Source organism: Triticum aestivum, chromosome 5D (genome assembly GCF_018294505.1).
Source record: "Triticum aestivum cultivar Chinese Spring chromosome 5D, IWGSC CS RefSeq v2.1, whole genome shotgun sequence".
Lineage (NCBI taxonomy): Eukaryota > Viridiplantae > Streptophyta > Magnoliopsida > Poales > Poaceae > Triticum > Triticum aestivum.
This window is the reverse complement of record NC_057808.1, coordinates 551,624,870-551,769,048: the sequence shown is the minus strand read 5'-3', so window position 1 is coordinate 551,769,048 and position 144,179 is coordinate 551,624,870. Positions and strand designations below refer to the sequence as shown.

Here is a 144,179-nt window from a genome sequence, read left to right as displayed (position 1 = left end):
CAAAATAGGACTTCCCATATATAAATCTTTACCTCCGGACCATTCCGGAACTCCTCGTGACGTCCGGGATCTCATCCGGGACTCCGAACGACTTTCGGATTTCCGCATACTAATATCTCTACAACCCTAGCGTCACCGAACCTTAAGTGTGTAGACCCTACGGGTTCGGGAGACATGCAGACATGACCGAGACCACTCTCCGGTCAATAACCAACAGCGGGATCTGGATACCCATGTTGGCTCCCACATGTTCCACGATGATCTCATCGGATGAACCACGATGTCGAGGATTCAATCCATCCCGTATACAATTCCCTTTGTCAATCGGTACGTTACTTGCCCGAGATTCGATCGTCGGTATCCCAATACCTTGTTCAATCTCGTTACCGGCAAGTCACTTTACTCGTACCGTAATGCATGATCCCGTGACCAAACACTTGGTCACATTGAGCTCATTATGATGATGCATTACCGAGTGGGCCCAGAGATACCTCTCCGTCATACGGAGTGACAAATCCCAGTCTCGATTCGTGCCAACCCAACAGACACTTTCGGAGATACCTGTAGTGCACCTTTATAGCCACCCAGTTACGTTGTGACGTTTGGTACACCCAAAGCATTCCTACGGTATCCGGGAGTTGCACAATCTCATGGTCTAAGGAAATGATACTTGACATTAGAAAAGCTCTAGCAAACGAACTACACGATCTTGTGCTATGCTTAGGATTGGGTCTTGTCCATCACATCATTCTCCTAATGATGTGATCCCGTTATCAATGACATCCAATGTCCATGGTCAGGAAACCATAACCATCTATTAATCAACGAGGTAGTCAACTAGAGGATTACTAGGGACATGTTGTTTGTCTATGTATTCACACATGTATTATGGTTTCTAGTTAATACAATTATAGCATGAACAACCGACAATTATCATGAACAAGGAAATACAATAATAACCATTTTATTATTGCCTCTAGGGCATATTTCCAACACCTAATATACGAGCCATTGTAATATACGTGTGCATATATATAGTTGTCTAAAAACACACACACACACACACACACACACACACACACACACACATATATATATATATATATATATATATATATATATATAATCAGTAACACTTAAATCCAAAATCTGTATGTGTATAAAAATATACATAATACCTTAAAATTTCTTCTAACTTTCCTCGATGCAAAGTCGCTTATGATGGGGTTGATGTCAATCTCATCCAATAATTTCTTCTCGATGCATAATGTAGCCAAACCATTTAACCTTTCTTGAGTCATTGTTGACCTCAAATAATTCTTCAACAATTTCAGCTTTGAAAAGCTTCTCTCGGCCGATGCGACCATCACAGGCACAGTAAATAAGATGTGATAAGCAATGGAGATATTCGGATAACAATCAACTTCTCTAACATGCCCAAAAATCTCCATGGCAGACATTACGCCATTTGGCAAAGTGAATCTCATAATCTTTAATTCAGAAATAAGATCATATACCTCTACATCAGATGAACCATCAAGAGAGAATGTTTCTGCAAATTTTGTGCAACACTCTTCAAGTTCATTATCACTTAATGGCTTCAGGGTGCCCGAGCTCAATAAAAATCCAAAGATATCTTTGAACACCATTAGTTCTTTAAATCTATCCTTCAAAGAAGTGACCGCCATATCAACCAAAACAAAAAAATATTTAACACGAAAAGCCTTCTCAGCTTTAGAATTTCTTCTTGACAATCACTTTCACCAAACTGTCTCTTCCTCTTAGTACGACGTTTCATTGGAAACACGGGATCAATTCCCATTTCAGTCGCAATACCTTTGGCGATGGTCAAACTTGAAGAAAACCCATCATCTCTGTACTTCTCAAAATATTCTGTTATACCTTTTATTTGCTTCAAAGCAGAGTCAATACACATGGTTGACGATTGCAGCATCTTGCTAATTTTATTTACAGCAAACAGAATATCATGCCAGATAATCATACCAACTAGAAACTCAAAGCGACCAAGTGCATCAAATAAATTTTTTGCGTCGCTTTTATCCTTAGGTTCAGTGTCAGAAGCATCACGTAACTCAGACAAAGCTGACCTTAACACAATGGCTTGATATCTTATTGCTGTAACACTTTTGATTCGACTCTCCCAGCGAGTGTTAGACAATGATTTCACAGTCAAACTAGGAACATGTTTAAGCAAAACATTCCACCTTTTCGTAGAACCAGCAAATAATATATATATATGCGCTGAACAATTCCAAAAAATGAAACAGCTTTCTCACATGTTTTTGCCATATCACAGAGAGTGAGATTAAGACTATGACAAGCACATGGCATGTATAATGCTCTTGGATTCACATCAAGTAACCTAGATTGTACCCCTCGGTATTTTCCTTTCATGTTAGAACCATTGTCATATCCTTGACCCCTTATATCATTAATATTTAAGCCAAAAGTCTCCATAGATTCAAGCAGTACTTTAAAAATCCCTAAGCCAGAAGTGTCATCCACCTTCAAGAACCCCAGAAAGTACTCCTCAATTTTTATTTTCCCATCCGACAAATTAACACAACGAACTAAAAAAGTCATTTGTTCTTGATGACTGACATCAGGGGTACAATCTAGGATAACAGAGAAATACTTGGCCTCTTTAACAACCTTTATGACAGAACATGTGATGTCAGCAGCCAAAAGAGATATCAACTCGTTCTGAATTTTATGACTGAGATAATGGTAATGAATTTCTTTGTTCTGGATACGTCTAAGGTGGTCTTGCATTACCAAATCAAATTCTGCAATCATCTCAACACAAGCTAAGAAATTACCATTATCATCCTTGTAAAGTTGCTCACTGTTTCCGCGAAAAGCCAAGTTGCGTTTACCAAGATATTTCACAATGGCTATTATTCTTAACAAAACTTGCCTGACACGTTCTTTCTCCTTTGTTATTTGATGCTGCAAGTCCTTGTTAATAGTTTCCTCTTTCCGTAGTCTAATCCTTAATTCATTCCACTTGTTCATGTTATTAATATGATCAACACTATTTTCATGTTCTTTAAGCTTCTCACTAATGTGCCTCCAATGATCTAATCCATCATGTGCTAAGGAACTCTGACTCCTGCTATTGCTAGACTTGAAGATCTTACAACAAAAGCAAAAAACTTTGTCAACACCTTTTGAATAAACTAGCCATTTTCTATCATGTTTCTCTCCATTGCTTAATTTCCTATGATAGTGAGCATAGGAAAAATGTCTTCCTGCATCATCTACACGGTATTCCATTTTATTCTCTTCCTCTCTCATTGGCCCTTTCTCAACTAATACATCTCTTGCTTTATTGTCAAAATTATCCCAATTTCTTGGATCATAAATATCAGGAGTATAGACTGGTTCATCAACACTAGGAGACTGTTCTTGTGCATCCGATGAATTACCTACATTCTCGGAGCCACTTACATTGCTGTCGTCGATGTTGGTTTCGACATTTTCTTCTTGCTGATCGGATTCTGAATTCACGTTAGTTTGTTGCTCTTCCTCTATGGCAACTATCGCCAACTCATCACCTGGGTTTATCGAAGTAGTGGAAGTACTCTTGTAATATAAGTGCAGATGCCCACGCCGTGATTGTACCAATTTATCTACGGCCTTCTTCTTTTTCCTTTTTTTACTACCCGATGCATATGTCCTGTTTCTCGGAGGCATGCTAACACACAATCCTGAAAAAGTAATTTTTGCATCAATTATTGAACAGTACCACATACGCATCAAGGAAACGGCCAAACGCAAATATAATATACCTGGTTCTGCGTCAGTCCATGTGCTATTTGCAACGCCTAGACTCGGAGAGCAATGAGCAATTGACCAAGCGTGAGGGCCCCCTGAATTGGAATCAGCTGTGAACTGGATTAGGAAGGAGATTAGGAGAAGAGAATTAGAAATTAGCAAGAGCCAGATGGGAGTGGGCAGACCTGCAGTACGGCGTGTCGCGGTGTCGCCGTGTCGGCGATGGCGGGCGGCGGCCTAGGCCCTAGGGCTGAGAGCTGCGTGATGAGACGGGTCGAATTGTCGAGTATCCTGCCGCATATTGTTGTTTTTTTTTCCACGTGGAGGACGAAGGAAAGCAATCGCTAATCAAGCCGCGCATGTCGCTAATCCTGCCGCTGCTGCTCGTATCTCTTGCGATCCTGTGCGTGTGCGTGAAAGGCTTTGACTATTTTGTTTGACATGGTCCTACAGCCTGCTATACGTATATACCTAGTACATACCTGGGTGGGGCCCCTACCTTGTGGGGGCCCGGGGCAAGCGCTGATTAATACTCCAACTTTACCCCCAAGCTTAATTAGTAGTATGAAGATCATTCTTCTTGATCAAAATGATAGGGGCCTCGGTTACCCTGCTTCTGCGTGGGGATCCCGGATCTGGAGCGGCGGCTCCATTGGCAAGGCACGACCGGCTAGCAGCCGTGCGGGCGGTGGATCTGGTGTCCTGGCCGCACGGGCGGCGGGATCCAGTTGTCGTTGGCGGCCGGCGACGGCTTCTGCAGCGGTCGGTGCGCGCGATCTGCCGCCTCCCCTCCTCCCCTGTTCGGCGTGCGGGCCAGCCTGGTCGGGCCGCACTTCCTCTTGGTCGCCGCTTCTGTACACGAGGTGCTGCTGGTGGCGGTGATCTAGTTCGGGCGAAATCCATGGCCGACCATGACCGGCCGCGCCGACGGTGACGCCTGAGGGCGCCGTTCCCCTCCTTGGAGGCATCGGTATGGACTGATCTCCTCACTTCACCTTCCCCTAGGTCTCCCGGGCGAAAGCCCTAACTTTGTTGGGCGGTGGCGGCGCTCACGGCGCCGTTCCCTTCTTGAAGGCGCCGCTTTGGGAACCATGGGGTTGGTGGCGCTTGTGGGTGGTGGGCGACGGCGGTGGTGCGGCCCGATCCTAGCATGGGTTTACGTCCGTTGCTTGGAGATGGACTCGCGTAGATGGAGGTCGTCGGCTGGCGTCAATGGCGGAAGACCTGCCAAGGCTCGCGTAGGTGGAGGCCGTCGTTTGGCGTCGTGGTGGCGTCGATGGCGGAGGACCTGCCAAGGTTGTCACCTCAATCTGCTCTGAAGATGGACCAGTGAAAGATGGCGGCGACGACACATGTGAGTGCATCAGACCGGTTTGAGCCCCGGACCCGGCAGATGGCTCGGTCTGGGCCTCCGGCTTTAGATGTTAGGCTTAGGTGAGAGGTCTTGGTATGTGGCCCAGCTTGCACTCCTTCATCATTTGAATAGGAATAACGGCAGATATTGCTAAGATGGCAAATTCAGGCCTATTGTTGTTCTACTTTGTATGGTCCTTGAGAATAATCAATAAGATGGCCGCATGCATCTCCCAGATGCAGAGGCCAGGGGTCATCCTCCTTTTCAAAAAAAAATGATAGTGGCATCGGGGTAATTGAAGGCGACCAATTTTTAACCTTTTATTTACAACGAATGTAGATATGTTGCATAACCATAATTTTTTTGGTTCGGTGGCGTCGTAACGACCGCGGCACGCCAGCACGTCGTCGTCGCCCGCGTCCACCAGACCCACCTGACTTCCGAAGCAGCCGCAACCCATTTGAAAAAGATAAAAGAAAGAAAGCAGCCGTGCGTGCGCAGCACCCTGGTCAACGACCATCATACCGATCGCCATGATCCACCAGCTGGCTGTGAGCCTGGGCCTTTTTCACTATTTTGACTCTTTTAAAAAACTATCGCGCAAAATGAACTTCACACAAAACTATTTCACGATCTGACTCTTTTGGTAACGCCACAAACCGTGGCGTTTCTTCTCTATTTAAAAACGCCGAACTAGCTAGCGTTGCTCCACTTCATAAGCAAATGGCAATATGAGCAAGCTACTTGCAATGGCAACACCCATGGCGTTTCATGCATGGGCACCAACGCCAGCCATGCTTGGCGTTTCCAGCAACGCGAGATACTTTGGCGTTTCTGCTCTGCCACGTAACGTCCCGACCAGGCCAGCAACGCTGGCTAGCTCGGCGTTTCCAGATGGAGAAGAAACGCCACGGCTTGTGGCGTTGCCAAAAGGGTCAGATCGTGAAATAGTTTTGTGTGAAGTTCAATTTGTGTGAAAGTTTTTTAAAAGGGTCAAAATAGTGAAAAGAGCCCTGAGCCTGCTGCTGTAGGAAGATCAAGTTCGCGGATGCAGATATGTTGCATAACCATAATTTTTGTGGTTCGGCGGCGTGGTGACGACCGCCGCACGCCAGCACGTCGTCGTCCCCCGCGTCCACCTGACCCACCTGAGTTCCGAAGCAGCCGCAGCCCCTTTGAAAAAGATAAAAGAAAGAAAGCAGCCGCGCGCACCACCACCACCAACCTGGTCAACGACAAAGATTCCCGCTCGCCATTTATATACCGCCCGCATCCACCATGATCCAGACCAGCACCTCTCCTGACCTCACCGCGACGAAGATGCTGAGGCAGCTCCTCCCCCACTTCTCCTCCTCATCTTCTTCTTCCTCCCCTATTTATTCACTCGCGCGGCTCACCAGGCAGAGCAGCAGCCGTCGTGTCCCTCTTGCGTCCAGGAAGACAAGCTCAAGCTCTAGAAGTAGCGCCAGCACCAGACCTTTTCTGTGCCTAGCCCTCTTCCTCCTCCTGATTCTTGTTGTGACCGCCCTCTTCTTGTTCCCACCAGCGATCATGTCTTCCTCTTCCTCGTCGTCGTCGTCGGCCGCGTCCGTGCCGTTCGAGAGACCGAGGAAGGTGGTGAAGAAGGTGCTGTCCTTGTCCCAGTCCGAGGGGGACGGCGCGACCGTCCGCCGGAGCATCGGCAGGTACGACACCAATCCCTCTCTCAACCGCGCAACACGGATGAATTTCTGACGGGTCGCTCGCCTTGACCTCCGTCTGTCTTTTCTTGCTGCAGGCACGAGGTCCCGAACCTGGACCCATTCCTCCTGCTCGACGAGTTCTCTGTATCCAAGCCCGCCGGCTTCCCTGACCACCCTCACCGAGGCTTCGAGACCGTCACCTACATGCTCGATGTACGGACACATGCTCCGCTTCTTCCATGTCTTTGCTCTGCTCTGCCTGCACCATGTTTGATGTTGCCCCCAATGTGTTTGCTGAAATGCTTGCTTCTGTTTTGGGTTTCTGATGCAGGGGGCGTTCACCCACCAGGACTTCTCGGGGCGCAAGGGAACCATCAGGACCGGAGATGTGCAGGTGCCACCTACTCATCCAATTTGTTCACACAAACCATCGCATGCACTTGGCCCATTCATTCTATCTTGACTTGAACTAACATTGCGATCTGAATGCTCTGTTCCTGACCAGTGGATGACGGCTGGCCGCGGCATCGTCCACTCGGAGATGCCGGCATCTAACGGCGTGCAGAAGGGCCTGCAGCTCTGGATCAACCTCGCCTCCAAGGACAAGATGTATGTATCTACATACTATTTAAAAAAACATCATATGAATCATAGGAAGTCAACTTTAAATTAGAATGACCAATCATTCGACACTATTTCCTCGAAAAATACTAGGATCAAGCCGCGGTACCAGGAGCTCGAGAGCAAGGACATCAGCCAGGCCGAGAAGCACGGTGTGAAGGTGCGGATCATCGCTGGGGAGGCCTTCGGGGTGCGGTCGCCGGTCTACACACGGACACCGACCATGTACATGGACTTCACAATGCAACCAGGGTCGCAGCTCCACCAGCCAATCCCCGAGGGCTGGAACGCTTTCGTGTACATCATCGAGGGGGAGGGTGTCTTTGGCAGGGAGGGCGCCGCGCCGGCGAGCGCGCACCATTGCCTTGTGCTTGGCGCCGGCGATGGGCTCAGTGTGTGGAAGCGGTCCGGTGCGCCGCTGCGGTTCGTGCTGGCGGCAGGTCAGCCCTTGAACGAGCTAGTGGTGCAGCAGGGGCCCTTCGTCATGAACTCTCGTGCCCAGATCAAGAAGGCCATGGAGGACTATTACTACGGCCGCAACGGCTTCGAGAAGGCCAGCCAGTGGAGCTCCACTTGAGGCTGATCAGTTTGTCGATGTGATGATGATCAACGTCGCGGTGCATTGTCGTGAAAAAGATTGGGGAGGAAAGGGAAACTGCATTGTACGATTTTATTCATACTTCTGTGTATATTATTGTAGTCTTGTTTTTGTTTGATTCATTTTTTCTACTTCTTTATAGGAAAGAATGTAATAAAAGTGTCTGATGAGGAGGAAGTAAGTAAGGATTGTTTCATCATAACAAAACGAGTTGTTTCATCATATGTTTGGCAAGCAGAGCAAGGATAGATATTGGATGGAGTTCAAGTAGGGGCTAAGAATATTCGGATTTCATGTGGCGTTTCATGGGCATGCGGTACAGCTTTATTCTCTCATGTTGCAGTGCGGAGCATGAAAATGAAGCAGGCCAAGCCGAACAAGACCCTCAAGAGGTGACTGTCGAGCTTTGAAGTGTGGACTGGAAAGCACTTTTTTTTTTTGAACCATGGACGAGAGCTGCATGTATTATACTGAAGAGTGAGGGAGAAAGTACACGACCAATTGCTACAAACTGAAACAAACTAGAGCAGAAAATCAGTAAAGTCATGGCAAACCAAAACAACCTACCTAGCCTTGTCCACCAGACTACCAACAAAGAACTAAAGCTAACTAGTGAGGAAGATCAACTAGACGGATGCTTGGTGCATATGCTACGTGTTGTTCTATTCCAATATAGTGTAGTGATCAAAAAATTTCAAAGGATACATCTACAATGTATGGATGTGTTACAAAAAAATGTTGAAATTCAGTTGTTGCTGTGAGCTGTTTTTTTTGAACCATGCAGAAGAGCTGCATGTGTATCTATCTATCTATTATATACTTATAAAACAGAAGTCAAATAAGACATCACGTTCTTCCACATAATCTAAAATAATATAGATCGTTGATCAATAATATTTACGGTTGAGATTTAAAGATATTACGTTACATGAAAAAAGTTATAAGATTACATTTATTTAACTGACACGTACAAGGTGCATGAAAAAACTTGGAAAAATAGAGGAAGATCACGTGACTTCGTAAGCTTCACTTATGACATTCATCTTTCCCTATCCCTATCCCTATCCCTATCCCTATACTAATAAAAGGGCTATTGCTTCTTACCATCATAAATTTCGTCCGTCGTTGTTTCGTCCGTCCGTCGGTTCGGTACCAATTTTTCGTACGTCGTCGTTGTGCCGATTTGGTCTGTACTACCCCATGATGGCTCCCTGTTCCCAGCCAACTCAATATAAAAATTCAAGCCCGATTGGAAGTATCGACAACCTATGCCGCGCGGTCACGTCGCTGAGGGCACCGCCGTCGGCACTGCGTCTTGGCGGACCTATGCCGCGCGGTCACGTCGTTGAGAGCGCCGCCGTCGGCACTGCGTCTTGCGGTTACATCGTTGTCGATGGAGGGCGGTGCCACCGGCACTACGTCTTGGTGTTCGGTTGTGTTGAGAGCCAGCCATTGATCGACGCTGGGATGAAAATATCGTCGATCCAGGCCCATGTATGTGTCGCCGGAGGAAAACTTTCAATGGACTGAAGGCACTGGTTGCGGCGACATGGTCGGGGCTATAGTTGCCGTCCTGCTCCACTGCCGACAGAGAATCGAGTGTTGGCTGGGTACCTTCGCGTGCGCCTGTGCAACGCCAAGGCCACGATGATGCTGTCCGAGGGTTGCGTTGGCTGCGGCCATATGTCCTGGTGTCGAGGCTTGTGTCCCTAGGACGAGTGGTGCTGGCGTGAGGGGAATACGCCTGATCAATGGACCTACAATATGCTCCCAATGGCTGGTACAAGCAGCATCTGCCAGCTGGACAAGGTTGGGAAGCTCTGGAAAGAGATGCGTGTAACCGGCGAGCACCATACGGTAGTCTTCTACGGGACTTTTTCGTTGGTCTGATACAACAGACCGGGCAGTATCTCTTCTCGACGAGATGCGGAAGGAGAGGATCGAGTCCAAACTGGTCGGGGAAATTTCCATCATGCAACCCTCACCCACGCTGTTCGATTTCAGGATGCATACAAACTGGTCGGGGAAATTTCCTCTGAATAGTGGTCGCGCTCGCACCTAATATCTGAATATTCAACTCGCTCAAAAGACGTGGTGACTGCCAGATCCCACTTCCAATGACATCGTTGGACGTTGTTCCCCAAGATTGAATGCCAGTTATTCTTCAGGTCATGTGGTCAGCCTTTTTTTTACTGAAGATAATAAGATGGATGTTGGCATTTGATACACAGTGGAATTTCAGCAGCAAAAGACCAGTATCTGAAGTTCTGAACGGACTTTATCCCATGGACGCGTAATTTCTGGATGTATTGGCCAAAGGAAGGTTCAACGATATGCATATATTGCGGATTGGATGAGGTATTTCTTGATTTCTCTTTTGGCAGTAAAAAAGAAACGTGGGAGAAAAAATTTGCTGGACCAATGCTAAAAGGAACAGCAGGGAGACAGGAGCAGGCAAGCCCCGAACGCTTGTGTGATGCATTAGATGCAGGTTTGCTACTGCATGCGCTGCTCATGCCCAACAAAAACAAAACATGTCAGAGCTTACTACGTACAGAGGGAAAGTGAACTTCTTTCGGACACTGCTGAAGTTGCCTATATATATACGTTGATATATGCCACCAATGTGTTTTGCGAACGGACACTGCTGAGCTTGCCTATATATTTTTTTTTTTGAAACAAGGCTGAGCTTGCCTATATATACACGTTGATATACCACCAATGCCAAAACACATTTAGAAGTCATGGCCATAGAGTCTGATCTAACTCAAATTGTTGTTTCAGACAAGAAGATGCCATGCTTAGCGTGCTTGAAGGTATGGAGGAACAATTGCGTCCAGTTAAACTCACTTCAAAAAAAAATTGTTATGTGTATAATATTTTTATTGCCACATGTCTTCTTTGTTTGGGCCAAGTCCAAATAATGAAAAAGAAAACAATAACTCTTCCCAACCAAACTACGAACTATATCTAAAAACATTTTAACATAGTAAGAAAAATAGTTCAAAAATTGCACACAGGTTTATATGTAACACTCTTTAAAGACTGGTCAAAACCACAAAATTTGTTCCATTTAAAAAAATACATTTAGAAATATTCAAAGAAATTAAAAATACTCACATTTTTAAAAATTCTGTTCAGAAAATGTTTTCCTTAAAAAATCAATTTTAATAAAGTGTTCACTACTCCTATATAAAATAAATAAATATCTATGTTTTTCTGAAAAAGAAAGTATTCAGAGACAATTCCATGAACCAGTACTCTTCTATCCGATGAAGAAAGGTAAGGTGGCTTCTTAGCGTCCAAAATTCAGACTCCAAAAGGTAATAATCAATGTTCGACGTTTATCAGATTTGAATGAAAAAATGGAACGTAATAGCAGAGAGATCAGGTTTTGCGAGTTTCTATGCCCGTTGCAACGCACGGGCATTTGTACTAGTCTACCAAAAGAACGAGACCGGCCAGGTTCGATTAGGATTATTTTTTCTGCGGAGAGCATACATGGGTATTAATGTTGTTTCGTACGGGTCCTGGACTCCTTGAAGTCTACAGCACGCAAAGGACTACTTATATAAGGAAGTGTCCGATGCAAAAAAGGAAGACGTGCCAAACAGAATAGATGTGCTGATTTCCGCAAAGTAAATAAGATCCGGACAGACTATACTATTATAAGGAAAAGAGAAAAAGTTAAAAGACATAGTAAGATGACCGGACTACTATTGGGTAAAAGAGAAAAATATTCAGGTCCAGCGCACCATATACAATTAGGATTTATCAAGGAATACAGCGCGGGTAAAAAAGAATTCATCAAGGCGCACGGCTGTGAACACAAAATAGTAGAGGAAAAGAGCTAATCACATCCAGACTAACATTCAAGGAAAATAGAAAAAGAAATAAAGGCATGCTAAGATGACTGGAAAAAAATACGTGCATGTTCAGGTGCACCATACTGTACACAATAAGGATTTATCAGGACACTAACCGCAAAGAAAAAAAGATCCATCAAGACACACATACATGTACGATGAGAAGTATACGATCGCCTTTCTACAGCATTCTCATTTTGGTCGGTCAGAAATTTTCTATGAAAGGATAGGAACGGAAATGAATTAGTCTAATTCATGTAAATACTTATGGCACATCTAGATGTGCTTTAACAGAACTGATATTTAAAAAACACATAGTTACACCATTCCTTATAAGATGAGCACAAATAGATGTTTATATATGTAATTCACTATAAGAAAATAAATCAACAACTTGATTTCCACGTGGTAACAACGAAATATCATTAAATTTAGAATGTACTTTATATGAAACACTATTATGTGAGTAATGATTATGATACTATGTTATACATGAGATTATGAATAAATAATAAATTTGCAATTTGGTTCTCTATGTGGTAGAAATACATATAGACCTAACTGGGATATAACCATTCTCAATATGGGCCAACCACTCTATTAGTCTATGTGGCATAAAGCGGGTCAAAGCAGGTAAGTAAACCAAACAATAATCAAGAAGGTAAAGTGAAGGTCAAAGAAAACATTCCAATTGAAATGAGGAACTTTAGATATTTCGATGAGTTGCTTTACATTTTGAGTTGTTTTACTATTTTCCTTAGGTTTTCATATGTATTCGGAAAAAAACTAAATCTGGAAAAAACTCTAAATGAGAATTGTTAGTTGGAAGATTGTTTATTAGAAGAAGACTTAGAATAAATCTAAAATAAAATAATACTTTCAAATTCAAACATCCTTTGGATGTCCATAAATAACTACATTTTGGAATATATATAGTCATTAGAACTTACACATATGGAAACACTATAGATGAACCATCAGGTGAAGCCAAAGTACGTCTGGACTCTCTCATTCACTTAGAATGTACCAAATAAGTATCATATATTGCATACACGAATACCTACAGTTAAGAAGAGTGCCACAAACAATGCTAAGGCGCCATGTGCACTACATTTTGGAATATATAATGATTTAACTTCAAGGATAAGTGGACATGGACTCTGTCAGTCATGTCGTTCACAATTAGAGAAGTGACGAAGAACATGCATATGTTTTATCCATGTATGCTAGAAGTTAAGAAAAATACCACAAACAACTCAAATGCGCCAAGCGCACGAACAAATTCTACATAGGAAATTTACAACGATCGACGAAGTGGGTTGATGAAGGTAACAGAGGAATTCACTACAACCAATTAGTATTTTCTCATTTTTGGGTCAAAATGTCCAAAAGAGTTATCCACAAAAAGATAAATCATAGAGGATGGCAAGAATGCAATATAGAAAGCTAAATATTATTTTTGATACTAAAACTTTACAACTTTATGTGGCGGGACAACTGCCTCTCCATCCTTCGTTGTCACACTCAAAATATTTAATATGCTTAATTTTCCCATTAATGTCAAATCATGTAGTGCCATATATCTTAAATTGAATTTATATACGAGGGCTAACAAATAAAAAATATATAATAACGTAAATTGACAATCTAGCCGCGCAAATGCACGGGGCACTTCGCTAGTTCATTAAGAAAGGAGAAGACACATCACCATAGAAGGCACGATTAGTACCAGGCCAGGGCAAACCAACATGACCTAACTCGACAACCACGACATAAAGATCACTGATCCAAGAGTCAGCAATCTGCAGCCCTGAGACAACCAAACCCAAACTAGAGCGGGACTACTATACAAGGCGTGAAGTGATACAACATCTACTGACTAAGTTTTTCGACAAAGGGTGGATGCTATTAGCTTAATGGAGTATCAGTACGATACAAACATACTGAGCACACATCGTCTGAGTGAGTTAACATTCTATATTAGCATTGCTCCATAATAATTATTAAAACAGTCTTCGATATGGATGCTGGATCCAAAATGGATGGAGGTGCAGCTTAGCTAGCTAGTGGCCAGCCATCACGGGTACGTGACAACAGCAGTAATCATAGTAAGAATAGCTCTCCCCCTCGCGTCGCCTCCCCCTAGGCGACGCCAGGGGCCCCCGAACCCTAGCGTCGTAGGCCTCCTCTCGCGCCTCCCTCTGCCGCCGGCGAGGGCCGCGGTGGCGGCGGGCCCGGCGCCGAAGGCACCTGGGCGGATGGATGCGGCGATATCTCATCTGAGGCGGTAGGGGCGGCCCTTCTCGTGGGATCCGAACGCAGCGGCTGGGGCGGCGATCCCTTGCCGTGCGGCGGTGGACGAAGCGCCATAAGCCGGCGGAATGGAGGCCCTGAGATGGACGACGGCGGTGGCAGCGCCCCATCCGACAGGGTGCCTGATCTGCGCGGAGATGGTGGCGGCGGCGACTGCGGATCCAACCCCAATCGGATCCGCCGCGGGGTGGCCTTCAGCCGACCGGCGGCGCGTGGAGGGACCGGTGAGGAGATGTCGGATCTCCCCCGGTTTACCGACGTCGGCATTCGTCTTCGTGGCAAGACTCCGCTCGGTTCCAGCCAACCGCGAGATCGGGACGACATGGCTTCCGGTGAAAATCGCGCCTGACTGCGGTCATGGCGGACGATGGCAGCGTCTCGGACGTCGTTCCCTTCTCGAGGCATCGTCGTTGCAGGTCACGTCAACCTGATCGGAAGGTTTCGGGGAAAACCCTAGATCTGGATCTACCGGATCGGACGATGACGGCATAGTGCATTGCGTGGTCTAACTACCCATGGGAAAACGGCTTTGTCCTTCCGAAAAGATGGCGTTCACTTTACCAATCCGAACCATCTGTGTAGCTGGCGTGGTCTCATTATTTGTTTTATTTGTTTTGTTCCCTTTACCAATCCCAAAAGATGTTGTTCCCTTTATCAAACAGAGACAGCCTGCATTTCTTTACCATTGAACTAAGCTTTATACTCACGTGACCCATGTTGGCCCAAACCCGACGCCGAGTATTTTCCGATAACAGTGATGATCGACGACAAACAAGGACGAAGCAACGCTGGCTTATGATAGACCACCCTCCGTGTAAAGCTAGCCTCAAGCTAGCTATCTATCCTTCCTTGGACGTGTGGTACTAATACTAGTACTTCTGGCCGGAACAATCACACAACACGTACGTAGGCAACCTAGCAATCAATCTATGCTTTGATCAATTGGACACAAGCAAACGCACGCGAGTACTCGGCAATTGCTCTGATACCAATTCTTGGCCCAGACGGTGTTGCCGAGTATTTTTCGGCGACACCCGACGACCGACAACGAACGATGACGAAGCACTGGATGAACTTGGTTCTTGCCCCAAGTCGGCCTAGCCCGACGAGATACTTTACGCCGAGATGCGCTGTATGTAGCTAGCTTGATTTACTCTAGTCACGTCCAAGCTAGCTAGCTCGATATTGCTGATCGATTCTTGCGGCCGGCCAGAATACAACAACACACGCGCACACACGAATCGGTAGACGAGATTTGTCTGGGCCAACGCCGTCTGGGCCAACAATTGGTACCATTGAACTATGCTTTATACTCACGTGACCCAAGCCACTAGACAATCACTTTCATTTGTTTTGTTCCGTATGCGCACTGAACACAAAACAGACTATTTTTTGCCCTTTGCATGTCTTTCTGTACTCTTCAGTTTTGGTTTAACACCGTGTTGTGATTGATCAAGTTCCTCTTATGGCATTCCGTTGTAACTATTGTATCTAAATTTTGAAGTTTGAAGTGCAAGCTCTGTTATACCTTCGTGACTTTGGGCAACCCACGAAGTGGTGTTCTATGTAATTTGACAGTGTTAGCGACATCGTGTGGGCTACTTGCAACCCCTGAGCCGATTGCCCGACGTCCGCACGGTAATTGTGCCGCCTGGACGGGGAGCTCGCCAATATCAAAAAGGAGTGCTTGCTCAGCGAGCTACCGAGCTCGATGTCGCTAGCACGGGCAACGGCAGCGCTCCCCGGCCGGAGTGGGCATTGGCCGAAACGGACCTCCGCATGGCGCAGGAGGATGTGGAGCGGATCCTCCATGATCGTCAGCCGGCGGCCGTGAAGAGCTGTCATGGCCTTACGCCCTTCCGCCGCTGGAAGGACCACTCTGACCGACGACGGCATAGACGCCTACAGAGGTGCCGCTGGCCAGCCTGGCCAGGCGTATCAGGTTACCGTCCGCTACAAATTAGTTTATTTTTTTAGGTGTTCTTCAACCGGACGAAATATCGTAGGTTTATGTAAAATATATCAAATTTATGTCCGTTTGCATGAATTCCGTCGTGTTTGCATGAATTATGTCCGGCTTTGTTTGTATTGTAGGCGAAGATCAACAGCAAGCACGGGATGGCGGCTCCCATACCACTTTACGCGGACACGCTTTTACAGTACATCAAGTCAATTTGGACCGTTTATATTTTTGGTTGGATGGCCCAGATAAGGCAATACTACATCAAATTTCTGGTAGTATATTGGGTAATTAGGGGCATTTTAGGTAGTTCATTGTTTTATCATTCTCAGACTTCCTGGTGGCAGGTGACTGTTCCCGTAATGATTGGGACGAGCCGGTGATGTCATCCCTGTTCCCACCTGAGAGGCGGATGCACTTGATTGGCGAAGTGTTGCTGCACTTCACAGACCGGCTCTGGTCGAGAGATGGGGCGCCGCTTGCATCTTCCCATTCATCGACTGGCTGAGCTCCGGCCCGTCGAGCTGCCTCGTGATTGTTGGCGTACGCAATGACCTCGACAATGCTACCCAATACTTTTCGGCAACACACGCATAGTAGGTAGCTCGATTAGTTCAGTCAGGACAAGGGGACGACAAAGATACACAGCTAGCGCCTAAGCAGATATGCAGGTGGATGCTTCGTGAAGAGGCTAGCTAACACGTACCAAACTAATCACTGTTGGCTACTTGATCGATCTGGCTAGCTTACTACGACGAAACATACAGTCGGGGAACAGATTGAAGCAGCTTGTCAAGCATCGGCACATGGAGCCAGTGCTGGCAGGCAGCGCTACTGGAGGTCGACCCGTTACATATCAGATCCTTCACTATACACGCTCAACGATTAGAGCGGCCGGTGGACACTGGAGCACTCCAATCATTGGCTCAAATTCAATGGTGGTAATGCCAAGGTGACCTTTGATTGCTGCTATTAACCCACTCAACACTGACGAAGGCGTGCACCGGGTGGCTGGTCAGCAGAGGCGGGCTGCCGGCCCTGACGGCGGACAACCTGATGCGGCGCACAGCGAGAGCATCTGTTGTGCGGCTGGCTGGCTGATGCGATGGCATCGTTGGCAGATGACCTGTCCACGGCGTGTTGATTTCAAGGAGATGGCTTGTCTTCCCCTTTGTTTGTGTATCATCATGATTAAAGCATGGGATAAATCTATCCCATATAGGAAATTACCAATCTGCACTTAGCCAAATTCCAAGCGGACCCGTATTGACCATTGGATCAACTATATACTACCCATTATTTCAGGTAGTATGGTGTACCATAAAAACTCTCAACAAATACTATGTCTATTTTGGGGGGCCAGAGTTGAAGATGCTCTTATTAACCTTCAACTATGAGGCTGCAAGATAAACCATTCCTCATGCTTGTCGCTTATTAGTAGGCTGCCTAAACCCTAAGTGGAGATGAGAGATCGATATGAACTGTCCTGCTGCTGCCGGAGAATTTATTTTTGTTTGATCCATCATACATAATCTCATTCTTTTTTCTTGCGGAAACCATATCTCAAAACCTGATTAGGAAATTCCATCCTAAGGCGTGCAGATCATTCATTCGACAGTATTTTGTTTGATCCGCAATTCAAGACCAGATTACATCGTTGCTAATATTATTAGTTTGTATTTCACTCCAGCTACTTGCATGATGCCCGTATGACTGATACACCGACACTCTGATTTGGACGATTAATCAACCACTTGTGGTTGTTTCATAGACAGCTTGAAACCAAACGTATCCATCCACTTAGGCACCGAAGTACCAATATATGAGGGCATTGACCTTTTATTTTACGGAGTTTTTGGTGATCTGCGTTGGAGCTGCCCTTAAACTAGTTTTAACAAAACATCAACCTAAAACTGATTTTCCTAAAAATCCTATTAAAACCGGTGTTGCTAAAACTGATTCAAAATACTAGTTACAACCAGTTAGGTAGTTCTGTGTTTGATAATCTTGCTGACATGCTACAGAAGAGTGTGGTGTGCTCAGCTCATGAATTCATTACAGCTTGTAACTAGTATAGACCTGTTTTCTTTGATGAGTCCAGTGGTATGCAGGATGTTGTGGCATCCAGGCGATTCCTCGGTTGCTTTTCAGTGGAATTTTCCCTTGATTAGTTGGGACGTTTAGTGTTTCCTTCATTATGTCGACATACTGCATTGGTCACAAATGGTCTAATCCCACATGGGAAGGCATAGTTTGTTCAGAAGAAAGAAAAGGGAACAAAGATATCTGCATGTTTTTGTATAACTCTATACATGTTTCTTCTGTTTAAGTCATCATCAATCTTTGGTGCTTCCACAACACTCTTACTAGTTAGTCTGGACTGTTAGTGTTTCCTTTCGCTATGTCGACATACTGCATTACTAAAAAATGGTCCTAATCGCCCATGGGAAAACAGATTTGTCCATCCGAAAAGTTGTTGTTCCCTTTACCAGTCTTAACCATCTGTGTAGCTGGCATGGTCTCGTCACCAAGATCTTTTCCATTGAACTAAGCTTTATACCCACTTGACCTAAGCCACTAGACAATCACTTCCATTTGTTTTGTTCTGTATGTGCAGACACTCCCGTCCCCCTGTTCGCCACCGGTGCAGTCCCATGGGGAGAGCCAGTCCGTCCAGACAGACCGGCCTGACGGTTGGGGTGGGGCAGGAGGCCTTACTCCGACCATGATCTCTCGGGAGGAGGTGATTGCGTTCGGTGGGATCCCGGATCCGATGTCTGAGGGACGACGGGTGAGTGCCCGTCTCCAGACACAGCCGGCAGTGGACGACATTCAGCAGCGATGTGCCATGAGGGTGGCTAAGCTTCAGGATGCTGCAATCTCTACTGGTATGTCCGTCAACATATCTAACTCTTTATTGCATTTTTCTAATGAGGAGATTATAAATAATGCAAACCAATTGGGAGTTTCTCTCGGGGCTACAGATAGTGAGATTTCCAGTTCGGTGAATGATTTGTTAGATTTGGAGGCGGAGCGTGCCTTAGAAACTATTCGTAATCTTGCAGCGGTTAAACCCATGAATGACAATGAAATTGATGCATTAGGGGTTAGCGTGCTCAGCAATATGTGTGTGGATTTAGCACCATCCAATCATGAGACAGAGGACGATGATATGCCTATTGAGAATGTAGTTGTTTGTGCCGCTGAGCCCGGTTATGAGGATCGGGAGTCAGGACCTAGCAAACCCAAGCGTAAGTGGAAACGGAAAATTTACCCCGATTCTGCAGTTCGTAGGAGTGCTAGGACTCGGACTACTAAAAAATTTCATGATGAGTGATGAAAGGAATTTTCTGGAATAGCAGAGGTCTGAAAGTCTTGGCTAAAAGAAGGTTTCTTGCTGAGGCATCTCTGGAGCATCGTTTAGATTTTATTGCTCTATCGGAAACTGGTAGAGATAACTTTGCGCCCCAGTTCCTTTCCTCTCTTGCGGGTGGTGTTGATTTTGATTGGCATTGTCTCCCTCCGCGAGGAAGATCGGGTGGTATCTTGCTGGGTGTGAGATGCGATTCGCTTGAAGTCCGGAGCGTAGTCATGGGCGACTTCGCGGTTAAGTTTCGAGTCAGGTCTAAGGTTGATGGTTTCAACTGGGCGTTGGTGGCGGTTTATGGTGCCGCACAGCCCGAGCTTAAACCGGATTTTTTAGCGGATCTTGTTCGGATTTGTGGGTCCGAGCAGCTTCGAATCTTAGTTGGGGGAGATTTCAACATCATTAGGAGGAGAGAGGAGAAGAATAATGATAACTTTGACGGCAGATACAACTTTCTGGTAGAAAGTTCACCTGGGCTAACTCTTTGCCCAACCCGACGTACGAAAAGCTTGATCGTGTTCTTGCGAGTGTGGAGTGGGAACAGAAGTTTCCGCTTGTGACGGTTCAAGCGCTTTCCCGGGGTTTTTCCGATCACACATCCTTGTTCGTTGACTCAGGGGAGCCGAACCACGTGGGAAATAAAAACACCTTCTCTTTTGAGATGGCCTGGTTCGAACGCGAAGGGTTCCTAGACCTGATCGCTCAGGAATGGGCGAAGGGTGTAGGCGGTAGGACCGCGGTCGAGCGTTGGCAAAATAAGATTAGGAGTTTGAGAAGCTTCTTACGGGGTTGGGCTAAGCACCTTAGTGGGGTATATAAGATTGAGAAGGACAGGCTTCTCTCTCTTATACAGAATCTGGACGTCAAGGCCGAATCCACGATTTTGATGCCTGCTGAGCTCCAGGTTAAAACTGAAGCAGAGAAGAGGTTGAAAGAACTTCTCCGTGAAGAAGAATTGAAGTGGGCTTTGCGGGCTAAGGTTCACAAAGTGGTCCAAGGGGACGCAAATACTCAATTCTTTCATCTGATTGCTAATGGTAAGCACAGAAAGAAGAGAATATTTCAGCTTGAACAAGATGAGGGCACGATTTTAGGACAGGATAACCTAAAAACATATATAACCGAATATTATAGGCAGCTATTTGGACCTCCGGAGGATAGTTGTGTATCTCTCGATGAGTCCAGAACTGAGGATGTGCCTCAACTTTCGGCTGTTGACAACGATATTCTGGTTGCCCCGTTTTCGGAGAAGGAGGTGTTTGATGCTATAGCACAGTTGAAAAATAATAAGGCTCCCGGACCGGATGGATTTCCGGTAGAGTTCTACAAAAAGTGCTGGCATATTATTAAGGGGGATTTGCTACCTATGTTTCATGATCTGTTCTCGGGACAGCTTCAATTATTTCACTTGAATTTTGGAACTATCACACTGCTTCCTAAGAAGACGGATGCTGTAAGAATTGAGCAGTTCAGGCCGATCTGCCTACTCAATGTTAGTTTTAAAATATTCACCAAGGTCGGGACTAATAGGCTCACACAGATTGCGCATTCTGTGGTGCAGCACTCCCAAACTGCCTTCGTGCCGGACAGGAACATCCTTGAAGGGGTGGTTGTCCTTCATGAAACGCTCCATGAAATCCACTCCAAGAAGTTAGATGGTGTCACTTTTAAGGTGGATTTCGAGAAAGCGTATGATAAGGTTAAATGGCCATTTCTCCAGCAGGCATTGCGTATGAAAGGTTTTGATGAAGCCTGACGACGCCAGGTTGAATCATTTACGCAAAAAGGGAGTGTGGGAATTAAAGTGAATGACGATATTGGTCATTACTTCCAGACACATAAAGGCCTTAGACAAGGAGATCCGATGTCCCCTATCTTGTTTAACATTGTGGTTGATATGTTAGCCATCTTGATAGGAAGGGCTAAGAAGAATGGTCAAGTGGGTGGCTTGGTACCTCATCTGGTTGATGGAGGTGTATCCATCCTTCAGTACGCTGATGATACAATCATCTTTATGGAGCATGACCTGGCCAAGGCGAGAAATATGAAGCTGGTGTTATGCCTCTTCGAACAATTGACCGGGTTAAAAATTAACTTTCATAAGAGCGAGCTGTTCTGCTTTGGTAGAGCCAAAGACGAACAGGAGGCTTATAGGCAATTGTTTGGGTGCGACTTGGGGGAATTACCTTTCTCTTACCTAGGTATTCCAATCCACCATAGAAAGCTGACCAATAGAGAATGGAAGTGCATCGAAGACCGGTTTGAGAAGAAACTGAGTTGCTGGAAGGGCAAGCTCATGTCATATGGAGGCCGATTAATTCTGATTAATTCGGTGCTCACAAGTATGCCTATGTTTCTCTTATCGTTCTTTCAAGTCCCAGTAGGTGTTAGGAAAAGACTGGACTTTTATCGATCGCGTTTCTTCTGGCAGGGTGATGATCTAAAAAGAAAATACAGACTTGCAAAATGGGATATCATCTATAGACCGAAAGACCAAGGGGGTCTTGGTATTGAGAATCTTGAAGTTAAGAACAGATGTCTTCTCAGCAAGTGGCTGTGGAAGCTTTCTTTTGAGACTGATGCCATGTGGGCATAAATCCTCCGCAGCAAGTACCTACAGACAAAGTCCTTGTCCCAGGTCACAGTCAGGCCAACTGACTCGCCTTTCTGGAAAGGTCTGATGAAAGTCAAACAATCTTTGTTTAATAGGACAAAGATTGTCATTGGCAACGGCGCTAGTACACGTTTCCGGGAGGATACTTGGCTCGGCGAGACACCCATGGCCATTCAATATCCGTCTTTATATCGCATTGTTCAACGACGTGAGGTTTTCGTTGCTACGGTGTTTCAATCCATCCCCCTTAATATTCAGTTCAGACGGTCGTTAGTGGGCAATCGTTGGGAAGATTGGCTCCGTCTAGTTCGGAGACTAATGGATGTCCATCTTTCTCAACAACCCGATGAATTACGCTGGAAACTGACTAGGTCTGGAGTATTCACGGTTAAATCAATGTATATTGATGTAATTAATTCGAGCTCCATTCCTACCTCCAAACATGTTTGGGCTGTCAAAGTTCCTTGAAGATAAAAGTGTTTATGTGGTTTGTCCATAAACAGGTTATTTTAACCAAGGATAACTTGATTAAGCGTAATTGGACAGGACCTACGAGGTGTAGCTTCTGTGATCGGGACGAGACGATCAAGCATCTCTTTTTTGATTGCCCGTTTGCCCGAGTACTTTGGCGGACGGTTCACATTGCTTTTAATATTACTCCACCGAATTCTGTCACTACGTTATTTGGGACATGGCTCACTGGGATTGAGCCCGAATTAGCGAGACATATTCGTGTTGGAGTTTGCGCTTTGTTGTGGACTATCTGGACTTGCAGAAATGATTTGGTTTTTAACAGAACATCACGTATTCATTTTTTGCAGGTTATTTTCCGAGCCACGGCTGTGATCCGTTCGTGGTCGCTACTCACTCCGATGGAGGCCAGGGAGCATTTGGTTACTGGATCTATCCGCTGGGAGATGGTAGCTCGGGATATCTTCAACCGGTTTGGATGGCGGTCATGTAATAGGATAGGCAATTAGTTTACCTATCTATTTTTAGCCAGCCGGTTGTGGCGTCTTACCTTGGCTAGTCTGTGTGTCCAGCCTCTGTAGCTCTGTGTGAGCTGGCTTTTTATTTCTTTTCAGTCGGAGACTTTGGAACCTTGTTGGAACCTTTTATTTCTTTAATAAGATGGCCGTATGCATCACTCTGATGCAGAGGCCGGGGAAATCCCCCTTTTCGAAAAAAAATGTGCAGTGAACACAAAGCAAACTATTTTTTTGCGCTTCACACATCTCACTATGTTCTTCAGTTTTGGTTTACCGCTGTGTTGTGATTGATCAACTTCCTCTTATGACATTCTGTTGTTATCATTGTATCTAAATTTTGAAGTTTGAAGTTGCAGCTCTATTATACCTTGTGACTTTGGGCAACCCACGAAATAGTATTATGTGCAATTTGACGCCGTAGCTGACATGGTGTTGGTTACTTGTAGCCCCTGAGCTGATTGCCCAACATTCGCGCGGTATGTGCACCACCTTGGCGGGGAGCTTGCCAAGATCAGGAATGACTGGTTGCTCAGTGCCAACTCAACCGTAGCTGGCAGGGGCAAGGGCAGTGCTCCCCTACTGGGCTGGGGTGTGCATTGGCCGAGACCTCCCCCCCCCCCCCCCAAATCAGCGCAGGGGGAATTGGAGAGGCTCCTCCATAAGCGTCAGCCGGCGGCTGGGTAAGGCTGTCACGGCCCCGCGCCCTTCCGCCACTAGAAAGACCACCCTGACGTTGATGATGGCACGGACGCTGACGGTGGTGCCCCGGCCAGCCTGCCAGGTGTACGAGGTTGACGCCCGCTAAAATCAGTTTACTTTTTAAGGTTTTATTCGAGCGGGCAAAGTATCGTCGTTTATGTAAAATATGTCAAACTTATGTCCGTTTGCATGAACACTAGTAGAAAAAAGGTCAAATGTGAAGTACATTAGTCCCGGTTTGTAACAGAACCGGCACTAAAGTGACCATTAGTGCCGGTTCAAACGGCTAGGCGGACGGAGATCTATAGTACCGGTTCGTGGCGAACCTATAGTACCGGTTCATCCCACGAACCGATACTAAAGAGGCTGTGGCCCCACCGTTCCCCTTTAGTGCCGGTTCGTGCTACGAACCGGTACTGAAGAGGTTGTGCCATGCTGTGTTTAGTCCCACCTCGCTCTCCTAACAAGGTTTTTACCATCTTAAATATGTTAGTTCTCAAACTATCACAAGCACTTGGTCTTCACTTGGTCTTCATTGACAATTCAGATTGTACACAAAACGATCATTGATGATCAAAGTAGTTTTGAAGTATTTCTCTGTAAAAAATATAAGATCATGATCTAAATGCTCTTATAGTTTCTTTACATAGGGGTATATTTTTACATGTTTACACATAGCATTTAGATCAATGTATTTTTGATGTATATATTTTTACATGTTTACACAATCTGCTTCGAAGTATTAGGGTTTCGAACAAAAACGCATCTGTTACAGACAAATGCATGGTATTATCGTTTCACCCACATAGCATGTGCAAAAAAGTAGAGAGGGTTACGGCAAAAACTGGATGCACTTCGTGTACGAACTGGACAATCTCTTTCGGAGTATCAGGGTTTTGGACGAGAACTCATCTGTTACACGAGCACTTCATTTTTCTAAACTTATTTGAACTCCAGACTTTTTTTGCGTTCCGTATGCATCATTCAAAGCTACGTCATCAATTTTCAACACTTTCTGACATCATTGCTAGTTTTCAGTCATTTGCCGATTTGTTTAGAGAGCTAAATGACCGTGAAATTAAAAATCACTATAAAATGAACTCTGAAAATGTTGAAACTTGGCATGGTATCATCATTTCACCCACATAGCAGGTGCAAAAAAGTAGAGAGGGTTACGGCAAAACTAGATGCACTTTGTCTACAAACTGGACAATCTCTTTCGGAGTATCAGGGTTTCGGACGAGAACTCATCTGTTACACGGGCACTTCATTTTTCTAAACTTATTTGAACTCCAGACTTTTTTGCGTTCCGTATGCACCAATCAAAGCGACATTATCAATTTTCAACATTTTCTGACATCATTTGCTATTTTTCAGTCATTTGCTATTTTTCAGTCATTTACTTTTTGACATCACAGCGCGCCCTTTAGTACCGGTTCGTGGCTCTAACCGGTATTTAAGGGTGGACTTTAGTACCGGTTAGAGCCACCAACCGGTACTAAAGGTGGTCGCTTCCCGCCACTTGGCCTGGCCAAAATTGGCCTTTAGTACCGGTTGGTGGCTCCAACCAGTACTAAAGGCACTTCCTATATATATAGCACTTACGAAAAATTCAGTTTCATCTCCCCATCTCCAACCTCTTCGCGACATTGCCGCCGCTCCTGTCCCGCACCGTCGCCCATCACTGTCTCGCCTCGCCGCCCCCGCCGCTCGCCATCGCCCCCGCCGCCCGTCGTCGCCGTCTTGCGCCGCCGCCCGTCCGTACGCCGCCTCGCCGTCTCGCGCCGCCACCCCATACGTCGCCGTCTCGCCCCCGCCGTCCCCGCTCGTACACACACACACACAAAAACAAACACGTACACGCGCGCGCACACGCACACATTTTTTTACTTATTTTTTGTTTTCTGTTTTTTAGATTAATGCATGTCAAATTGTTAATTAGATGATCGAATTAGATGAATTACCTAGATAAGAATGTTAGATTAATGTCGAATGTTAGATGAATTAGATAGAAAAGTTAAATATTAAAGTCAATTGTTAGATGAATTAGCTACATATTAATTAGTGTTAATTAGATGAGTTAGTTTTTTATATTTTTACTTAAAGATGAATTAGATATATTAATGTTAGATGAATTAGTAAGTGCTTAGTTGAATTAATAAGAAAATTATAAGTGCTTAGTTGAATTAGTAAGTGTTTAGTTGAATTAATAAGAAAATTAATAAGTGCTTAGTCGAATTAGTAAGTGTTTAGTTGAATTAGTAAGAAAATTAATAGAACTAGTTTATTTTTAGTAAGAAAATTTAGGTATATGAGATTTGATGATCTAATTAAAATATTACGGAAACACTAACGCCCACACGTGTGGGCGTTTGCATCTCGCCCACACGCGTGGATCCGCGTCCGTTTGTGGGTGCACGAATCTTGGCATGTTTGTAGTGCCACGTAGGACTGTGCTGGTGTGTGGGCATTCACCCGGTTGCCCACACGTTCGTTTCACCATACGGAGGGGCTGGTGTGTGGGCGTTTAGCAGTTCGCCCACACGCCAGTTTTCACTCACGCACAAGGGCTGGTGTGTGGGCATTTGCCATCTCGCCCACACGCCCGTCTTCTCTCCCACACCCAAGCTGCCAGTTGCCATGCGTTTTGCAGTGTACACGGCAACTGCCCTAGTGTGCTTGTAAGCAGATGACAACTCTATTTTTTTTTACCCGACCACGTCAGTTGCCATATGTTTTGCAGGGTACACGGCAACTGACCTAGTGTGCTTGTAAGCAGATGGCAACTCTCTCTTTTACTCGAACATGTTGATTTGCCATGTCTCTTTGTAGTGCTACACGGTAACTGCCTAGTGTTAGTAGGTGGCAACTCCTAAGATTTTCATACCATGGCAACTGTAGTAAACCAGATCATACATGGCAACTGCTTAGTGTTAGTAGGTGGCAACCCCTAAAGTTTTCAAATCATGGCAACTATAGTAAACCAGACCATACATGGCAACAGATGCAGTTGTCCAAAAATGGCATCTGGCACTTGACCTGAAATGGCAACTGCAGTTGAGCAACCATGGCAACTGTAGTTCAACGACATGGCAACTGCAGGTAAACGGACATTGAAGAGGGTCCGGACCATGGCAACTGCGGGGACGCGTGGTGACTATCACGTTGGGCGTGCGGGACCGTGAGGTAGGTGGCTGAGAGAGGTCCTGTGGGCGTTATGCATTTCTCCCACACATAGGCGTGTGAGAAGGACCGTAAGGGAAAAAAGAGGCGCGTGGGCGCTAGTTGTTTTGCCCACACGCCTGATCCTCTTAGACACCATACAAAATGTATGGGCAGAGCCCTTAACGCCCATACGTGTGGGCGTTATCGGCGTCCAAATATTATTATATAGAACTAGCTACTTTATATATTTTAGTAAATGCTTAGTTGAATTAATAGAACTAGTTTATTTTTAGTAAGAAAATTTAGGTATCTAAGATTTGATGATCTAATTAAAATATTACTATATAGAACTAGCTACTTTGTTTTTGTAAGAAAATTAATAGAACTAGTTTATTTTTAGTAAATGCTTAGTTGAATTAATAGAACTAGTTTATTTAGTTGAATTAATAGAACTAGTAAGTGTTTAATGTTTCACCCATGCATTGTTGGAGATCGTTGCAGAAATTAAAAAATTTCTACGCATCACCAAGAACAATCTATGGAGTCTTCTAGCAACGAGAGGGAAAAGAGTGCATCTACATACCCTTGTAGATCGCGAGCGGAAGCGTTCAAGTGAACGGGGTTGATGGAGTCGTACTCGTCGTGATCCAAATCACCGATGACCGAGCGCCGAACGGACGACACCTCCGCGTTCAACACACGTACGGTTGGGGAAGACGTCTCCTCCTTCTTGATCCAGCAAGGGGAGGGAGAGGTTGATGGAGATACAGCAGCACGACGGCGTGGTGGTGGAAGCAGCGGGGATCTCGGCAGGGCTTCGCCAAGCTCAGCGAGAGGGAGAGGTGTGACGGGAGGGAGAGGGAGGCGCCAGGGGCTTGTGGTGCTGCTCCCATGCGCCTCCCCACTATATATAGGGGTGGAGGGGGCTGGTTTCTTGCCCTCCAAGTCCATTGGGGCGTTGGCAAAGGTGGGGGAAAGAAATCCCATCATTTCCCTTCCCCACCGATTGTTATCCCCTTTTTTTAGGGATCTTGATCTTATCCCTTCGGGATATGATCTTATTCCTTCAAAGGTGGGATCTTGGTGCGCCTTGACCAGGAGTGTGGGGCCTTGCCCCCACTACCCATGTTCATGTGGGTCCCCCATGCAGGTGGGCCCCACTTTGGAACCTTCTAGAACCTTCCCGGTACAATACCGAAAAATCCCGAACATTTTCCGGTGGCCAAAATAGGACTTCCCATATATAAATCTTTACCTCCGGACCATTCCGGAACTCCTAGTGACGTCCGGGATCTCATCTGGGACTCCGAACAACTTTCGGTTAACCGCATAGTAATATCTCTACAACTCTAGCGTCACCGAACCTTAAGTGTGTAGACCCTACGGGTTCGGGAGACATGCAGACATGACCGAGACGACTCTCCGGTCAATAACCAACAGCGGGATCTGGATACCCATGTAGGCTCCCACATGTTCCACGATGATCTCATTGGATGAACCACGATGTCGAGCATTCAATCAATCCCGTATACAATTCCCTTTGTCAATCGGTACGTTACTTGCCCGAGATTCGATCGTCGGTATCCCAATACCTTGTTCAATCTCGTTACCGGCAAGTCACTTTACTCGTACCATAATGCATGATCCCGTGACCAAACACTTGGTCACATTGAGCTCATTATGATGATGCATTACCGAGTGGGTCCAGAGATACCTCTCCGTCATACGGAGTGACAAATCCCAGTCTCGATTCGTGCCAACCCAACAGACACTTTCGGAGATACCCGTAGTGCACCTTTATAGCCACCCAGTTACGTTGTGACGTTTGGCACACCCAAAGCACTCCTATGGTATCCGGGAGTTGTACAATATCATGGTCTAAGGAAATGATACTTGACATTTGGAAAAGCTCTAGCAAACGAACTACACGATCTTGTGCTATGCTTAGGATTGGGTCTTGTCCATCACATCATTCTCCTAATGATGTGATCCCGTTATCAATGACGTCCAATGTCCATAGTCAGGAAACCATGACTATCTGTTGATCAACGAGCTAGTCAACTAGAGGCTCACTAGGGACATGTTGTGGTCTATGTATTCACACATGTATTACGATTTCCGGATAACACAATTATAGCATGAACAATAGACAATTATCATGAACAAGGAAATATAATAATAACCATTTTATTATTGCCTCTAGGGCATATTTCCAACATGCATATGAACATAGGAAATGTCATCTGACGACGAAAAAGATTTCATTATGTGCGAATACTGTGAAGACCAGCGCGGCCTGTGCGACAGAAATTTTCTTGTTGATGATAGGCGCTTCAGCATCAAGCTGGATGAGACCTTCGAAGTAGATACCGTAAGTCACAATGACAAGTCTTTTTTCGTAATTAAGCATGACTTATGCTTCATTTGCTTGAACTTATAATTTTAAATTTTCACTATTCTACTAGCGCATCCCCTGCCATGCAAGAATTTTTGTCTTGGATAACATAGGTTTCAGCGCTATGGAAACTATGAAGGTAAAGATAGTTTACTTGATGACCGAGCATAGTTATACTTTCAACGTCAAATTATACAATGCAGACACATACACCTATTTTGAATGCAAAACTTGGCAAGTACTATGCAAGGCTTATGCATTTGAGTCTGATATGGTTATCACCTTTGATATTCGTCCGGAAGATGATATTGAAGGTAATAGAGACATCTGGGTCGATGTGCAGACGCCTCCAGTTCTACCATTATGTGAGTTTCTCAACCATATTTATGTCTTCGATATTGTTTATTCAAAAATAGTTGACAACTAATTTCTATGGACAGCTTATTTCCATTCAAGCAAACATGTCCGGCGCTTGGTAGACAGGACCGTCCACTGTCCCGGGGCTGAACTAAACTGCGAGGAGATAAGTTATTATGTTTCATTGCTTGAGGATCTTGATGCTGTCAAGAGAAATTATTTTCCTGAATTTGAAAATCTTAGTACTCAAAACGTGCGACCAATAGTGATCGTATTGAACTACGGTCACATCTATTTAGGAAAGATGGTAAGATTTTTACTATTTGTCCTCAGTGCATCTTTTGCATACATTATTTTTCAAGCTAAACTTTCATTGCTAAGTATATTACTATACAATGTTCTTGCACAGGGACTCCCGATGACAGTTGTGCTTCAGTGGATCGAGACTAAAGGTCGCATGTCAATGGTTAGCTTACGGCCAAGACATCCTACATTGCACATGAGTGCATTCAGGATTTCTAAAAGCGAGGAATGCTTAATAGTGAAAGATTGGAGCAAAATTGTTAACGATCGCAAAGAAGTACTAGGGGGCAGCAAGAAGAAGCGCATCCCACGATTAGGAGACATGTTCATCTGCATGCTCCAATATGATGAATCAGGAAAGCTATACATGTTCTATGCTATTTTACCTGAGAGAGAGAGAGCAGCAGGGTGTGATTAGCTAGTTCACGGTCTTAGTACTTGTTCTCTCATGTCCGTGTTCTTCGTCCTGAACTTAATCTCAAAGAGTGATTTGCTTTTGTGGTGTTACGAACGCTTATAATATCATGACCATGTTGAACTCGATGATATCTTTGCTTCTGGTACAAGTGAATGTTTCTTCTTTAAGCTAGTGTTGGTGGTGATTAGATAGCGGTAATTACTATGATGATTAAATAGTGGTTATAACGACTATATATGATGATTTTTAGCTAGCTAGTATACTATTGTTGTTGATGATATGATGCAAGAGTTTTTATATTCATATGATGATGATGATGAGTTATTATATCATTTATGAAAGAAACCGCAGATTAGTTTCAACTGGATGGATCCTAGTAGGTGATCAAGGTAATATGGCATATGGCACATACTTGATCACTTAGCTAGCTAGGATCCACATGCATCCAGTCGAAACTAATCTGCGATACTTTCACCTAATGATTTAACAACTCATTATAATGTAAAATAATCACTAAATTAAATTGAAAACACAAAATTAAAGGAAAAACAAAAAACAAAACCAAAACCCCCCAAACATTTAGTACCGGTTGGTGTTACCAACCGATACTAATGGTCTACCCGCACCCGTGTCTGTCTCGTGCCACGTGGTGGCATTTTAGCGCCGGTTCGTGCCGAACCGGTACTAAAGGGGGAGCCTTTAGTCCCCACCCGTTAATGCCGGTTATGGAACCGGCACTAAAGGCCGTTACGAACCGGCGCTAGAGACCGATTCTGCACTAGTGGAATTATGTCCGGCTTGTTTGTATTGCAGGCGAATATTCGTGTTTACATGAATTATGTCGGGCTTTGTTTGATTGCAGGCGAAGATTTACGGCAGGCATGAGGTGGTGGCTCCCGTATCACTTTATACGGACGCTTCCGTGGACAAATACTATGTTTATTTTGGTGGCCGGTGTCGGAGATACCCTTATTAAACTTCAACTATGAGGCTGCAGGATCAACCATTCCTCATGCTTATCCTTGTCGCTTAGTAGGCAGCCTCCCTGATGATAATCCATGCTTTAGAATGCTGAGGTCCAAGTAGAGATGAGAGATATGAGCTATCCTGCTGCTGGAGAGTTTATTTTTGCTTGATCCATCATACATAACCTCGTTCTTTTTTTCTTTTTTGTGTGGAAGCCATAGGTCAAAACCTGATTAGGAAATTCCATCCTAAGATGTGCAGATCTTTCCATTCGATAGTTTTTTGTTTGATCCGTAATTTAAGACCGGATTACATCACTGCTAACATTATTAGTTCGTATTTTACTCTAGCCACTAGTTTCATGCCCGTATGACTGATACACACAAACTCCGATTTGGACGATTAATCGACCACTTGTGATTGTTTTATTGTGGACTTGGAACTGAAGGCATCCATGCACTTTTGCACAGAAGTGCTAATTTAGGAGGACTTTTATTTTCCATACAAATCGGCTGAATGGGTTCCGCTATCCCACGTTAATATATATAGAACACAAGATCCTCTTTGACCATCCACATACAAAGGACCAAAGAAGAAAAACAAAGGAAAAGGATATCAATTTTTGTTTATTGATGCAGCTTTTTAGATTAGGTGCGTACTCGTTCAAGGACTCAAGGCTCCGGGTGCCGGTTTAGCGTCAAGTGATGAGCTGCAGTTGAAGCAGAAACATTTGCAATGGCTGCACATCTCAAAATGGTAGCCTTCATCGCCGCATTCTTGGACACATTCATCCACGCTGCCGCAAATCGGGTCTTGAGCACTGTGTGTTGGGCATTTCACAGGCCTTACTGCAACCACACCTTGACGACATATTGATTCAATAAAAAAGTGAGCATGGTTATTACTTATTACCTTAAAAGAATATATACTTTTTAAGGGAAAATTTTCAGTTATGGAAGATAAATAAAATACATAATGGAACTACAAATTAAAGATATTTTGCCCTGAAGCTTGTAGCATGTAAAATCTTAGGAACACTTGTATGCAATTCTATATAACATAATTTGCCTGGAAGATAATTACTGGAAGGCGCAAAACAAAAATTCACCGGAATACGCAAGGAGGAGTACGTCCATACTAGCCTGCTTCATGTCGCATTGTCTCACCTCCGGTTCCCTGAACCGCACACTAAAAAACAATGTTTTAAATAGCGGGCTATGAAAAATAGCGATAGGCCTTCAAATCAGCTATAGCGGGCTATTTGTGAAGGCGACCATTTAACGGCACCCTGCTGAAAAGTTCGCTATAACCGCTATTTAAAACTATGCTAAAAACACGCCGGAATTCCGACATCAGAAGGCGGCACCTCTCCGGCGCATTCCTCACCAGGACGCCTGCCGGGTATGAGGCCGCCGCAGCCACCTGCCACCAATCCATCTTCAGTGCTGTACTGTTGCATCTACCTTGCCCGGTCTAGCTGCCGTCGACGCCACCACGACGCCAGATAACACCACCATCCTGCGCTCGTCCATCATCACACGCCCACCGGCGAGACCCCGCTGCTCCATGTCGCTGAGGCCCGCCGTTGTCGACGTGCCAGATGCTACACCGCTCCTCCTTCGCGAACATCACCTGCTGCCACTGGTCTCATCCTCTCCGCCTGCAGTTCCTCTAACCGAGCATCCAAACGCCCCAGGCGGCGCCTCCAAGAAGAGTACGACACTCGCAGTGCCACCGCCGCCCAATCGCAGGAGATTATGGGTTTTCACCCGGGCATGGTGTCGGGGTGGAGGGCAGGTACCTCGACGGCGCCTGCAAGGAGGAGAACGGCGACCCTGGTCGTCGCCATCGTCGGGATGAACGAGTCACCCAGAGTTTCCTCCGGTCCGATGCCACCTCAACCAGCCCCCGCGAACGCACCGAGGCCAACGACCGCGATCGTAAGCCGTCAAGTGCAGCGGGAGAGAGCCTGCAGCACGAAGGAGATCCATCGGCAACTCACCGCCCACGCGGTCAAGACACCGTCCATCCACCCCCCCCCCTCCACACCGCCCGAGGCCGCCGCCCCGGCATCCACCCACCGCACACATCCCGTCGAGACATGGAGGAAGATGCTCACCGCCGCCACCAGGATTCACCACAACGTGAAAAGAAGCAAGGCCACGACGGCCAGATCCGTGCGGATCCGGCGAACCCCGGCCCACCAGCCGCCAGATCAGAGGATCTGGCTCCGATCCCAGGGCCGAGGCGGGCAGATCTGACGGGCGGCGCCGTCCCAGATGAAGTCGCGGGGCGACAACACCAGAGTCAACGGCCACCGCAGAGGGCGGGCCTCGGCGGCAACCATGGGAGACGCGGGCGGCGGCGCCCGATGCAGGATGGGGGACTCTCCAGAGGTCTAGGCGGGTGCGCGAGCCCCCGCCTACCGCCGAGTGGGCAAGCCCGACAACGGCTGCCGGCGGCGGTGGGGGAGGAGGAGAAGGGGAGGCGGGGAACCGGCGGCGGCGTAGGGGGGGGGGGGCGGGGGGGGGGGGGGGGCTCCGTCGGTTCTGCTAATTCGGACAGGAGTCAGGAACAAGTCTCCTCAGGAATTCAGGATGGATGCTCACCTGCTTTTGATGAGTACTGCGCCACAAGCGCCATGAGCAGAACGAAGACGACCACAGCTCCGGCGACCTTGTCAGCCATTGGGTTTGAGGTTGAATGACATACGGTGATTTGGGGGTGATTTGGGAAGGGGCGGAAGTGTATGAAGCTCGCGCAGCTGTTGGTGTGAAAGAAAATAGAGCAAGAGCCTCAACTTATTATACCTCCGGGAGGATATGGGTACAGGGATCTATGAGTGTGAGAGATTGGGTTAGGCGTCAATAAATTGACGTAGGCTTGTGACCATGCACCTTTTCCCTCGCCGTGGGCTGCCTCTACCTTTCTCGTCTTCTTCCTTCGTCCTCCCCACGTTCCATTGTTCCAGGCCTTTAGCCATGCTGACCATCTGTGCTCTCTCACCGCTGATTTTGTCCAATCACGTGAGAATTTAGCACAACACATATCATGCCTGGCTCTTCCTCTTCTCACTTCTTTCAAACTAGGGGATCTGATTTTCTCCGATGCACATGAAAATGTCGGCTCTCTGAATAAGCAACCATTATTGCCCCTACCAGAAAACAAAAACTCTTGGTTGGCGTTGGCGTCTTTCTAGAATCAGTTGAGATGTTCCACCACATATGGATACAATGCGCTATTTCCGTCTGTTTGTTTTTTACTGTTAGATTACGAACGCCCTTGTCGAGATTTTACAATTGTTAGCTTGCACTCATTATTATTTTTCATAAAGTATACCTCCTTGCCCTTTTATTCAGCTCGGTGTCTTAATGAAACTAAGTAGGAGTTGCATACACCGATACACATCGGTTACACAATTTTACTTTTTGCGGGTTATAGGTTACAGAGCAATTAATAGGGGGAGGGTTGTGTCTGTTCTGAGATAATGTGTGGTGTGGCTACACTTTGGGAAACCCAAATTCAGGATACAAAGCTAGTGGGCAGCTTTCGCACCCAACGGCTGCTTGCTATGCCCGGTGGAGACATGCTGACTGCTTTGCCAATTGAGCACACACGCGGACACATGCAGGCACATGCCGCAGATGTTTTTTTTTTTGCCAATTGAACACACAGCGACGGATGCTCACACATGGTGCTGCTATGCACGCTAGCTAGCTGAGACTTCCACACACACTAGTAGAGGAACGGCCTTTAGTCCCGGTTAGGAAGGGCCTTTACACTAGTAGAAAACAAGGCTTTGGTCCTGGGCAGATCAGAGCATTAGTCCCGGTCGTGTTACGAACCGGGACTAATGGGAGCATCAGTCCCGGCTCGTGAGGCTAGGACGCCGGCCGGGTCTTGGCAGGCATCGGTCCCAGTTTGCTTGGGACCTTTAGTCCCGGTTTTAGGCATCAACCGGGACTAAAGGGGTCCCGGATTGTGTCCGGAACCGGGACTAAAGGGTGGCCTCTAGTCCTGGTTTTAGACAAAAACCAAGACTAAAGTTTTGCCTATATATCCACGCCCCCCGCCCCCCATCTCCTCTGTTTTCTGGCCGTGGAAGGGTGGGAGGTGTGCTACTCTGTTTTGTGTATATACATGAGGTGTTCGATGAAATGTCCAAGCCACACTTAAGCTTCCTCCTCTGTTCTACCTCCAAGCTTGACATCCAAGGTACATTTTCCCCAAGAATTGTCTAGGTTTGTCGGTGCACCAGCTACACAAGTGTTCTAAAAAGTTAGCAACTTTATCCTTTCATCTCTCACTGCTAGTTTAGCTCATTTGAAATGCTCTAGAAGTAGAGTGGTTTGTGGGTTTTAGTGGAGGAGTGTATGTGGGAGTTCGTTTGATATAGATGCACAATTTGAGCTCAAATTAATTGAGTCTGCACATGTGTAGGGTGCCGTCCCATCCTCGTCCCCGTCCTCATAGCCGTTGATCGCCCGCGCCGATCTCGTTGCCTGCACCACCGTGGTGAGCCTCTTATTCTTATCTTCTTTAAAAAAAATCTTACTTTTATTATTTAGATAGCTACTTGTCTGATTTTCTTGCTTTTATTATTGTTTGTTATTATATAGTGCCATGGTTTTGGTATCCGTCCCCGTCGGCTCTCGTCTGGTCTATGATTCGAATGTGGTATATTATCTTTTATAACTATTTGTTTCATTTAGAGTTTATGACAATTATGCCGACCAACGTGACATAGATCTCTTTATCTAGGAGGTATGTGAACCAGAAATTCCAACCGACTCTCTCGTCGAGAGGTTAAATTTAGTTGAAAAAGAAAACAATTATTTGAAAGAAAAATTGAAAAGAATTGAAGATGAGAAGATGAAATTGGAGTTGCATGTTGCCGATGTCGTTGATGATCACACGATCCAGATGGATGCAATGCGCTTGAAGATTAGAAATATTAGAAAATATGCCATTGATAATGAGGCTTGGTATCATAATGTTGTTGGATCAATTGTTACATTAGTTACAATTTTGATCGCATTTGTTGTTGCATTTAAATGTTTTACATAGTTGTATGTTAGTTTCAATGAATGTTTTAATTAGATGCTCTGGAGAGATGTATGTTGTTCTATGAGAACTATGTATGAACTTTATGTATTTATTCTTTCAGTAATAACATTTGACCACTACTGTAGTTTGGTTTTAATGTGATGATGAACTTGTATTAATTTCATCATTTCTCTATTCATGATGTTCTATAATGGTTTCTGAGACACTTAATTATGTAATGCACGCAGATGAACCGGCAATGGATGTACGGTGACCAACGCACCTTCGAGTACATTACGGGCCTGCATATTTTTCTCGATGTGGCTGATGCAACCAAGCAGAATGGTTTTATGTATTGTCCATGTACTGTCTGTGGGAATACAGAGGATCACTCTTCCTTGAAAACACTTCACATCCACCTGCTTGAGAAGGGTTTCATGCCACACTATAATGTTTGGACCAAGCACGGAGAAAGAGGAGTTATGATGGAAGACAACGAAGGAGAAGAAGAGGATGATGACAACTATCCCCTTGAATACAGTGATACTGCAACGGGGGAACCTGAAGATCAAGAGGAACCAGACGATGTGCCCGATGATGATCTTAGCCGGGTCATTATTGATGCACAGAAAGAATGCCAAGGTTAAAGGGAGAAGTTGAAATTCGATCGCACGTAAGAGATGAAGGCGGCCGCAAGAGCTATCAGGCTGATGGTGCACGGCGCCCCAATGACTCACTGATAACAAGTGGATTGTACGATGACTGATTGGCATCAACTAATGGGGTGCTCGTGTTGAGGTGGAAGCCTGAAAATGATAGAAAATGGCCGTACATCTGGGAGAGCGCAAATTATAGAGCTTTTAGATTATCGAGAGGACTTACACTTACAGTTATAGTGAACCTAGCCAATCTGCTTAGTCTCCAAGTTATACATAAAAATCATATCACGTAAAACAATATCTGCAATAAGAGGCACCCATTAGTTAGCCATAAAACTCCCCAGACTTGATATAATCAGAGAAGCATGATTGGACAGTTTACTGTATTTAGTTGCTAGGTCATCGCTAAAGGAGAGCTATTCATGCAAAGTTCGGATGAGCAGAATATCAAAAGTTAAGGAAGGCATGGAGTAGTCGAGCTAAGTTAGCTGATGAGTAGATGGCTAACCTCCAAGTATGGTGGTATGTTGGAAGAAATTATCGGGGCCTTTGCTTGGTTGAAAGCCAATGCACAACATGGGATCCTTGTCCTGCAAACCGTCCTACAAACCATGATATGATATTATTGCTCCTTCACAAATAGTTAACAGATATGCAATTGTTAACGTGTTTAATACGGCTAACATCAGAAGGTGATTGGACCTACATAATGAAACATGGGCACAAGATAGTCCTTTGGCCCAGTTGTCATTGAAGCACCGCCGTCAAAATATAGTGTCACTGTTGGAAATAATGACACATTGCTAATGGAAAAGTAAAATAATAATTTGTTAAATAATTGACATTTTGAAGGACATGAAGGGTTTAATTGCTCGTAAAACAACCTTATGTTTTTATGATAACATTGGCTCCCATTCATGATGAAAGAGTTTATAGAACCAGTATGGGCGGCGTCATTTATCTGTTGATGGCCAAATACGAATCATTATGTGGCTAACGGTGGCACGATAAATTATTGAAGTAACGAAGTCTGATTTAATCATTGTTTTTTAGCAACGAGACAATAAAAATGTTGGACATGTAGAACTCACCGCTGTAATAACCGGATCATACACTCCATCTGCAAGGTACACTAATGTTGTTCCTGAATCCACAATGGTTCCTTGTGCATTTGATGTTGTAAGCCAGGAAGAATCAAGGGAAATGTTTTTACCATTGACAGCAATGCCCTTCATATTCACGTTGTAATGGTCCCTATATTTTATTGACAAAAGGAGTTTGACATACCTAATTCTGGATATGTCACTTGGAATGGCAGATTTCACATTCTGAAAAATAAAAATCCTAGCAATATAATTTGCATATGTCCGCATAAGTAACTCATAGTTTTTTCAGGGGAAGAAGGGGACTTAGAAAGGACATTATTGTTCACACATTTCTAGCAAATTAAAGATTGTAAAGAAATCACACTTAATGTGGAGAGTAAAACATTGTTTAAATACATACAACCTATAAATAAACTATACAAATATTGCAAATGAAGACAAGGAGATGAGATTGTGCAAATTAAATATTGGCCAAATTTGTTATTTCATTTGCTCCACTGATTTCTAGCCTCCATTCTATGAAGGGTGTAACTCCAAGTAAAAGAACTTACTCTGATGGGAGTATCAGAGTAAACACAAGTCCTGTCCACATAACTTCACCAACAACAAGAATGCCACCACCATCTTTTGAACCATCTTTTAAACCCCTGAGGCAATGAGAGAACACCTTACTGGACACCCCTTGAGAATTCAGTTGTGAGATAGCAGAGATCGCATTCTGTCCAAATCCAATAATCCCATCTGTCTGAAACTGATATGATTGCGAGTTGCTACATCTGTTTAAAAAAGGACTTCACAAGGTCAACTTAGGTAGGGTTTTTAACTGTCCATTCATTACTGACCATTACTAATGTTAAGTTTCCATTATATAATGCATAACTTAAAGTGATATAGGACTGAAAACTGTATCCAAAAAATATAGATGCAGAACTTGTAACCCGCTTTTGACCCACGAATTTGTCGAAATATAAAGTGTCCGACACGTAGTACCCTGACTCGGCACTTCCATCAGCATATGTCTCAGCCTAGCTACATTGTTTGCTTGGGTATTCTGATGTCTGACATACTGCATACCCTATTTTTGGGGCATGTGCACACATTTTATCAGAGCATGATATCCTAGACGACGTTGAAGAAGAATCTGGGTTGTAGTTCTCCAATTTGATCTGAAGAGACAAATGAATTAGCATGAGAAGAACTGATTTAATCACAATTTTCTGAAAAAAGATAGTTCTTAAAGAGGTGGATAAGAGATATGACAAGGATACTGCCGCACGTTGTGCATGGGGTGCAAGAAACCCACACAAGGTCGCTGCCAGTGTCAAAATGGAGAGTGTACTCTTTTGGTGGTGTTCCCAATTTCACACGGGTACAGTAGAGCCTGCAAATTGGTTGTTTAGATACATCAATCGCCAAAAGAGTGGTCTGATTTGAAATAACAAAAATAATTGGTTGTACATTCTGTCTTCTATGAGATGATAATGCGAAAAAGAAGGTTGACGAGAATCACACTATAAAACACATTGGTCAAGTAAATTGAAGAGCATAAGAAAATCAAGATTACTTTCGTTCTCTCGGGTGGTCGTTATCAAAGTGCAAAATGGCAACACTCTAAAATAGACTTTCCCTATTGCAGATACTAGATGGTCAATCTCTCTCTGTCTCTCTCTCTCTCTCCCATAATTTTTGGCATGTTAAAAATACCAGGTTTTGTAACTAATATTGTGAGTGAGTTGCAAAAAAGTAGGCAATCATACCATATAATTATTTCAGTTTATTGTGCACATATTGCGAAAAAGGGAGGTTGTCCGAAGTTTATATATCTCTCGCCTTCAGTGGAAAAAAACTTAGCCTGCGGTGTATTTGTGGATGGTCTGTTTCTTTATGAAAACATGCATACAAAACTATTGTACAACTGAATCTTGTGTGTTGTTACTATCAACCTGGTAGTATCAAGTCTCAGTTACTATACTAGTTTTTGGAAAAACAGGATAGCAAATCACTAATATATGATGGCTGGCAGGTAACAATATGCAAACTGTCAGACATCAGCTGGCATAGCATGATCCAAAATCTAAAATCGTTCCTTACTACAGGCAGGAGTAGTTAACAATATATACTCAGATTATGAAACTTGTTGTTTCTCCCTGCGGCAACTCAACCAAAATTGTTGACTGTGCACTCCATATGTGTAAAATTTCTTCTAGCTTGCTAGGAATAGAAAAAAAGGGGACATATACTAGATGGATTGGACCTAATCCTCTGTACTAAAATTATATCTGTTTTATGGCTTTGATAAACGGTACAGTGGTAAGATCTGATCAGCAAAGAGAACTCAAGAAAGCAGTTACACGGGCGTTCCTCCCAGCGAGTACTCCGCGACATTTGTCTTCATTGACATGGGCTCCCTGTCCAAAATCTTGAGTTGTTCGAGCTGTACGCCGGTGAGCGGCAGGGTACGCTCCAAACCTAGCACCGTGTCTGACGAGGCCTCCGGTGTAGCTGCGGCTCGAGCACATCCATATTGATTATATGGTGCAAATATAGGGGAGGGGGGCATATGCCCCATATCCATCTAGGTGACTTTTTCTCGAACAATCGCAACCAGTTCTGCGAGAGGAAACAATCCCATTCTCTCTCTCTCTCTCCCATAATTTTTGGCATGTTAAAATAGTGGGTTTTGTAACTAATATTGTGAGTGAGTTGCAAAAAAGTAGGCAATCATACCATATAGTTATTCCAGTTTATTGTGCACATATTGCGAAAATGATAGCTTTTCCAAAGTTTATATATCTCGCGCCTTCAGTGGAAAAAAAACTTAGCCTGCGATGTATTTGTGGACGGTCTGTTTCTTTATGAAAACATGCATACAAAACTATTGTACAACCGAATCTTGTGTTTGTTACCATCAACCTCGTAGTATCAAGTCTCAGTTACTATACTAGTTTTGGGGAAAACAGGATAGCAAATCACTAACTATATGATGGCTGGCAGGTAACAATATGCAAACTGTCTGACATCAGCTAGCATAGTATGATCTGAAATCTAAAATTGTTCCTTACTACAGGCGGGAGTAGTTAACAATATATACTCAGATTATGAAACTTGTTGTTTCTCCCTGCGGCAACTCAACCAAAATTGTTGAGTGTGCACTCCATATGTGTAGGAAAATTGCTTCTAGCTTGCTAGGAATAGAAGAGGGGACATATACTAGATGGATTGGACCTAATCCTATGTACCGAAATTCTATTTGTTTTATGGCTTTGATAAACGGTACGGTGCTAGGATCTGATCAGCAAAGAGAACTCAAGAAAGCACTTACCCGGGCGTTCCTCCCAGCGAGTACTCCGCGACATTTGTCTTCATTGACAGGTGCTCCCTGTCCAAAATCTTGAGCTGTTCGAGTTGTACGCCGGTGAGCGGCAGGGTACGCTCCGGACCTAGCACCGTGTCTGACGAGGCCTCCGGTGTAGCTGCAGCTTCAAGTACATCCATATTGTTTATATGGTGCAAATATAGGGGGGGGGGGGGGCATATGCCCCATGTCCATCTAGGTGACTTTTTCTCGAACAATTGCAACCAGTTCTGCGAGAAGAAACAATCCCATTCTCTCTCTCTCTCAACTCTCTCCTCTCTTTCTCTCTCCCATAATTTTTCGCATGTTAAAAATAGTAGGTTTTGTAACTAATATTGTGAGTGAGTTGCAAAAATGTAGGCAATCATACCATATAGTTTTTTCAGTTTATTGTGCACATATTGCGAAAATGGGAGCTTTTCCGAAGTTTATATATCTCTCGCCTTCAGTGGAAAAAAACTTAGCCTGCGATGTATTTGTGGACGGTCTGTTTCTTTATGAAAACATGCATACAAAACTATTGTACAACCGAATCTTTTGTTTCTTACTATCAACCTAGTAGTATCAAGTCTCAGTTACTATCCTAGTTTTGGGGAAAATAGGATAGCAAATTACTAACTATATGATGGCTGGCAGGTAACAATATGCAAACTGTCAGACATCAGCTACCATAGCATGATCTGAAATCTAAAATCGTTCCTTACTACAAGCGGGAGTAGTTAACAATATATACTCAGATTATGAAACTTGTTGTTTCTCCCTGCGGCAACTCAACCAAAATTGTTGACTGTGCACTCCATATGTGTAAAATTTCTTCTAGCTTGCTAGGAATAGAAAAAGGGACATATACTAGATGGATTGGACCTAATCCTATGTACCAAAATTCTATCTGTTTTATGGCTTTGATAAACGGTACGGTGCTAGGATCTGATCAGCAAAGAGAACTCAAGAAAGCACTTACACGGACGTTCCTCCCAGCGAGTACTCCGCGACATTTGTCTTCATTGACAGGTGCTCCTTGTCCAAAATCTTGAGTTGTTCGAGCTGTACGCCGGTGAGTGGCAGGGTATGCTCCAGACCTAGCACTGTGTCTGACGAGGCCTCCGGTCTAGCTGCGGCTTCGAGCACATCCATATTGATTATATGGTGCAAATATAGGGGGGGCCATATGCCCCATGTCCATCTAGGTGACTTTTTCTCAAACAATTGCAACCAATTCTGCAAGAGGAAACAAAGATTGTGGGATATGGTTGAAACTTTAGACATAGTCAGCTACCGCCAATTGAGCTAGCTCCGCTAATTAATGTAATATTTTTTCCACGATGCAACCGAACAGAAGCTAGAGAGAAAGATAATCGAGTAGAGAGGATTCAAGCTCAATGGATTGCCGCACCAGTTGCAGCTACAGGAGGTGCGGTCGGAGGAGCACATTTGGAGCAGTGATTTAGCTGGGAAGACGCCGGCTGCCGGCGAGTGAACTAGATCCACCAATTTCAAACTGAAACAAAGAGGAAAGGCAGAGCAGAGTGCTTACCCGGGCACACCCTCCACGCGGAAGTATTGCATGACCCTCTTGCTATCCAACCGCTCCTAGTCCAGTTCGTCGAGACGCTCCAGGGACGATGGCGGCAGCGGCAACGTGCACGGCAGCGTAAGCGCCGGCGTCGATGCGGCGGTCTTTGCCACGGCAGTGGCCAGGAGCACAGCCACCGCTATGACCCAGAATGCTGCGGCTATGGGATGGGAGCTCCTAATGTAGGAGTGCTGTTCCAGATGCTCGGAGACCGAGCGCAGCTCTTTCTTGAAGCAATCTTTGGAAATATTCTTCCCGAATTTCTTTTCGGACAGAAGATTCATTCCTTTACTCGAAAAGTCACCATATCCCACAATCTCTGTTTCCTCTTGCAGAACCGATTGCAATTGTTCGAGAAAAAGTCACCTAGATGGACATGGGGCATATGCAACCCCCCCCCCCCCCCCCCCCCCCCCCCCCCGCGCGCAGTTCAGTACTTATTTCTAGTTAGGTACATAATTTGCACCATATAGTCATATATGGATGTTCTATTGAGGTTTTATTTGCTAAGTAAAATTACGCTTTTTATGTTTATGCCTTCTTATTTTTTATGATATACAATATATATTATTGAAAGTATATATATGTATCTTGATAAGACTCAAAGTGCCTTTATCTGACTAGGGCCTCCATAATGGTAGGGTGCCATCATTTAACAAAGACGAACACTCAAAATAGAGACGAAATATTTATAAATATTTTTCTGCGCAAAGCATAATCTAATGAATATAAAAATACTGCGAGTAAGTTTGAGAGCTACTTTTCGAGTAAAGGAATAAACCTTGGGTCCGAAAAGAAATTCGGGAAGAATATTTCCAAAGTTCGCTTCAAGAAAGAGCGGCGCTCGATCTCCGAGCATCTGGAACAACACTGCTACAGTAGGAGCTTCCATCAGCTAGCCACCCCTCTGTTGGGGAACGTAGTAATTTCAAAAAAATTCCTACGCACACGCAAGATCATGGTGATGCATAGCAACGAGAGGGGAGAGTGTGTCCACGTACCCTCATAGAACGAAAGCGGAAGCGTTAGCACAACGCGGTTGATAGTAGTATACGTCTTCACGATCCGACCGATCAAGTACCGAATGCACGGCACCTCCGAGTTCTGCACACGTTCAACTCGATGACGCCCTCGAACTCCGATCCAGCCGAGCTTTGAGGGAGAGTTCCGTCAGCACGATGGCGTGGTGACGATGATGATGTTCTACCGACGCAGGGCTTCGCCTAAGCACTGCTACGATATTATCGAGGTGGATTATGATGGAGGGGGGCACCGCACACGGCTAAGAGATCCAAGAGATCAATTGTTGTCTCTAGAGGTGCCCCCCTGCCCCCGTATATAAAGGAGTGGAGGAGGGGGAGAGGGCCGGCCCCTATGGCGCGCCCTGGAGGAGTCCAACTCCCACCGGGAGTAGGATTCCTCCCCTTCCAAGTAGTAGGAGTAGGAGACAAGGAAGGGGAAGAGGGAAGAGAAGGAAGGAGGGGGCGTCGCCCCTCCCCCTAGTCCAATTCGGACTAGTCATTGGGGGGGCGCGTGGCCTACCTCTATCTCTCCCCTAAAGCCCAATAAGGCCCATATACTTCTTCCCCCGTATTCCCATAACTCCCCGGTTCTTCGAAAAATACCCGAACCACTCGGAAACTTTCCGATGTCCGAATATAGTCGTCCAATATATCGATCTTTACGTCTCGACCATTTCGAGACTCCTCGTCATGTCCCCGATCTCATCCGGGACTCCGAACTACCTTCGGTACATCAAATCACATAAACTCATAATACAAATCGTCACCGAACGTTAAGCGTGCGGACCCTACGGGTTCGAGAACTATGTAGACATGACCGAGACACGTCTCCGGTCAATAACCAATAGCGGAACCTGGATGCTCATATTGGCTCCCACATATTCTACGAAGATCTTTATCGGTCAAACCGCATAACAACATACGTTGTTCCCTTTGTCATCGGTATGTTACTTGCCCGAGATTCGATCGTTGGTATCTCAATACCTAGTTCAATCTCGTTACCGGTAAGTCTCTTTACTCGTTCCGTAATACACCATTCCGCAACTAACTCATTAGTTGCAATGCTTGCAAGGCTTATAGTGATGTGTATTACCGAGTGGGTCCAGAGATACCTCTCCGACAATCGGAGTGACAAATCCTAATCTCGAAATACGCCAACTCAACAAGTACCTTCGAAGACACCTGTAGAGCACCTTTATAATCACCCATTTACGTTGTGACGTTTGGTAGCACACAAAGTGTTCCTCCGGTAAACGGGAGTGGCATAATCTCATAGTCATAGGAACATGTATAAGTCATGAAGAAAGCAATAGCAATATATTAAACGATCAAGTGCTAAGCTAATAGAATGGGTCATGTCAATCACATCATTCTCCTAATGATGTGATCCCGTTAATCAAATGACAACTCATGTCCATGGCTAGGAAACTCAACCATCTTTGATCAACGAGCTAGTCAAGTAGAGGCATACTAGTGACACTATGTTTGTCTATATTCACACATGTATTATGTTTCCGGTTAATACAATTCTAGCATGAATAATAAACATTTATCATGATATAAGGAAATAAATAATAACTTTATTATTGCCTCTAGGGCATATTTCCTGCACCCTCTGCATTTGTGGTTCGTCTATGAAGCCAGCCGCAGCGTTCTGGTTCATGGCGGTTGCGGTGTTCCTGGCCGTTGTTGTGGCGAAGACCGTCGCATCGACGCCGACGCTTACACTGTGGCGCATGTTGTCGCTGCCGACATCGTCCCTGGAGCGTCTCTATGAACTAGACAAGGAGCGGTTGGATAGCAGGAGAGTCGTGCCATACTTCAGCGTGGAGGGTGTGCCCGGGTAAGCACTCTGCTCTGCTCTGCTCCGCCTTTCCTGTTTTGTTTCTGTCTGAAATTGGTGGATCTAGTTTACTCGCAGGCGGCTGGCGTGTTCCCAGCTAAATCACTGCTCCAAATGTGCTCCTCCGACCGCACCTCCTGCAGCTGCAATCGGTGCGGCAATCCATTGAGCTTGAATCCTCTCTGCTCGATTTGCTTTCTCTTTGGCTTCTGTTCAGTTGCATCATGGACAAAAAATGACATTAATTAGCGGAGCTAGCTCAATTGGCGGCGAAAAAATGACATTAATTAGCGGAGCTAGCTCAATTGGCGGTGGCTCGGTCTGTCTAAAGCTTCAACCATATCCCACAATCTCTGTTTTCGCTCGCAAAACTGGTTGCAATTGTTCGAGAAAAAGTCACCTAGATGGACATCGGGCATATGCCCCCCCCCCCCCCTCCCCCCACCCACACCCACCCCATGAAGGCTGACGGCACTAGCCGATCGGACTCTATCCCGAGTGCCAGAAACACTTGGGAAATCATGTAAAACACACGATGAAGACTTATTTCGAGTGTAACACTTTGAAAACGTCGCACAACCCATATCCAGTTAGTGAAATATGGTGTCACGAGTGTTTTGGGGTAACACTGGGTAAACGTACCGCATCGAGTTGTCTACGTTCACTAGGGATAGATCCACACATGGCAAGAAATTCAGACGACCAGCGACGTGAGACTGTAACGGAACTTATCCTGAGTGTTGCAAACAGTATGAAACGCTCGGTAAACATACGGTCGTTTTATGCTTGCCACGCTGATCCATTTAAATTTGGAGACGTGGTCTTTATTGTACAACAGTCCAAATCTCTCGGGAAACCTACTACCGTTGTTCTCATTCTCTCTTTTCCCATGTGTTCATGTGAGGAACACTTGAGATTTATTTTTTGCAGGGAAACAGTTTGGAAAATTTTAACATGCGCTAGTTCAGCATCAGGCTATTCCATGAAGCGATATTAATATATACTATTACCATAACATGCACCCCTCCTTGCGTCTTCCTGTAAAATTTCTTTTGTCCCTTCCAATAATCATATAAATAGAATTGCATTTAAGTGCTCCTAAGATCTTTTATATATATCCTAAGATTTTACATACAGTTGTTAGGACAAATGATCTTAAGTTTGTACTGTATTTTATCTTATAATAACAGATATTTTTTCTCTCGAAAATAGAAAAATATATTCTCCTAAGGGTAAGCGCATTAACTTTTTCTATTGAATGAATATGTCGTCCAGGTATGATTGCAGTATTTTTATACTAGAACAGTGCCCGTGCGTTGCAACGGGATATAAATATTCTAATACGTTAGCTTATGATTTACCTGTCAATAATAATGCGATTGTGTAAATAAATGTTCATCAAATTCTAACAGTCAATTATCTTATATTTTGATTAAAAGTTTGGTAAATAAATTAAAATGGAACTGGTTTAGAAGATATGTAAATTAAGGTGATTGATTACATATAATAACGTTGAAAGATTGGACGAAGGGGCGATGAAAGAAATGTGAAATAGCAACCTTACGTTTTTTTAAAGTAGTATAGAGATTTTTGCGGGCGGAGGTATGGTTGTAGTAAGGCCTGTGAAATGCACGATACACAGTCATGGAGAGCCACTTTGCATGGCGAGGAAGCATGTGCCCAACAATGCGGAGCTGAAGGCTACCGTTTCGGGTTCTGCGACAGTGGCAAATGCTCGTGCGTCAACTGCCGTTCATCACTTGACGTTAAATCGGCACTGGGAGCCTTGGGTCCTTGAACGTGCATGCACCCAATCAAATAAGCTGGATCAGTAAACCAAAATTGATATCCTTTTCCACTGTTTTCTTCTTAGGCCCTTTTCGAGGATTGTCGGAGACGACCTTCTGTTCTACTCCCTCTGTAAAGAAATATAAAAACGTTTATATCACTACTTTAGTCATCTAAACACTCTTATATTTCTTTACGGAAGGAGTATATGTTGACGTTGGATAATGGAACCCATTCAGCAGATCTATTCAAACAAAAGATTTGTAAGGAAAATAAAAGGTCAAAGTCCTCGTGTATTGGCACTTCGGTGTCCAAGTGCATAGATGCCTTTCGAGTGAAGTCTGAAATAAACCCTAAGGTTGTAGAGGTCGACGCAGATAAACCCTGACCTCCAAATCCTTGAAGTCTGTACCCTGACCTCTCTGATGCCGGTCTATCCTAACCCTGGTTGTGTTTGGCACACCAGGATAAGCACAATCCTGAGCGGGACCTCTTTCTCACTGTTGCGCGGGTCAACACATTAGTGCATCTTCTTCCTCGCTCCCATTTTCTCTCCTCCTGCTCCCTTTCCTCTTTAGGGCCTGTTCTGATGTCCTCCAACTCCAAGCTTCACAACTTCTCAGCCTGGTTTCAGTCAGAACGCCTCAACTCCAAGAAGCTAAACTTCACGAAGCCATCTTGGGCTGCAGTGTAATTTTCTGAAGCTAGGGAAACGCAGCTCCATGTTTACAAGAATCTGGAGTTGGACAGGCTTGAGCAGGTAGCCATTGCCGCCAAGGCGGCCTCCCGCTGTAGCTCAGCAAGCGTGGGCAAGCGCCACAAGCGCAATGACGAGCACAACCACTCAAACTTCTTCTGTATCAGCGACAATATCGACGAGCACCGACCGAGGATTGAGGTTCCGCTGGAAGACACACACGCACATTCCTGTACAAGCACGAACTAGTACATGAGTCTGGCTTGATCGATTGATCTCTTCTGGACACCAATGGATTGCAACAGGCCAATGTGAAGTTGTGATGCCTGGTATTTTTCTTTCCTTCTGATAGTAATCGAGGTGTAGTGCACGGTTAATCTCGACAGTGCCAACGGCCGTCGATGGGCACGGCGACGGTGCTCGCCACGGAGGCCAAGCTGCCGGTCTTCCAATTAATACGCCTCTTCCTGTTTATGCGCGTGGTGGCATCCTCGTCCCATGGGCGCCACCTTCCCTGCCGCCTAACCTGGAGAGCAGCAATTGCTGGCTGGAGGAGCCCTCGCCGTCAGCTCCTCCAGTCAGGATAGCGTGCCGTCGATTACATACGTCTTCGGGCTCGGTCGTGCCTACGAACTCACCTGGGATGGCGTCGACGGCCGACCTGACCATGTCCGACATGCTCCTCAAGACCTAGCTCATCCGGAGGCGAGCCCAGGATCGATTGGGGAGTGAACTTGTGAGGAAGAGATTGAAGAAGGAGATGCATATGATAGGTGGGACCACGTTGTAAGTGACCGCAGAAATCAATCCCAGCTGGGATCGCGCCTTTCCTGTTACAACAAACAAGATTTTACTCATATAGGGCTTGGATTGACCGGGATCTGTAAACACAGGGTACCAACTTCAGGGATCTGAAGGTGAGGGTTCATTTGCGTCGCTCTCTACAACCTCAGGGTTTATTTCAGGCTTCACTCGCAATAAAACAATCACAAGTGGTCGATTAATCGTCCAAATAGGAGTTTGGGTGTATCGGTCATACGGGCATGAAGCTAGTCGCTGGAGTAAAATACAAACTAATCATATTAGCAACGAATGTAATCTGGTCTTGAACTATGGATCAAACAAAATACTGTCAAATGGAAGATATGCATGCCTTAGGACGGAATTTCCTAATCAGGTTTTGAATTAGGGTCTCTGCAAAAAAAAATTATGCCGATAGATCAAACAAAATAATCAAATACTACTTGCATATGCCCAAGTTGACGCAAAGGTGCTCATTTCCCACCATCAGGATAGTTAATATCTCTCATCTCCACTTGACCTTCAGCATTCTAAAGCATGGATAATCGTCAGGGAAGCAGCCTAGCCAGCTGTCCAGCATGAGGAATGGTTGATCATGTAGCCTCATATTCCCTCGGTCCTAAATTACTTGTGTTAAATTTGTCTAGATACGGATGTATCTAGAGACGTTTTAGTGTTAGGTACATCTGTATCTAAAAAATAAGAGAAACTTTTTGGGACGGGGGTAATAGTTGTCTAGGTGGAGTTTGACCGGGTGTTGTCTAGGTGGTGGTTCGTGCTGCATCTACAAGGAATTGATCATTGTAGTGGGATCTTTTTTCTTCTTCTCCTCTTTTTATCTTTTGGCTATGTGCATCCTTAATGTCGACATTGAGTTGTTGCAGACGGTTGGTGTAATTGGTATCTCCGCGATATAAATATATTCCCCTTTAAAAAAAATATGCAGGACGATGTACCACGGAGAACTGGCGAACCAAAACCAGGCACCGCTTCCTCGAGAAAATGTTTGGCCAGGACTCCCTAGTTCTATACTATGCAAAACGCACACTCTGTCATCACTACAAGTCGACATGGATACGCACGTCGGAGAAGACACACCGCGACCCCCACCGGCGTAACACACCTGCCAACAACAAGACCAGGCAAGGGGAAGCAACCCAGCGACTGGAACACCTGCCCACGAGCAAAAGATAGCGTCTGTCGCCCCCAGGCCAAGGTCACCCTTTCGGCTCAACGAGCCCCATCCTACCCTATAGCTGGGCACGCACAGGCACCTCGGCAGTAAGCCCCCGGTCCAAGGCCGGGCGAGGCATCCACCAACGCACCTAGCCATGACCAGTTGACCACCTCACCAGGAGGGCGCGTCCACAACCCGCCAAGCTGCGACCACCGAATCGGGGAAAAGAGCCCCGTTGGGCCCCAGATATGGGCCAGAGCTGGTTCCAAGTTGATGTGCCCCCAAACCAAAGCGAGGCACATCATCGAGTATCCGGGTTGCGAGGGAACCACTGCTCATGGCGACAGACCTTCGTTGTCACGACGGCAAGCCCCATTGTTGGGAGACCCACACTAGGGTTAGGCGGAGAGAGGCGAGAGTGGGGGAGAAGGGGCTATCAAACCACCCAGCCGCCGCCAACCCATGTTGGGACATTGCCCGACTGCAGGGACGACCAGCGTCGGCGAGGGGTGGGATGCGGGTGCCCGCGTCGACGAGATTGGGCACGAGTCGTCCGTTGATCACTATTTTTGTTATGTCACGCCATCCTACGCCATTGCACATGCGGGGTGGAGATAGTTTCCAGATTCCACAGCTGGAAAAGAAATTTGTTCTGCAAAGAACTTCCAAGTCAATGGAAACATAGTGTCTCTCACTAAAATAAAAGCTATATATAGGCCATTAGCATGTGTTGCGGCAATGAAGGCTGGTGTTTTTGTGATGCAAAATAACCAAGAAGTCATCATAGCTAGTGCTGGCAAGTAGCGTTGATGCACTAGTCGGCCTTGCAGGTACAAGCTTCGATTTGTGTTGAGGTAGTGGAGGCTGCAACCGTTTTGGCGCAAAGCGTTGTTCTCGAGTTGGCCACTCTAACGCCGACGAATGCGTTCAAAAACAATTCATATGCCCCTGATGAACTCGGGTTGTGTAGGAGAGATAGAAGCATGTGTCTCATAGGGATAGGGTGTACATATGTGTGTTCGTAGGGGTGAGTGTACGCTCGTATATATGAGCGTCTGCATCCGTACTGTATTCTAGAAAAAGAAAAAGGAAAAAAAATCATGTGTACATTCCACTTCATTGATATTGTTGTCGGGTTGTAATTAGGATGTTGACCCATGAGGTGCATTTTCACTTCATTGATATTGTTGTCGGGTTGTAATTAGGATGTTGACCCATGAGGTGCATTTTCACTTCCGTTTTAATTTTCATATCATTTTGTTTCTCTTTTCCCATTTTATTCCATTATTCTGACAATTTCCCCTCTTCTACATATTGTTCCAGTTGTTTCATATTTTATCCTCCAATATATTTTGATTTTTGCATATTTAATTTTCCTCTTAGTATTAATTTTGATTCGCTTTTCTAATTTTCCAGTCTCATTTTTTGTTGCCTTTAGTTTCTACTGAGTAACTCTCGTTTTTGCATCTCATACTCTATTTAACCTATAACCTAATGCACAAAAATGTTATATTAATATTTGTTTTCTTCACTATACTTTCCCATTTTATTCCATTATTCTAGTGCTTTTCCTTCTTTTATATTTTGTTCCAATTCCTTTTCTAATTTTCTCCTCTTTTCTTTTTTTGGTTGACGTTTCTATATGTTAGCTTTAGATTTATGTCCATGTATTCTTAATTCTTTGTCTCATTTTTTCCCCTTTATTTTCTATAGTGAGTAGCTATAGTTTTCTTGCATCATATTCTATTTATACTATTGTACAAAATGTTCAGTTAATATTTGTTTTATTGACTTTATTTTCACAATTGATTCCATTATTCTAATGCTTTTCTTTGTTTAAATTTTGTTTCATTTTTTCTCTATGTTTTATTTTTTAATGTTTTTATTCTCCATTTTTCTATTATTTAGCTTTAGATTTACTTCTATTTTTATTCTTAATACCTTTTCTTGTTTTTTGTTCCATTTGTTTTGCATTGAGTACCTTTCATATTTGCACCTCATTTTCTATTTATATTATTGTATGAAATGTCCAGTTATCATTTGTCTTCTTTACCGTTTATATGTTATTTAAAAAGTGACCCTTTTTGTTTTGGTTAAATAAAATTCGTAGGGAGAATTTTTTTAAAACTAAACGCGGTGAAGTTTATTATATTTGTTCATTAAAGATAAAATACTTCCAAAAATACATGTACACCTATTTTCTTATGGAAATCTCGAAGGTCATATATTAAGAAGCACACGTGCGCCCCTACAAAAACACCATTACAGACATTGAAGAATAGATCTAAGTCCTTGCGGGGGCCAAAGTCCCGCCATGAGAAAAACCTCGTCCCGGCCACTAAGCCTCTATTTTTAGCGGTACAAGTTTGTTGAAAACCAGGCAGTTGTAGAATTAGAAGTCGAGAAGTCATCGATGTATGCCATAAGACACTGGCAGCAGCCATCTGCGTATCAAATTGCCGCCCGCGAGAGGAAAACACTTAAGAAGGCATGTGGAACGCCCTAGCTTGGGAACAAAAAACTCTCACATGCTCCCCGACAAGGTTGAGGCTGCCAACCTTCATTGGAGAACTAGAGACAAAGGATCAAGACGAACATCCACGGTATTCGAAGATAAAGCCAGACCGCAAGAATCAGATCTGGAAACACGCCATCCTTCACATGCCTCTCGACGATATGAAGGGGCATCACCGGAATTAAGACAAGGCGAGGAGAACTTACTCCACAACGACGGCAAAACCATCACCTTGTCACTCAAAGACTAAACCCTAAATTTGTTAGGTTTATTCCTAACTCTACCCCCAACGAACCGAAGCACAGGGGTCCCCGCCCCCTCCCATCACCGGAGAGAGAGAGAGAGAGAGAGAGAGAGAGAGAGAGAGAGAGAGAGAGAGAGAGAGAGAGAGAGAGAGAGAGAGAGAGAGAGAGAGAGAGAGAGTTCGTGATCTCTCCGGTGGAGGCGGTAAATCTAGGCCACCCTGCCTCTAGGTCATGCAAACATGGAGGAAAGTATGTCCCAAAGTGTGACGATGTCTTAACGAGTCCCTCAGGAAAAAATATGTTCATCTTTCTACGTTTGTATTTGTCAAATTTTTTAACGAGTTTATGTCGGGATATTTTATTTGACACACATGAACATTCTGAATGGAAGGTGTAGCCCATCTAATGATGATAAAGTTTCTATTTAGCCAAACAAATATGCGAATTGCGTGAATATATTCCTCCTCAATATTAGATGCACCATTACTTTTTGCTTAACAGGCATGCACACTTTTACTGCACAACTACACCATATTTTCAAAAGTGTTTTTTGGGAAAAACATTTTCATAAATACTTATCTATTAGACGGTTAGGAGCTCCTTCCAATCTAGGAACCTTAGGATGAAAAGAAAAACTGAGAGATGAGAATCTTTCAACAATTGGCGATGCAAAAAGAGGTAATATCACTGGGAGTCATAGAAATCGTGCTCGATGTTCCGTTTGGTTCTAAAACTTGTAAAATACGGAGTTGTGGTCACTTAACTTGTCTGTGCGTGCAAATACGGTGCTTTCCACCATATCCGGGAGTATGGCCTGCACATGTGGAGTGCCAGCGCTGCATAGGCCCACCTGCCAGTGGCTGAAAACCTCGCGTGGATCGAACCTCGCGTGTTTACGGTAGGTGTTTTAAAAGGATAAACAATATTTATGTTGTCATTCCTCGCAAAAAAAATTTATGTTGTCGGCTCTTATGTCATGTCTATCACAAAACTATATTATGAAATTTTTAAAGCCTTTTCTTTGAGAATAGTGCAATTGTTCATCATGAGGTAGCTTAGGATTATGTACTATATTTTGGTTGAATTGGCACTTATCCCCAGATAATAAGAGGGTGACTAAGACTTTAAATATCGCTTCCCCACAGAAGAAATTTTATATATAGCTGGGTGGCCTTGTGACTCATAAACTTGAAACTATACAACACAGAGCACTCTCATCTATATTTATCTCTAAGAAATTAAAATCAAGTCTATCTTCTGCTAACTGGTCATGTGTATACTTACATTGCAATGCCTAAATGGATATCTGAACATGTAAATTGCAAAGGCATCATAAAACACAAGATATATCAGAGTATAAGTTGCTAAAATTTAAAAAGAAAATGTTGTTTTCGTACGTAGAAAAAAAAAGAAAATTGGACAAGAAATTTTTGGGTCCCTATAAAGTACCAAGCACAAGTGGCGAGCGACCAGTATCACAAAATTTTGAACAACGGGGCTCCCCATTTTTTTTAGATTTCAATTTTAATTATTACGATGTTCAAAATGATAACCAATGTAGTTGTGCAATTTAAACCTGAGGCATGCTTGGTCTGCTGGTTATCCATGCTTCGCCGTAAGCATGGGCTTTTTGGTTCGATCCACACCAGCCGCATATTTTTCTCAAATGCAAGCGAGTTCTAGAAAAAAAATACTTTCAGCCACTCGCATGAGCCTATGCGGCGCTGGTACGCAACATCTGTAGGCCGTCACTAGTAGAAAAGAGGGCTTTGGTTCATGCCGGGTCAGCCCATTAGTCCCGGTTCAGTCCAGAACCGGGACCCATGGGGCACTGGTCCCGGTTCGTGAGGCCAGGGGCCTGCCGGGCCTCGTGGGGGCATTGGTCCCGGTTCGTCTGACCCCTTTGGTCCCGGTTGGTGGGACGAACCGCGACCAATGGGCCTCGCTCCTGGCCCACCACCATTGGTCCCGGTTGGTGGCTTGAACCGGGACCACAGGCTGCCCTTTAGTCCCGGTTCATGCCACTAACCGGGACCAATGAGGTGCCTATATATACCCCTCGCCCGCAAGCAGAGCACTCCAGTGCTCTGTTTTTCTCTGGCCGGCAAGGGGAGGGCTTTGTGGTGCTCTAGCTCACCTCCCATGCACATGAGGTGTTCGATGAAATGTCCGAGGCACACTAGTTAAGCTTTCTCCTCTCGAAGCTCGACCTAAAAGCTCCATTTTCCTCGAGATTTGTCTAGGTTTAGCGGCCTGTCACGTCCCATTCCCGTCTTCACCGCCGTCGATCGCCCGCGCCGATCTCGTCGCCAGCACCACCGTGGTGAGCCTCTTGTTCTTATCTTCTTTCTGAAAGAAAAAAATTTCTTACTTTAGATGTATGGTTTAATTAATTAGATGCTCTGGAGAGCTATATGTTGTTAGATGAGAACTATGTATGTACTTTGGTTTTAATGTGATGATGAACTTCTATTAATTTGGTCACTTAATTATCTATTCATGATGTTCTGTAATGGTTTTTGACAGTTAATTATATATAATGCACGCAGATGAACCGGCAATGGATGTACGGTGACAGACACACCTGCGAGTACATTAAGGGCGTGCATGATTTTCTCGAAGTGGCTAAGGCAAACAAGCAGAATGGTTTTATGTGTTGTCCATGCCCTAAATGTGGGAATACGAAGTCTTACTCTGACCGGAAAATCCTTCACACCCACCTGCTTTACAAGGGTTTCATGCCACACTATAATGTTTGGACGAGGCAAGGAGAAATAGGGGTTATGATGGAAGACGGCGAAGAAGAAGAGGACGATGACAACTATGTGCCCCCTGAATACGGTGATGCTGCAACGGGGGAAATTGCTGAAGATCAAGAGGAACCAGACGATGTGCCCAATGATGCTGCAACGGGGGAAGCTGCTGAAGATCAAGAGGAACCACACGATGTGCCCGATGATGATGATCTCCACCAGGTCATTGTCGATGCAAGGACGCAATGCGAAAGTCAAAAGGAGAAGTTGAAGTTCGATCGCATGTTAGAGGATCACAAAAAAGGGTTGTACTGGAATTGCTGCAGTGGAAGGCAGAGAATGTTGTGCCTGACAAAGGATTTGAGAAGCTACTGAAAATATTGAAGAAGAAACTTCCAAAGGATAATGAATTGCCCGACAGTACATACGCAACAAAGAAGGTCATATGCCCTCTAGGATTGGAGGTGCAGAAGATACATGCATGCCCTAATGACTGCATCCTCTACCGCGGTGCGTACAAGGATCTGAACGCATGCCTGGTATGCGGTGCATTGCGGTATAAGATCAGACGAGATGACCCTGGTGATGTTGACGGCCAGCCCCCCAGGAAGAGGGTTCCCGCGAAGGTGATCTGGTATGCTCCTATAATGCCATGGTTGAAACGTCTGTTCAGAAACGAAGAGCATGCCAAGTTGATGCGATGGCACAGTGAGGACCGTAAGAAAGACGGAAAGTTGAGAGCACCCGCTGACGGATAGCAGTTGAGAAAAATTGAGAGAAAGTACTGAGCTGAGTTTGCAGGTGACCCAAGGAACGTATGGTTTGGTTTAAGTGCGGATGGCATTAATCCTTTCGGGGAGCAGAGCAGCAATCACAGCACCTGGCCCGTGACTCTATGTATGTATAACCTTCCTCCTTGGATGTGCATGAAGCGGAAGTTCATTTTGATGCCAGTTCTCATCCAAGGCCCTAAGCAACCCGGCAACGACATTGATGTGTACCTAAGGCCATTAGTTGAAGAAGTTTTACAGCTGTGGAATGGAAACGGTGTACGCACGTGGGATGAGCACAAACAGGAGGAATTTAACCTGCACGCGTTGCTGTTTGTAACCATCAACGATTGGCCCACTCTCAGTAACCTTTCAGGACAGACAAACAAGGGATACCACGCATGCACACACTGTTTAGATGACACTGAAAGTATATACCTGGACAAATGCAGGAAGAATGTGTACCTGGGCCATCGTCGATTTCTTCCGACCAACCATCAATGTCGAAAGAAAGGCAAGCATTTCAAAGGCGAGGCAGATCACCGGAAGAAGCCCGCCATGCGTACCGGTGATCACGTACTTGCTATGGTCAATGATTTACACGTAATCTTTGGAAAGGGTCCCGGCGGACTAGCTATTCCGAATGACGCGGAGGGACACGCACCCATGTGGAAGAAGAAATCTATATTTTGGGACCTACCCTACTGGAAAGAGCTAGAGGTCCGCTCTTCAATCGACGTGATGCACGTGACGAAGAATCTTTGCGTGAACCTGCTAGGCTTCTTTGGCGTGTATGGGAAGACAAAAGATACACCTGAGGCACGGGAGGACCTGCAACGTTTGCACGAAAAAGACGGCATGCCTCCGAAGCAGTATGAAGGTCCTGCCAGCTATGCTCTTACGTAAGAAGAGAAAGAAATATTCTTTGAATGCCTGCTCAGTATGCACCGTTGCGAAAGTTCTTTGTGCTGAGACACCACGTGATGATCGGGTGTGATAGGCTCTACGTTCAAATACAACGGGTGCAAAACAGTTGCACACGCGGAATACTCAGGTTAAGCTTGACGAGCCTAGCATATAACAGATATGGCCTCGGAACACGGAGACCGAAAGGTCGAGCGTGAATCATATAGTAGATATGATCAACATAGTGATGTTCACCATTGAAACTACTCCATCTCACGTGATGATCGGACATGGTTTAGTTGATATGGATCACGTGATCACTTAGAATATTAGAGGGATGTCTATCTAAAGTGGGAGTTCTTAAGTAATATGATTAATTGAACTTAAATTTATCATGAACTTAGTCCTGATAGTATTTTGCGAATTATGTTGTAGATCAATAGCTCGCGTTGTTGCTTTCCCATTTTTATTTTGATATGTTCCTAGAGAAAAATTATGTTGAAAGATGTTAGTAGCAAAGATGCGGATTGGATCCGTGATCTGAGGATTATCCTTATTGCTGCACAGAAGAATTATGTCCTTGATGCACCGCTAGGTGACAGACCTATTGCAGGAGCAGATGCAGACGTTATGAACGTTTGGCTAGCTCAATATGATGACTACTTGATAGTTTAGTGCACCATGCTTAACGGCTTAGAATCGGGACTTCAAAGACGTTTTGAACGTCCTGGACCATATGAGATGTTCCAGGAGTTGAAGTTAATATTTCAAGCAAATACCCGAGTTGAGAGATATGAAGTCTCCAACAAGTTCTATAGCTAAAAGATGGAGGAGAATAGCTCAAGCAGTGAGCATGTGCTCAGATTGTCTGGGTACTACAATCGCTTGAATCAAGTGGGAGTTAATCTTCCAGATAAAATAGTGATTGACAGAATTCTCTAGTCACCATCACCAAGTTAGTAGAACTTCGTGATGAACTATAGTATGCAAGGGATGACGAAAGTAATTCCTGAGCTCTTCGCGATGCTGAAATCGACGAAGGTAGAAATCAAGAAAGAGCATCAAGTGTTGTTGGTTAACAAGACCACTAGTTTCAAGAAAAGGGCAAAGGGATAGAAGGGGAACTTCAAGAAGAACGGCAAGCAAGTTGCTGCTCAAGTGAAGAAGCCCAAGTCCGGACCTAAGCCTGAGACTAAGTGCTTCTACTGCAAAGGGACTGGTCACTGGAAGCGGAACTGCCCCAAGTATTTGGTGGATAAGAAGGATTGCAAAGTGAACAAAGGTATATTTGATATACAGATTATTTATGTGTATTTTACTAGTGTTCGTAGCAACCCCTCGGTATTTGATACTCGTTCAGTTGCTAAAGAGTAGTAACTCGAAACGGGAGTTGCATAATGAACAGAAACTAGTTAAGGATGAAGTGACGATGTGTATTTGAAGTGGTTCCAAGATTGATATGATCATCATCGCACACTCCCTATACTTTCGGGATTAGTGTTGAACCTAAATAAGTGTTATTTGGTGTTTGCGTTGAGCATGAATATGATTTGATCATGTTTATTGCAATACGGTTATTCATTGAAGTTAGAGAATAATTGTTGTTCTGTTTACATGAATAAAACCTTATATGGTTACACACCCAATGAAAATGGTTCGTTGGATCTCGATCGTAGTGATACACATATTCATAATATTGAAGCCAAAAGATGCAAAGTTAATAATGATAGTGCAACTTATTTGTGGCAGTGCCGTTTAGGTCATATTGGTGTAAAGCGCATGAAGAAACTCCATGCTGATGGGATTTTGGAATCACTTGATGCTTGCGAACCATGCCTCTTGGGCAAGATGACTAAACGCCGTTCTCTGGAACAAATGGAGCAAGCAACAGATTTGTTGGAAATCATACATATTGATGTATGTGGTCCGATGAATATTGAGGCTCGCAGCAGGGTATCATTATTTTCTGACCTTCACAGATGATTTGAGCAGATATGGGTATATCTACTTAATGAAACAGAAGTCTGAAACATTTGAAAAGTTCATATAATTTCAGAGTGAAGTGGAAAATCATCGTAACAAGAAAATAAAGTTTCTACGATCTGATCGTGGAGAAGAGTATTTGAGTTACGAGTTTGGTCTTCAGTTAAAACAATGTGAAATAGTTTCACTGCTCACGCCACCTGGAACACCACAGTGTAATGGTGTGTCCGAACATCATAACCGTACTTTATTAGATATGGTGCAATCTATGATGTTTCTTACCGATTTACCACTATAGTTTTGGGGTTATGCATTAGAGAAAGCTGCATTCACGTTAAAAAAAGGGCACCATCTAAATCCGTTTGAGACGACACTGTATGAACTGTGGTTTGGCGAGAAACCAAAGTTGTCGTTTCTTAAAGTTCGGGGTTGCGATGCTTATAAGAAAAAGTTTCATCCTGATAAGCTCAAACCCAAATCGGAGAAATGTGTTTTCATAGGATACCCAAAGGAGATAGTTGGGTACACCTTCTATCACAGATCCGAAGGCAAGACATTCGCTGCTAAGAATGGATCCTTTCTAGAGAAGGAGTTTCTCTCGAAAGAAGTGAGTGGGAGGAAAGTAGAACTTGATGAGGTAACTGTACCTGCTCCCTTATTGGAAAGTAGTTCATCACAGAAATCTGTTCCTGTGACTCCTACACCAATTAGTGAGGAAGCTAATGATGATGATCATGTAACTTCAGATCAAGTTACTACCGAACCTCGTAGGTCAACCAGAATGAAATCCGCACCAGAGTGGTACGGTACTCCAGTTCTGGAGGTCATGTTACTTGACCATGACGAACCTACGAACTATGAGGAAGCGATGATGAGCCCAGATTCCGCAAAATGGCTTGAGGCCATGAAATCTGAGATGGGATCCATGTATTAGAACAAAGTGTGGACTTTGGTTGACTTGCCCGGTGATCGGCAAGCCATAGAAAATAAATGGATCTTCAAGAGGAAGACGGACGCTGATAGTAGTGTTACTATCTACAAAGCTAGACTTGTCGGAAAAAGGTTTTTGACAAATTTCAAGGTGTTGACTACGATGAGATTTTCTCACTCGTAGCGATGCTTAAGTCTGTCCGAATCATGTTAGCAAATTGCCACATTTTATGAAATCTGGCAAATGGATGTCGAAACTACATTCCTTAATGGATTTCTTAAAGAAGAGTTGTATACGATGCAACCAAAAGGTTTTGTCAATCCTAAAGGTGCTAACAAAATATGCAAGCTCCAGCGATCCATCTATGGACTGGTGCAAGCATCTCGGAGTTGGAATATACGCTTTGATAAGTTGATCAAAGCATATAGTTTTATACAGACTTGCGGTGAAGCCTGTATTTACAAGAAAGTGAGTGGGAGCACTACATCATTTCTGATAAGTATATGTGAATGACATATTGTTGATCGGAAATAATGTAGCATTATTCTGCAAAGCATAAAGGAGTGTTTGAAAGGAGTTTTTTAAAGAAAGACCTCGGTGAAGCTGTTTACATATTGAGCATCAAGATCTATAGAGATAGATCAAGACGCTTGATAAGTTTTTCAATGAGTACATACCTTGACAAGATTTTGAAGTAGTTCAAAATGGAACAGTCAAAGAAAGAGTTCTTGCCTGAGTTACAAGGTGTGAAATTGAGTAAGACTCAAAGCCCGACCACGGCAGAAGATAGAAAGAGAATGAAAGTCATTCCCTATGCCTCGGCCATAGGTTCTATAAAGTATGCCATGCTGTGTACCAGATCTATTGTATACCCTACACAGATTTTGGCAAGGGAGTACAATAGTGATCTAGCAGTAGATCACTGGACATCGGTCAAAATTATCCTTAGTGGAATAAGGATATGTTTCTCGATTATGGAGGTGACAAAAAGAGTTCGTCGTAAAGGGTTACGTTGATGCAAATTTTGACACTGATCCAGATGACTCTAAGTCTCATTCTGGATACATATTGAAAGTGGGAGCAATTAGATAGAGTAGCTCCGTGCAGAGCATTGTAGAAATAGAAATTTGCAAAATACTTACGGATCTAAATGTGACAGACCCGTTGACTAAAATTATCTCACAAGCAAAACATGATCACACCTTAGTACTCTTTGGGTGTTAATCACATAGCGATGTGAACTAGATTATTGACTCTAGTAAACCCTTTGGGTGTTGGTCACATGACGATGTGAACTATGGGTGTTAATCGCATGGTGATGTGAAGTATTGATGTTAAATCACATGGCGATGTGAACTAGATTATTGACTCTAGTGCAAGTGGGAGACTGAAGGAAATATGCCCTAGAGGCAATAATAAAGTTATTATTTATTTCCTTATATCATGATAAATGTTTATTATTCATGCGAGAATTGTATTAATCGGAAACATGATACATGTGTGAATACATAGACAAACAGAGTGCCACTAGTATGCCTCTACTTGACTAGCTCGTTAATCAAAGATGGTCATGTTTCCTAGCCATAGACATGAGTTGTCATTTGATTAACGAGATCATATCATTAGCAGAATGATGTGATTGACTTGACCCATTCCGTTAGCTTAGCACACGATCGTTTAGTATTCTGCTATTGCTTTCTTCATGACTTATACATGTTCCTATGACTATGAGATTATGCAACTCCCGTTTACCGGAGAACACTTTGTGTGCTACCAAACGTCAAAACGTAACTGGGTGATTATAAAGGTGCTCTACAGGTGCTTCCAAAGGTACTTGTTGGGTTGGCGTAGTTCGTGATTAGGATTTGTCACTCCGATTGTCGGAGAGGTATCTCTGGGCCCACTCAGTAACGCACATCACTATAAGCCTTGCAAGCATTGTAACTAATGAGTTAGTTGCGGGATGATGGATTACAGAACGAGTAAAGAGACTTGCCGGTAACGAGATTGAACTAGGTATTGAGATACCGACGATCGAATCTCGGGCAAGTAACATACCGATGACAAAGGGAACAACGTATGTTGTTATGCGGTTTGACCGATAAAGATCTTCGTAGAATATGTGGGAGCCAATATGAGCATCCAGGTTCTGCTATTGGTTATTGACCGGAGACGTGTCTCGATCATGTCTACATAGTTCTCGAACCCTTAGGGTCCGCACGCTTAAAGTTAGATGATGGTTATATTATGAGTTTATGTGTGTTGATGTACCGAAGGTAGTTCGGAGTCCCGGATGAGATCGGGGACATGACGAGGAGTCTCGAAATGGCAGAGATGTAAAGATCGATATATTGGACGACTATATTCGGACTTCGGAAAGGTTCCGAGTGATTCGGGTATTTATCGGAGTACCGGAGAGTTAAGGGAATTCGCCGGGGAGAAGTATTGGGCCTTATTGGGCCATACGGGAATAGAGGAGAGAGGCCAAAAGGAAGGAGGCGTGCACCCCCCCTCTGGTCCGAATTGGACAAGGGGTGCAGCCCCCTTTTCCTTCTCCCTCTCCCCCTCTTTCCTTCTCTCCTACTCCAACAAGGAAAGGAGGAGTCCTACTCCCGGTGGGAGTAGGACTCCCCCCTTGGCGCGCCCTCATCTTTGGCCAGCCGCCTCCCCCCTTGCTCCTTTATATACGGGGGTAGGGGGGCACCCCATAGACACAACAATTGATCTCTTGATCTCTTAGCCGTGTGCGGTGCCCCCCTCCACCATAGTCCACCTCGATAATATCGTAGCGGTGCTTAGGCGAAGCCCTGCGTTGGTAGAACATCATCATCGTCACCACGCCGTCGTGCTGACGGAACTCTCCCTCAAAGCTCGGCTGGATAGGAGCTCGAGGGACGTCATCGAGCTGAACGTGTGCTGAACTCGGAGGTGCCGTACGTTCGGTACTTGGATCGGTCAGATCGTGAAGACGTACGACTACATCAACCGCGTTGTGATAACGCTTCCGCTTTCTGTCTACGAGGGTACGTGGACAACACTCTCCCCTCTCGTTGCTATGCATCACCATGATCTTGCGTGTGCGTAGGAATTTTTTTGAAATTACTACGTTCCCCAACAATATGTTCTCTGATTTAGTACATTTTAGGTTAGTTTCATTTTTAGAAATGTTTTATATATTTAGGAAGAAGGAATAGAAGGAAGAAGAAGGAAGAAGAAAACGTTTTATATATGCAAAAGTTACATTTTTAGAAAAGTTTTATATATCTAGCTAGGAAAGAAAGAAGAAGAAAAAGAATGAGAGGAAAAAGGAAAATAAGAAGAAGAAGAAAGGAGAAGAAGAGGATAGGAAGAAGATGAGAAATAAATAAGAAGAAGAAAAAAGAAGAAAAAGAAGAGGAGAAGAAGAGAAAATAGAATATTCTATTTTCTCTTCTTCTCCTCTATTCCTTTCTTCTTCTCCTCTTTTTTTCTTCTTTTTTTTTCTTCAATCTTATCCTCTATTAATATCTTCTTCTCCTCTTTTTATTTCTTCTTATTTTTTATCGGATATGTCGTTGTCGATATACCCCGTGTCCCGATAACTTCAACACGAGGGGGGGTTCGACCTACCCCCTCCCCGATAACATTATTTTCCCATGTATGTATGTCGTCGTTGTCGATATAACCCCCTCCCGGATAACTTCGACAGTGATAACTTATACCACGGGAGCACCCCCCGGCCCTCTCGCTCGACCAAAACTCTCGAGGACACCCAAACCCTAGAAAAAAACGATGTCGGTCTCCTACCCCCTCCCGCCGCGCCCCTAGCCTTGAAGCGTTGCCGAGGCCACCCCAAACCCGGAATAAGCTAGGTCTACGTTTGCACTAATATATCCACCTGCTGTCATGTTTGTGTAATAATTGCCATGTTGTAATATTTGCAGAAACAATGGAGCACGGACTAGACGAGGAAGTAGAAGAGGTGTTGGGGGACATAATCTTAGCCGGAGGTGATGTCTTGTCGTATCTTACCGACAACGATGGTCTGGAAGAACAGGGTAAAGAAGCAGGCTGCGGTGAACGAAGAGTGGAGGAGGAAAGACATGATTATGATGGCTCCGGTGACCCAATGCTGGTGCAAGAAGGATCCCGTGGTGACGGCTCCGGTGACCGAACAGAGTCCGGCCAGGTAAATATATTAGTTAAGCCTGTGCTGACTAGCTAATTGATGCATTCATTGTTTTGGTATGTACACATATTAATTAACTCTCGTCTTTCTTCTTTTTTCTAGCCCTCCGGATTGAGCACAACTTCGGTAAAGAGACGAGGCCCGAAGAGAAAGTTGCGCTCGGATGAAAGGTTTGAGATCACAGCAATCGCGCGCGACGGCCAACCGATTGAACCCATCTGGACAAAGGAAGCATTTGCCGCTCAGTGCGGGGTTCTTGTTAGGGACAAGATCCCGATCAGCATCCACCAATGGTATAAGCCTAAGAAGGAAGACCCTGAGGTGTCTTATGTCAATGATAAGCAGAAAGATGATCTTTGGACTGAGCTGAAGGAAAATTTCACCCTACCGCCAGAGGAGGATCCGGAGAAGCCAGTTAAAGAGCAATTAATAAAGTCTCATGCTCTTAAGAAGATGGCAGACCTATTCAGGAGGTGGAAGAATGAGCTAAAAATGTTTGTCGACAAAGAAGAGACACCAGAATTCATCGGCAAATATGAGAAGATCAGAGATCACTGGCCCGCATTTGTGGCCCACAAGACATAGGAAAAGAGTAAGAAGTTGTCAGCAACAAACAAGAAAAATGCTGCGAAGAAGAAGCTTCACCATCGCACGGGGTCAGGTGGCTACCTCAAAGCCCGGCCTAAGTGGGCCAAGGTTGAGAATGATCTACTTGATAAAGGGATCGAACCAGAGACAATGAACTGGCCAGACCGTTGTCGGACTGGGTTCTTCGGGGCTGGCAGAACTTTGGACCCTGTATCAGGGAAGTGCGTTTGGACGGACGATCTTTTGAGAATACCAGTCAAGAGGCTTCAGCACTATATCGATGCAGCGCAGCAAGGGACGTTCGTTCCAGACAGAGAGAACGACGAGCTCACAATGGCCCTCGAGAATCCTGAGCACCCTGGACGGACACGAGGCACGCCAGGCTCCGTTCCGTGGAAGGCTGGTTTTCCGGACGCAGGCGGTTACAAATGCCAGGAGAGGAGGAAAAAAGTGGAGCAGACCCAAATTTAGAAGCTGCACGAAAGGGTTCAAGCGCTAGAGGAACGAGACGTAGCTCGCAGCAAGCGACCTGCCGAAACTACCCCCGAAGCTACCCCGCCATCTCAGTGGAGAAGCAGCGTGGCTTCCACCGAGCTGCTTCAGCCGGAGCATGTCTTGACGGCTCCTGCTAGCTACCCCGTGGATGCTATCACGGAGTCTCAATATTGCCACCTTATGACGCAATGGCAGAACTTCAAAGTCAAGGCGGCTGTCGGCTCTGTTCGACCTCCTGAACCCGGTGCAACTTTTCACTGTCGTCCGATTCCAGAAGGATATGCTAGGGTGACGGTGGACGAAATAACAGAGGGATTTGAGGACCTCCAGCTTGACCACCCTACCGGTGAAGGGGAGATTCGGCTGGGTTCTTCTCTGAAGACTCCATGCCTATGGCGGAAGGAGCTCATCAACCTTCCGAACTGGACGCCTCCGCCTCCTCCTCCTCCTCCTCCGGCGAGTAAGGGCACTCCGCCTCCGCCTCCGGCGAGTGATCAGGGCACTCAGCCTCCTTCTCCGGCGAGTGATCAGGGCACTCCGCCTCCTTCTCCGCCTGCGCCGGCGCGCCCGAGCAGCCAGCCTCCTCCTTCTCCGCCTCGTCAGCAAGGGCGGAAGAGACCCGCCGCCGCTCCGGCTGCTCCGGCGCGTCGTAGTCCTTCTCCTCTGCCTCGTAAGCAAGGAAAGAAGACAGCCGCAGTCGCTCCGTCTGCTCTGCCGGCGTCTAGCAGTACAGCCAGAGGCGGGAGGCAATACAGATTCGGTCCTTCTCTGAAGACTCCAGAGAAGTTACCATACGAGAGGACCGAGGAGGAAACCACGAAGATCGTGCGAGCCGAAGTGACGAACTTCTTTGAAGGGGTGAAAGCAAAGAAACATCCACCTCCGGAGGAGAAGGTAGATCCGGTGAAAGCGAAGCGCACTCTGGCTGCCCTGACAAAACCACCAAAGTCTCCGCCGAAAGGCAACTATGAGCGCATTATTGCAAAGACATTTGTCGAAGCGGAGCGGTCGGGAAGTACTGTCAGTGATCAATGGTTAAAAGAACGACGAGCTGGGAAAAAAATTGCCCAGCTCGGCGAACAAGCGAACCAATCGTGCCCCCCGCTCAAGGTGTCTAGCGACATCGTCGCTAATGATCCGAGGATGGTGCCCGATTATAGCAATCTTGGAGATTACCTGCCCGACGATGTACATTATGATTTCTTGGAGGTGGACGAACACAAATACCATTACGGGAAGCCTCTCGTCAAAGATGAAAGATCTCTAACAACGATGATGCGAAGATTACATGATTGGTACATGAAAACCTGCAGAGAGTCTAGGGGGAGGAATACTTTGATGCTGAGAGTTAAAGAGGAGCATGACCTCGTTGGAATTGAACTGTTGAATGTTCCATTTGAGGAGTTCTTCCAGTTTTTCAATCAAAAGGCCCTCGATAAATCAACGATCACTTGCTACTGTCTGTAAGTAGTACTACTTCTGTCATTAAGTCTCTCTATATAGGTCAGCTCTTTCATTGCACGTATTTATAATTATCCTCACTATATTATGCAGATTGAAGATCGCCGAATTGAAGAAAAGACAAATCGGTGATATTGGGTTCATTAACACAAATCTCATAGATGCAACTGAGGTTAAATATCATGCCGAAAATACCGAGGCCAACTTGCTACGATCGTTGGTAATAAATGAAAACAAAGATATAATACTCTTTCCTTACAACTTCAAGTGAGTGTTACTGTCTTGTGCATATTCGGTTTCCCTTATTAGTCCAGGTTATAGTAATGTAATTGATGACTTATGCATGCGTGCGCAGCTTCCACTATATTCTCCTAGAGATTAAGCTTGAGCAGGGACTAGTAACCGTCTTAGACTCGAGACGAAAAGATCCCCAGGACTATGCGGACATGACTCAAATGCTCGAGAAGTAAGTTAAATCGATCATTATCCACCATATCAACAACTTTGTTCATTTCCTGATATCAAGTAATTGTTTTCTTTGTCTGGCAGGGTTTGGAGAAAATTCACCAAAAAAGCTCCGGCACTGCCGAAGAAGCTGCAATTTAGACACCCGAAAGTAAGTACTATAGTAGCATGTTCCTCGCATCTCCTAGTGATTCAAGCGCTAGTTTCATCAATACCATTTAGCATGCTTGCTTATCAGTTTGATTGACCTCTATTTCTTGTAAAGTGGTTGTGGCAGGAACAAGGGAATGATTTTTGTGGATACTATGTTTGCGAGTCCATCCGCTACACGACCTATGAGCGGGGCTACTCTGACGAACAATATGAAGTGCGTAAGCAATAATATTCACAATTTTATTTTATTACCATCATTTGTGTTGAGTTTCATTTATTCATATATATATATATATATATATATATGTGTGTGTGTGTGTATTGACCCCCTTCTTCACATTAGATCTTTCGGATGCGGGATGAACTCCTAGCACCAGATCGTATGCGAGCAATTCAAGAGGAATTGGCGGCATTCTTCCTTGACCACGTGATCGCTGAAAACGGATAACTATGTGGACCCTGTGTTCATATATAATTAGGAGATTATATTGTAAGAGATAATTATTGTATATATGTAGCCGGTAGTGTCGGATAGATATACGAGAACTTGTTGTTCGACCAATCTCTCGGAGAAGGAGAGGTGGTCGATATCACTTCTCTCTGTATGCATATGTTCATGACGATCTTCTGTTTCCTTCATTTGCTTACTAGCTAGCGTGTCTAGTCCTCTCTATACGTATATAGTACGTAGCGTCGACCAAGCACGGAGATAAGAGAGGACACTTCTCTCTATTAATTAGCTAGCTAACACAATATATGAAACACCTAAATTAACCCCCCAAAACCCCCAACCCCCCCCCCCCCTTAAAAAAACAAAAACCACAGCCCCTGAAATGCTGACGCGTGGATGCCTATTGGTCCTGGTTAGTGCCACCAACTGGGACCAAAGGCCCTCCTGCCTGGGCTCTCCGCACCGGCCACGTGGAGGCCCATCTGTCCCGGTTCGTGTAAGAACCGGGACTAAAGGGCTAGGGCATTAGTAACGAACCTTTAGTCCCGGTTCAACAACCGGGACAAAAGGCCCTTACCAACCGGGACAGATGTCCCTTTTTCTACTAGTGCGTGCTCCCGAATATGGCGGAAAGCATCATATTCGTACGCTGAGACAAATTATGTGACCATAATTCTGTATTTTGCTAGTTTTAGAACTAAACTGAACATCGAGCGTAAATTTTATGACTCCAGATGATATTACCTCATGCAAAAATGATGGCACCCATTGGAGGCATGCGGAATCATAGGCGGACCCGTCCCTACCATTATGGAAGCCCTAGTTAGATTAAGGCACAATAAGGCTTAAAAGAGTAATATACTCCCTCCGTCACGGTTTAGAAGGCGTACATCAGAAATCTCTGGGACCAATGTGTTCCACGATTGGCTCTAGTTTCCTTTGCATGCGACTTAAAAATAGCAGCGTAGTTAATAGCACAGTGCCTAATTGCTTGAAAAATCAATGCGCAGTAACCCCATGCCCACTAAACGAGCAGCCCTCACGCATGCATTATGGAGTATATAGTTTCAGTAATATATATCGTCCATCATAGAAAATATGAAGGCATAAACATAAAAGGCGTAATTTTACTTAGCAAAAAAGAACCTCAATACAACATCCATATGTGATTATATGGTGCAAATATATGTCCCCAACTATAAATAAGTGGTGAAGTGCGCGCGGGGGGGGGGGGGGGGGGGGGCCGAGAGGAAACAGAGATTGTGGGATGTGGTTGAAGCTTTAGTCATAGCCAGCCGCCGCCAATTGAGCTAGCTCCGCTAATTAATGTCATACTTTGTTCATGATGCAACCAAACAGAAGCCTGAGAGAAAGCAAATCGAGCAGAGAAGATTCAAGCTCAATGGACTGTCGCACCGGTTGCAGCTGCAAGAGGTGCGGTGAGAGGAGCACATTTGGAGCAGTGATTTAGCTGCGAACACGCTGGCCACGGTCGACGAGTGAACTAGATCCACCAATTTCGGATAGAAACAAACAGCAAAGGCAGAGTAGAGCAGAGAGCTTACCCGGGCACACCCTCCATGCGGAAGTATGGCACACCCCTCTTGCTAGCGAACCCCTCCTTGTCCAGTTCCTGGAGACGCTCCAGGGACGATGCCGGCAGTGACAACTTGCACCGCAGTGTAAGCGCCGGCGTCGATGCGGCGGTCCTTGCCAAAGCAGTGGCCAGGAGCACCACCACTACCATGGACCAGAACGATGTGGCTAACTTCATAGACGAACCACATATGCAGAGTGGTGGCTAGGCGATAGGAGCTCCAACTGTAGCAACGTTGTTCCAGATGCTCGGAGACCGGGCGCCGCTCTTTCTTGAAGCAAACTTTGGAAATATTCTTCCCAGATTTCTTTTCGGACCCATGGTTCATTCCTTTACTTCAAAAATAGCTCTCAAACTTACCCACAGTATTTTTATATTTATTACATAATACATTGCGCAGAAAAATATTTATAAATATTTTGTCTCTATTTTTAGTGTTCGTCTTTGTTAAATGATGGCACCCATTGGAGGCCCGCAGAATCATAGGCGGACCCGTCCCTACCATTATGAAGGCCCTAGTGAGATTAAGGTACAATGAGCCTTAACAGAGTAATAACATATATACTTTCAATAATATATATCGTATATCAATGAAAAATATGAAGGCATAAACACAACAAGGATAATTTTACTTAGCAAATAAACCCTCAATACAACATCCATATGTGATTATATGGTGCAAATATGTGTACCCAACTATAAATAAGTGGTGAAGTGCGCGGGGTGCGCGGGGGGGGGGGGGGGGGGGGGGGGGGGGGGCATATGCCCCCATGTCCATCTAGGTGACTTTTTGTAGTGCCCCCATGTCCATCTAGGCATATTCCCCCATATATCAGACACATAGTAACCTCCCATGGAGTTCCATTGGCATAAGCCAGCCAGTAACCACATTGATTATTTGTAGTGCCCGCGGCTTGACATATCAAATTCTTTGATTTGATAGCATGTTTACACATGTCATCAGAGCATGATATCTTGGTCGACGTCGAAGAATTGTTGGGGTTGTACACCTCCAAAGTATTCTGAGAGAAGTACAATGATAAATCATGATTAGATCACGAGGTAGAGAAAACAATCTGAAAGTAGATGCATTTTTCAGTCAGGTTGATTAGAAATTGGAGAATTGGCCACTTTTACGGGCTCTATTCGGGACCTTTTTTGACACCACAGAACTGAAAACTCGGATTTTTACGGGTTTGATCACTTTTAAGGGGTCTGCTAGAGATGCTCTAAATACATACTCCACTTTTGGCACGCTAAAGATGAGATGGGGAGAGCTGGTATCCCCTTTAATTTTTTTCTCGGTCTCATGCAAGCCTCGGCGGAGAAAGAGGAGCCATGCATATGAGCATCTCCATCTTTATTTCCTAGTGAAGTGACATGTCCCATCAGTGCCTGTGCACCCCCTCCTCTCATACAGGGTTTCTTTCTCTTTTGTGTGCATGTATTGTACTCATCATGTGAGCGCTGACATGCGAATAACAGTACGACTACGGTGGATTTCACATGTGTGATAGAAATAACTTGCACTTGGCTAGCACGTCCTGAGCTTAGTAGGGCAATCATCTTCACAAATAACCTATTTCCATGTCGACAGGTTTAGACAATGTTCATCTTGATGAAATGATGGCACCCATTGGAGGCCTGCAGAATCATAGGCTGGCCCGTCCCTACCATTATGGAAGCCCTAGTCAGATTATGGCACAATGAGCCTTAACAGAGTAACATATATACTTTCGATAATATATATCGTATATCATAAAAAATATGAAGGCATAAATATAAAGAGCGTAATTTTACTTAGCAATTAAACCTCAATACAGCATCCATATGTGATTATATGGTGAAAATATATGTACCCAACTATAAATGGGTGGGGAAGTGCATGGGGGGGGGGGCATATGCCCCCACATGTCCATCTAGGTGACTTTTTCTCGAACAATTGCAACCAGTTATGCTAGAGGAAACAGAGATTGTGGGATATGGTTGAAGCTTTAGTCACAGCCAGCCGCCGCCAATTGAGCTAGCTCCGCTAATTAATGTCACTAGTCGTCAACCTGTGCTACTGCATGGGCTACCAATTTTTGGAACATTATGATATTGTACATAGAGTTTTTGTCAATATTGTTCTGTCTAAAATATTGCAGAAATTAGAAATGAAAAATATTTATATTGATATTTACTATTTTGCTACCTATTTTTGTAGCTTATAAAATATTATAAGCTTTGAGGCACAAAAAATTTGGGGACGCCGTTATATATATTAACACCACCTAATTTTGTAATTACTAAATACATATGAAGATGTGTTTTTTAACGTTATTATACATATCATCTATGATTTTTCTCTCTACCGGTTACTATTGGCATAGTTACTCCATGATTCTGCATGCATGCGTGTGGTCATAATTCAGTTAAAACATGGTGCAACAACCATTCTGTGAGGCTAGTTTATGCTGATAGCACACTACCCCGTCCACGGTCCACAAACCCATGTCTAGCTCGTTGATACCCCTACCGACCAAAGTGCTTATCAGTTTAATAGGTCGCTGACCTCTACGCGTTGATGAGGGCCGCGACTCATTAGAAGCTTATCCTTATACTTTTAAAATATTTGGAAGGTCACTGAACTTCTTAAAGTTTGCTTTAAACTCTTGGAAGCCATCTTTGTATTTTTTTAGTAATTCTCTATATTTATAATTTCTGATTTAATCTAATGTTCTAGAATGTATCCTTATATTTTTCAATTTCAACATTAAAATATGAAAATTTGCTTGAAAATTCTAAAATATCACGCTTTTGTTGTCCATATATTCTCTTAAATTATTGGACGCCCGCATTCAAGATTTTAGAGGTTATACTTTGTGTACATTAAAAAAAACTCATCCTTCTTACATCACTTTATCTGGCTGACCAATATGTGCCTTTCTCCTTTTGGCTATTAAATTATTAATTTTATTATTCAAGTGCTTGTGCATTAATGTGGACTTTTTCCTTAATATTTATAAAATTTAAATGGCATGCCCAGACTTCCGAAAAACTATGGGTTTTCTAATGCGCTTGCACAATTTGACAATTTCATTTTTTTACAAAATCTAGGATTTGTTTATTACTATATTTGCAACATAGATTTTGAAATATTTTATTAATTTTATTATCATTTTCGGAATATTGGGTGTACGCCCCAAACAAACTTGGGAGTATATATATGTAGATGGTTTTTGGACCGGATTGGTTTCGTACATGCATATATCCCTTAGTCTGTTCAAAAAGGTATCCCTTATGGTTGTGTGCCTGGGGCATTTATGGGTGAGAAAAAGTGTATGCCAACACACAAATTGCGAAAAAATATATACGCAGATTTTTAGTAAGCAGAACAACATGTTGATATGTGAAATAGTATATTGCTGTCTACTCCATGCATGAATGATAACTTCGCTAGTACGTTTCCAGAAAAAAATTATTGTTCATTATTTTTTTAGAAAACATTGTTTGTTGGTGATTTTAGCCGGGACGTTTCCCTTTTCTCTTTTTACAACCTGGACGTTCCTTTCCTCTTCTCTTTTTGAGAGAATGGACGTTCCTTTCCTTGTGTAAGTACTTTGGACTCTTGAGCCAACTGGATATCCATTGGAAACGTCTGGGCTAGTAAACATGAGGTGGTAGAGTTTCCCCATCTCATCTAATCCTAGACGCACATTTAAGATCTAATGGTTAAATTAAAGTAGTTTTTTAGGATTAACCTGGAAGCTTGTATGGTGCCTCCAATTAGTAAATATAAGATATTTTCTCCACAATGCAACCGAACAGAAGCCAGAGAGAAAGCAAATCGAGCAGAGAGGATTCAAGCTCAATGGATTGTCGCACCGGTTGCAGCTGCAAGAGATGCGGTCGGAGGAGCACATTTGGAGCAGTGATTTAGCTGCGAGCACGTGGGCCACCGGCGAGTGAACTAGATCCACCTTAGACAGAAATAAACAGGAAAGGCAGAGTAGAGCAGAGAGCTTACCCGGGCACACCCTCCATGCGAAAGTATGGCACAACCCTCTTGCTCGCGAACCACTCCTTGTCCAGTTCCCGGAGACGCTCCAGGGACAATGCCGGCAGCGACAACTTGCGCTGCAGCGTAAGCGCCGGCATCGAGGCGGTGGTCCTTGCCAAAGCAGTGGCCAGGAGCACCACCACTACCATGGACCAGAACAATGTGGCTGACTTCATAGATGAACCACAGATGCAGAGCGGTGGCAAGGCGATAGGAGCTCCAACTGTAGCAGCGCAGTTCCAGATGCTCGGAGACCGAGCGCCGCTCTTTGTTGAAGCAAACTTTGGAAATATTCTTCCCGGATTTCTTTTTGGACCCACGATTCATTCGTTTACTTCAAAAGTAGCTCTCAAACTTGCTCGCGGTATTTTTATATTTATTAGATAATGCTTTGCGTAGATAAATATTTATATATATTTTGTCTCTATTTTGAGTGTTTGTCTTTGTTAAATGATGGCACCCATTGGAGGCCCGCAGAATCATAGGCGGACCTGTCCCTACCATTATGGAGGCCCTAGTGAGATTAAGGTACATTGAGCCTTAACAAAGTAACATATATACTTTCAATAATATATATCATATATCAACAAAACATATGAAGGCATAAACACAAAAACGATAATTTTACTTAGCAAATAGAACCTCAATACAACATCCGTATGTGATTATATGGTGTAATTATATGTACCCAACTATAAATAAGTGGTGAAGTGCGCGGTGTGGGGGGGGGGGGGGGGGGGGCATATGCCCCATGTCCATCTAGGTGACTTTTTGTAGTGCCCCCATATATCAGACACATAGTAACCTCACATGGTAGTTCCATTGGCATAAGCATGCCACTAACCACATTGATTGTTTGTAGTGCCCGCGACTTGACATATCAAATTCTTTGATTTGATAGCATGTTTACACATGTCATCAGAGCATGATATGTTGGTCGACATCAAAGAATTGTTGGGGTTGTACACCTCCAAAGTGTTCTGAGAGAAGTACAATGATAAATCATGATTACATCACGAGGTAGAGAAAACAATCTGAAACTAGGTGCATTTTTCGGTCAGATTGATTAGAAATTGGAGAATGGACGCCTTACATAGATGCGAGCTGACGTCGTGGTGCAAGTAACCCACGTGATGTCATTGCCGGTGTCAAATTGCACGGAATACCGTTTTGATGGGTTGCCCAAAGTCATGAAGGTATAGTAGAGCCTGCAAGTCCAAACTTCAAAATTTAGATACAATGACAACATAATAATGTCATCAGAGGAAGTTGATCAATCACAACGCAGCGGTAAACAGAAACTGAACAGAAAAGAGACATTCAAAGCAATTGGATGCCATGCTTTTAGAGATTCTGGAGCGTCTACAGGGATGCGACGGAAAAAACTAACGCCAGCCATCTGATGCGTTGCATGATCCATCCGCACAATGTACCAACCATTGCAACGCGCGTGGTACTGCAACACATCAATTTCCAAATCTGCCTGTCCATCCCAATCAAGCCGCACCAACTGCGGCGGTTGTCTAGTAACGTGTTCCGGTGTTATCAGCGGCTATTTCAACAGGCTTGTTTGGATTCTTCCTATGTTGGCCATGCCAAATCGTGATTGTGCCAAAATATTTGAGAATAGTGCCACACAACATTCGACCTAAAGGTAAATGAAGGGTAGATGCATGTATATTGTCTTGCAACATTCAAATTCAATTATTTCTTGTTCAAAAATAATAATTAATGATGTGGAGGGCTTTCATGTTCTTTGATGATGTGGATGGCTTGCATCTGGTAGAAAGTGAAAAATTGAATGGCTGTACATGGGTGCTTAATGATGTGGAGGTGCATGTAGTGGAAAGTGAAAAATTGATTGATTGCATGGGCTTTATGATGTGGATGGCTTGCATGTGCATTTAAATGAGAGATGGCATCTGGGGGTCATATGTGATGAGGTGGATATGTTGCATGTTAAGATAAATAATATTTACTCCCGTCGCGGTCGCCCAAGTTGGTTAAATTTATGGTCATACTTAAATCTCGAAAAACGCGGGCGCACTACATTATGGAATGGAGGGAGTATTGGGATGAAATTTTTAGTTATATAGGATGCCATTTATAGCAATTAAAATAACCATTGTCAAGGAATAAAAATATTATAATATATATTTTTGAATAACATGTGTTATTTTTATCATTCCCGTCTTTTTCTGGCATTTGGGCAGAAAACTGGAGCCCGTGCCTTGGAGCATTTATTTTTTAATGGCGGATCACAACCATTAGATGTACATAGCCACATCTAAATAAACATCAATTAGTAGCACAATATTGCAAAAATCAAAGGTACGTGCGACAAATGCAAAAGAAAAAAATGCGGTCATCAATCGAGCAGTCACTATTTTTATTTGAGGGTCAAAATTAAATCCATATGGCCATATTGTTGATCCGATAACATTGGAATCTTTCATGCGCATTAATATATACAAATTTCTGGTACATTATATTCTATTGCGAAGCTATTAAATATTTTTATATACAATGGGATTATAAAAACGGGTGGATTGGTCATAGTTTATCTAGATGTTTTTCACCAGAAAATATATATTCTGCACTAGAATATGCAATCAATGGTCAGTCAATAATATGGTGCAAGATATAGTAGAAAATTAAATATATAAAACACTATTAGTGCTAGAATCAATTTACAAGTTGGTGTAACTTATTAATAATACATCTCTGACTTTTACTTTTTTTGCAGGGCTTTGACTTTATAAACTAAGTTACTGAGAGCAAAGTAATAAGTATCCAATGAAATATTAAAGTGAATCTTACGCCTTCTAGAATGCATAGTTTGTATATGGCTATAATAAGAGAATCTCTAGCAGACCCTTAACCGTGAAACTGAAACGCGGTTTTGAGTTCACAGAAAATGTATTTTAAGGGTCGGTTTGAGCTGCGGCCCAAGAGACCCCTTAAACTTGGACCGGAAAACCGAATATTCGTGTATATTGTTCTCCATGTCTTCTTCTTCCTCTCGCCCATGTTCATAGTCAGCTCCCATCGTCCGCCGTAGTCGCCGAATCGATCCAGGAGCCAGCTCCTCTCGTTGCCGAATGGATCCAGGAGCTAGCTAGCTCGACCGTGGCGGGATGGATCTGGGAGCTAGCTACCTCGTCCATGGCCGGCTGGATCCAGGAGCTTGCTAGCTTCGTGGCCGGATGGATCCAGGAGCTAGCTAGCTAGCTCGTTCGTGGCCGGGTCGATCCAGGCTTGCCAGCTAGCTAGCTCGTCCTTGGCCGGATCGACCAGGAGCTCCTTCTCACCGTAGTTGCTCGAGTCTCTAGCCGCTGCTCCTGCGATCTACTGCGCAGGTCGACGCCGCAGCAGCTGTAAATGGTGAGTTTCCCGCGAGCCGGCGAGTTTCGTGGTGGAAGGTCACCGGAGCCCGTGTGTGTACCGCGAAATTTCCTCGTCGCGTAGCGTTGACCGGTTTTCAGTCCCCCTTATATTTTGCCTCCAAATCTGTAAATAAAAGGGTTGTGGGAATGGATTCTCATGGGCCTGCAAAAATTTTATGGGTTTGACCACTTTTACGGGCTCTATTCGGGACGTTTTTTGACACCGCGGAATTGAAAACCTGGAATTTTACCTGTTTGACCACTTTTAAGAGGTCTACTAGAAATGCTCTAAATACGTACTCCACTTTTGGCACGCTAAAGATGAGAGTGGGGGAGCTGGTCTCCCCTTTACTTTTTTTCTGGGTCTCATGCAAGCCTCAACGGAGAAAGAGGAGCCATGCATATGAGCATCTCCATCATTATTTCCAGGTGAAGTGACATGTCTCATCAGCGCCCGTGCACCCCCTCCTCTCGTACATGGTTTCCTTTCTTTTTTGTGTGCATGTATTGTACTCATCATGTGAGCGCTGACATGCGAATAACAGTACGACGATAGTGGATTACATATGTGTGATAGAAATATCTTGCACTTGGCTAGCACGTCCTGGGTTAGTAGGGCAATCATCTATGTTATGGTAATTTTGATAATTGTGATAATTATCAAAACTAAGAGTGGCAAAAATGAAATAAAATTATTTTACTTTTGGCACAGAATAGCAATTATGATAATTATCAAAAACTAAGAATGAAAGTGAAATGTCAAAATATAGAGTGGCATAAAGAAAATTGGCAAAAATCTATAATGGCAAAAACAAAATTTTCCCATCATCTATCTAGTTGCCCTTCAAAGAGATGGGCAAACCTTCACAAATAACCTTTTTCCATGTCGGCAAGGTTTAGACAGTGTACACCTACGTAACTAATCTTTTTTTTACGAAAACCTAAGTAACTTGTCAAGGTCTTCCTAACAATGAGCACACATCCGGCTAGTTGACAATGGGTGTGGTGGGAAGTTTAGACATATAGGGCTAGTTGAATTGGAGTTGGACCTCCTTATAAGGGATTCTCTCTCACATGCCATTGGAGCTTGAGAAGAGAAGTGGTTCCCACACGCTCCTCCTCCGCTGCCCGCCTCGCCTCGCCTCGGCGCGATGTGAGGCGGGTTGCGGGAATGTGTCGAGCCGAGCTCACACCTATGCGAAACAGATCACATCTGCTCTGCCTCCACGCCCACTTTCATTCCTTTTGTTGCCGCTGTCGCCAGCGATCCCCTCCCGTCCACCGCCTACACGGTTGACGATAGAGCAGGCCTCTGAAACCTCGCCTCTACAAATCCTGTACGGGAGACGGGTGATTAGGTTTTTTGGGAGCGTCTTCTATGCGATTGCTCGCCGCAGTTCGTCCACGTCCACTACACTATCTACACCTGCGCTGCCTTTGTCATCACCATGGCCATCGAAGCAGACAAGCTCGCCACCGAAGCCGAGAAGAAGGCCGCCGAGCACGCCGCTGCCGCCACCACCGCAGTTTCATTATGGCCTACTAGAGGGTATACCTCGCTTATACCGCTCATGTTTATTACTGTGTTAGCCATATTAGCGTTCTACGTAGACATTTCTGATCTCTGTCTAGTACGTGATACTATGATCATGTATTAGTATAAGCTTAGTGTTCCTTACGTCATGATCATGATTTATACTTGGATTAATTGAATCAAAAAATTGCTTACATACTCAACAATTAAAGACCTAATCTATGTAGGTAATTTTTTATCCAAGGCTTTGCCGCAACACTGAAACTAGACCCATGACAGGAAGGTACTTTAAGCGTTGGCAGACCAAAACTGAAGGAAATATGCCCTAGATGCAATAATAAAGTTGTTATTTTATATTTCGTTGTATCATGATAAATGTTTATTATTCATGCTAGAATTGTATTAACCGGAAACTTGATACATGTGTGGATACATAGACAAAACACCGTGTCCCTAGTAAGCCTCTACTAGACTAGCTCGTTAATCAAAGATGGTTAAGTTTCCTAACCATAGACATGTGTTGTCTTAGCACGTTGATCGTTCAGTTTTATTACTATTGCTTTCTTCATGTCAAATACATATTTTTTGACTATGAGATTATGCAGCTCCCAGATACCGGAGGAATACCTTGTGTGCTGTCAAACGTCACAACGTAACTGGATGATTATAAAGATGCTCTACAGGTATCTCCGAAGGTGCTTATTGAGTTGGCATAGATCGAGATTATGATTTGTCACTTCGAGTATCGGAGAGGTATCTGTGGGCCCTCTCGGTAATGCACATCATAATAAGTCTTGCAAGCAATGTGACTAATGAGTTAGTTGCGGGATTATGCATTACGGAACGAGTAAAGAGACTTGCCGGTAACGAGATTGAACTAGGTATGAAGATACCGACGATCGAATCTCGGGAAAGTAACATACCAATGACAAAGGGAATAACGTATCACTACTAGGGAAAACCCTAGTAGTAGCGCTTGAAATATGCATAGCAGTAGCGCTGGGTTCAGCGCTACCCCTAAGGCGCTAGAGCTAACTAGTAGCAGTAGTGCTAGAAAGGGAGCGCTACTGCTATACCTAGTTAGCAGTAGCGCTCTCCTTTGGACAGCGCTACTGCTACTTGTAAGTAGCAGTAGCGCTTATTCTAAAAAGCGCTACTGCTAAATTTTCCTTTATTTTTAAAAATACAGCTTATTTTCATTGTGTGGTTTTATATACAGTACTTTCATCATATGATTTTATGACCATGATTACTTATTATATATAACAGTGGGTGAAATGAACGTGGAGTAGATTCAAGTGGAGGCAACATGTGGTGCATGTCGAAAGTACTACTCTAATCCAAACTTGATCTAGTTTGGATTACTAGTACTTTCGATGTGCACCACATGTTGGCTTCACTTGAATCTAATCCAGGTTCATTTCACCCACTATTATATATAATAAGTAATCATGCTCATATAACAACTTAGCATCATGCATCATCGATCATAATAATAAATAACTCATCATTGGTATCATAATAACAAGTCATACTCATCATCAACAATCATACCACTTCTACTCGATACCACATCATCATCATAGTCATCTAACCAATCCTACTTAGTTGTTCCTAGCACATGATCATGAGTATTATTAACTAGGACCTACTACCTTCTCTAAGGTGAAATAGCATAAAACAAGATAGGCCCTGACTCTCCATTATGGAGAATGGAGATTATCCCGTCTTCAATTCTTGCCTTTCGCACAATGTTGCTTCCAAGTACCTCCTTACGACTGTCCATACATTTTTTCCATTCTTTGATTTTTATGTCCCCACTTCTTTTAGAAATCCGATATGGACAGGTGAGATTCGTAGGATGACCTGGCCGTATGTTCAAAACATCAAGGCGACCATTCTGATACATCAAATGAGGCACACAATCATTCGGGATTTTCTGTTGAAAAACATAGTAATAACTTCGTAGTTAGCAGTGTAGTTAAGTTTTAAAAGAATTTATGCAAAAGATGCACGGATGTCGTAATACTAAAAAATCTTACCATGGCATCTCCATGGATGTTACCGTAGTTCAACACGTGCACTAGTGGCATGTATTGACCATAGTGTGGAGGAGTTTTATAATAGATATTGTAATTCTCAAGATCAGTACAAAATGCGACCAGAGGATTTTTCTCCTGATAAGTTAACTCAGAGCCATCGGTCTGTCTACCATGTTTCGCACATTGTTTGAACAATGAAAATAAGCTGTCAATGGAAATAAGCTGTCAACTATTTTGAAATGAATAATATAAATTAGTTAATAACTATGTTTGAGAAACTCACATAGCAGTAGAACTGGAAGCGTATCAACAAGTACCCAAATGTCCATATTGTCTTGGTCGATGTCAGGATCACCAATATCCATGGTGATAAGCATACCCTCATAAAAACCATACATCTTGCAAAGTGCTTCCCAATTTTTGCAACCAAAATGGGTTACGCTCTCAGAATTATACAGATTTACTTCAAAATCAATACCATGATGAGTCCTTAGGTGAATTTTCTTTGTTTCGAAATTTTCATGGTCTTTAAAATCCATCCTCTCCAAGACATAGCGTCTTGCATGGCATGGGATAAGCTACTCGAATTGTAAAAGATGAAAATTACACGTTGAAATAGTTGAAGGCATGCTTAATTACGAAAAAAACACTTGTCTTCGTTGCATACCGTTTCAACATCGAAGGTCTCCTGGAGCTTAATGCTGAAGCGCCGATCTTCGTCCTGGTGAGGCCTATCGCACAGACCTCGGTCGTCGTTGCACCAGCTGCACTCCCCCGGGAGACTTTCTCGCCCAATGACGACATTTCCTACGTTCATAATTCAAAGATTAAACTTGTACAATTTAATATATGTACTACAAAAATTAAATTAGATCATTATTATTCATCACGGGTTGATTATCAGTCTGTCGAGTCTTTTCCTTGAAAACTCTCAGCTCGCGTGGTGTATACATTCGACCGTTGGTGATGGTAGCTCCTCTTTCGTTCCCGAGTGCATTACACCAAAATGTCTAGCACACATGAACGAAGGAGAAGCGACCCCCACGACAACAGTCGGGATTTTTCGTCCTCTCATTGTGGTGGAGACTCTCACTCACTGATTCCTCTCTGACATTTGCGACCGTCGGTGATGGTCATTACTCCTCCTTCCCCTAGTGCATAACAAAGGTCTAGCACCCGGAGAAGAAGGAGAAACGACCCCCACGACAACAGTCGGGCTTCTTCGTCCTCTCTCATATATGGTGGATACACTCCCTCACTGATTTTTCGACCTTCGGTGATGGAGCCTCGACAGACTTAAAGTCAACCCGAAATGTCATTTAATTATTTTTCTAGAAAATCCATGCCACTCGATATTTCCTACATATTCTAGCACAAGTCATGCCAGAATTCATGAAAAAATCCGGCATGACCTTTCCTAAAAAAGGACATATCGAGCACCTGAAATTTGCCGGAACGAAAATTAATCAACACTCTGGCAAAACATAGGCCACTATAGGAGGTGCACTACAACAAACACCCCCTTATACCAACACATATGTACCAATGATATGACAACATGCGTTGTTTGTTCAACCTCCCACACATCCCACACTTAAGTAACCTCCCGGTACCCACCTCCCCCTATACCTCGTCCATCAAAATATCACGCGCCAAGTGAAAAGATGGGAGCGAAACTTTTCTATCCACCATCTCCCTCTCGCCTGATCTCTCTCTCTCTCGCCCAAACTTCCATCACCACGACTCTGCCGCCGCCACCTCCAAATTCTTTTTGACGACCACCTTCTAGCGCCACCACCAGCCAGCCCCACCGCAACCCCCAGCCTCCACGTACCACGATGGCTGCAGGCCTGTAGCAGGCCGCCATGCCTGCGCCGAGCAGCCACCGCCGCCGCCGCCGAACTCCCGCAGTCAGATCTGGGCCCAAGCCCACACGAGAGCACCAGATCCCCACACCAGCGGCCACTCCCTCCTCCTCTCCGATGCAAGCCGGCACCACCGCCGGCGCCCCGGAGGAGACACCTTGACGCCACAGATGCTGCCGTGAACCCCGCCGCATGGATTACCACTGGTCGCCACAAGCTCCCCCAAGTCACGAGCGCACCACTTGGCTCTGGGAGAAACGGATCCCATCGCCGCTGGTGACGGAGAGAGGGAGGAGGAGGTGGAGCCAGCAAGAGCAACATCGCACCGTCGGTAACAACACACATCTTGAGGGACTTGCTCGGTTCCTCTGAATCCTTATATTCTGCCGTAATCTGTGATAGATGTTCCAACATAGCTACTACTGTCATGCACCTTTAACTGATTATTATTTAAGATCACGTTGTGGAAAAAATTATTTGCAACTTCAAACTACTAGTAACACAGGTTTTGGCTGTAACACATGTTCACCTTCAACGCAAACCAGCAAAAACGATAATGTACAGGTACCCTATTGGTTGATTTGCACGCATAGATGAATCGTGCTGCACACCAAGGCTTCTAACCATACCTTCATGTTATATATACAAATGATTTATTCTTAACCCTAGTCGCAACGGTGGCCGGCGTGGTTCCCTCGCCTACGGTCTGTAGGCCCACTAAATCACGTGTGTGTGCTGCTGCCCGCTCGGGCATGACAGTGTTGCGCCACCCCGGCCCTGCTATATTGTTTCGACTGTTAATCTGGACTGTAGGTTGGATCTGAAACAAATTACCTTATAAGCCCGTAATGCAAGTATGATTCAGCTGCTAATGCTTTTCCCCTTCTGTTATCAAGATAAAACATGCATTGAACCTATGATGAACTCTATTGACATCATCATCTTTGTTCTGGAGGATATGGAGGAGCTCCAGGCTGCCTCGACATTGGCTTCAGGTTGTCATACCATGAAATCTCCGAGCTCTGGAAGTCACTTACGTGCTGCAGTTGTACTACTCCATGACATGGAGGTTAGTAGGCAAACTTACCAGGCAACCAATAAGATTTGTGTCGACTGTATCTAAATATATTTTCCACCTGTATATCATCATGTGATTTTTCCCCTTGCATTTTCTGTGCCTGCGAAATGTCATCTAACAGTCATTAGTCTCTAAATACTCATACAGCTCAGGTTTCAAACTAGATGCGCAAATAGATAAGATTGTGGTGAAATATTTAGCTTGCCTTGCCAGATTATTCAAGGGAGTTACTTGCTTTAACAGCGTGCATCTTCAGGGGCAGATGGATATGTACATCTTACTACAACTAGTTGAATGCCCGTGCGTTGCCACGGGATAAAAGAATAGATATGTTGACATATGGTTGTTTTAATTCGAAATATCTGTCAAAATTGATTGTATGTGGTTTGGATTCATTTAGCAAAAAACCATTGATTCCCTCCCATTTTTTCCCTCTTAATCTTTCTGTTTCCTTAACCATCCGCTCCTTGCACTAAAAAAATTGGTATATTTCTCCCTGCCTCAGTGCCCCACCGCCATTCTCTTCACCCACCCTTAATCTGGCATTGTCGGCTCTAGCCATGGACTTATATTTTTTGTTCTCAATGCCGTAATGGTCACAAGCATTCTTTCACCACTTCCCCACAAAAAAATGTATTCTTTCACCACTTATGCTTCTTGCCACATCTTGGACCAATACATCCTCGCATCAAATTCGGACCAAAACACCATGCACTATAGTTCACAACTATCAAACCAGTGTGGAGAATAGATTATTGCAGAGAGTGCAAAATTGGGTTGAATTTTTTGGATGTCTTCTTGATGAAAAATCATAAATCATGGTGACAATGTCACCCTCAACATTCCGCTCAACAACAGCAAAAGCAACCAGCAGAAAACAATTCATTTCTTTCCTTTCAGCCATCGTTCTACTCCTCGACTCTAATTTCCACTCACTTTGTTACAACATATTGATTCTCCATTGTGATCTCACAACTAACACAGAGACATTAAGTATACCAAACATTAACATGAATACCAATTAACACTAGTAGGAAAAGGGGTTTTTACCCCGGTTCATAAGGGCCTTTAGTCCCGGTTCAGGAACCGGGACTAAAGGGTCGTTACTAATGCCCTAGCCCTTTAGTCCCGGTTCTTACACGAACCGAGACTAAAGGCCATCCATGTGGCCGGTGCGGGGAGCCCAGGCAGGAGGGCCTTTGGTCCCGGTTGGTGCCACCAACCGGTACCAATAGGCATCCACGCGTCAGCACCTGGCAGGAGCTGAGGTTTTTGTTTTTTTTTGAAAGGGGGGGGGGGTTGGGGGTTTTGGGGGGTTAATTTAGGTTGTTATTAGGTAGCTATTAGAGAGAAGTGTCCTCTCTTATATCTCCGTGCTTGGTTTACCAACGCTACGTACTGCTATGCCTAAACATGGCTTAGATTGAAGTGAAGGCAACATGTGGTGCATGTCGAAAGTAATACTAATCCGGACTTGATCAAGTTTGGATTGTACTACTTTCGACACGCACCACATGCATGTTGCCTTCACTTCAATCCAATCCATGTTCATTTCACCCGCTGATATATAATAACTCTTCATGCACGCATCATGCATCATCATATATAATAACAAGTCCTACTAATCATCATCATACAACTTCTACTCGTTATTAATAACAAGTCATACGATCATCATCCTCACAGTCATCGAACCAACCCTACTTAATTGTTCTTAGCACATGATCATCAGTATTAGGTAGGACCGAAATACCCTCTTTAAGGTAAAATAGCATAAAACAATATAGACCCTGACTCTCCATTATGGAGAATGGAGATCATCCTGTCTCCAATTCTTGCGCCTCGCTTCCTTTTGCTTCCAAGAAGCTCCTTGCGACTGTCCATACATTTTTTCCATTCTTTGATTTGCATGTCTCCACTTCTTTTAGAAATCCGGTATGGACAGTTGAGATTCGTAGGATGACCTGGTTGTATATTCAAAACATCAAGCCTACCATTCTGATACATCAAATGAGGCACACAATCCTCTGGGATTATCTGTTGAAAAACATAGTAATAACTTCATAGTTAGCAATGATAATGCACTAGTTTTAGAACTATGCAAAATATGCACGGATGTCGTAATAGTAAGAAATCTTACCAGGGTATCTCCATAGTAGTTACCGTAGTTCAACACGTGCACTAGTGGCACGTATGGAGGACCATAATGATGAGGAGTTTGATTGTAGATATTGTAATTCTCAATATCAGTACAAAATCCGACCAGATGAGTTTTCTCCTTATAAGTTAACTCAGAGCCATCGGTGTAGTAGGTTCTGTCTACCATGTTCCGCACATTGTTTGAACAATCAAAATAAGCTGTCAATGAAAATAAGCTGTCAACTATTTTGAAATGAACAATATAAATTAGCTAATAACTATGTTTGAGAAACTCACATAGCGGTAGAATTGGAGGCGTATCAACAAGGACCCAAATGTCCATATTGTCTTGCTCGATGTCAGGATCACCAAGATCCATGGTGACAAGCATACCCTCATCAAAACCATACATCTTGCAAAATGCTTCCCAATTTTTGCAACCAAAATGGGTTACGCTCTCAGAATTATACAGCTTTACTTCAAAATCTATATCATGATGGGTCCTTAGGTGAATTTTCTTTGTTTCCATACTTTCATGGTCTTCAAAACCCATCCTCTCCAAGACGTAGCGTCTTGCATGGCATGGGATAAGCTAGCCGAATTGTAAAAGATGAAAAGTACACGTTGAAATAGTTGAAGTCGTGCTTAATTACGAAAAAATAACACTTGTCGTCGTTGCGTACCGTTTCAACATCGAACGTCTCCTCCAGCTTAATACTGAAGCGCCGATCTTCGTCCAGGTGAGGCCTGTCGCACTGACCTCGGTCGTCGTGGCACCAGTCGCACTCCCCCGGGAGACTTTCGTCGTCCGAGTACGACATTTCCTATGTTCATATATAATTCAAATATTAAACATCTACAATTAAATATATGTACTAAAAAACCTAAGTTAGATCATTATTATTCATCACGGGTTGACTATCGGTTTGTCGAGTCTTTTCTTGAAAACTCTCAGCTCACGTGGTGTATACATTCGACCGTTGGTGATGGTCGCTCCTCCCTTTGTCCCCGTGTGCATTACACCAAAATGTCTAGCTAGCACACGGGAACAAAGGAGAAGCGACCCCCACGACAACAGTCGGGATTCTTCGTCCTCTCATATATATATGGTGGAACTCTCCCTCACTGATTCCTCTCTGACATTTGCGACCGTCGGTGATGGTAGCTCCTCCTTTCGTTCTCGAGTGCATTACACCAAATTGTCTAGCACACGGGAACGAAGGAGAAGCTACCCCCACGACAACAGTCGGGATTCTTCGTCCTCTCATATATGGTGGAGACTCGACAGACTTACAGTCAACCCGAAATATCGTTTAATTATCTTTCTAAAAGAGGATTTGGCTGGTCTCACCTCGATGTCGGAGGGGGCGGTGACGGGGACGACGGCGGGGATGATGGAGGGGCCGGGGGGCTCCTAGATTTCTGCGAAAACAAAAACCCTATAAGCTATCAACTAATCATAGTGCTCTCCAATTTTAGCATTCAAAGTAGGATCGGAGTAGTTTTCCACTTTGAGCATTCAATAAGCAAAATCAAATCACAAAATAAAGTAGTATTCAAATTAGGATGCATTCAATTATAAGCAAAACTACATCATCTCCATGCGTCCGTACATCGCCGAATATTATCACTAATACACCTCGAATACTATCATACATATAGCATCGCTAGTACAGCTAGAACAGTAGCGCCCGACGGGTATCGGCGCGGGCGGTGGACACCCAAAGGGACGGAACCATCACAGGATCATAGCTCCAGTGAGATCCCTGAAGAACCTGCCAGGTATTGTCGAACCTGCCCTCCAACGCAACCATGTAGCGACGGACGTGCTGGTCCTCCTCGCTGACACGGTGACGTACCACCTCCGCGGTGTCCGGAAGCCTCGGCACCGTCACTGGCCCACGCGAGCGCCACCAAACAAGGATCGGGTCAACGACGGGCTGGTTCCTCACCAACCTACGCCCACCGGAAGGTAGCACCTCCCAAAACCAGCCCGGCGGAGCCCAGTCCCGGACATGGCCCCTCTGATCAAGCCGGCCTCCTCCGCCGAGTCGACGACGAGGATGCGGGATAGGCATCGTCGACGTCGATGCGGGAATAATTGCTTTAACTAAAAAACAAACTAGTTCTATTAATTTCCTTACTATAAATAGAATAAAGTAGTACTTACTACAAATAAACTAGCTAGTTTAACTAGTTCTATTATTTTTCTAACTAATTCTATTAAACACTTTCTAAGTAGTACTTACTAAAAGTTATCGGGGAGGGGGGTACATATATCGACAACGACATACCCGATAAAAATAAGAAGAGGAAGAAGACGAAAAAAAGAGGAGAAGAAGAAAGGAATAGAGGAGGAGATCGAAGAAAAAAAGAAAAAAAGAGGAGAAGAAGAAGGAATAGAGGAGAAGAAGAAAAAATAGAATAATATATTATTCTATTTCTTCTTCTCCTATTCTTCTTCTACTCTTTTTTTTCTTCTTTTTCATCTTCTTATTTATTTCTCCTCTACTTCCTCTCCTCTTCTTCTTATTCTTCTTCTTCTTCTCCTTCTTCCTCTTCTTATTTTCCTTTTTTCTCTCCTTCTTTTTCTTCTAAATATGAACATACATAAATGACTTCTAAATATGAAAAATATAAACTACACATCTAAATTAATACATCTAAATTACAACAACTAAATTAACTACACATCTAACTTGAATCTCTACAAATCTAATTAGTACACAACTAAATTACACAACTAAATTACACAACTAATTAACTACACATCTAATTAGTACTATAGCTAGGGGGCGCGGCGGCAGCGGCGGCGGCCATTACAGGGAGGAGGAGGAGGGGATCGGGGCGGCGCTCACAGGGTGGCGGAGGGCGACGGCGACCGCGGCGGGCCGGGGGCGGAGGGCGGCGACGGTGACGTATACGGGGCGACGGCTCGGGGGCGCGCGGCGGAGGCCGACGACGACGGCGGCGGGGGGCGGAGGACGACGGCGACGGGCGATGGCGTGGGCTCGGGGGCACGGGCGACGGCGACGACGACGGGGCAGCCTGACGGCGTAGATCGAGCTCGCGGCGTCGTCGGGCGGGTGGACACTGGCGATGGAAATCAGAAAATTTCCAAAGTGCTACTTATATAGCAAAGGCTTTGGTCCCGGTTGGTGGCTCCAACCGGAACCAATACCCACCCTTTGGTCCCGGTTGGTGCCACCAACCGGGACTAAAGGCCTCTTTTCACCAGCGCAAAGGGCGGGAAGCAGAGGGCTTTGGTCCCGGTTGGTGGCACCAACCGGGACCAAAGGGGAGCATTGGTTCCGGTTGGAGCCACCAACCGGGACTAATGTGCTCGCGCGGTGCGGTGGGAAGTTTAGTCCCACCTCGCTAGCTGAGAGAGCTCAGCACCTGTTTATAAGCTGCGCTGCAGCTCAGGTGCTAAGCTCCTCTCTAATATGCAGGAATTATACATGCCTACCTTTGTCATTGCCATGTTGGGCCTATTGGGCCTGCGGGCCTGCATCCTGGCCCATGTGCAGATGGGTTTCTAGTCGTATGCAGGCTGTGTGGCCCATTAGGCGGCATTTTTTTATTTTTTCCAGTATTTTTTTGTTTTTTGAATTATTTATTTTCTTTTGATTTTTGCTTTATTTTTTTATTCTTTTTGCTTTTAGCTCAGAATAATTATAAACTTTCTGTTAATCCATTAGTTTCCAAATTTGAATAGTTTAAATTTCATCCGGAAACTCGTCTGTTACAAAGGGATTTCATTTTTTAAAACTTATTTGAACTCCTGACTTTTTGTGTGTTCAAAATGCACCATTCAAAGCCACATCATCATTTTTCAATCCTTTCTGACTTCATTTGTTATTTTTCATGCATTTACTAATTATTTTGAGCTATAAGACCCTAAAATTGAAAAGCATTTCAAATGAACTCTGAAAAGGTTGAAAGTTGGCATGATATCATCATTTCATCCACATAGCATGTGCAAGAAAGTTGAGAGGGTTACGGCAAAAACTGGATGCACTTCGTGTACAAAACGGACAATCTCTTTCAAAGTATCAGGATTTCATCCGGAAACTCGTCTGTTACAAAGGGATTTCATTTTTTAAAACTTATTTGAACTCCTGACTTTTTGTGTGTTCAAAATGCACCATTAAAAGCCACATCATCATTTGTCAATCCTTTCTGACTTCATTTGTTATTTTTCATGCATTTACTAATTATTTTGAGCTATAAGACCCTAAAATTGAAAAGCATTTCAAATGAACTCTGAAAAGGTTTTCTTTCTACTTACAACAAAAAACTTATTTATTTTATTTCTAATTACTTATGTCTTTTACTTTAATTATTTTATTTTTATTTATTTTACTGCTGCTATTTTTATTTATTTTACTTGCTGCTATTTTTACTTAATTAATTAAGGTTTATTTATTGTAGTTACTATAGTTTATTTATTTTATTTTATTAAGGTTTATTTAGTTTTATTTATTTTATTAAGGTTTATTTATTTTATAAATATAAAAAATGAACATAGATGCACTTATAGAGAAAATTCAACCTAAATTCATACTAAATTTCTATGAAATTTACTATGAATTTAAGTCAAATTTCCTGTATAAGGGCATCTATTTTCACTTTAATAGAAGCTCAACAGGCATAGAGGGACGGGCTTATAAACTGGTGTGAGCGCCCTTCGGTTGGCGAGGTGGGACTAAACACTGGCCGCAACTAGGACCAGCCCTTTAGTCCCGGTTTGTGGTATGAACCGGGACTAAAGGGTGGTGGGCCAGGAGCGTGGCCCATTGGTCCCGGTTTGTACCACCAACCGGGACCAAAGGGTCCATACGAACCGGGACCAATGCCCACGAGGCCCCAGCCGGCCCCCTGGGCTCACGAACCGGGACCAATGCTCACATTAGTCCCGGTTCGTGACTGAACCGGGGCTAATGTGAAAACTGCGCTGTGACCTAAGCCCTGTTTTCTACTAGTGTAAGCCAACACACATTTAGTGTTTGTTTGGACAACAAGTATTAAATGCCAGATTTTGGAAAACGAGTTTTAGGGAAACCAGTTTTAGTTAGTTTTTCTGTTAAGATAAGTATATGTGGTTCCTTGTTTGGATCAAGAAAAAATATAACGTGATTATGTAGTTCTTCGTTCAGGAAGCAGCGAGTTGTATTATGTACAGATTCCGTCGAGCATTAGATTTGAGCTTCCCGACGTGCTCTCTGTTGGTTACCCAGAAGGGCGGAAGTACTAATCTACGTATGTATTCTTCCTGCTGCATGCAGTTTACTGTGCCAACCAATGCGGTGCCGACCAGGCGTTGCGCCAATGGTTCCAAGTTTCTAGGCGTCTGAGCATCGTGCAAATGATCTTGATGGTGTCCCAGTTGTCACCTTGGAACCTCTCCAGCTAAAGTGGGTATCGTGGTGCTCGCAATGTACAATATTGGAACCTGTGGTCTAAAAGAGAAATTGGATTACATGCATAAGACAATATGTATCCTTGGTAGGCTACCATGTGATACCTCTCCAGCTACCCTCCCGTTGGCCACACATTGACCGCACAAACACCCTGTTCTCATGGTGTGATATGCTCAGATCATAAGGCATTGATCAAGCAAAGCGAAATCAACCAAGTTTCAGCTATTCTAGCTGTATATTAACATAATTGGTATCATACTGAATATAGAAAGGGATATTTTAGCAAAAATGGATAGCGCTGATCACGAGACAATAAATTGATGTCAATGAAATAACAACTATTCTATCGTTTAATTACAATCTCCACTTAATAGGTAGTTAATCAAAAGTCTTAGCGCAAAGAAATGGCATAAAAATGATTTAGGAGAGAGAAGAACAACATAAAAAAAATTGGGGAACTTTTGCAATTGATGAAAAGATTGATCATGATGGTACTGGATTGGACGAGGTTCACCGAAAATACTTGTAGTGGTTTTAGTTCTAATTTGAACTAATGATAACATGCGTTTTGTAACTGAGGGAGTACTCGGTAGGTGTTATGAGGAATGGTTTAAAACATCACTCAACTTCATAAAGGCATCCATCGATCTAGTCAGTGCCTCATTCACACTTGCTCTTTGCCTCACTGTTGTATGCTTCAATTCAACATGACCATGACCAACTGGGTGCTCATCTTAACCTAAACTCAGCATGGCCGAAAGCGCACTCTCTAGTAAACTATGTCAGCTCTCTTGGATAATGAAAACCACTACCGTCATTTTTTCTCCTAGCATTTTGATTTTTTTTAAAAGAAGCCCATTTCATTATGGAAGGAGCCATAGTTTACAATTCTACCCGGCTAGTAAATGATCAACGTGGAAAAAATTGTACCTATATTCAAATAACAAGCTTGGGCTATAGTTTTGCACAAGAGGGTACTATTACTGATGAATAATGAAGCCCATATAAATATTGAAAGCATAGAACAACCCAGAAAGGAACGACTAAAAAGGCACATGCTAAGCATAACGTACTGAAATTGTAGTTGCATAAGTAAATATGGTTTTGTTTAAATACCAGCTGGTATGAACTTTTTGTGAAAAACATGTAGCAAGCTTCAAATCTGCCAACAAAGATTACATTAATTGATATCTGAAAATTCTTTGGAACGATAACAAGGATAGTCACGTCTCTGTCTACCAGGTTTCAGTAACTTCAAACAGGTTGATCATGTTACAGTCTTGTTGTACGGAGGTCAATGCAAAAAATGCAAATTATTATCAGAATTATTGTTATTTGTTGGCGAAAGATTTATAAGTAGTGTTATTTGTTTGCAGAAGGAAACGAAAGCACTACTTCTGGTAATCCTACTGCCAATATTTAAGTGTACTTTCACGTCCCATATATATGATATGGCATAGTTAATCATTGGTCAGGGAACCGGCCAACACTCCTGACTGATTAGCTCTAAACAACTGATGTTTGAAGAAACAAAGTAGCTGTTTAAGCACTCCCCAGAGCCTTTGGTGCATTGGAATTTTCAATGGTCGTGCATTAGTACATGTTTGTACCATCCAAACTAAAGCTCCACCTTGTCTTTCACAACTGCTGCATCGCCACATACCTGGTGATTCCTGTAATTTTTTCCATCCACTTCATGCCGCCTAAGAAGAAAATCAATCAGATAAGTATAGAAAATCAACCACCCATTTCATGCTATGCCATGTTGCTTGGTGGCTTCCACCGCCATCACCAAGCTATCAAAACACAAACCCAGGATGCTATCACAATCACATGCAAGACTCATTTGAATCCCATATAACTACATCTAAGAAGACCTTCCATGTGTACATCGTTGTTGTATTTACAGAAAAAAAATTAATGCCACGTTGCTTCGTGGCTTCCACCGCCATCACCAAGCTATCAAAAACACAAACCCAACATGCTATCACAATCACATGCAAGACTCATTTGTATCCCATATAACTACATCTAAGAAGACCTTCTATGTGTACATCGTTGTTGTATTTACAGAAGAAAAAAAAGAATATTCAGCACCATACAATATGCACTTATGTATTCTACCCTCAACAATCTTTACCTATGTCTTGTACCGTATCTTATACAAGGGTTGGATCATGAGTGAGTTAAGTAAAGAGCGGAAGGGATTTCGTCCATATGCAGGTAAACCAAATAGGCCCAAAAAAACTGAACCAAGTCAAGTAGCAAGAGAGGGTGGGATTTCATCCTACCACCTAGTCGGAGGAGGTCGAGCCGTCGCCGCTCAGTCGAGGAGGCCGTTGGAGGTGAAAGGCGCTGAGCACTGGATCCGTTGCCTTCCGTCCAGGTCTGTCCATGCGGAGGGGATAACGCCGGTGTACCGGCTCATGGTTCGCCGGCGGCACCACAACAGCGACTCAGCAGCAGCATAAACCACCGGTGCCCCTACGGTAGCAAGCAGGCGTTGAGCTGCCACCAGCAGAAGGGCAGCGACACCGCCGCCAAGGATGTGGTGGTGGTGTTCGGTGTCCACGGCATAGGGGGCTGTAGTACAGAGGAGATCTGCACCGTAGCAAGGGGAACGAGATTTGGAGAGGAGATTTTTGCAGCGACATGGGGAGGAGAACGGAGTGGGAGAGGAGATTGGCGACGGTGGCTGTGGTTGGGAAGATGTACGGGTGCGGGGGAGATTGGGTATGCGTGAGTTGGCTTCTGACGATTTGATCGTGGGGAAAAACGTGGGCGTCGACGGACAGGCCGTGTGACTGGGTTGCCTTGGGATGGTGGGCTTCAATTTTTGGGATGATGCAGGCGTGGCCCATTGCGCGCGATGGTTGTCGTATGAAGGGAGGTGGGGATCGAACGAGGTCGAACCATCACGAAGTTCGATCCCCCTTTAATAGTAGAGATGTCAGAGAAAGTGGGGCAACCCATTCATTTCTTGATACACTCTCCCCTGGTTTCAGTTTCATTTTCTTCTTCTCATGATGTTGCATTCTTATTTATTCTATATCCTTAATTTTACACTAACTGGTCCAGCGAATCTTTGCTAGTTAAGGGTGCCAATATATATATCTATTTATACAGTCTTAAATTTTGTCCAGTCCCATATTTTGTACATTCATATAGGTATTGATGATCAGTTATTCAATGACAGGACAAATGATACATGATTAGAGGGCCAAGTGGCGACAAGGATCAAATTTCTTGATTATAGCATATGCCACATTGGACTGGGTACGCACTGACAAAACATTGTTTAGCCATTACTTAGTTCTGCTTTTATTCAGATTGTTCAGCCATTACATTGGTCACCTCTGATGCATTTCTAAAATATGTAATCATCTTTTGTACTAGGTTTGTCTTGAAGAATAAAAGAGGGGCATATTAATTTCTTTTTTATTTTTCTGCAAACATCTAGGGTCCAACCTTCTCTAGAACAGGACTCTCCTACTTTTTCCTAGAGAAGCCCCAATCTGATGATGCGTTTCTTTGTCATGTTGTTGCTTCTACAGGTTCTGAGAATCTTGATTCATGGATTGAGAAATACTAAAGTGTAACATTTAGTTATCAAGTAAGTACGAAGTTTTGCATGAGGTGGATTATTTAATGATTTTTGAGCTGTTGGCATTGAGTTTGTTTCTCCTAAATCCTAATACACCATACCAAGCATGATTAATACACACGCATTGGTGATGCAAAACTAATTAATGCATAGACCTTTGGAAAATAGAATTATTCAACCCTGTGTAGTTGATATTACTGGTTACCTATTTATCTAATAGTTGGTTGCTGAATTCATCTCATTGTTGATACAATACGATCTTTGGATAATTGTTAGTAGGACATGCATGTTGATGGTTTTTCACAGTGTACATGTACATCGGATTGCTCAGCGATGCTTGGTATTTGTCAGACATACATAAGCTTGTATGTTTCTCCCAACGATCTTTTCTTGCACACTGGTTATTTTTATATGGATCCTTTAGGTACAACGCATAGCATGTATATTTAAACTTCAAATTTCAAATATATGCCAGAATAGTATTATGTTTTTTCATTGTAGGTTGAGAAGTTCAATAATACAGTACATGGTTCCTTGGATACTTGGAGAATATGGATCTGTTTGGTTCAGAGCCGAGAGCCGCCGTGCCAAATTATTGGCAAAGTGTGTTGGCCAGCATTTGGATGGACACCAACTTTGGTCCTGCTTCAGTTTGCTGCTCCAACTCTTGGTGAGATGACGGTGGCGAATTTGTCAGCCAAAAATTTGGCGAGCCTAGCTTTGGTAGGGCTAGCATGGGCGCAAGCCAGAAGCCCCTATATGTTGATGCTTGGTACTTGGAGGAGAGTCGAAAATAATTCTTTCAATTTTTAGAAATTTTATATTATGTAAAGTGTATTTTCTAAGAAAGTGATGTACTCCTAATGATGATACTTGCATTGCAATGTAACAGATTGTGCAATTGAATCAATATATTAGTTCATTTCCACTCTCTCAAGTATACTGAAGTTGTGCCTTGTACTGCCATTCAAACTACCTCCTGTTATAATTGATTATATAAGGAGGTTATTCTATTGTACCAGCAACAACAGCAACAACGCATAGAAGTGTTGCATGGATCTGTTGTTGCCGTGCAACACATTATTCTTCAGATTACCAACGGATCTATATATGTTGTTGTAGACCCTTCCAACACCACCTACGAAAACACATACTAATCCGTTGGTGTAGACCGTAGCAACGCTTATATGGACAAACGACAACGCATTGTTGTGTTGCTAAAGGGGGGTTCCTGTTGTAGTGGTGTAACCTGCAAACATGGCTGGCCACTTGGGCAAGCACATATCCTATTTAAGCAACACAACATATACATGTTTATATCTACATCATATGGGCAAGCACATATCTAAATCGTAAAATAAATTAGTATTCAAATTAGCATTCATTCAATAACAAAACTAAATCATCTCTTTCGTCCGTACATCGTCGAATATTATCACTAATAGATCTCGAATAGTATCATACATATAACATCACTAATACAGCTAAAACCATAGCGAACGACGGGTATCGGCGCGGGCGATGGACACCCAAAGAGAAGGAACCATCACAGGATCATAGCTCCAGTGAGATCCCTGAAGAACCTCTCAGGTATTGGAGAACCTGCCCTCCAACGCAACCATGTAGTGATGGGCGTGCTCGTCCTCCTCGCTGACACGGTGACGTACCACCTCCGCGGGGTCCTCAAGCCTCCGCACCGTCACTGGCCCATGCGACCGCCACCAAAGAAGGTTCGGGTCAACGACGGGCTGGCTCCTCACCAAGTTGCGCCTCCCGGAAGGTAGCACCTCCTAGTACCAACCCGGCGGAGCCCAGTCCCGGACATGGCTCCTCACCAAGCCCAGGCCTCCTCCGCCGAGTCGAGGACGAGGATGCGAGATAGGCATCGTCGACGTCGACGCGGAAATAATTGCTTTAACTAAAAAAATAACAACAAATGTGACACCTAAAACACCTAAATTCTATTAACTACACCTAATTAAAAACCTACATTTTGAACATGATTCAATCATAACTAGGGTTCATACTACATTATTCTAAGATTAAACACCTAAAATACCTAAATTAAATTTACAACATGGGGTGGCTGGTCTCACCTCGATCGAGGTCGGAGGGGGTCGGTGACGGGGATGACAACGGGGATGATGCAGGGGCTCCTTGATTTCTGCAAAAACAAAATATAAACAAAAAGATTATTATCGTCATCTTAGGACTTAGTGAAACTCCATAAGCTACATTTAATTATTCTATTCAAATTTACTTATAATTTCCTATTCTTTTTAAATTTACTTATTCAAATTTTCTGAAATTTCCTATTCTATTCAAAAGACCTACATTTACTTATTTTTTTCAATTTCATATTTTATTCTATTCAAATTTACTTATTCAAATTTTCAAATTTACTTATTCAAATTTTCTAAAAATTTCCTATTCTATTCAAAAGACCTACATTTACTTATTCTTTTCAAATTACTTATTCAAATTTTCTAAAAACAAAATATACTAAAAACCTACATTTACTAAAAATAAAAACCTACATCTAACAAAAACTAAAACCTATTTACAGAAAGGGGGAGGAGGGGGTGGGAGGAGGCCAGGAGGAGGAGGAAGGAGGAGGAGGAGGGGGAGGAGGGGAAGGAGGAGAGGGAGGAGGAGGGAGGAGGAGGAGAGGGAGGAGGAGGGGGCCGCCGGAGAGGGAGGAGGAGGATCGGAGGGGGCCGCCGGAGAGGGAGGAGGAGGATCGAAGGGGGCCGCCGGCGGAGAGGGAGGAGAGAGGAGGGCCGTGGGAAGAGGGAGAGAGAGGAGGGCGGCGAGAGGAGGAGGGAGATACCTTGGGGGAGTCGACGGCAGGCGATGGCGGGTGACGGCAGACAACGACGTGCGGCGAGTGAGTGTGTGAGGGAGAGTGAGGGAGACGCGCGGGGCGCCGGGTGTGGATAAGGTAAGGATAGTCGTAGCGCTTTTTAGGTACGAGCGCTACTAGTATACCTACACTGCCATGCAGCCGTTGGCAACTATAGTAGTAGCGCTTTTTATAACACACACGCTACTGCTAAATGAATAGTAGCAGCGCTCCTCAGTGACAAGCGCTACTGTTATTTAGCAGCAGCGCTTTCTTATGAAAAGGGCTACTACTAAGCTCCTGTGTATAAGCATTTCCCTAGTAGTGTATGTTGTCATTACGGTTTGACCGATAAACATCTTCGTAGAATATGTGGGAACCAATATGTGCATCCAGGTTCCGCTGTTGGTTGTTGATCAGAGAGGTGTCTCGGTCATGTCTACATAGTTCTCGAACCCGTAGGGTCCGTACGCTTAATGTTCGATGACGATTTTGTATTCTGTGAGTTATTGATTTGGTGACCAAAGGTTGTTCGGAGTACCGGATGAGATCACGGACATGACGAGGAGTCTCGAAATGGTCGAGAGGTAAAGACTCATATATAGGACGATAGTATTCGGACACCGGAAGTGTTCTGGGTGTACCGGGTATGTATCGGGTCACCGGAAGGGGTTCCGGGCAACCCCCGGCAAGCTATATGGGCCTAATGGGCCAAGAGTTGGAGAGACCAGTCCCAAAAGGGGCTGGTGCGCTCCCTATAGACTGAATAGGAGGAGAAGGAAAGGAAGGGAAGGGAGAAGGAAAGGGGAGGATTCGGCCTCCCGCTTTCCTTCCACTCCCCCTCTCTTTCCTTCCCCCTCCGATGGATATGGAAGGGGGGAGGCCGACTTGGAGGAGGCGCCCAAGTAGGATTACTCCTACTTGGGGCGCCCCTTGCAGCCCCTCTTCCTCTCCCACCTATATATATGTGGGGGGCACCGCTAAAACACAGATCATTTTTGCCAAGCCGTGTGTGGCGCCCCCCTCCATAGTTTAGGCCTCTGGTCATATTCACGTAGTGCTTAGGCGAAGCCCTGCGCGGATCACTTCACCGTCACCTTCACCACGCCGTCGGGCTGACGGAACTCTCCCTCGACACTTTGCTGGATCAAGAGTTCGAGGGATGTCATCGAGCTGAACGTGTGCAGAACTCGAAGGTGCCATACGTTTGGTGCTTGATCGATTGAATCGAGAAGACGTTCGACTACATCAACCACGTTAAGCTAACGCTTCCGCTTTTGGTCTACGAGGGTACGTGGACACACTCTCCCCCTCTCGTTGTTATGCATCTCCTAGATAGATCTTGCGTGAGCGTAGGAATTTTTTTGAAATTGCATGCTACGTTCCGCAACAAAAACCACCTTATGGCTCACAGCTATGAACATGTTCTAGGTCGCCGTGTTACTCCCACGAGAACGTTGGCTCCTGATCAGGAGAAGGCATTCAAGGAGGCCAGCGTCGTCTTTCTCACAGTAGTTCTAAGTGTGACCAGAGATAAGTTGGTGGATGCATATATACATATGCAGGTTGCCAATGGCTTGTGGGAGGCGCTCAAATCTAAATTCGGCACAACGGATGCTGGTAGTGAGATGTATGCCGTCGAGCAATTCCACGATTATAAAATGGTCGAGAATCATTCTGTTTTGGAACAGCCTCATGACAGTGCATTGTTAAGGAGCTTGAGCTTCTTAAGTGTAATTTACCTGGTAAGTTTGCGGCGGGATGCATAATCGTTAAGCTCCCTAATTCTGGAGAATGTTTTCTACTACTGTGGAACGTCAGGGACGAGAATTCTCAGTTGAGGAGGTCTTCGTTCATCTGAGTTGAGCAGAACTCTAGAGTAAAGGACCCGCACAGAAAAGGGGATGAAGGAACTTTTGTAGACAATAGGATACAGAGGAACTTCAATTCCTACAAGCCCAAGGGAAAGAATTTTATCCAACAAAATATCGACTTTAAGAAGAAGGGTAAGAAGACTCTCAAGAAGAACAAAATGGAGACTACTTCACTTGTGGTTCGGAGGAATATTGGGCCAACAAGTGCCCTAACAAGTACAAGAAGCCAGGGTCGGACTCTAAGTCCGCCAATATGATCATGGGAAACAGAGTGGTGCATGTGCGTGCGATAATTTATTTACTATATTTTCAGTTTGTTAGTACACCAATTATTGGCTTGTGGACATAGGTGCAAATATTCATGTGTGCTGACATTTCATTGTTTTCTTCTTACTAGGTCACAGGTCACATGTCCGCACTGATAGGGAATGACGCGAGTGCTTCTGTTCATGGCATTGGCACGGTTGATCTGGAGTTTACTTCAAGAAGGATCGTGTAGCTGAAGAACATGCATGATGTCCCTACCGTCAAGAAGAACCTCATTAGTGGCTCCCTTCTATGTAGGGAAGGGTTTAAGTTGGTTTCGAGTCTAATAAAGTAGTTGTTAACAAAGTTGCACTATTTGTTGGAAAATGATATGAATGCGGAGGTCTATTCCGCCTTTCACTCCTGGTTTTTTTTTAATAAAGAGCATGTTCGGACTCCCTCCGCCTCAGCAACTCCTTTCCGCAGCGGAGCGACAGCTAGTTGTAATTTATGGAGCAGCTAAAACAATGCTCCGCCTGCTCCACCTGCTCCGCTCCATGACCGAGGAGTGGAGGGCTGCTGAACACGGCCAAAGACATAAACAATATTCATTTGAACGTTAATGAATCTGAAGTTTGGCATTCACATCTTTGGGGAGCAACTACAATATATAGAACCTGGGTCTATAGTGAAATTTTTGAGAAAATGATATGAATCTGTCGGATCGAACATGGATAGGTACAGATCTAGTGGGGATTCTGTGGGCACAATTAATGTCCGAGTACCTCTCCTGGTGGTTTTGTCTCCGCTGCCCTTTTTCCTCGAGGCCATCTAGCGGTAGCATAGTCTTCAAAATTTCCAAACCCTAATGGTGTAGTGATACGTCTCCAATGTATCTATAATTTATGAAGTACTAATGCTGATATTTTATCATTCTTGGATATTTTACAATCATTTTATATCATTTTTTGGGACTAACCTATTGACATAGTGCCAAGTGCCAGTTGTTGTTTTTGCCTTTTTTTATATCACAGAAAATCAATATCAAACGAAGTCCAAACACCGCGAAACTTTTTGGAGATTTTTTATGGGCCAGAACACCCAAGACGGGCCAGAGCAGCACCTGGGGGTGCCTCGAGGGGGGCACAACCCACCAGCCCTGGCGCGCCAAGGTGGGTTGTGCCCACCTCGGTGGCCTCCCGCACCCCTTCTTTGCACTATAAATACCCAAATACTCCGAAACCCTTCGGGGTTAACCTAGATCAGAAGTTCCGCCACCGCAAGGCTTTGTAGCCACCGAAAACCAATCTAGACCCTTTCCGGCACCCTGCTGGAGGGGGGAATCATCTCCGGTGGCCATCTTCATCATCCCGGTGGCCACCACGATGAGGAGGGAGTAGTCCACCCTCGGGGCTGAGGGTTTGTACCAGTAGCTATGTGTTTAATCTCTCTCTCTCTTGTGATCTATATCATGGGCTTTGTTAATATAAATGGATCATATGATGTTTCTCCCCTCTATACTCTTGTTGTGATGAACTGAATCTTTACCCATTGAGGTTTTGTCATGTCGGATTGAATGTTCAGATTTGGGAACACATGATGTATGTCTTGTGGTATGAATAATTGAGGTGACAATGGGGTATCATATTGATTCACTTGATATATGATACGTCTCCATCGTATCTACTTTTCCAAACACTTTTGCCCTTGTTTTGGACTCTAACTTGCATGATTTGAATGGAACTAACCCGGACTGACGCTGTTTTCAGCAGAATTTCCATGGTGTTATTTTTGTGGAGAAACAAAACTTCTCGGAATGACCTGAAACTTCACGGAGATTATTTTTGGAAATAGTAAAAAATACTGGCGAAAGAATCAAGGCCAGGGGCCCACACCCTGTCCACGAGGGTGGGGGCGCGCCCCCTGCCTCGTGGGCCCCCTGGTGCTCCACCGACCTGAACTCCAACTCTATATATTCGTGTTCGGGGAGAAAAAATCAGAGAGAAGGATTCATCATGTTTTACGATACGGAGCCGCCGCCAAGCCCTAATCTCTCTCGGGAGGGCTGATCTGGAGTCCGTTCGGGGCTCCGGAGAGGGGAATCCATCGCCGTCGTCATCATCAACCATCCTCCATCACCAATTTCATGATGCTCACCGCCGTGCATGAGTAATTCCATCGTAGGCTTGCTGGACGGTGATGGGTTGGATGAGATTTAGCATGTAATCGAGTTAGTTTTGTTAGGGTTTGATCCCTAGTATCCACTATGTTCTGAGATTGATGTTGCTACGACTTTGCTATGCTTAATGCTTGCCACTAGGGCCCGAGTGCCATGATTTCAGATCTGAACCTATTATGTTTTCATAAATATATGTGAGTTCCTGATCCTATCTTGCAAGTCTATAGTCACCTACTATGTGTTATGATCCGGCAACCCCGAAGTGACAATAATCGGGACCACTCCCGGTGATGACCGTAGTTTGAGGAGTTCATGTATTCACTATGTGTTAATGCTTTGGTCCAGTACTCTATTAAAAGGAGGCCTAAATATCCCTTAGTTTCCGCTAGGACCCCGCTGCCACGGGAGGGTAGGACAAAAGATGTCATGCAAGTTCTTTTCCATAAGCACGTATGACTATATTTGGAATACATGCCTACATTACATTGATGAATTGGAGCTAGTTCTGTGTCACCCTATGTTATAACTGTTGCATGAATAATCGCATCCGGCATAATTCTCCATCACCGATCCAATGCCTACGAGCTTTTCACATATTGTTCCTCGCTTATTTACTTTTCCGTTGCTGCTGTTACAATCGCTACAAAACTATCACTGTTACTTTGCCACCATTACCGTTACTTCCATATTACTTTGCTACTAAATACTTTGCTGTAGATACTAAGTTATCCAGGTGTGGTTGAATTGACAACTCAACTGTTAATACTTGAGAATATTCTTTGGCCACCCTTGTGTCGAATCAATAAATTTGGGTTGAATACTCTACCCTCGAAAACTGTTGCGATCTCCTATACTTGTGGGTTATCAAGATTATTTTCTGGCGCCGTTGCCGGGGAGCATAGCTCTATTCTTTGAGTCACTTGGGATTTATATCTGCTGGTCACTATGAGGAACTTGAAAGACGAGAAAACCAAAATTTATCCCTCAACTACGAGGGGAGGTAAGGAACTGCCATCTAGCTCTGCACTTGATTCACCTTCTGTTTTGAGTAAGCTTGTGACACCTAAACCTGCTTCTGCTTTTAATTCTGATATGTCGCATGTTATTGATGATGCCACTTCTGCTATGCATGATACTTATGATGAAACTACTTCTATGCTTGATACTACTGTGCCACTTGGTGAATTTCTTGATGAACAACTTACTAGGGCTAGAGAGAATGAAATTATTGAAACTAATAATATTGATGAAAGTGATGATGAAGATTCTCCCCCTAGATATGAATTGCCTGTTGTGACTGAGGGTTATGTTATGGATGAAGAAACTGCTAGAGACTTTCTTGCTTGCAATGATAGGAGTGATCTTAAGAAATTATTAGCTAAGCTGAAAGAAAAATCTTTGAATGCCAGAATGAAATATGATCTTGCTTATGCTACTTCACCTATCTTTGTTACTGATAAGGATTATGATTTCTCTGTTGGTCCTGATATAATTACTTTGGTTGAATCTGATCCTTTTTATGGTTATGAATCTGAAACTGTTGTGGCACATCTTACTAAATTAAATGATATAGCCACCCTGTTCACTAATGATGAGAAAACTCGCTACTATTATATCCTTAAATTATTTCCGTTCTCATTAAAGGGTGATGCTAAGATATGGTTTAATTCTCTCGATCCTGGTTGTGTGCGTAGTCCCCAGGATATGATTTATTACTTCTCTACTAAATATTTCCCTGCTCATAAGAAACAAGTTGCTTTAAGGGAAATATATAATTTTGTGCAAATTGAAGAAGAGAGTCTCGTACAAGCTTGGGGGAGGCTTCTCCAATTACTTAATGCTTTGCCTGATCATCCTCTCAAGAAAAATGAAATACTTGATATCTTTTATAATGGACTAACCGATGCTTCCAGAGACCACCTGGATAGTTGTGCTGGTTGTGTTTTCAGGGAAAGAACTGTTGATGAAGCTGAAATTCTATTGAATAATATGTTGACTAATGAAAATAATTGGACACTTCCTGAACCAACTCTTAAGCCAACTCCGAAGAAAAGGGGTATTCTATTTCTCAGTCCTGAAGATATGCAAGAGGCAAAGAAATCTATGAAAGAAAAGGGTATTGAAGCTGAAGATGTTAAGAATTTACCTCCTGTTGAAGAAATACATGGTCTTAATTCATCACCTATTGAAGAAATACACGGTCTTGATAACCCAACACAGGTAGTAAAGGTAAGTTCTCTCTATAGATTTGATGAAGGTGATATTCCTCGTTATAAGTCTGCTAGCCAATGCTTAGATGAGTTTGATAATTTTATTGTCAAACAAGAAAACTTCAATGCTTATGTTGGTAGACAATTGAAACACAATGTTTATATGATCGAACACTTGGGTGATTATATGTCTAGAGTTAAAGGTGAACTTAAACTCATTAGTAAACATGCTTCTATGGTTACCACTCAAGTAGAACAAGTACTTAAAGCACAGAATGCTTTGCTCAATGAATTAAATAATAAGGAGAATGATAATGTTGTTAGAGTTATGACTAGAGGGGGTAAAGTGACTCAGGAACCTTTGTATCCTGAAGGTCACCCTAAGAGAATTGAGCAAGATTCTCAGAGAAATAACGTGGATGCACCTAGTCCTTCTAAAAAGAAGAAAAAGAAAAATGATAGGACTTTGCATGCTTCTAGTGAACCTGTTGTAGACACACCTGAGAATCCAAATGATATTTCTATTTCTGATGCTGAAACACAATATGGTAATGAACATGAACCTAGTGAAAATGTTAATGATAATGTTCATGATGATGCTCAACCTAGTAATGATAATGAAGTAGAAATTGAACCTGATGTTGATCTTGATAACCCACAATCAAAGAATCAACGTTATGATAAGAGAGACTTTGTTCCTAGGAAACATGGTAAAGAAAGAGAACCTTGGGTTCAGAAACCCATGCCTTTTCCTCCCAAACCATCCAAGAAAAAGGATGATGAGGATTTTGAGCGCTTTGCTGAAATGATTAGACCTATCTTTTTGCGTATGAGATTAACTGATATGCTCAAAATGAATCCTTATGCTAAGTATATGAAAGAAATTGTCACTAATAAAAGAAAGATACCGGAAGCTGAAATTTCCACCATGCTTGCTAATTACACTTTTAAGGGTGGAATAGCAAAGAAACTTGGAGATCCAGGAGTACCCACTATACCATGCTCCATTAAAAGAAACTATGTTAGAACTGCTTTATGTGATCTTGGAGCCGGTGTTAGTGTTATGCCTCTCTCTTTATATCGTAGACTTGATTTGAATAAGTTGACACCTACTGAAATATCTTTGCAAATGGCTAATAAATCAACTGCTATACCTGTCGGCATTTGTGAGGATGTGCCTGTTGTAGCTGCAAATGTTACTATTTTAACAGACTTTGTTATTCTTGATATTCCCGAGGATGATAGTATGTCTATTATTCTTGGAAGACCCTTTTTGAATACTGCAGGGGCTGTTATTGATTGCAACAAAGGCAATGTCACTTTTCATGTTAATGGCAATGAGCATACGGTACACTTTCCGAGGAAACAACCTCAAGTCCACAGTATCAATTCTATTGGAAAAATTCCATCGATTATTTTTGGAGGTTTTGAATTTCCTCTTCCTACTGTCAAGAAGAAATATGATATTCTTATTATTGGGGACATGCATATCCCCGTTGAGGTAACATAGTGTTATTTGAAATTTCTCCGGTTCCATGTTATTCGAAATGAGTTTGTTAACAAGACTTGATCAACCTTGTCAATGGATTCCTTTTGTTGAGCATGAGATGGATGAAGTTAGAAAGCACAACCTTCTGTACCCTCTTTTATTTTTTGTTATTTAGAATAAATAAAGTAAAAATAGTATTTTTTCTGTCAGTTTTCTGATTTATCCGTGCAATAAAAAAATGCCCCGAAAATAGAAGTTCTCCAAATGCCCCGAAATTGAAATATGATTTTTTCTGGAATATTTGAGAATATTTGGCACTGAGAACACAGCAAGGGGAGCAAGCACCTGGCCACGAGGGTCCAGGGCGCGCCCCCTGCCTCGTGGGCCCATGGTGGCTCCCCTCCACTTATTCCAGCAACCACACGCTCCTTCCTCCCAAAAAATCACCAACCCGCTCAAGCACGAGTTCTAGCTCACCTTGCTGCCATTTTCGATCTCCTTGCTCAAAGCACCTCCACAAAACTGCTTTGGGGGATTGTTCTTTGGTATGTGACTCCTCGAATGGTCCAATTAGTTTTTGTTCTAGTGCTTTATTCATTGCAAATTTTTGCTGCCTAGGTGACCCTGTTCTTGAGCTTGCATGTCAAATTTATATGGTCCCAAGTAGTTCTAATGCATGATATAGTCTCTAGGCACTTGTGGGAGTAGTTGCTATCAATTTTGTTGAGTTTGGTTCACTTTTATTTGAAGTTACTAAAAATTTCAGAAAATGATGAAGAGATTTTTGAGGGTTTCTTCAAGCCAAAGCTCGAAGGATAAGCAAAGTGAAGAAGAAGAGAGGCCCGAGTATAATCTCCCTCGCACCGCGGAAGTTCGCCCGTGTGAATGGCCTTGTGATGATTTCTTGAGAGCAGCCGGGATTTATGATGATTTTTATGAGTTGGCTGATAATGCAGGCCTCACCGACTTCCTCCACTACCAACGCGAACAGTATCTCTTACTCACTAATATCTTTGTGCAAAATTTTCATTTCCATGCTAGGAGGTCACCACCTTCGGTGGATTTTTATTTATATGATGAGTATAAGGAGATGCCCCTCTCTGAATTTTGTGAGGTTTGCAAATTGCCATTTTTGGGTAGCATAGAGGAACCACGTCGTGACGATGTGGAGGGGTTTGTTGATACAATTGCTGTAGGGGAAACTAGGAAGTTTTCCGATGCACGAATTACTAGCATACATTTTCCTGTTTTACGTTACTTCGCAATATTTGCTAGTAGATGCTTAATTGGTCGCGGAAACTGTGGCAACCTTAGTGCCCCTGATATTGTTCTTTTGTGCCATGCCCTATTTCGTGACGATAGATTTAGTATGGGCGCTATTGTTGCAAAGCGGTTAAATCTTAACCGTACTAAGGGCCCCATCTTGTGAGGCATCTTCGCCTCGCTCCTCGCTGCATACTTTAACATACCTATTAGGCATATGAGAAAGAAGAAAAGTTGTTGCCTACTGTTTTTCTAGACTACAAGAGTATGGTTGGACATGATTTCGTTGTTAAGAACAAGAAAAAGGAGCTTAACTATAGACTGTTATTTGATAAAAATCACCCTGAGACTATTACTTTGCCTGCTCCTTCCTTGTTTGACTTATCTGCAGGCAAGTACCTTGTTCCGCTGGAGGCCATTCACGCCTACCGGAACCCCACCTCAGCTACAGACCCAGATCCTGAACCACAACTTGTTCCTTCACGCCAGTCTGTTTACCAGTGGGATCCGGAGGAGATGGCTAGCCAGTGGCAACATGAGGCTTCATCTCAGTACGACCCCAACTATAACTTTGGATATCCGCCAGGCAGCCGTGGCAATAGACCAACTTAGGCCAAAAGCCTAAGCTTGGGGGAGTACGTATCTCTCACCGATATTACACTCATGTTCACACACTCATTGCTAGTTGTCGGTGCTCATACTTTTTCATTGTATTATCCATGCTAGTTTATTTTCCTTTTTATGCCTTCTTCTTGTGTGTTTGAAAAACCTTAAGAAAACCAAAAAAATCAGTTGTAGCTTTTAACTAGTTTACTTTCCATGCTTGTAGTAGTAATTAAAAAGAAAACCCAAAAAGATTTCATGTTCTTATTTTGCTTGTTGGGAGCTTTCCCGTGTAAATAGTTTTACTTCTTTTCTTTTCTTTGGGGGTCGATAGGAGAAGACCATGATAAAAATGTTGGAGTGGCTCTTATATGCATTATTGTTGATTTAACCAAGAGCCCATATTGCCTTGTCTTCTCATGTTTATTGAATGCCTGCAGATTCCAGCTTAGTCCAATGCACGTGCACTATTATTCACATCGTTCGGTCGTGCAAGTGAAAGGCAATAATGACGATATATGATGGACTGATTTAGATGAGAGAAGCTTGTATGAACTCGACCTCTCTTGTTTTTGTAAATATGATTAGTTCATTGTTCCTGATTCAGCCTATTATGAATGAACATGTTTGCAATGACAATTAGAGATTATAGTTGCTTATGCCATGCTTAATTAGCTAGGAGTTTATAATGGTTTACCTTGCGTGCCAACATGCTATTAAAATGGTTGTGATGTGGTATGATAGGGTGGTATCCTCCTTTGAATGATTTGAGTGACTTGACTTGGCACATGTTCACACATGTAGTTGAAACAAAATCAACATAGCCTTCACGATATTTATGTTCATGGTGGATTATATCCTACTCATGCTTGCACTCAATGTTTATTAATTTTAATGCATGTTCATGACTGTTGTCGCTCTCTAGTTGGCCGCTTCCCAGTCTTTTGCTAGCCTTCACTTGTACTAAGCAGGAATACTACTTGTGCATCCAATACCATAAACCCCAAAGTTATTCCATATGAGCCCACCATACCTTCCTATATGCGGTATCTACCTGCCGTTCCAAGTAAATTTGTATGTGCCAAACTCTAAACCTTCAAATGAAATTCTGTTTTGTATGCTCGAATAGCTCATGTATCAACTAGGGTTGTCTGTATCTTCCATGCTAGGCGGGTTATTCTCAAGAGGAGTGGACTCCGCTCCTCACTCACGAGAAAATGGCTAGTCTCCGGGATGCCCAATCCCATGCTTTATGCAAATCAAATCAAAATAATTGCAAACAAAACTCCCCCGGGACTCTTGTTAGTTGGAGGCACTCGTTGTTTCGAGCAAGCCATGGATTGATGCTTGTTGGTGGAGGGGGAGTATAAACTTTACCATTCTGTTTGGGAACCGCCTATAATGTGTGTAGCATGGAAGATATCGCCATCTCTCGGTTGTTATGTTGACAATGAAAGTACGCCGCTCAAAATATTATTTATCTCTATTTCAAAAACCGAGCTCTGGCACCTCTACAAATCCATGCTTCCCTCTGCGAAGGGCCTATCTATTTATTTTCATGTTGAGTCATCACCCTCTTATCAAAAAGCACTAGCTGGAGAGCACCGCTGTCATTTGCATCCATTACTATTAATTTATATTGAGTATGACTATGACTGGATCTCTTTTACCATGAATTACAATGTCTAGTCAGTCCTTGATCTTTAAAGGTGCTCTGCATTTATGTTTTGCGGTCTCAGAAAGGGCTAGCGAGATACCATCTTGTTATATCATATCATGATTGTTTTGAGAAAGTGTTGCCATCCGAGATTTATTATTATTCCTCGCTAGTTGATTATGCCATTGACATGAGTAATATGAGACCTAAATGTTATTGTGAATATGGTTAGTCATAATCTTTGCTGAAAACTTGAATGCTGGCTTTACATATTTACAACAACAAGAGCAAACAGAGTTTGTAAAAGTTTTTCTTTATCACTTTCATTTTATCAACTGAATTGCTTGAGGACAAGCAAAGGTTTAAGCTTGGGGGAGTTGATAGGTCTCCGTCGTATCTACTTTTCCAAACACTTTTGCCCTTGTTTTGGACTCTAACTTGCATGATTTGAATGGAACTAACCCGGACTGACGCTGTTTTCAGCAGAATTGCCATGGTGTTATTTTTATGCAGAAACAAAAGTTCTCGGAATGACCTGAAACTTCACAGAGATTATTTTTTGAAACAATAAAAAATACTGGCGAAAGAATCAAGGCCAGGGGGCCCACACCCTGTCCAAGAGGGTGGGGGTGCGCCCCCTGCCTCGTGGGCCCCCTGGTGCTCCACCGACGTCAACTCCAACTCTATATATTCATGTTCGGGGAGAAAAAATCAGAGAGAAAGATTCATCGCGTTTTACGATACGGAGCCGCCGCCAAGCCCTAATCTCTCTCGGGAGGGCTGATCTGGAGTCCGTTCGGGGCTCCGGAGAGGGGAATCCGTCGCCGTCGTCATCATCAACCATCCTCCATCACCAATTTCATGATGCTCACCGTCGTGCGTGAGTAATTCCATCGTAGGCTTGCTGGACGGTGATGGGTTGGATGAGATTTATCATGTAATCGAGTTAGTTTTGTTAGGGTTTGATCCCTAGTATCCACTATGTTCTGAGATTTCTGTTGCTATGACTTTGCTATGCTTAATGCTTGTCACTAGGGCCCGAGTGCCATGATTTCAGATCTGAACCTATTATGTTTTCATGAATATATGTGAGTTCTTGATCCTATCTTGCAAGTCTATAGTCACCTACTATGTGTTATGATCTGGCAACCCCGAAGTGACAATAATCGGGACCACTCCCGGTGATGATCGTAGTTTGAGGAGTTCATGTATTCACTATGTGTTAATGCTTTGGTCCGGTACTCTATTAAAAGGAGGCCTTAATATCCCTTAGTTTCCGCTAGGACCCCGCTGCCACGGGAGGGTAGGACAAAAGATGTCATGCAAGTTCTTTTCCATAAGCACGTATGACTATATTCGGAATACATGCCTACATTACATTGATGAATTGGAGCTAGTTCTGTGTCACCCTATGTTATAACTGTTGCATGAATAATCGCATCCGGCATAATTCTCCATCACCGATCCAATGCCTATGAGCTTTTCACATATTGTTCCTCGCTTATTTACTTTTTCGTTGTTGTTGTTACAATCGCTACAAAACTATCACTGTTACTTTTTCCACCGTTACCGTTACTTCCATGTTACTTTGCTACTAAATACTTTGCTGCAGATACTAAGTTATCCAGGTGTGGTTGAATTGACAACTCAACTGCTAATACTTGAGAATATTCTTTGGCTCCCCTTGTGTCGAATCAATAAATTTGGGTTGAATACTCTACCCTCGAAAACTGTTGCGATCCCCTATACTTGTGGGTTATCAATATACGTTATGGCACTCAACTTGCGGATTCAAGCAGTGATATTGGGGTAATCTATGCATAGGGGTTGATGCGCGTTTTTATTATCTTTTCTCCGATAGAAACTTTGGGGTCCCCTTGTAGTTCTTTGTGTGGATCGAGTATTATGAATATGAATTTGCTTTGGTGTTATTTTAGTACGAACTCTGGGATAGATCGAACGGAAAGAATAGCTTTGTGTTATTTTAGTACGAACTCTTGAATAGATCGAACGGAAAGAATAGCTTTGAGGTGGTTTCGTACCCAACCAACAATTTCTATATTTTCTTCTCCGCTAATAGGAACTCTGGAGTGATTCTTTATTGCACTTTGAGGGATAATCATGTGATCCAAATATGTTAGCATTGTTGGGAGGTTGCACTAGCGAAAGTACGGACCCTAGGCCTTGTTTCTAAGCATTGCAATACCGTTTGTGCTCAGTTTTGTTACTTGTTACCTTGCTGTTTTTTATTGTTCCTACTACAAAAATCAATATCTACTATCATTATTACACTTTTATCACCAATTCTGCGCCGAACTAGTGCACCTATGCAATTTGCCATTGTATTGGGTGTGTTGGGGACACAAGAGATTTCTTGTATTTGGTTGCAGGGTCGTTTGAGAGAGACCATCTTCATCCTACAACTCTCACGGATTGATAAACCTTATGTCATCCACTTGAGGGAAAATTGCTACTGTCCTACAAAACTCTGCGCTTGGAGGCCCAACACGTGTCTACAAGAATAAAGTTGCGTAGTAGACATCAAGCTCATTTCTGGCGCCGTTGCCGGGGAGGTCAGTGCTTGAAGGTATATCTTTAGATCTTGCAATTGTATCTTTTAGTTTCTTATTTTATCACAATTTTGGTTTATAAAAGAAAATTACAAAAAAAATGGAATATAGGTTGCATCCTATTATAGATTATCTTTATAATATCTTTCTTGAAAATGATTGATCAGAAAATTGTGCTCAATTTTTAGAAGAAGAAGTCAATAAAATGTTTGGCACAAAATATTTGAATGATGCATGTTTGCAATGTTGTTAGTATGAATACTTTGAATATCCAAAATGCTAATGATGATTGCACAAGTCATAACAAAAATGTTTCTTATAAGCATGTCAATTTTTGCGGAGTGAATTGGGAGTGCAAATGCACACCAAAAAGGGAAGATAGATTTTGTAAGAAGCATAAATATTTAGAAACAAAAAAGTTGCAAGAGAGGCTAGATGATTGTGCTGAAAGATGTAATTTTTTTCGCCATCCTTGTGAACTTTGCAATGAACGTGGTCATTTAAAACTCCAATGCAAATTGTTTCATGATCAAATCATGTCCAAAAATTGTGATAACTTGATTACCCTTGAGCATCATAAAGAGCTTAGTCTTCTTTTAGGGTATGAAGAAATCAAACATATAACTAAGGGTATTCCAAAATTTATTCTCGAAAGATTTGTTGATTTGATCTAGAGGAAATTTATATGTTTTGTGTGGTAAATTGCATTGAGAATCCTTATATTGCCAACTACGTAAAGACAGGAAAACAAATGGAATATGAAGAGAGTACTAATGAAAGGGAAAATATTTCCCAATTCCCTCTGTGATGAATCAGGTAACGAGGAGGAGCTTCCTATCCAATTAATCTCTTCAACAAGAAGCTTGAAAAAATTAATTAAACCCAGACAGGATGTGGTGAAGAAGAAGAAAAGAAGAAAGAATAAAGGTAAAAAGGTATCTCTCCCAATAATGTTGCTCCTATCACCATTGTGCCTCATGAAAGTGAATCAAATATGTTCATGGAGGATGATGAAATTGAGTATGATTTTGTGATACCTACTACTTGTTATTAGTATTATGATTGGGAAGACAACGATATCCCTTAGGATCTTGAAAATCTTTTTAGCACTTGCTTGGAAGAATATGATAATAATGCTTGTTATACTATTGGTGCCATTCATGCTATTGATAAGAATGATTGTGATGATATGCAAAACCAAAAGCTTGGGGATGCTATGGTTAATGAGTATGATATGTTTGAAGATTTATTTGCTGCAAATAATGCTTGTCCTAAGCTTGGGGATGCTTTTCTTAATGAATATGATCCTTTGATTCCTTCTACTTTTGATAAGAAAATTTATTATGATGATAGCATGCCTCCTATTTATGATGATTACATTGATGAAAGTGGGTTTGACCGAGTGTCAACTCTGGGTAGTAGTGATCCCACTATTTTGGAGGGTGTTGAATCTTATTACAATATTGATGAAAGTGGATTCGGAGAGGTCATGACTTTATTTAGTGATACATCCACTATTTTGGAAGAGGTTTCAATTGACTATGACAATAAACTTGCTATCTATGATGATTATTATGATGACATGTATGCCATAAAGATTAGTAAATCTTCTATGCTTGTGCATCATGAAAAGAGTGTTATATGTGATAGTTATATTGTTGAATCCATTCATGATGTTTCTGAAAATTATTATGAGGAAGGAACTTATGCTCTCACATATCTCAATAATATCAAGTTTCTTCTCTATGTGTTGATTGTTTTGAAGTTGCACTTCTTTTGCCTTTCTATGCTAGTTGATTCTTGTTCCCATAAGTTGTTTGCTCACAAAATCCCTATGCATAGGAAGTGGGTTAGACCTAAATGTGCTAGTCATATGCTTCATGATGCTCTCTACATCTTTCAATCCTTATCTTTTATGCGAGAATCATTGAAATCATCATGCCTAGCTAAAAGGCATTAAAGAAAAACGCTTGTTGGGAGACAACCCAACACTTTTACCTACTGTTTTTGTGTGTTCACATGATTAGGCTACAGTAGTAATCATGTTTTATAGGTTTTGTTTCAATAAAGTGCCAAGTAAAGCCTTTGGGATAGTGTGGATGATAGTTGACTTGATTCTGTGCAAAAATAGAAACTTTTGCGTCCAGTGCAGAAATTCTTATCTTTTACTGGACGTGGAAAAATTCTGAAATTTGTACAGTTGATGGGTATTGATGTCTACTACACAACCTTCTTATTGTAGACGTTGTTGGGCCTCCAAGTGCAGAGGTTTGTAGGACAGTAGCAAATTTCCCTCAAGTGGATGACCTAAGGTTTATCAATCCGTGGGAGGCGTAGGATGAAGATGGTCTCTCTCAAGCAACCCTGCAACCAAATAACAAAGAGTCTCTTGTGTCCCCAAAACACCCAATACAATGGTAAATTGTATAGGTGCACTAGTTCGGCGAAGAGATGGTGATACAAGTGCAATATGGATGGTAGATATAGGTTTTTGTAATATGAAAATATAAAAACAGCAAGGTAGCAAGTGATAAAAGTGAGCGTAAACGATATTGCAATGCTAGGAAACAAGGCCTAGGGTTCATACTTTCACTAGTGCAAGTTCTCTCAACAATAATAACATAATTGGATCATATAACTATCCCTCAACATGCAACAAAGAGTCACTCCAAAGTCACTAATAGCGGAGAACAAACGAAGAGATTATGGTAGGGTACGAAACCACCTCAAAGTTATCCTTTCTGATCGATCTATTCAAGAGTCCGTAGTAAAATAGCACGAAGCTATTCTTTCCGTTCGATCTATCCTAGAGTTCGTACTAGAATAACACCTTAAGACACAAATCAACCAAGACCCTAATGTCACCTAGATACTCCAATGTCACCTCAAGTATCCGTGGGTATGATTAAACGATATGCATCACACAATCTCAGATTCATCTATTCAACCAACACAAAGAACTTCAAAGAGTGCCTCAAAGTTTCTACTGGAGAGTCAAGACGAAAACGTGTGCCAACCCCTATGCATAAGTTCATGAGGTCACGGAACTCACAAGTTGATCACCAAAATATACATCAAGTGGATCACGTGATATACCATTGTCACCACAGATAAGCACATGCAAGACATACATCAAGTGTTCTCAAATCCGTAAAGACTCAATCCGATAAGATAACTTAAAGGGAAAACTCAATCCATTACAAGAGAGTAGAGGGGGAGAAACATCATAAGATCCAACTATAATAGCAAAGCTCGAGATACATCAAGATCGTGCCGAATCAAGAACAGAGAGAGAGAGAGAGAGAGAGAGAGAGAGAGATCAAACACATAGCTACTGGTACATACCCTCAGCCCCGAGGGTGAACTACTCCCTCCTCGTCATGGAGAGCGCCGGGATGATGAAGATGGCCACCGGTGAGGTGTCCCCCCCTCCGGCAGGGTGCTGGAACGGGTCTAGATTGGTTTTCGGGGGCTACAGAGGCTTGCGGCGGCGGAACTCCCGATCTATTGTGTTACCCGATGTTTTTAGGGTATATGGATATATATAGGCGAAAGAAGTCGGTCAGGGGAGCCATGAGGGGCCCACGAGGGTGGGGGTGCGCCCAGGGGGGTAGGGCGCGTCTCCCTGCCTCGTGGCTTGCTCGAAGCTTCCCTGATGTCTACTCCAAGTCTCCTGGGTTGCTTCCGTTCCAAAAATAACTCTCCCGAAGGTTTCATTCCGTTTGGACTCCGTTTGATATTCCTTCTCTGCGAAACACTGGCAAAAAAAACAGCAATTTGCACTGGGCCTTGGGTTAATAGGTTAGTCCCAAAAATCATATAAAATAGCATATAAATGCATATAAAACACCCTAGATTGATAATATAATAGCATGGAACAATCAAAAATTATAGATACGTTGGAGACGTATCAAGTATCCCCAAGCTTAATTCCTACTCGTCCTCGAGTAGGTAAATGATAAAAACGGAATTTTTGATGTGGAATGCTACCTAACATATTTATCAATGTAATCTTCTTTATTCTGGCAAGAGTATTCAGCTCCATAAGATTCAAGACAAAAGTTTAATATTGACATAAAAATAATAATACTTCAAGCATACTAACCAAGCAATTATGTCTTCTCAAAATAACATAGCCAAAGAAAGCTCATCCCTACAAAATCATATAGTTTGGCCATGCTTCATTTTCGTCACACAAAATGCTCCCATCATGCACAACCCCGATGACAAGCCAAGCAATTGGTTCATACTTTTTAACGCGCTTCAGCCTTTTCAACCCTCATGCAATACATGAGTGCAATCCATGGACATAGCACTATGGGTGGAATAGAGTATGATGATAGGGGTTATGTGAGAAGTCAAAAAAGAAGAAAGTCTCACATTGACACGGCTAATCAACGGGCTATGGAGATGCCCATCAATTGATGTCAATGCGAGGAGTAGGGATTGCCATGCAACGGATGCACTAGAGCTATAAATATATGAAAGCTCATCAAAAGAAACTAAGTGGGTGTGCATCCAACTTGCTTGCTCACGAAGACCTAGGGCATTTTGAGGAAGCCCATCATTGGAATATACAATCCAAGTTCTATAATGAAAAATACCCACTAGTATATGAAAGTGACAAAATAAGAGACTCTCTATCATGAAGATCATGGTGCTACTTCCTTTGCGCTCCACAACCATGACTGTGCTGACCACCCGACTGGTGGTGACGATGTAGAGAAGCATGGGCTCCTTAGCAGTCGGAGCCGCCAGGACAGGCGGAGTGGTCAACATCTTCTTGAGCTGGAGAAAAGCTTCATCCGCCTTATCGTTCCACTCGAAAAAAGTGGTCTTCTTCATAAGCTGGTACAGGGGAAGAGCCTTCTCGCCCAGCCGACTGATGAAACGGCTGATGGATGCCAAGCAGCCGGTGAATTTTTGCACATCCAGCAGTCGGGTGGGTTTCTCCATCTTCTCGATGGCCTTGATCTTCACAGGGTTGCACTCTATGCCGCGCTCTGAGACCAGGAAGCCAAGAAGCTGGCCGGCTGGTACTCCAAAGACGCATTTCTCCGGGTTGAGCTTGATTTGAAATCGGCGCAAGTTTTCAAAGGTTTCCTTGAGGTCTTCTAGCAGCGTGCCACGCTTCTCCGTCTTCACCACTACATCGTCCACGTAGACATGGGCGTTTCTGCCGAGTTGCTTGGGGAGACACTTCTGCATGCAACGCTGAAACATGGCGTTGGCATTCCTAGAGCCGAACGTCATGGTCAGGTAGCAGAAGGCTCCGAATGGTGTGATGAAGGCGGTCTTCAGCCTGTCGGCCGGGTTCAGCTTAATCTGATGATACCCTGAGTATGCATCCAAAAAACTCAATAGCTCGCATCCGGCTGTGGAGTCTATCACTTGGTCAATTCTTGGCAGGGCAAAGGGATCTTTGGGGCAAGCTTTGTTGAGGCTGGTATAATCGATACACATGCGCCACTGCTTATTCTTCTTCAGTACAAGGACTGGGTAGGCTAACCATTCTGGAAAGAACACTTCCATGATGAAGCCAGCTGCTAGAAGCCGGGCTATCTCTTCTCCAATGACTCTTATCTTCTCTTCTGACAGGCGGCGCAAGGGCTGCCTGACTGGCTTGGCATCAGGTCGGACATGTAGCTTGTGCTCGGCGAAATCCGTCGGAACACCCGGCATGTCTTTAGGAGACCATGCAAAGATGTCTCGATTCTCACGGAGGAAATCGACGAGCTCGCTTTCCTATTTGCTGTCAAGGTTTGCACCTATGACAGTGTGCCTCTCCGGGTGCTACGGGTCCAAGGGTATCTTCTTTGTTTCTTTTGCCAGCTTGAACGAGCCCTCAGCTTCCAACTCCTTGGGGTTGGGTGACATTTCCGGCTGCTTGCCTGCCATTGCCACAACCTGGTCAAGGAGCTGCTTCTCTGCTGCAATCACGAGGGACTCGGCTAGCCGGCTGCTGTCTGCTGCACAGGCGGACGACTTCTTGTAGTCTCCGGTTATGGTCAGGATTCCCTTGGTGCTCGGCATCTTCATCTTGAGGTAAGCATAGTGGGGGACCGCCATGAACTTGGCCAGAGCAGGCCGGCCAAGTAACGCATGGTAGGGGCTCTCAAAGTCCACAACCTCAAACTAGACTGGCTCTCTGCAGAAGTGATCTTTGTCCCCAAAGAGGACGTCTATCTGTGTCTTGCCGATTGGTGAGCAGGAAAGGCCAGGAACTATGCCATGGAATACAGTCCGACTGGGCTAGAGCTGCCTCTGTTTGATTCCTAACTTCTTCATAGTGTCTCGGTACAGGATGTTGATGCAGCTGCCGCCATCTATCAGAACTCGGGAGAAGCGAGCAGCCCGCCTCTCTGTTGCGAAGGTGGCATCTAAGACCAAGGCATAGGAACCAGGAGAGGGCATCACCTCCGGGTGGTCAGCTCTGCTCCAACTGATAGGCTTCTCAGACCAATGCATGAACTCGGGGGTCTCTGATGCTACAGCATGTACTTCTTGTTGCCGTTGCCGTCTGCTGTGCTTGTCGTCGGCCACGCTGGTGAACACGACATAGCCTCCATGCTCTTCAGGATACTCATCTTGTATGGCGCCGACTGGCCGTACCGCCGGCTGCTGGGGAGGAGGAGGCGGCGGGCCGGCAGGCGGAGGAGGCAGGAGTAGATCACCCTTGGCGATCCTGGTGAGCCAGTGGCATTTCCGAGTGGTGTGGTTGGACGGCTTCGCGCCGCTGTGAAACTTGCAGGGTGCATCAAGAGTCTGCTCGTATGAGAAGGTGGGTAGCTAGTTGGGCTTGCCGCCCTCTAACGCTTGGGAGGAGGCTGCCCTTCCGGCTTCTGGTCTTTGACTGTCGCCACCTGCCGGCTTGTGGAAGCTGGCTGTGTGGCCTTGCGCTTGTTGTCATTTTGCTGCTGACGCCGACTGGTGTCGCCAGCCGGAGTCCGAGGAGCTTGAGGAGCCACTTTGCCAGATGCGTCAACTTGGATCTCCTCCTTCATGGAGGAGTCGGCCGTGGCGTACTTGTACGCTATGATCAGCAGTTCGTCGAGGGTCGCCGGCTCGTCGCAGAGAAGCCGGTGCTTGAGGAGGGTGCCTTCTCGGCACCCGGCAGTGAAGTACTCGATGGCCTGCACCTCATGCACGCCTTCGCAAGAGTTGCGCAGCTCGGCCCAGCGCATGAGGTAGTCGCGAGTCGACTCGTTGGGGCCTTGGACGCACAAGGAGAGCTGGCGAGGCTTGGGCGGTCGCTTGTACGTGCTGGTGAAGTTGCGGATGAAGGCTTCGGTGAAATCAACCCAACTGTTGATGCGGCGGGGCTTCAGGCTGTTCAGCCATGTCCGGGTCGTGCCCTGGAGCATGAGTGGAACGTACTTCATGGCAACGCGCTTGTTGCCGTTTGTGATGCTGACGGCCATGGAGTAATCGACCGGCCAGTCCTCCGGCTTCACGGAGCCGGTGTACTTGGGCATATCTCTTGGGAGCGTGAACCCTTTGGGAAAGGGCTCGTCACGAATGCGAGGGCCGAAACAGGGCGGGCCCAACTCATCTTCTTCTTCTAGTACCATGGATCGGTTGAGGCGGTCGATCCGGTGGCGGGCGTCGTTCTCTCCGACTCCTTCCCGACGGCTAAGGCGGTCGCCGAGTGTCGGGTGGTCAACAGGCGGCGGGGAAGCGCGCCTCTCCCTACGGGGAGGAGGGGGAGCCGGACAGTCGCCCCGTCGTTCTATTGCTCTTGGGCGGCCGTCTTGGTCGCGCTCGATGGTGATGCGAGTCCGGCTGCGGCTGGCAGCCGGCTCCATGTCTCTTCTATCGCGGACGCCACCAGTCGGCATCCGGGATGTCGCGCCTTGATCTCGGCGAGGAGGCGGATCATCGTTCCGCCGGTTGGGCGCTTCAGTGCGGCATCCGGCCTCTTGCTGCTCGGCAGCCGCGTCGATGAGCCGCTGGACGCGCTCCGTCATGTGGCGACGCTCGCCACCCTCAAGCTTATCTAGCTCGTCTGCTGCCGCCTGGGCAGCTCGTATGTTCTCTGCGCGCGTGGCGTAGACGGGGCGATCTGCCCTGAACATGCTGGCAATGGCCGCGCCGCGCTGCCGGATCGTGCCAATGCGGCTAGGCCCACCAGGAGTCGGCGTGCCGCCGACGGCATGGTCCATCTCTCGCTGGTAGGCCTCCGAAAGGCCTCTCATGTTGGCGAGCCTGTTGGCGCTTTCGACGAGCTAGACGCGGCGCGCCTCCAGCGTCTCGGCGTCGGCGTCTTCTGGGATGGGCGCTGTCAGGTCTTGCAGCGCCGCCTCAAGCGGGTCTCGAGCACCTCCGCCAGAGTGCTCGCCATGGCTAATGACAAGCACCTCCGTGAAGGTACTTCCGCCACTATCCGCGCGAGGGAGCGGCTCGTCGTAGACCACCCCATTGGTGGGGAAGGCATCGAGTGACGCCGTGTCGGAGTCGACAAGCATCGGATCGGTAGAGCCGACCGACTCCAAGTCCACAGCAGGCTCGCTGGCGACGTGGAGCTGGTCGAGGAGGCTGACGAGGTGGCTCTCAGGGCCATCTGTGCCCGCGTCAGATACGGGCTCGTCGGAGAGGCGAATCTTGCCAACAAGATCGGCGAGGCAGCTCGCCGCGCAGGCGACCTCCGCGCCGTGCAGCACGTCGGCGCAGACGCCGTCTGGCGTGCCGGGCTGGCTGTGCTCGCCAGGAAGGAACAAGGTTCCTGTCTAGAACAGGTCTCCGGGAGACGGTGCACCTCGCCCCACGGTGGGCGCCAAATGCCGGGGGTTGGGTGCAACATATGCCAAAGGATGGCTTATCATGGTGGGAGCGAGTAGAACGTCGCTGGTGCCTGGAAGCGGGATGAGGCGTAGACACGAACGCCGGCGCACTTTACACAGGTTCAGGGCTCTCCTAGGAGATAACACCCCTAGTCCTACTCTGCGGGGTCGCCGCATGATCACTAAGGCACTAGTCGGTACAATGATGCTCCTCGAGCTGTACGCTAGAGGTGGAAGAAGGCAGGGCTTGCCCTCTCCTCTCTCTATATGTGAGTCTAGGTCTAACAGGTTGGGAACCCTTTGCATGGGTGCCCTGGGGGGTTTATATAGGCCTACCCCCCAGTGGTACAATGGTAATCTAGCCGGGTGTAGGACCCGGCTGTCAGTGCTGGTCGCCGGCTTCTCCGCCGGCTGCTGGGGCCCGCCGCCTGGTGGGCCCCGCCGACTGGTCTGGTACGGAGTCGACAGGCCACTCCCGCCGCTCGCGGGTCTTGCCGGCTGCTGGTTACTGTAGCCGTAATGCTAATGACGCGTACTTGGTCAGGGAAGCGTGGCTACAGTCCCGCCGCCTGGTGGGAGATCACTGTAGCCACACCGTGTCTCATCTAGTTAATGGCGCACGGACCCCGAGAGAGGAGTGGACCGCCTGCTAGAGGCCGGCCTCCCTCGGGTCCGACTCGTCAGACTTCCGCCGTCTTCCGGGCTCTCGCTGCCTGGTGGGGCCCGCCGCCTGCAGGCCGTACCGACAGGCCGTCGTGGGAACAGGGCTCCGCCTGACAGGAGTGACGCGTCTTGCCCTGGATATGGGGGAGATGGGCTACACTATAGCCACATCGTGTCTTGTCTTCTTAATGGGGGCGCAAACTTTGAGGGCGCCGTGGGCCGCCTGCTAGGAGCCGGCCTCTCTGGAGGCCGCTTGCTAGGAGTCGGCCTGTCTTGGTGCCGTCTTCTGAAGCTCGGCCGTCTTCTGGCAGCCGGCCTCTTGAGCCAGCCGGCCGCCAGAAGGCGGCACTTCATTCTAGATGCTCGTGGGGCGCAACCGGCCCAATGTCTTGAAAGGCTCAGGGACTCGGGTTAGGCTACCCGTGGCCCATTACTCCGACACTTAGGACTTGAATACCTTAATTAAGCCACTCACGAAAAGAATGCCTTAATTAATTAGCCGTGCAGCGACCTCCACCCAGCAGACAGAGAAGCGCGATGCGGCGGCACGCCGAGACAGCAGGGTCGAGGAGCAAAGCTTAGTGCGGCTGCCGCCTGAAGTTCGACCTCCACTGTCCCGTCATCGACCACGATGGATGTGCTCGAATCACGCCGCCGCCGACCTCGATGGTTGAGCTCCTCCTATCTCCCGCACAGACCGAGGATTGACCTCCTATGACGCCGCCACCGCCCACCGACCGAGGATTGACCTCTTCTCAGGTACCCGCTGCCTAGGCCGCCGCCGCCATCTCTATATGCAGACCGGCTATTTTTTTTAACGGATATCCGTAGAGCGGCTGTTTACACGGTATCACTGTAACTCAATTATATGGATAGGGTAGTACATCACATACGGTTATGTAACGGCAACCGTGTCTAACCTACGTTGTCTTCTCACACGGTTAATTTGGTGTGGAAATCGTGTGTGACGTTGTAATACCTAACACAAATTACATGTATAAACAGTGTGCCGTATACAACATATAGTGCCATAAGTAGTTCCCGACCGTTAGCTTATCCCCACAGTTTCCCCATTTCCCCCAAATCCCTACATAGTCTCCAACTTCCCTCGCATGACGCTGACATTGGGGGAATGAGGACGAGTGGTGCTGATGGTTTCGGTGCGGCTGCTCCTACTCGTATCGCCGCCATGACGGCGGTCGCCGCTGAGCACTTGCCTAAGGTCATCAGAAGGCAGGTGTACTACGGATCCAAATCGTCCTATGAGGCTTGTGCCTTTGTTTACTGGTTGGATGAAGAATGGCATGGCAGGGCTAGGAGTGTTATCACCAAGCTCGCAGAAGATAACGTAAAGCTGAAGAAGAAACCGACTGTTCTGGAATGTACAATCAGTATGATGAAGCAAGAAAGAATCAATGACAGGCAACAGATGAAAGCAAGAGACAAGAAGGAACTAGCATGTGTAGTTGTGGTTGTCGCATTAGCCATGTTCTATGCGCTGTTTGCAATGATGATTAGGGGTTTTGTTTGACAGTATTGCTAAAGCACATCTAGATGTGCTCTAAGTAATGCACATCTAGATCCTATGCCATTGATATTAAGCCAAGATTCGTGCAGATATTTCCCTTTGTCTTTTTTTCTTTTCCTTTGTAGTTTGATTATTACTGGCTTTATCAATAAGAAGAGCTCAATGTATTGCTTGCCAACTGTCCTACTCCGTTCGTACCGGTACCGGTGCATAATTCCAAAACTCATTCCTTATTTTTGTCCTAAAAAATAAACCAGCCAATAGGCGTCCTGCGCAACCCCAGGAATTTGGAGCGACTGGGTACAAATAATTGCGGTTGATTATATCAGCGGTTAGATAATACGTCAACCCCCGCTTCAATTGGCATTTCCTCTTCTCTGCATACCCCGCTTAAGTGTCCACCATCTTCATCGTCCCCGGCAGGCCGCGCTACACACTGGCACACACACTGCAGCCATGTCGAGCGACAGCGAGGACGACAGTTTGGCTAGCAGTCTGGCTCCCGATGATAGGTCAACATCGGAATCATCCCGCTCGTCTTCCATGAGTCCGGCGTCGAACCCAGACCTCGATTATATCCAGATAATGGAAGGGATGCCGCCTCCCGAGTCGTCAGACGACAACCAGACGGACGAGGAGCCGTCGAAGGACGGATAAGCGGACGACGATGATGAGGAGGAGGAATGGTCGAACAAGGAGGAGGACGATGACGACAGCAACAACGATGACGACGACGGCGGCGGCGGCGATGAAAAGCCAACCGTCAACGGCAAGAAGCATCCTCGCCAAGAAGAAGAAGAAGAAGAAGAAGAAGAAGAAGAAGAAGAAGGACTAAATTAAGCAGATTGTACATACCTCTATTTCTGTTCGCTCATATTAATTTGTTATCTCTGTTTATCCTGTCAATCTCATCACAGACGGTTAGTAATACGTATTCGACAGAGATCTTCTACATTATCGCCCACATGTTGGTTTGTTGAACTGTGTGCCCTGACGAGCACACAATTCATAAAAAAGACTGTATGGGCTGTCTATAATGATCGCACACAATTCTGATTGCCGAACTGTTTGTCGGGTATCACACACATCTTGTTATGCCAAATCATTTGTGTTCACGTCGATCATTGCAAACAGTTCATCGGAGCAAACTGTACGCCGTATATCGCACACACATTGATGATTAGGGGTTTGCCCGTTTCTGTTGTTTTGTCTAATCGCAAACAGTTCGTATGGATCAACCGTATGCCCAGCATCGCACACGCAACTAAAATCTGAATCGTGTTTGATGTGTCCGCCATCGCAAACATTTTGCACCTTTTTTGACGGTTATTTTACACCACCTTTTGCGATTATTGCATCACACACAGTTTCGTCGAAGGGTCCCTGATCGTAGTGTCGCGTTAACAGCATCCTACAGTAGTGGTCGTTAGTGCCTCGCTGTCACTACTGTCGGCCGCGAGTGATCGGACACGTCAAAACGCTCTTAGAAAAAGAATCAGTGTTTTTGCCACTGTCAAAATTTCGCTGCAGTACAAAGTGTCACGTTTTGTAAAGTGGTGGTTTTTCAGAGCTATGACGCTAATGTGATGGTTCTGTGCATTTTACTCCTCGAAACGGTGGGGAGGTATTCTTTTGGAAAGACCGACTGATTCATGGTAACTCTGTAGCGGACATCGTGCCAGCCATCTTGGCCCTTGTACCGACGTCGATACAGAATCATCTCACCGTCTACCAGGCCCTGTCAGAAAACTCCTGGGCATGTGACATCGAGGGTGATATCCCGTTCATGGCCCTCATGCAACTGATGCAACTCTGGTTGCTCCAAGCTACACTGAGAGGGACGAGCAGAGCCTAGACAAGTTCACCTGGTGATGTGACGCTTTGAGCACGTACCTGCGGCTTCGACACCTTGGTCATAGCCACAATATGATCGCTGGGGAAACAGCGCAATGCGAGGGTCTTTGAAAGAATGGAGCAACTTAGATCACCCAGGCAATTAGCCTCGCAAGTGCTTGACGAAATTCATGATTGGCACGCCGCAGGAGTCAAACGGTTAGATCATTTCGTGAGAGAGTAGCGTGTGTGTGCTTTAGGTGTGGGTTGTGACCACACTGAATGTTCGCATTCGGCGATAGTCTCTTGTAAATGTCTTTGTTCCCTCGGAAAAAAAAGACACGAAAAGCCGAGAAGTACATGGTTTGATAGTCGTTGTGACCATGCTTTTAATTAATGAATTGTCTTTCCCTCAAATTCTTTTAATTAATGAAGTGTCTTTCCCTCAAAAAAAAGAAAAATATAAGCGTGAAAATACAATTACTATGCCTAAAAAAATACCAAATGGCAATAATCTGAAACAGCCCTATCTAAAACAGCCGTAAAAGGAAAGCGTAAAACAAGAGTACGCCGCGGCGCCACTGCCGGCCCTCACCGCGGCGAACATCCCGATGAGTCCGGCGCTTGCCCTGGCGGTGGCGCTCCAGGTCATCTCTTGTGCTGCTGCGGTGGCATCGCCGGAGCCGGTGCCGGCGCTGATCCTGCAGCGTTCTCTGCCGCTCAGCGGGACGCACCTGGAGCGGCTCAAGGAGCACGATCGGTCGCGCCTGGCGAGGAAGGGGAAGAATGGTGCGGCGGCTGCGGGTTTCTACCTGGACGGGATGCCCGGGTAAGAATGCTCAATTTTTATTTTTGTGTGGACGAATCCATCCTCTGTCTCTCGCTCTGCTGCAGAAATCTTAGACTATGGTATGCTAATATCCGACCCCTCCCCTTCCCTCCGCCACCTACTTCCACAGATCCAGCGCATCTCAACCAGATCTTCCATTCCCAGCACTTTCTCCTCTGTTATCTCAATCAACTTGTTCGTTTTGAGAGACTTGGTTAGGACTTAGGAATAGGATATTCAGTTCGCACATCCTCAAAAGCAAGGTTCCAGCTTCAACACATTCCCGGCATGTGTTTGCTTCTTTCATGGTGAACTGAATTCTTGCTCGAGGAGATTGCTGACATCTTCCTTCTGAAGATCAGACAGCAACCTTCCAAGCCAAACACCTTGGCATGCTGCCAGCGATGTATCCATTCCAGCTGACTCAAGTTACTCCGAGGTACAAGATGATGCCGGTGGTACTTTTTCCGATCGCCAATGTCCCCGGTAAGGCGGCCATATCGCTGTCACCGAACCCATGCAGTTGCAGCCCCGTTTCACTCTACTTGTAAACACACCCATACCATATTCAAGAGTTCCTTCTGCATACCTCAGGATCTGTTTGACAGCAGCCATATCCTCTGCCTTGGCCCTTGGGTGACTTCATGAATGTGTGGCTCATAATGCCGGCTGTGTATGCTTTGCTACGTCAGGATGAGAGCGGACTAGGTAGCGCAAGCTACCAATAATGCTATGGTAAATTGTGGCATCGACAGGAGGGTTCTTGCTCTGCTTCTGAATTGCCTCCATTGGCACTTTTGTTGGGTTACAATCTGCCATACCGCACTTGTCCAAAATCCGAGCTGCATAAGATGACTGGTTAGCAGTTTGAGTTTGTTTTACCTCGATCCCGAGATAATAGCTTAGCAGGCCCAACTCACTCATGCATAATTTTTTTCTTCAATCTCAGCAATCTCCATGCTGCTGCCTCCTGTATTGATGAGGTGGTCATTCACATACACCTCAATCAACATGGTATTGCCACTCAACTTCTTGTAGACAGCATGTCCCAATGGGCATTTTTCAAACCCAACTGAGACTAGTGCATGATCAAGAGTGCTTGCCGCAGCCCATAGAGAGCCTTGCTTAGGTTTAGCACCTTATCCTCAGGTTCAGAAACAGGGACGGTGTATTTTATTGTACTGAAAATGTACCCATCTGTGCTGTTAAATTTTCTGTGGTCTCTGAGTCTCACTTCCACTGCCCATCAGCATTCACTATGATGCTTTTACAGTTCATCAGCATTCACCTAGCGATTTCTTCTTGGTGGTTTTCAACTCGTCAGGATTGAAAGCTATAGTTTTGGGAAGGGGTGACAATAGAATCCCGAATTTGCAGCTTACGATGATGACAATTGACACCTTGGAACAGACGATGCCATGCCACCAGCCAGTCGTTATACTGCCGATGTGCCATCAGTTTGCTTGAATTTTACTTGTCCACTGGTTTTGGGATTGATCAACCTCCTTTGGGGAACTATGATCTCATCATGTTTCAGTTCTGCAACTTGCTGCCATTTTGAAAAAGAAGTTGGGCTCTTTTTTTCAAGCTATAACCAAAACACTCTTTTGTGATTATTGTGACTGAAGATTGAATTTGCAGGTTGTATTATGCCCATGTGAAGTTGGGGACTCCATCCAAGGAGTACTCTCTTCAGTTCGACACCGGAAGTGACGTCTTGTGGGTCTCTTGCACCCCATGCACCGGCTGCCCTACATCAACGGAGCTCAATGTAAGTAGAAAATTCTCTAATTTAATTGAGCGATCATTTACTTTCAGTATCCCTTGTGATGGGATCAAACTTTACCGTTGTACTTCACTATATTGTTTCCCAGATCACGTTGGAGTTTTATGACCCAAACTCTTCTTCAACGTCATCCAAGATGTTATGCTCCGACAATAGGTGTACCTATGCCCTCGAAACAGGGGCGGCGGTCTGTAATCCCTCAGACTCCAGAAGCAGCCAATGCGGTTACACTAATACATACGTCGATGGAAGTGCTACGTCAGGATACTATGTGTCTGACACCCTTCATTTTGACGCCTTCATGAGAAATGAGCAGGGTGTCAGTTCTTCAGCCTCAGTGTTTTTTGGGTACAGTTTTCTTGCATGCGGTACCTTTTTAAATTTCCAATCAATAATTGTCCATACTGATGATATTATAATTAGTATGCAGTTAAAAACCTAGCTAGACTGATGTTGTAACGATATTTTTTAAACAGATGTAGCACCTCGCGGTCAGGGAACCTGCACACTGATGGAATTATTGGATTTGGAAAGAATGCTATATCTGTAATTTCACAGCTGAAAACTCAAGGGATGTCCCCTAAAGTATTCTCCCATTGCCTGAAAGGCTCAAAAGAAGGTGGAGGCATTCTTGTTCTTGGTGAACTTGTAGAGCCAGGACTTGTATTCACGCCACTTGTTCAATCACAGAAAGAATTTTTCCCTGGAGTTACATCGATTATGGAATTTTAGAGTCAAGAATTTATGGAGGATAGAAATTGGTAGTGCAAATGTAATAACAGATTTGACCAATATCCAATGTGCAAAATCGCATTGCCTTGTCTTCATTTATAATCTTGTTATAGTGAGCTTTCCAACAAAACCCTTTTACATACTTACATGTTAGTTTTATTTATATGCACAAACTTTCAGTTGCCGATATTAAGTGTGAATTTTGTTCTACGTTCTTTAATTTGTAGATTTGAGTGTACATTCATGCTCTTTTTTCCCGAAGAAATGGGGGATGCAACATTGCTACTCTTTGTGTGTGTGTGCGTGTGTGCTGTTGAATGTGAACTCTACCATTCCTGGTAGAATATCTGGAGTATTTTTATTTGACATTTTTGCAATAAATTGCAGGCCACATTACAGTGTGAATATGAAGAGCATTTATGTCAATGGTAAAGAGGTCTCCATTGATTCTTCCTTGTTTACAACATCAAATACGAAAGGAACAATTGTGGATTCTGGAACGAGTTTAGCATACCTTGCAGATGGGATCTATGGTCCCGTTACCCGTGCAGTGAGTTCTTCATATAATCATATGACACACGAACTCTTCTTTGAATAACTAATAATTGATCAATCTAAATAATACTTTCAATAACAAATTTGTGCCATTGTTAGTCATAATGAAATATAATTGGCTATCTACAGATAAAAGCCTCCGTCGTACAATCTGTAGGCACCTTTGAAGACATGGGGGACGATTGTTATTTTGTTTCTAGATCCAACAGGTTTATTTTTTCTCAGAAGGAAATTAAATAGTTCATGTCCTTCAAATCTTGGATTAGTTGACACAACATTTTTTTTACTTCTCCACAGCACTGCCTCTTTGTTTCCAACGGTGACATTATATTTTGAGGGTGGAGCTGCAATTACATTGGTTCCAAAGGACTATCTTGTGCTCAGGGGTTATTATGTAAGTAGTCCAAAAACCTTCATATGCTACCCTTACTAAATTCAAATCTTTACAAATACATATCGCGTGCATTGTTTGTGAGGGCTTGACTCAAATGTATCAATATCATATCACTGTTTTCAGGATGAAGACCTTTCCTCTAAAAAAAATGATATTGAAGAGATATTGTGCATCGGCTTTCAAAGGAGCCAGTCAATCTATAAGTACGAGCAGACCACTATTCTTGGAGGTTAGTAATGTACTCATGTTGACTAATTAAGTAATATAAGATGCACATGTAGGTATTAGACTTCAAGAAAGATATTGCCTCATGGTAGTATGAGATGAATTAAGTTGCTATAAAGGAAATCTCAATAATTGCAAATACAATAGTAAACATAGTTTGAAAGCAACCTGTTATCTTGGGAGATTAGTCATGGCTTTGAACTCCACGCTTTTCTTTAACTCCCCATGTTGTATCAATATGAACACTGGTTAATTTGCTCATGCAAACATTGTATGGCTAAATATATTACGAAATATTCGGTGCCTCCTGTTGCAGATCTTGTTCTACATGATAAAGTATTTGTATTCGACTTGGAGAAGATGCGCATGGGATGGGTAAACTATAATTGTGAGCTCAGTTCCTCTATACTAATCAAAATCCCTAGCCAGTTTGTTCTTTGCATCTCTTGATAATCCATTTCTTTTGTTGTCAGGTTCTCTGCTCAATACGATTAGCTCGTCAATGGGAGACCGCTTAGCATCACACAAGAATGGCTTGATAGCTATTGGGGTCGCCATCCTCCATACTAGCATCATCGCCGGCATCAACACTAGAATCTTCTCTTCCTAGCATTCCTTGGATACCACTGTAGTTCTTTGTAAATACATGCCTACTGATGGACCAGATTAAGTAAGTAACATAAGTAGTATTCCCTCTGTAAACAAATATAAGACGTTTTGGATCACTATATTCGTTTACGGAGTAATTGGTATGTGCAGAATAACCAAAATGGAATTGCTAAAATAACTAATGTTAGGAGTTTGTTCCCTTTGCTCTGTTGTGTTCCAAATTTATGATGGAACGATGATTACTGAATTCCTGCTTGTTTTATACATACAGGAATGAGTTACTCCTTGGTACATACACATAACTGACACCCTTGGATTGCTTCCCCACACCTCACATTGGTGGGAGCTGTTGCAGTATATAGCATGGTAATAATTTTTTCACCATCGCACGATGGTGACATTGCAACATTTTCCTTTGCGCAGCTTGCCTCAATTGGTGAGAAGAAATGGTACTCCCTCTGATCCATATTACTACTTGTCACTCAAACGGATATACTGAAATACGTCTACACATCCATTTGAGTAAGTAATATGGATCAGTGGGAGTACAAGATTTTGCGACTAGGGTCCCAGTACAACTTGGAGTCGAAAAGGGTGATTGCACCACATTTGGATTAAGGAATCTGCATACGATGGTATATGCATATTTTTGACATACAGCAGACAACAACTGATAATTCAAATAAATGACTTAAATTACCTCGTGTACTTGTTCGATTAGTTCCCAGCATTTGTGCCATTACTGATTGCTCTAACAACTGCAGTTCTAACTGACTTGCTTTACGCTCCTCGGCTAAAGTCTGCCCCTCTTTCTACACTATCTTCTCTTCCAGCACTCAGGTGCTAATTCCTTTTCCATATGTTCACATCTAAGCTGCTAGTTGGTCAGGCTATAAAACCATCTATCAAGCTACATTCCATCAAAAAGAAAAAAAATATCTCGCTAGCAGCGAGCTACAGACGCACTCAGCCACGACAGAGTCGGGGAGTTCGCGGCACTACAACTCGGTGAGCAATCGATGACCCAATGAGAAAAAGGGGGAAACAACTCTTGCAGGAGGCTAATGCTAAACTAGGTAGCTACGACAACTCAAAAAGGAAAACATACTAGGTATGATCAAAAAAATTCAAAGAAACCCGAGTGGGAAACAGGAAACTTAGAGGCAGAAATTCAAGACACGTCCAATTTCATGTTACTGCACCATGCATTATATGACACTGAATCCTGAACTTTGGCACGAAAATGCAGATAAATTGTCAACGCACGCCTAGAGATTCAATTCAAACTCACGATCAGCATTCGGTGGCAAGAAATGGTTGAAGATTGTACCATCATGACCCAACATACTATGTACAATCAACTCAACATCTTTAAACGTTGAAGGGGAAGCCAGCACAGAAACAGCCTGGCTTTGCACAGGTCTCTTCTGATCAAAGGATGACGGTTCATGAAACCATTTTGGCATGAGATATCTTCAAGGACTTGACTGCCTCCCTGTGTGATCAAAATATGACATTATTATGTTATACAAGTGTGTTAGCAATGCATTTATGATGCTCTTTGGGATTCAATATTGAGACTAGAATCATAGTCCTCCTGATCACAAATATAAGTCGTTTAGGGACATCAACATGGTCTACAAGGTGAAATTTTGACCATCAAGTTCTCTCATTGTTTTGGATAAAGAGTTATATATTGGAAATTACCTTCCATGGTAAATTAAGTAGTATCAACCGTATGCTGTATGTCTGGATACTTAACTATTGATGGTCAAAGTTCAAAATGTTCAACTCTAAATAAACCTTTTTTTTTGACATATTTGTGATAGGACGGGGTACCAGACAAGTTAGTGTCTTGAGCTTAATATCATGCTTAAGATATTCACGGTATGCATGTTTCAGTATAATGCTCTATATGATTTATCATGACACGGGAGTAATAGAATCCAGAGTGAGGTTTAAGATTACACTAAAATTTCCGACACAGATAGACACAAAGATAGGGATAAGTATGGTACCGTAATGCATTCTCAATCTCAACATTTGTTGGGTCCAACTTCAGACCATCTTGGAATGCTTCACATGCCTTTTCATAGTTCTGAAGACAGATGAATTGCAGTGGTCATGAGGAGATAAAAACGGATTGGCCACAGCAGCACAGCAGGAGTAGCTAAATTGTGAAGTTTTATCTCACCTTCAATAACATTTGGGCAGCCCCTTGCCTGTAACAGGCCTTTGGCCAATCAGGCCGTATCATCCTGCAAAACTCGGCGTCCTCCAAGGCCTTGTCTCCTTCCCCCAGGTTAATCCAGCAAAGGCTCTTATTTGAATGCAAGGTTACATCTCCAGGGTTAAGCTTGATTGCCTGCAATAACAAATCACACTTGCAACTGTCACGTTGCTAAAGCTGCCATTACATACAGGATTAAACTTTTACTCACGTCTGTACGCAAGAAATTGTTAGGTAGTTGAGAGTCAGGATGGTAAACTGGGTTTCCGACTATTGGAGACTCAAAAATCGAAATATATAAAGTGGACTTGGTTAAGGCATCCATTCAGATTATAGCTTTCTCTCTATATAAAGTTCTGAACTCATGCAGATTTCATACTGACATCTATTCTGAACTCATGAGGATTTACAATATAGTATGTTAAGGATTGCAAAATACTCCAAAACTTGCCACATAGCTCAATTTAACCGGTCAAGTTCAAATTCAAGGCCCCCTCAATTAGAGTCTTGTGAAATGAGTAGGCCAACACGTTTAATCAGGTAATTGATCTGGTTAATCGATTCATCGGGTTGGTTTAGCGGTTGGTGCCATGAAAAGCATGTAGTGAGCCCATAAGCCTTAGCCGATTTGATCCATCCACATAATCCAAATACAACACGGTATATTTCAACACACTAGATCACAGTGGATCATTCAGTCTGACTTGGTGCTATATACTATTGTACTCCCTCCATTTCACTACGTTTGTCCAAGCCAAAGACTAATTTAGCACTCAAACTAGAAAATATTAATGCTAAATAACCAGATATCACTATTGAAAAACATGCCACAACCATGTAACCTTTTCTATCATTAGAATAGGGGTAGAGACTGGAAAATACTGCCATAACTACAATCATAAGTAGTGGTCTCCCATATTATTTTCAGTGAACAGAAAAAGAACTAAAATCTAAAATCATGTTTCCCCACTCAGGCCTATTTCCTTGGGCTCACTTTACAAAAGAAAACAAACTACTCCTCTTGATCTGGTCAGAGGGAAGTACTAATAGGGCCAGAAACAGCACGAATATCCTTCATTCAGCGGACAAATGTTCTGAAACAAACAGAGATGAAGGCAATTAACAAAGCAAATATTCTGTGAAGATACCAACAGCATGTCTAACTTTTGTGGAATGAATTTGGCGCCAATATAACAGTGTGGCGCGGTCGTAGCCTGAAGCATCCAGGCTCGCGATACGTTTGACTTGTGGCGTCCACCATACACGCGTGGCGTCCGTAGGTTGTCCATATGACGCGTTTTTGGCCGCCATACCAGAAATTAGACGCCATGGACTAGGTGAGCTCGCGCGCGTGAGAACAGCAGCCAGCGGCGGGAGAAATTGGCGTGCGCGCGCGGAAACCATCAGCCAGCGGCAGGAAGGAAAGAGCTCTCCACATAGAGAGGGAGAGGGAAAGAGAGAGGAGTAAATAGCATAAAACTACTACAATTCAGGTTAGGGTTCCAAAAATCTACCGGATTTATTGGGATCGGCTGTTTCAAAAAACACAAATCGCCGAGTGCTTATCAATTGATTGCGATTATGACAGCTGGGCCCTGCGTGTAAGAGCTCTGCTTGTTTGACCGTTAGGGGTGGGCCTGCACACAAATTTAAGGAAGCAATCAGGTCCTGCATTTTTTTGCAAAAAGCAATGGGTCCCTGCTCCAGATCAGGCAGCCATTGGCGGGGCTCCTCTAGCTCCCGAGCTCTCCTGCCCGGACATCGCGACGCCGCCTCCCCCGGCAGGCGAGCCGCCCGCCGGCGTTCACCAGGGCTCAACCCTGGCCGCTCCTCCGCTTCACCTCCTTCTCTCCCTACCTCTCTACGCTCACTGCCGACCCGTGCTGCACGATGCCACCGAGCCAGTGGCCGCCTCTACGCCGGCTCCCCATGGCGGACAGCGAGCCCTGGCGGCCCCATGGCGGGCGGCGACCCCCAGACGGCTCTCAATGGCAGGTTGAAATAGCTGCGTACCTCGAGTTCCGACCTCGTCCTCTTCGGCGAATGGCCAACGGCAGCAAGCTCCCCTTCCGCAACACCTTCCCCCCATCCCTGCGACCCCTTTCCCCTCCTCCCGCCACCCCCCTTTCCCCTCCTTCCGCCAGCCCCTTTCCCCTCCAGATCCAGCTGCAGGGTAGCGCTTCTGCTCCAATCCAGCACCGTTGCTCCTCTCCTACGTGCATCAGGTGACCATCAAGGTATCTCCCTGGCTGCCCCCGTCCCCCTCTCCTTCTCCTTGCTCTTCCTCCCCATGCTAGTGCTCTGTTTCTTCTGTATCTGTCCTCTCTGTTCTAATTTCTGAATATGTGATGTACATGTACTGCCTGACTGCATGTTGCTTCAGTTTGTTGTCATACATATTATAGAGTTAGGTTATACCTATGAAGTTGTGATTTAATTTGCTATCATTCGCCATAAGGTTGTGTCTATGATGTCGCCAGACCATATGCCATAAGCGTTATAAGGTCGGTCGCCATAAAACGCGTTACGCCATAAAAACATTGGCGACTACTAACTAGATACAAGAGTAATCATGTCATTTACGTGGGTTGATGAAATCTTTTCTTATGGCACAAATGGAGTTTTGTTAATAGCACAAACAAATAAATCACAAAGACAATTCCCATTTATTTACAATGTGAGGCAAGCCATGTACCGGTTCCTGAGCTTTACAAACATATGCCTGTTAGACAACGACAGCAGCTTTCTGTTTTGGTGGGGATCTAGCTCTGTTATCAAAGGAGGCAGCCTATGCACAGATTCACACTATTGATTATTGAATTTGAAAAAACAGATGTGATTGCACCAGATGAATGAATGAAAATTCGCGTTATATTATTATTTGGATTATTGAAGGAGATTCGAAATTCTGCAAGCCATTCATCTATGAGTTCCTAAACCATAATGATAAATTAAGAGAATTTTTTTGCAGGGCTGATTAATTTGGAATTGGGTAAAAGAGCACAATACAACACATACCATGGAGTAGAAATTTATTGCAGAAACATAATCTTTTCTCTTGTAAGCCTTGGTTCCTTCCAGTTTCAGATAAGCTGGCCCCATTTTGTATAACGGGTCATCCTGAAATATTCAAACTCAGAAGAGCGTGATCATACAAACTGAGACCACACAGTTCACACCACCCTAAAGTAAATTATCTGCAGTGAAATAAATGTGTAGCTGGATGCCTTCTTTGTAACTGTCGATCCTGTACATTTTTTTTCCTGGACATAATTTTTTCCACTTAAGAAAAGCATCGTAGGGGAATTCCCTCCTGTTTCGGTCCCCAAAAAAATTCTGCAGTGCTCCCTAGTGCGTTTGTCAATTCAACATTTTCAGATTAGTAATTATATGTAAGATTAAGTGGGAAAAAAACACAAGGACACTTCAAGTAAGGTAGGGCAAACATTTGTCTCCGCATTTTTTTCTCCTCCAGTAAAAATTTATCCATAATGCAATGAACACTATTGATTGATTTTTTTTTAGAAAAAAAAAACTTTTAAGTGCTAATGGAATGAAACCCTTTCAAACAGCTAAAACTACAATTGAAGATTAAAAGAAATTCAACTTTTTAAGAGAGAAAGCTTATGTCGATTTGGAATTCATCCAGTCAGTCCTATTGAGATGAATTTTTCCATGACTTAACCACTTGATAGTCCAGTCCACTGGTGGAGCCTCTTGGAGGCCAAAGGGGGTTGTGAGACCCCCCCCCCCCCTCCCTCCTCCAAAAGTGCAAACAAGTTTTGACTATGTATATTAAGCTTTTTGGTACATTCCATCAGTGAAGTATGTTAACTTTAGAGCACCAAATTGATTTACCGGGTGGATATTATATTTGCAAAGCTAGCTACCCAAAGCAGCTTGATTGATTTTTCTAATAAAAAAGAAGCAGCTTGATTGATATTTGTACTGGTAGCTCCACATACATGGAGCTTTACTCTAGATCGCCTTTTTTTTCCAAATGATGGCCCCTCTCTTGAAAAAACTCTTCGCAACTTGCGACAGCGAAAACAGAAAACAGATCGGAAGTCTTACTTTGTCTCTCATTTTTTCCGGAACAACATCACCTGTGGTGGTGTTTTGGTTTCAACTCATCTCTATGCCTACATCCATGGCGATTTGATTTCTAGATCATCTCTCAATTCCCAATTTTATTTCTCCCTGTTCATGGCTTGGAGGGCCAACCGCTGCCTAGCCGCCACGCCAGCTGCTGCATCAGCACACGGAACATCTTGTGCTGCTGCGTGCCACCGCCAAAGTGAGCTGCTGACTACCGCAAATGAGCCGAACATGCAAAGGATGCAAGGAGCAAGATATATTCAATTGACATGTACTTTTGTATGATTCGGACCTATTTTCAAGCACATATTGCTTTTGGTTTAAATTTTGGCCCCCCTTAATTACGCTCCGCCACTGGTTCAGTAATCCAATTGAATTAGTGCCATTCAAAGGTGCAGTTCACAAACATGCACTGAAGACTCTAAAGAGTAGAAAATGCTCCAGAATGTATTAAGACATGATAATAATCTTAGATGTGCCAATTGACAATGATCCTAGAATTAACTCATACCTCCTCCTTCGGCACTGATTTGACATAAGCAAGTATCCCATCAACACTCCAATCACGCACATAGGGAATATGAGATGTTACTGGAAAAAGGGTCTCAACATCTTTCCGTCTATTGTTACGTGCAGCAATCTCTATTGGCAGCTGACCTCCCTGTTAATAATAAAGCAAAACAACATTTTACTCGAGGGAAAGGTATACTAACAGAAGTACAGACACGTATAGGATGACGACCACTACCGAAGGCTGCCCCAATCAATTCAGTCGTTATACATTTAAGATCAAACAAATGTGAGGCACCTCTTAATATTTCTGCTACAAGCCGTCCATCAGACAAAACATCTGGCGTAAATTGGACATTGCAAAGCTCACATTTCACTGCACTGAATTTACTAAACCATAAATTCACAATCACTTCTGCAAACTTCACGCAAACTTCCTCGGGTCACAAGTAATGCCACTTTGGACATACATGTAGTCAAACCTTTGAAATTTGAACTATAAATATATTTCAAAATTGAAAGTTATACGTGAAGATTTTTCTCAAAGCAAACTTTTGAGATATTATAACCGTATTAGATTCCATAATTACGTTACAATAGAAACTGGTTTCGAAGTTTCATATTCCAATTTGGAGGCCTTCTCAATGTTCAAAACAGCAACTATTTGTGACCAGAGGTCATGGTACATAAGAGTTCCTTTGTTCACAAGTTATCTTAGGTATTTCGATAAGTTATCAAACAAATCAGCATCACATTTATCAGATAATCTATCTTGCTGTTTATAAGAAAATAAATAAATGAAATTTCATCTCCAAGAGAGCTCCCACATATGACTCAAAGATATTGCATGCAGAATGTCACAGCCTGACATCATTATAAACTATGTAAGATTTCAGAATTAGGATAATAAATTTTCCACTCGCAGACCCATATGACTCCCTAATTTTGGATCTAACTTGCAGCCGGCCAGGTGCACAACCATGTGGAAATGACCCATGCTTGCATTACAGCCAGTCTGCTGCTATGCGCCTTCTGAGCTGCCCATGCCCATGACAAAAGCTAACATGATAGTTACATATCAACATATGTCCAAACACAATCTAACACAGACAATCTGAACACAAGTATGGGACAGAAAAGAAGAAATATGAAGGATTGTCTAGAATGCAATCAAGATTATACATCTCAAGCTTCACAGTTCCAATCCTGTTGCAAATGTACTCAGATGGAACTATCATTGGACACCAAATATGAATAGTAATATCCGTTAGTTGAATCAAGAAATAGACCATCTTTCAGAAGTCTGGATACCAACACTAACTAGTTGCTTAGTAAAGCTTCCTGTGTGTAGCAATCTTCATGGTGTGAAGAGTATGCACATAGAAGCAGAACAAAACATGAGAAACTAAAACTTACATCATCACGAACATCAGGATCAGCACCGGCCCGAAGTAAAGGTTCGTAGAAATCAGTTAAACCATCATTTGCAGCAACTATTAAGGGGGTTAGCGGAGGAACACCCTTCGCATCAGCACCCGCCTAATACAGAAGAAGTTGCATAAGCATATTGGAAATGATAAAATAAGTGTGCCATAAATTTCACAACCCGAGAGACTTACTATTAATTGCTGCCTTCACAAGAGTTCAATAAAACAGATTTCAATTAGATATAGGAAGGATATGGATTACCTCAATCAGAAGCTTCACACATTTCAGCGAGCGGGCATGGAGAGCAGCGATCAGAGGTGTATAATGTAGGGACACTGGCTTGTTACACTGTCAAAGAAAAAAACAGAAAATGATAATGCCACATGATGAAAGTTTGCAGGCATGTTGCAACAAAGGAAATCTTGGTTCGCTACCTGTCCCATCCCCAAATAAAACTTATGGTGGAAAATTTAAACTTCATCAAAATACTTCAGTACACTGTATTACTTTAGAAAACATGCCATCTCAGTGCTACATAACTGATTTTTCTGAACATGTGAAGATGATAGACAAAAAAAAAGTTACACCATCTTGCAGAAGTTACGAGCATGTTGCTAACATAGTAGATCAAACAATACCAAGCATAGAAAAGGCATGACATGGAACTTACATCCGCATGATGATCCAACAAGAGCTTCACGGCAGCAACCTGCTTTCCGATAATAGCAGAATGCAGTAGTGTCCCACGGTAAGAAAACCAATTAACATCAGCTCCTTTTGAGAGCAAGACTTCTATCATTTCACACAATCCTGATTTAGAAATATAGAATATTAGACGTATAAACAGTATAATTCTAAAGGTATAGTGGTGAAAACTAGATTGATCACATCCATATATTATTACAAACCAAACTCGAATACCAACCAACCAGATGTGTATCGAATGCTAATTCAGATTGGACATCTAATATTCAGTCACAGTACCACACTTGAATCCACATACGTAAGACACTCAATGCAATACAGTAAACAATAATACTAGCAGGTTATGACAGGTTAAGGAAACATATTTAACAGTAAAATGAACAGAATTGTTTAATTGCTACTCAGGGAAAACGATTATCCTAGTATCATTTCGTCACTGCTACTCACAAACACACGGCACACCGATTGGTAGTGAAACTTCGAAGACCAGAAGAAGTCATCAAGGACAAAGAAAGAAGAAGAATACTAGTAGTAAATTTCATAATCTGCATGTTACCAAAACAAGTTGACAAATAACTCTTACAAAAGTGGTGATATGTGCACATAATAGTATGAACAAATAGAAATATGACATATATATGCACCAGGGGGGGGGGGGGGGGGGACCTGCTCCAGCTGCCACATGAAGAGGGGTAAAACCTTGTTCACCAGGCTTTTCTGCCTTTTCTGCATCGGCACCATGATCAAAGAGATACCTCACAGTATCCACAGCCCGCCAACGAAGTGCATAAGTCAGAGGTGTAGCACCTATCGAAATCATCAGAAACCAAATCATATGTTCTGACCAAAATAAGAAATTTTGTACTAAGATTATCCATGTTTACTCTGAAACATGACTCTATCTCATACTATAAATCTGAAGGATTTATAACATAACAATAGCTTACTGAAGTTACAAGATAATGGGATTAATATCCCGCCCTTTGGGAATATAGGACATGAACATTAATTGTCTCAAGCCATTCACAAACACTTGTGCATTTTGATGAGCTTCCACAAGGAAGAGCATCCTGTTGATTTCAGGTACACTTTTAGAACGGAAAAGAATGAAACAAAATTTAACAGTAGCAACAAAAACACACTGTAGTCTACTGCATTCCTCTGCATAATCTTACACAGCGACAAACTAACAGTAAATATGCACCATGATGTAATAAAAAAAAGGGAAATGGCAAAAAAGAAAAACTACAAGTCAGGGGGAGTTGTATCACTTGCAATTGCGCCGCTCCTTGCATTCAAACGCCTGCAAGTGTTAATGTGGTTTCAGAAAACCCTGGCTTGGTTTGGCCTGCTGACCACTGATGTGGCGCCTGCGTGGACGTCCAGCAAGGCTCCAGCGTGTACTGGCTCTACAGTGGATCAACTAGATGGGTATGAACATGAGGATTAGCCTTGCAAGTGCGCATTTGAAAACCCTTGCAGATGGGTTTCTGCCTTTCCCAAAGAAAGAAAACAAACTGTCACTATGATGCAATAGAAATAAAGCATCATCACATTAAGGTAACTTGGTTGCTGCTGATTTGATGATCTCAAGTGTCTAGCCAGTAAGGCCTACTGAAACCACATCATGACATAGCTCTTCGTACCCTGGTGATCATGCCATCAATCTGATGGGTCGATGGCACATAATTTGTACGCTATGCGGCCATTAATCTTCCCTCTTTCCATTCCGTAAGCAGAGCCGTTGCTGAGGTCACCGCGCATAATTAAGACTAGCTAGCTTGCTATTTAGACGACCCTGAAACGATGAATCTTCTGATCTCTAAAGAAGGTGTCCAACGAGAGGACTGAAATTTCGTCTGAATTTTGCGTACAACTCAACCAAGATGACGAAACTTGAAGCTCTGTCATGCCCGGTCCCAGCTTCAAGTTTGACTATAACTTAGAGGAGGATACGGCCGAGTATCCTTTAGTGGAGTATATTTGTTCCTCTAAAAAAGTGTCATTTCTAACCGAGCCCCTAGACTTAACGAAGTAAAAAAATTGCCAAATCTATCTAATTTTAGTTTACATGGTACATTTCAGGTACATAGTTGAACGCAATGCAGGTGAACCACCAAGATCTATTTTCTAGAGCCGTGATTAGACAGCACCAGCTAATCTCATCAAACATAAAGGAGCCATGGTTATACTTTTGTGAAAGGAGGGAGCCAGAGTGGTACAGAGTCACAGATCACCTTTGTCGTCTGCAGCATTGACGTCCACGCCAAGCTCCTCGACCAAGTACGCGCACATCGGGGTCCTCCCGCGGCCGGCGGCGGTGTGCAGCGCCCCGGCGCCGCAATTCCTGACGGCCTCCACCGCCTCCTTGACGCGGCCCTTCCCGCCGTCCAGCGCGCTCGCGATGCCTGGGGGCAAATCCCACCCAAATCAGGCTCGGGCACAAACAGACAGATGCGCGACCAACCAATGGAGAAACCAGCACGGGGAAGGGAGGCGCGGGCGTACTCTTGAAGAGGCGGAGGTCGCCGTCGGCCGCCGCCTGGAGGAGCCGCCGCTGCTGCGGGCCTGCAGAGGGGGGAGGGGAGGGGCCGGAGTTAGGGCCAGCACGGGCAGGACGCAGGGTAGGAGGCAGGGTCGGGGGGTTGGGGCCGCTTACCGGAGGTGGGGGGCGGCGCCATGGCTGGCGGGGCGGAGTTCGGTAGGGTTTTGGAGGCTTCGAGCGGGGGACTGCGGGGAGTGAGAGTGGAAAATGGAGAGGGACGGGACGGGGCGGGCGGCGTGTCGATCGGAGAGGGGAGGGGACTGGGAAAATGGTCAGCGTACACACACGACTCCACACAGGAGATTCGGATGAATGTTTTTTTTGTGAAGTACTACCGCCGGGAAGACTTGTATAGGATCTGCTCTTAGGTGAGATCAATCATTTTGAAGATACAAAATATGTTCAAAAATTATGAAATTTTTTGAAGACACTCATCCGTCTTTGATGTACAAGCTCAAAAAGTTTCAGCTCCTAATTCGAACTACACTTAGAGAAACAAAAAAGACAAAATTTGATGTGAATAGTGTCAAAAACTCTTCACCCAAAGCTGACACTATTCATAGTCGAATTTGTCTTTTTCTTATCTCTAATTGTAGATCGAGTTTTGAGCTGAGTTTTTTTAGAGTTGTAGACCTAACCCGCACGTATGTTGTAAATTATTTTCAGAATTTTTTGGATTGCCTAAATACAAATTTTTTGGATTGATCCTACGATCTCACCTAAAAGGCTGATCCTATAATAGCTAGTCTTCCCCGTAGTACTACCGCCCTTTGAAGGCATTTTATCCATTCATCCCTGGTACATTGTCCGAGTGCAAAACGTCACTCAAAAAACTAAGGGATGACGATAAAGGTTACATTTTGCATGACACAAGATATGGCATGTCGAGCTAACTTATGTGCCACACCTCATTAGCTTCTATTCCTTTCAACTTCAGCTCGAAACCCTGAAAATGTGAGAGATAGGTGTTCATGTATGTGATGATAATGAGAACCCCGACTGATCGGTTACTCCTTCCATTCCAGTCATCCACATAGGTTTGACAATACGATTTGATCTCTAAAGAACACCCTTGCTTCATCGCAAAGAGCATGGCGTCTCGGCAGGCTAGTGCTTCACCGATAAGGGGATCATGATGCCCAGGTGCTAATTAGGCCAACAACCGATGCCAGGGAAGAGTGAAGGAGAGTATTATGTGAGGCGTTTCGGTCACACACAAGTTGTCACAAGTCTTGTGCAGAGTAACACTACAGGAATCAGCTACTTTGCCATCTGCCACGGCAGACGGCAAAGGCCTTTGCCGTCTGCCGCGGACGGCAAAAGGCTCCGGCAAAGTAGGCTACGGCAAAGAGCTTCTTTGCCGTCTGCTTTCTGAAGCGGACGGCAAAGGGGCCTTTGCCATTAGCGGCGGACGGCAAAGAAAGCCGACGGCAATAAATGTGCTGTTAGTCCGTTAGGCGGCTAACGACAGCCTTTACCGTCCGCCGCTGACGGCAAAGAGCATCCGGCCTTTGCCGTCCGCCGAATGACGTCAGCTGGACGTCACTGCGGGACAAGTCTTTGCCGTCTGCCACTGTAGGCAAATGTGCCTTTGCCATCAGCGGCGGACGGCAAAGGCGCGGCTGATGGCAAAGGTGCCTCTTTTTTCTGTTTTTTTTAATCCAGCAATTTTCACAGCAAATATATGACATATATATATATATATATATATATTTCACAGGGCTATTTAACAGTAAACATATGACATATCCAGCACATAAGTTTCATCGTGCATACATATATAGTTCCATCCATTCATACATAGCAAGTTGCACATACACATTGTTCCATCCATACATATTACAATGCAAAGTTTCATCAAGATAGCAAGTTCCATGATAGCAAGCTAGAAGAATACTAGAGGAGAATGAAAGAAAAAACAAGCACTCCATAGCAAGCTAGCTTCCGTGAAGTGAATGAAATCTGCAAAAACGCAAATAAGAAAGTTAGAAAAAGGTGACTAGAAGAAGAAGTATATGCCATTTATGAGCTAACTTAGGTGAAATGGATCATTTATGAGCTAACTTAGTTGAAATGGATCGTTTATGAGCTAACCTAGGTGAAATAGATCGTTTATGAGCTAACTTAGGTATAATGCATCATTTTAGAGCTAACCTAGGTAAGATGGGTCATTTTGGGGCTAACCTAGGTGAAATGGATCGTTTTTGAGCTAAGTTAGGTGAAATGGATCGTTTATGAGCTAACCTAGGTGAAATAGATCGTTTATGAGCTAACTTTGGTAAAATGCATCATTTTAGAGCTAACCTAGGTGTGATGGGTCATTTTGGAGCTAAACTAGGTAAAATGGATCGTTTGTGAGCTAACCTAGGTGAAATGGATCGTTTATGAGCTAATCTAGGTAAAATGGGTCATTTTAGAGCTCACTTGGGTAAAATGCATCATTTTGGAGCTAACCTAGGTAAGATGGGTCATTTTGGGGCTAACCTAGGTAAAATGGGTCATTTTAGAGCTAACATAGGTAAAACGGATCATTTTGGAGTTAGTCTAGGTAAAATGGGTCATTTTAGAGCTAACTTGGGTAAAATGGATCATTTATGAGCTAACTAAGGTATAATGGGTCATTTTAGAGCTAACTTAGGCAAAATGGATTGTTTATGAGCTAACTAAGCT

At 44.1% G+C, this 144,179-nt stretch overlaps 4 protein-coding genes and 1 long non-coding RNA gene across 12 annotated transcripts; 4 read left to right on the top strand and 1 right to left on the bottom strand.

Annotated features, from left to right (window-relative positions):
* The first annotated feature begins 6,431 nt into the window (after nucleotides 1–6,431).
* LOC123123781 (pirin-like protein) lies at nucleotides 6,432–8,260 on the top strand. The gene is made up of 5 exons (XM_044544397.1): nucleotides 6,432–6,837; nucleotides 6,930–7,047; nucleotides 7,166–7,228; nucleotides 7,340–7,443; nucleotides 7,549–8,260. The coding sequence occupies exons 1-5, from the start codon at nucleotides 6,473–6,475 to the stop codon at nucleotides 8,030–8,032; spliced, it is 1,134 nt and encodes a 377-aa protein (XP_044400332.1). The 5' UTR covers nucleotides 6,432–6,472; the 3' UTR covers nucleotides 8,033–8,260.
* A 23,611-nt stretch (nucleotides 8,261–31,871) lies between these two features.
* LOC123123777 (ankyrin-3) lies at nucleotides 31,872–141,779 on the bottom strand. Of its 4 annotated transcripts, XM_044544387.1 has the most exons (13): nucleotides 141,624–141,777; nucleotides 141,473–141,532; nucleotides 141,202–141,372; nucleotides 139,631–139,771; nucleotides 138,930–139,069; nucleotides 138,521–138,607; nucleotides 138,248–138,370; nucleotides 136,833–136,982; nucleotides 135,242–135,343; nucleotides 132,188–132,358; nucleotides 132,012–132,091; nucleotides 32,574–32,653; nucleotides 31,872–32,325 (listed from the first exon to the last, which is right to left on the bottom strand). In XM_044544387.1, exons 1-13 carry the CDS (start codon nucleotides 141,643–141,645, stop codon nucleotides 32,129–32,131), a joined length of 1,524 nt encoding a protein of 507 aa, XP_044400322.1. In that variant the 5' UTR covers nucleotides 141,646–141,777; the 3' UTR covers nucleotides 31,872–32,128. The 4 variants fall into 4 exon arrangements, with proteins under 4 accessions (XP_044400322.1, XP_044400324.1, XP_044400325.1 ...); XM_044544389.1 differs by lacking the exon at nucleotides 135,242–135,343 and having other exon boundaries at nucleotides 141,624–141,779; XM_044544390.1 differs by lacking the exon at nucleotides 32,574–32,653 and having other exon boundaries at nucleotides 141,624–141,776.
* Nucleotides 82,742–96,060, top strand: LOC123123780 (uncharacterized). 4 transcript variants are annotated; one of them, XR_006460821.1, is made up of 4 exons: nucleotides 82,742–83,213; nucleotides 83,838–83,951; nucleotides 94,719–94,798; nucleotides 95,077–95,460. It is a non-coding gene; the product is annotated as an uncharacterized lncRNA (long non-coding RNA). The 4 variants fall into 4 exon arrangements; XR_006460822.1 differs by adding an exon at nucleotides 95,607–96,060 and having other exon boundaries at nucleotides 82,742–83,951; nucleotides 94,719–95,135; XR_006460819.1 differs by having other exon boundaries at nucleotides 94,719–95,460.
* LOC123123778 (aspartic proteinase 36) lies at nucleotides 125,328–128,760 on the top strand. 2 transcript variants are annotated; one of them, XM_044544393.1, is made up of 5 exons: nucleotides 125,328–125,692; nucleotides 127,334–127,463; nucleotides 127,567–127,826; nucleotides 127,955–128,097; nucleotides 128,598–128,760. In XM_044544393.1, exons 1-5 carry the CDS (start codon nucleotides 125,475–125,477, stop codon nucleotides 128,612–128,614), a joined length of 768 nt encoding a protein of 255 aa, XP_044400328.1. In that variant the 5' UTR covers nucleotides 125,328–125,474; the 3' UTR covers nucleotides 128,615–128,760. The 2 variants fall into 2 exon arrangements, with proteins under 2 accessions (XP_044400328.1, XP_044400327.1); XM_044544392.1 differs by lacking the exon at nucleotides 128,598–128,760 and having other exon boundaries at nucleotides 125,329–125,692; nucleotides 127,955–128,309.
* On the top strand, nucleotides 128,789–130,335 carry LOC123123779 (aspartic proteinase 36-like). The gene is made up of 5 exons (XM_044544394.1): nucleotides 128,789–128,974; nucleotides 129,063–129,159; nucleotides 129,283–129,388; nucleotides 129,701–129,772; nucleotides 129,858–130,335. The coding sequence occupies exons 1-5, from the start codon at nucleotides 128,937–128,939 to the stop codon at nucleotides 129,992–129,994; spliced, it is 450 nt and encodes a 149-aa protein (XP_044400329.1). The 5' UTR covers nucleotides 128,789–128,936; the 3' UTR covers nucleotides 129,995–130,335.
* Nucleotides 141,780–144,179: the final 2,400 nt, after the last annotated feature.

Excerpts from the sequence above, each read along its gene's own strand:
- LOC123123777 (XM_044544387.1), bottom strand. The coding sequence starts at position 141,645 with ATGGCGCCGCCCCCCACCTCCG. Across the intron at positions 132,359-135,241 it reads CAATAAATTTCTACTCCATG|GCAATCAAGCTTAACCCTGG; the intron begins GTATGTGTTGTA and ends TTGTTATTGCAG. Across the intron at positions 132,092-132,187 it reads CTGCCCAAATGTTATTGAAG|AACTATGAAAAGGCATGTGA; the intron begins GTGAGATAAAAC and ends ATCTGTCTTCAG.
- LOC123123781 (XM_044544397.1), top strand. The coding sequence starts at position 6,473 with ATGCTGAGGCAGCTCCTCCCCCACTTCTCCTCCTCATCTTCTTCTTCC. Across the intron at positions 7,229-7,339 it reads TCAGGACCGGAGATGTGCAG|TGGATGACGGCTGGCCGCGG; the intron begins GTGCCACCTACT and ends GTTCCTGACCAG. Across the intron at positions 7,444-7,548 it reads CTCGCCTCCAAGGACAAGAT|GATCAAGCCGCGGTACCAGG; the intron begins GTATGTATCTAC and ends GAAAAATACTAG.
- LOC123123778 (XM_044544392.1), top strand. The coding sequence starts at position 125,475 with ATGAGTCCGGCGCTTGCCCTGGCGGTGGCGCTCCAGGTCATCTCTTGT. Across the intron at positions 125,693-127,333 it reads TACCTGGACGGGATGCCCGG|GTTGTATTATGCCCATGTGA; the intron begins GTAAGAATGCTC and ends TTGAATTTGCAG. Across the intron at positions 127,827-127,954 it reads TCAGCCTCAGTGTTTTTTGG|ATGTAGCACCTCGCGGTCAG; the intron begins GTACAGTTTTCT and ends TTTTTTAAACAG.
- LOC123123779 (XM_044544394.1), top strand. The coding sequence starts at position 128,937 with ATGGGGGACGATTGTTATTTTGTTTCTAGATCCAACAG. Across the intron at positions 129,160-129,282 it reads TTGTGCTCAGGGGTTATTAT|GATGAAGACCTTTCCTCTAA; the intron begins GTAAGTAGTCCA and ends CACTGTTTTCAG. Across the intron at positions 129,389-129,700 it reads GCAGACCACTATTCTTGGAG|ATCTTGTTCTACATGATAAA; the intron begins GTTAGTAATGTA and ends CTCCTGTTGCAG.